A 144,179-nucleotide genomic window follows, 5' to 3' on the forward strand; every position below is an offset into this window, starting at 1 on the left:
GCCTATGGCGCCAGGACTGATGTCCAACATGAGCCTGGCGCCAAAGGCGCCAGGACAGAGTCCAAAGAGCCCCTATAAGGGGCCGCTGGGCTTTTACCCGGGGGCATGATGCCTGCTCCCGGGGGTGCTGGGCCTGGCCTGGTGCTCCGGGGGTAGGCATCATGACACTCATAATGAGGGCCAATATGTTGAAGGGAATGTGTACCATCGATATTTCTCACAGAATCATATAATACCAGGAAAGGATAAATGTATAGTGTCTTTATTATTGGAGGTGGAATTTCCCATTTATATATCCACCTATGTTATTCCTGACCAAGGACCCAGTTTTAAAATGTATCCTCTCCTCACTAGTGGTAAAGAATAGAGGTTCATGATTCTCAATTTTTCAACCACTGCCCGTGGAATACATTGAGGAGTGGGCAGGTTGATGTATGATGTAGCTTGGAGTCATGAAATCTGGAACATATTGTACCTACCAATCCTTTGAATAAACCTAGGAACATTATTTCAACCTGTGAACTCCATACTACTTTCTCTAATAAGACAAAATAAGAAGTTCATAAGAATATCATGGTATATTGTATTTATGAGGAAATTACTTGTCCCAACCTTCAATACCTATATAAAGATCAGTCAAATGAGACTTGGAGTCTAGAAGAAGAACAAAACCCTGATCCTTCTAAGGAGATTGGCAGATCTGGGAATAGGATATCAAATGCATTTTATTTATCTTCCTCCGAGTCCAAAAAAAGTTGCCACTTGATACATCCCAAAAATCTATCTCCAGATTTTCCCAGGAAAACACCTCATCATTTAAAGTCTTGGGTTTTGCAGAAAAAGATATATCTCCTGAGTCAAGGTGTTTAAGATGTTGACATTTTGAACAGCATGAATATGGATGTGGGGCACAATGTCCATATGGCATAAAAGATTAACGGGAAGAAGAAAAGCCAACAGTCACTGAGAAAAGTATATCATCTGTAAACCTTTCTAAATACAGCAGAAAAGTCCCACCGGTTAATATGTTTTGTACGGGAGAGAAAACCAGTCATTGAATTCCTGTAATATTCTAGGGGAAAACTATTTGGGCCCAGTTGGGTATGGGATGTAAAAGTTCTGCGGCACAGACTAGCCTACTTCCATCCAATTGGAAACCGAGAGGCTATAGAGAAATACATTGTGTACATGGACTACTAGAAAAATTTGCCTTAATCATTATTGATGTTAGCATTTTAGGAAATAATGTTTCAGTATTATTGGCAGTAATACCTGACCTTCCTACATCTTTGGTTTTGGGTACCGAAATTCTCTGATTTGATGAATGGATTTTTCTTGTGGCACAAATGACACTAATAATTAAGGAAAATCTTACTACTCAAGTAAGGGCAAAATAATGTTCATATTCTCCCTGTGATTCATGATCTCATGAAGAATTCTTTCTCAGTGATCCAGTCTGGGACTGGAAGACTGGTGGACCTGCTAGGAAAGCGGGGTAGGCAGATAAAGAAGAGGAACAGGAACCTGGACTGGGAGGTCAGGTATTTAGGGGAAGGGTGTGTGACGAATCCCACGGATTGCTCACTAAAACCCTGCCAAAAGTCTCCTCCCAGGCAGCCAGGGAAAGAAAGGTGCGTCCTGATCCTGACCTTGGGGGTGGTGTACTGCAGGAGGATCACCTGGGAGGAGACAAGGCCCAGGGTGGTGAGGAGCTCCCGTGCGATGAGACATGGTATTTGTCTTTTGACAAGGAAAATCTTTCTAGTTTACAAAAACAGGTAATGGTGTATTGTCATTGTAAAGTCCCTAACCTGTGGTTTTGGGTACAAGTATTATAAAATCTGAACAGGCCTTACCCATGGAAAGATTCTTCAAGGGATTTCAGAATAAACACCCGCCTTACTCCCAAAGGTATAATGTAAAGGAAACTAGAAACAGTGCCTTAAATAAAGTGTCCTCCCCTGTAACAACAAATTCTAAAGGTTCAATGTTGAAGACCTAAGAGAAGTAAATCCTCCCTTAAAGTCATACAAATACCTAAAATAACTTTGTTGTTGAAGGTTACATGTCCCATATTCCTCCGAGTACTGGGACAAGAAAGAGGGCTGAAGAGGTGTTCAGAAGTAGTAGTCAAGCAATTGAGCCTAACAGCTCATGCCTGAAGGAACCTTTGAGGCCTGAAAGGCCCCCTCCGGTCAGGCAATTAGAGGTAGCTGGAACTGTGGCTGGAGTGAGCGCTGCACTAGCAGAAGCAGAAGGAGGAAGACACAGTGCAAGCAAATCAAGCATGAGTGGGAGAACCAGAGGGACACCGGAATGTGGATGCAGCAGATTTCACCTGCTTATTCTGAGAGGGTCCTGGGTTCCCAAACTCAGAAGTGCAGAGGCTGTGCAGCGGAAGACATGCAGGGAGGCTGTCTTCCCCATGTGAGCCTGATTGCTGTGATTGCTGTGCTGGAGCCCTGTTGGAGACTGAAGTAAGTAGCTGTGGGTGAGTCGCAGGTCTCAGGAGAGAGAAGGGCTCCAAGAGAGAGTGGCTGGACCGAAGACACCTGAGTAGGTCCCTGAGATGTCAGAAGCAGTAGAAGTTGTGCCCGAAGTGTTAGAAGTTGGGCAATCTGCAGAACAAGGATCACAGAAGCCAGTGAGTCAAACCTAGCATTCTGATTCCTACGCGAACATTGCCGGCAACAATGTCCAGTTCCAATATTTACTCACGTGTAAGTTAAAAGGAGCTGAAGTGTTTGTTGAAGTCTTTAAACAGAGGAAAAATGGGAAAGTAACATGTGTGTGTGATCAAGTAATTCACATGTTACTCGCGGGAAGAGCAAACATTACAAAAATCATAGTTAATCCCCTGAAGCTCATAAACTTTTTGAAGAAGTGGTCGCGTGTCCTCTATTACACAAAGTAACGTTGTGAAAGACATTGTTGGACCTCTAACCTTTGAAAAACCTATTAAGAAGTGGTTGTTGTGTGCATAATTTCGATTTCAAAAGCAATACTGAACTCTAATCCTTTATTCACACGAACAATCACAACTCGTATAAGAAGTTAAGTGGTTAAACATTGTATCATTGCATATGCAGCTGAAGAGAAAGTAAAAGCATTGTACAAGCCAAGAGTCTTTCCTTATTTATGTCACACTCTGCCTCTTGTCTCACCTGTTTGTCCTTTGAAGTCTTCTTTCTCTGTGGTGTTTCTTTCTTTCTGGACGTTCGGGACTTGTACAGGTACGGACGGGTATCCTCTGTCTCCAGTGTGTAGACCGGAACCCAGCCTCGGAGAGATGGTAAGTGTTCAATATTCCAGGAAGATCAGGTGAGTAATGGTCTTAAGTCCGGGATGGGTCTAGGAACCAGGGAGGAGTTGAGGTACTTGCACAGTGCAGAAGGTAGAATGCGAGCACGGAAGGAGCAGGACCGAAGGCCCGAGAAGGAAGAAGGACGAGCGGATCCTCAGGCGGAAGCGCTAGGAGCAGCACAATTTGATACCAGGACGGATATTAGGAACCGCTAACTAGAAAGGGAGTAGCACAGGAAAAGAGAGAAAGTTAGGTAGGCACTTGCCGGATACTCGGAAAGCTAGCGTTGAGACGCGCAGAGCCGCAGGGGCATGTCTGTTTTCTAGGAAGTGGCAGATCTTGCGGAAACACTAGACAGCATCTTCTCAATGGTGTCGGCCATGTTGGTAGAACAGCGGGTATGACATTGCGGTGTTTGAAGGACCATGAAGTCCAGAAAGGGCGGAAACAGCGAATCATGACAGCATGCCCCCTCTTAAACCTTGATCCACCGGGTTTAATCTGGATGAGCTAGATGGAATCTCCGTACCAAACGGGGGGCATTCATGTTGGACACTGGTTCCCATGTTCGTTCGCTGGGGGGATAACCTTTCCATTCCACCAAGTATTGTGGTCGACCTCTCCGATATCTGGAATCACATATCCTGGAGACGTCAAATTCGATCTGATCATTGACGAGCACAGGGGTAGGTGGATGAGCTGTCCTGGTGGATTGAGAATAGGGTTTGAGCAAGGAAGTGTGAAAAACGAGATGTATCTTCTTCCAGGATTCTGGTAATTGAAGTTGATATGCCATTGGGTTAATGATTTCCTTTATGGAAAAAGGCCCGTAAAAACGAGCGGCCAATTTATTGGGTCGCAGGTGTCGAGGCAAGAGTCTAGAGGAAAGCCAGACCTTGTCGCCAATGGCATACATGGGACCGGGTCTCCTCCTGGTATCAGCGTGTCTTTTAATATCCATCCTGGCTCTTTCCAAATGACTCGTAATGTCCTTATGTACAGTTACTAGATGTTCAATCCAGGAATCAACCGAAGGAACCAGGGTGGAGTGAGGCAGGAGAGTTGGCAGGACAGATGAATGGAAACCTTGACTGCAAAAGAAAGGGCTTGTCTTGATAGCAGAGTGGTCAGAATTATTGTATGCAAATTTGGCAACTGGGATTAGAACTGACCAATCATCCTGGACCTTGGAAGCAAAGCATCGTAAATATTGTTCTAGTGATATCCCGAAGATAAGGCACGTTGAATACCTAACATTTGGCACAGGTACTTCCAGAATCGGGAAATGTATTGAGGCCCACGGTCTGAAATGATCTTGGAGACCATGCAGCCTAAAGATGTGGTTAAAAAATAACCCTGCAATTTCTTGTGACGAAGGTAGCTTGTACAAGAATGTGAAGTGGGCAATATGGGAGAATAGATCGATCGTAACCATAATGGCAGGGAAACCCTTGGAAGGAGGTAAATCCACGGCCTGGGCCACGAACACAGTGTCGGGAACCATCTTGGGAAAAGCATGTGCCTCAACCGGTTTGTAAGCAGGACGTCTCGATAAGGCATCAGCGATTATGTTGGTTGTTCCGGGTACGTGATGGATGTGAAACTGATATTGGGCAAAGAAAAAGGCCCAATGTGCTTGACGACTGTTTCTGCACTCCAGGGATTGCAGGACCTGTAAATTCCTGTGATCAGTTCGTACTTGTACAGGGAATTTGGCACCCAGAAGCAGATGACGCCACTCTGTAAAAGGCTGCCGGATGGCGAGCTATTCCTTCTCCAGTACTGAGTAATGGGTCTCACTGGGATTCAGAGTTTGAGATAGGTAAGCAATGGGATGTTCTTCTTTGCCCTCGGATTCTTGTTTTAACACTGCCCCAATTGCGTAATCTGAAGCATCAGTTTCTACCAGGAAGGGTTTATTGATGTCAGGTCGAGCCAGGACGGGACCTTGAGTAAACCTTTGTTTTAGTTCTTGGAAGGCAGTCTCTTGATCAACAGACCAGTTGAAAGTAATGTCTTTCTTTAACAATGCCACCATAGTTTGTACTATGGCAGAGAATGTAGGAATGAATTTCCTATAAAAATGTGCAAGTCCCAGGAAGGATTGGATCTGTTTTACTTTTGTAGGAGCAGGCCACGAAAGGATAGAGTCAACCTTGGCGGGATCCATTTCTATCCTTTGGAACTCAAAACAAATCCCAGGTAATGGACTGTAGGGACATGAAAGATACACTTTTCTGGTTTAGCCAGCAGCTTGTTCTCTCGTAGGCGTTGTAAAACCAAGGTTACGTGTTCTTGATGTAATATGGGATAGTTGGAATATATCAATATGTCATCCAGGTAAACAATGACAAAGAGGAATAGCATATCTGAAAAGACTCTATCCATGAAGCGCTGGAAAACCGCGGGAGCGTTGGCAAGACCAAATGGCATAACAAAATATTCAAAGTGACGAAGGGCGTCCTGAAGGCAGTTTTCCACTCATCGCCTTCCTTTATGCGGATCAGATGGTAAGCGCCCCATAAATCGAGTTTGGTAACGATTACAGCACCACGTACTGCTTCCAATTTGTCTGAAATGAGTGGTAAAGGATAGCGGTCCTTGAGGGTGCATTGGTTAAGGCCCCGGTAGTCCAGGCATGGTCGGAGTTCCTTGGTGTCCTTTTTGGGCACAAAGAACAAAGAGGTCCAAGCAGGAGACTTAGAAGGACGAATGGTTCCAAAGGCAAGATTGGTGTCCAGGTATTCACGTAGAACTCTTTTCTCAGGCTCTGAAAGTATAAACATCCTTCCAAAGGGTATCACTGCGGGGACTTTAGTATCGACAGCACAGTCTTCTGGTCAATGGGGAGGTAGTGACTGAACAATGGCTGTCGAGTATGCATCTGAAAATTGTTGATATATCTCAGGTACTTGGGTAATGTTGGAAACACAAATAGGGGGTTGTTCTGAGATCCGGGATTCCATGGATATAATTTGCATCAAATTCCGGGATAGACAATGAGACAGACAAAATTCTGAACCTAGAAACAAGGATCCGACCACCCAGTTGATGTATGGGTCGTGTTGTTTTTGAAGCCAGTGCATGCCCAGAACAATTGGGTAATGAGCTGCCTTTTTATTATATCAAAACGTAGCATCCCCTGGTGGCTGTTAATTGAGAGCAGTAGTTCCGTGGTTTGCTGGGTTATGGGTCCAGAAGACAGTGGTTTCCCATGTATCCCTTCGACTGCCTGGATTGTTTCTTTGGATTCTCGAGTAATATTGTGCTTTAAGGCCCATTCGTGGTCCAAGAATATTTCCATAGCACCCCAATCCACTTGGGCCAGGACTGGAATGAGTCTTCTTATTGGCGGAAGACAAGAATGCCTGTAGTACCACCAAGGGCTTTTGATGAAGACATTTCAAAGAAGGAGAAGAAGCAGAGCAAGTACCTTTCTCCCGAAGCTGGGCTCCGTTCAAGATCGGGAGCTGGCGTTTTCCGAATGCCGAGCCAGGGCTATTGGACAGTTTCTTACGAGATGTTTATCAGAAGCACAATACATACAGAGTCCAGTGTTGATTCTGCAAATCCCTTCTTGTGGAGAGATTGGACCCCACAAGCAGCCAAGTTGCATAGGTTCAGGATCAGGGGAGTGAGGAGTGGTTGTTTCTTTAGGGCTAGGATAATCCACTGGAACCTTTGGTGGTACTGTTCGTGTCTTTCTTTTCTCTGCCTTTCTCTCTTGAATACGGAAGTCAATTTCTAGAGACAAATCTATCAAAGCCTGGAAGGAACCTGGACGAGCCACTCTAGCCAATTCATCCTTGATTTCTTCATTTAACCCTCAACGAAACAAGGTAAAGCATGCCTCCTAGGTCCAATCTGCCTCCTTAGCCAATTGCTCAAAGCGGGTTACATAAGACAACATATCTTGGTTTCCTTGTTGGAACTCCAGCAGCTTCTCCTGAGCACTGTACACTTGTTCAGGACGGTCAAACATGGTTTTGAAGGCATCCACAAATCCATCATAGTTGTCCAGGAGCGGGTCACCCGCATTCACCAAGGCAGTTGCCCAGGCTAAAGCATTTCCAGAGAGGTGTGAGATTATAAATCCCACAATGGCCCTGGGTGTGGAAAAATAGTAGGGTTTAAATGTGAAATGCACCAGACAAGAACCGAGGAAGGAACGCAGTGCCTTAGAGTAACTGTCGTATTTGTCCACTATGCCCCCTACCAAGGCACTTTCCTGGAATGCCGAGTCCCTGGATAGCACAAGTTGTTTTAGTGCTGCATTTTCGGCTTTGAGGTTCTGAACTTCTGTTGTTAATTCTTGCATTCCTCTCATGAGGTCCTGGACAGCAGCCTCCATATTGAATTCTATATCAAGTCTTTGGCATCTCAAACTGTCAGACTCTGCCTCTTGTCTCACCCATTTGTCTTTTGAAGTCTTCTTTCTCTGAGGTCTTTCTTTCTTTCTGGACGTTCGAGACTTGTACAGGTACGGACGGGTATCCTCTGTCTCCAGTGTGTAGACCGGAACCCAGCCTCGGAGAGATGGTAAGTGTTCAATATTTCAGGAAGATCATGTGAGTAATGGTCTTAAGTCCGCGATGGGTCTAGGAACCAGGGAGGAGTCGAGGTACTCGCACAGTGCAGAAGGCAGAATGTGAGCACGGAAGAAGCAGGAACGAAGGCCCGAGAAGGAAGAGGGACGAGCGGATCCTCAGGCGGAAGCGCGAGGAGCAGCACAATTTGATACCCGGACGGATATTAGGAACCGCTAACTAGAAAAGGAGTAGCACGGGAGAAGAGGGAAAGTTAGGTAGGCACTTGCCGGATACTCGGAAAGGTAGCGTTGAGACGCGCAGAGCCGCAGGGGCATGTCTGTTTTCTAGGAAGTGGCAGATCTTGCGGAAACACTAGACAGCATCTTCTCAATGGTGTCGGCCATGTTGGTAGAATAGCGGGTATGACATTGCTGTGCTTGATGGACCATGAAGTCCAAAAAGGGCGCAAACGGCTAATCATGACAATTTAACACTGAAAGCAGCTTTTCTCAGAGCCAGAACGCAATTGTGATCATACTGTGAGGTCATTAGAAGTTCAAACTTGCTTAATACATCTATCTCCTGAAACCAAGAGAGTGGCACCGAGGGTTATGGGTAATTGTGTGGCTGACAGTTGGCAGAGAAAGTGAAGGCAAGGGTGAAAAGGGGCACTTGCTGCTCATAAAGATTGTTGAAGTTGAAACAATCTATATTGCCAAAGACTGTGAGAGAGAAGTGGGTCATAAAGGCAAACTTGGGTTGTTATTGTGGCAGACAGACAAGAGAGGCAAAGAGGCTGCCCCTTTTTAAGAAAGGCATTTAGAGGAAGAGTGTCTTGTTTAGGTGAAGGCGTTGAAGTACCGTGAAGTGAGTCTTGTCAACGTCTGCCTTGAGTTTTTATACTACTGAAGTAGTGGTGGTGTATCTGATTGTCTGTGGATGCAAACCTTCAGTGATCCAAGTGAAGTCCCAAACAGAACTCTGAGATCATCCCTACTCGGCAAAATTGCTATAGCCCCACATAAACTTAAAAGTGGCCTAGGCAGAGCCTTTCCAACCCTTGCTGCCAACCTTTGGAACAATCTCCCGGACCACCTAAGATTAGAGCCTAACTACATCCGTTTCCGCAAATCTCTAAAAACCCACATCTTCAAATAATACTCCACATGTTCAAACCTCAGCCGGAGTAATCCTTGTATTTCCCTCCCGTCTTCACATGTCCGTCTCACTGTCAATCTGTCTATCGTGTTCCTATCTCTGCGCCCCGAGGCTCGCGAGCTACCGGCGCACTACAAATATTAAATCAATCAAATCAAGTGAAATGCTATGTGACAAAAGACGAACGTCCTCATGGTTAACTATTGAAAAGCAAAATAAACACAACTGCACACCAAAACTTGTATATATGTAACCTTTTTGGGAAATTGAGTAAAGTAATGAGGTGCAGAGGAAAAAGACACAACCCTGACACTAGGTTGTGATGTTCAAAAGAGCAGAAATAACACAACAAGATAATGCTGCAAAGCAAGAAAGAAAGCACTCAGCACCTTGCCTAGTGTGCTGAATTGATGGAGTGCCTTTCAGTAATTGGGTATTTTTCTTGTGTCAAATCCCACCCCTAATTACAACCATATTCATGCATGGTGAAATATATAGAAAAAAAAGATGACCACATGTACCACAACATTTCCAGTGTATAATTTATACTGTTTTAATGCTGTAAAAAGTTGCAAACAAAGATTACCATGTGTTGAATAACAGAATTAAAAAAACACAACAATTATACATCGAATCGTAAAAATGGAGAGGGGAGATGAAACAATTATTTACACCATTCATCAAACATAGGTTAAAGAATAAAGGAAACGGATGCTGATAAGTGCAAGTGTGAACAAACGAAAAACCCAGTGCTCGGAATAAGGGGAAAGAGCAAGAGAGGAAAAGCTCCTCTTATTTAAAAAAAGGGAAAGGAAAGGATAAATGAAACAGTTTCATAGTGACAGTTTCATGTATTCTAATTTGAACAACAATCTAAACAAATCAAATAGAGGTTGGAAATCCCTCAAATATCTAGTATTAGTATACAATTTATTTCAAAATGAGTTTAAAGGTTTTTTTAGAAGTTTTTTTGGAGATCTTCTCATAAGACTCATATAAGGGAAACCCCCACAAGAGCAGAAACACAAAGGGTGTCCACGGGCTGTGGAACACTCGCGCCCCCTGCACACTCAAGTTTTTGTCCAAGGACAAACAATAAATAAAACAGTTTCAATGTACTAGTTCAGAGTTAACTTTATTAGCCAATTAAGCATTACTTTTTGTATGTAAAGATATAAATATTGTTCAATGAATAGAATTAACACATTTCTTACACTTCTTCAGGTAGTATACGATCCACAACTTTCAAAATTGTTCACAATTTTATTCATACATGCTACAATCTGTGTAGTTCAATTACTTTTTTCAATTAAAAAGTCATATGTAATATTTTTACAATATTCCCTTCATATTGTAATATGCAGATAACTTTCTCTGTATATGGTTATGTTGACTATTGACATGACAACTCAACGCGTTTCTGGAAATACTTTCCCTTCTTCAGGAGTAGATACGTGACTTTTTGCAATTTAAGCCAGTTGAAAATATTCTTAAATTCTTCCTGGGCATCTATGAAAAATAACATAAATAAATCAATGTCTTTCAAAAGTCTTATTGATTGATATTAGTTTATCCACCAATTATCCAATGCCCTACCTCTCATCAGTGCCCCAAGGTCCTCTCTTTTTAATACAATTTCTACGGTGATGGGAATGATATGATATGATATTTTATTTATATCGCGCTCATACACAGGTGTTGCCGAGCGCGACCAGGTGAAGGGAGGGGAACAAGGGAGAAGCAAAAACAACGATCTTACTAGGCCCAGTGACATTGAGAACACGCAAGTGCATGGGAAGGGAAAAGGGGGAAGTGCATGGGGAGGGGAAAAAGGGGGAAAGTGCAGAGCATAGGAGAGAACAAAATAAATAGAAGTAAATAAATAATTAAATAGGGTGTTAGTGCAGCCTGTGAGAGGCAAAGGTTTTAGGTTAGTCAGATAGAGTGTATCAGATAAGTTCAGAAGAAGAGTGGGTGGGCAACTGTATGGGTACAGATACAGGCCCCAGTGCAAGGGGTGGCCCGGAGGCAGTGCAGGAGAATGGCAAGGTGAGCAGGTACCTGGGCCCGAAGGACAGAGGATGGCCAGGTGCACAGTGCCAAGGGAGAGGGCAGATCAGCAGGGGAGAAGCAGGGCAAAGACAGAAGCGAAGAGGAAGGTCTTGAGGAGCTTCCGGAACCGTAGATGGTTCTCCTCAAGTTTCAAGGTGGCAGGGAGGCAGTTCCAAAGGGAGGCCCCAGCCGAAGACAGAGATCTACCTCCAGCTCATTTCTTTGAAACGCGACTGACCATGAGGGAGTTATAGGTAGAGGAGTGAAGGGCTCGAGAGGAGAGGTATTTACGGAGGGATAGTTGAAAGTATTTTAGACCCAGGCCCCAGAAAGCCATGTGGACAATGACAAGAGGGTTTTAAATGTAATCCTTGCATCCACTGGGAGCCAATGAAGGGATTTCAGAGCTGGAGAGATACGATCCCAGGGCTTGAGGCCAAGAACAATTCTTGCAGTACTGTTCTGGATTAGTTGTAAAGGGCAGAGAGTGGAGGCAGGTAGATTTAGAAAGAGGGTGTTACAGTAGTCCAACCTAGAGAGAATCAGAGCTTGGGAGACAGTGAGCTTCTGAGGGAAGGTGAGGAAAGGAAGAGTACCTCTAAGGAGGTGCAGTAAGAAGTTTGACTTTTTAGAGATATCAGAGATGTGTGGGGAGAAGGAAAGTGTGGAGTCAAAGATGACCCAGAGGTTCTTAGCTTTGCAGGTAGGGGCAGGAGGAGGGCCAAGGGAGTCTTGAGTCTCGGGTTCTTTTTATCTCACCAGGAATCACCTACAATGATGATTTCGATATGTTCAAGTAATGACTGTATGTGTAAATAAATTGGTCACTGCCATGTCGTTGCAGTGTTTTGTATTCTTCCGAATTCTCAAATATTCAAGACAGCCTACCTCCTGATTGAGACTGGTCCAAGATTACAGTCAGCTTCTGGTAATATTACTGTGTTCTGATCAGGCAGATACTCTTACCAAGGTCCACTGGATTTTACAGTTACCATATGCCTTCTCTGCAAGAAATATATTTCTGCTAAACATACTGGTCATGTTTTCCACACCTTGTGAATGCAATTCATCATACATTAGTCTAGTAAGCGTGGATAATCACTGTGTTATTTTATCTGCATAAAACGAAGTACATCTTTCCTGTGGTACATGTATTATTCTTGGTGTTACAGCTCTCTCTCTTAAGTGCGGTATAAACCTAATTAACACAAGGTATAAGGAACAGTCTTACTATCTGCTTAAAGAATTTCGAAGAAAGGAATAAGCGCAGGTTTGTCTGAGGCTTACCTGCACTTTTCACTGAGGTAGTAGTCAATCAGTGATGTCATATAAATCGTACTATGCTTTGGGAGTAACCTAAAGAAAGGATACAGGGACATGACAGGACTAAGTCTATGGTTATGTTCGTTACTTCGATTATTCTGGATGATAACACAAACTGTACATCTCTTACCTGGTATTAGGAGATAAAATCCTTGTTGCTGCGTGTCTCATGCATACCACAGGTGTGGATTCGCAGGATGCAGGAGGCGCTTAAAGATTAAAGTGACTTGTTCGTGCGTGAGCGTAATGACGTCAGATGTAAACATCAGATGTCATCACGTTTCGCGCTGGTCCAACAGTTCAGTTAAGAATGTCAGAAATAGAATGCTAATACTGAGAGGATAATAAACATTATTTCAATGATACAAGCATCTAAAAAGGAAATCATGGTAGATGATGATTAGTCTTTGATGATTAATGATGTGTGTAGGTGCGTGAGCGCGATGGCGTCAGATGAACGCATAGGACGTCATCACGTCACCCGTGGGTCTATTAATACTCTCACGAATGTCAATAACGGTAGACATTTCTTGAACTGCTATAGAGTATGCTTACAGGATTACAAGCACCAAAGATGGTAATGATCATCAATGGTGGTTAAGTTGATTATTATAGATAACGTTTTTGAAACAAAGAGGTACACTAATCTTATGAATGAGTGATAGTCCTCTGGTTTTGGCATGCTGTATTGATTAATGCGACCTGGGGGCACCTCTGCTCACAATCTCTCTTAAGTTGAGGATACAGTTTTTCAACATTGAAGATTCATATTATGGTTGTTATAATAATCATAGTCATCCTTGTCTCAATACATATGTCATTTGTTATTTGTCCTATACCACTGTAATTTTTAGAGATTTCTGTGGCATTCAATGATTGGTATAATTTACTTAATTCATGTAACTGTAGCGCATTATTTAACACGTTATGTTAAGTTGCATATTGATTGGATCCATTACACATCTTGGTGATCTCTAATATTCTCTATAAGGGATGATGCTACCCTCTAATGCCAGCCAAGGTTAAGACACATTCAATCCTTAACATTTACATATACAATAATTATACCAGGTGTTTCGATTCATTGATATCAAAAATGCTAGTAATTTAAAGGTTAACCAAGTGTTAATTGAATGCTATTGAGTAAATTCATGATGTGTATTGAGGAGGTTGAGTAAACAGTTATTAGTGCGTACGCTGGGGGGTTAAAGCATCATGATTCCTTTGTTATGTTCTAGGGTTAGCATTCCGTCTTAGAGGAAAGCTCCCAAATGGAAGTCTTCATTCATCCCATAAGGACTCATACTGTCAAGTTTGTCTATCCAAAATAGTTCACGTTGGTCCAACCTTTTTTCGACTTCTGAGATTTGGTAAAGTAGCTGGGCTACGAAGGTTGTTTGTCAATGAAGTGTCTTGCAACTCGTGACTGATCAGTCGTCGTCCTGATGTTACTATTATGTTCATTGCATCTTTCTTTCATTTTCCGTGTTGTTTGTCGCACATAATATATGCCACATGGCAAACTCAATGCATATATTACAGATTTGGTATCACAGGTGGCATAGTGTTTCAGTTTGATCTTGGCCCCTTTCCGTGGGTGTCTTGCGTAGTCTCCTTTGGTGATGTTATTGCAGTTTCCACAGTGTAGGCACACGAAGGTTCCAAGTTTCTTTGTTTGCAGCGTCAACTGTTGTTGATCTGGGGTACTTTCTGCCTTCACAAGTTGATCCCTAAAGTTTTTCCCTCTCTTATATGTAATCAAAGGTGGTTCTGGGAATAATTTCTGGAGTTGAGGGTTCATTTGGATGATCCTACAATTTTTTCTTATCAGATTGGTGATCTGATGACTCTGGCTTTAATATTTGAGAGTGTATAGAAAGGGTGTCTCTTTATGCTCTGGTTTCTTCCTCGGTAGTTCTTCTCTTGACTTTTGAGTGGATCTCTCTTTTGCTGCCGTTCACCATTGATGTAATCCTGTAAACATACTCTATAGCAGTTCAAGAAAAGACTACTGTTATTGACATTCCTGAGAGTATTAATAGACCCACGGGTGACTTGATGACGTCCTATGCGTTCATATGATGCCATCGCGCTCACGCACCTACACGCATCATTAATCATCAAAGACTTATCATCATCTACCATGATTTCCTTTTTAGACGCTTGTATCATTGAAATTATTTTCATTATCCGCTCAGTATTAGCATTCTATTGCTGATATTCTCAACTGAACTATTAGACCTGCGCCAGACGTGATGACATCCTGGGCCTGATTCATGGAAGTATTTTATAATGGCGCAACCCCATAGGAAAACGTTCCATGAATCCGGCCCCCTATGTTTACATGTAACGTCATCACGCTCACGCATGAACACATCACTTTAATCTTTTTTTTATTTGATTTTATTAGGTTTTACATAGAAGAAAAAGAACAATTTTCTCGCATTCGAGAGTAAGCAAACAATGAGTGTTCATACATACATAAAAGTATGTCAAAATATTGTCAGAAAAGCAAACAAATAGGAAGTGAACAACAAAGGAACGTAAGAATATTGTACCTGTTGGTACCCTGGCATAGTATCCTACATTCACAGGTCGATCTGGCGACTAATTTTGACAGAGCACAACAAGTTACTTCTCTCGTTCTCATTTCATCAATCTCCCCCTCTCCTCCCCCCACCCCCCGGGCTAGGTCTATAACTCCTAAATTAATGTATGTCTGTGCGTCTATTCTAATTTTAATGTGTCTTCAGGTTCTGTATTTGATATTTTACTCCCTTTTATTTGGGATCTCCTTTGTTGGGGGGCGGTCTTGCTTTTTCAGTTCAGTTTCTTTGGTCCTTCTCTGTGACATCTAATCGTGTATTTCTGGGATTGAAGAGTGTGTCATTACTCTACCGTGGGGGCGCGTAATACAAACTAAGCTTTTACCATGCAAGGATGCCATTATTTGCCACATTAACCCATTATTTTTCGGAAGGGGTCGTGGGGATTTCCATTTTATTGTTAGGAGCGCTCGAGCGGCAAGCAACAGATGCGGAGACAGGCCCTGTACTTTTCTCCATTCATCCTCATCTTTTTCAAACCCAAAGAGAACTAGGTAAGGGTCTGGAAGTCTCTGGATACCATCTACGGCCCTGATCCACCCAAGGACTTCGTCCCAGTAAACCCTAATTCGTGGACATTCCCACCACATGTGCCAATAATTGGCAATCATTCCACATTCACGCCAGCACAAGGGGCTAGTTGTTTGATACATTTTGGATAGCCTGCTTGGATCATATTGCCACGTGTGTAAGAGCTTAACAGCATGCATTTTATATTGAGAGGATCTTGAGGTTTTGAATGTTGCGCGGCACATCTTATCCCACGTATCGCCATCTATGTCTATCCTCAGGTCCCTCTCCCATCTCACCCTGAGATGTTCTGTGTTTCCTTTTCCCACCTCTATTAATGTCTTGTACATGATGGAAATTAGGCCCTTCATGGTTTTTCTGGAATCGAGTATTTTCTCAAAGGGGTTGAGTTCTCTACTCAATTTCTCCTTCCATTCCTATTTGTTCAATACTCCTTTTATCTGTAAATAGTGGAATGTGGACAATACTCCTATTCCTAGCGCCTCTGTTAGCTCCGGGAGTGTTATGAAGGATTCGCTCTGCACCAGCTGACCCACCCTCTCCAATCCCGCCTCGTACCAAGTCTGGAATCTCTCGACGTTAGGGAAATGATTATTTATGCCCAGGGACCATAAGTGGCTTAGGGGTGACGGCCATGTGGTGATCTTTTTTGTCTCTGCGCCCTCTTCCCATATATCCCAGATAGTTGCCAATATAGGATGTGCCTTTGATCTAGCCCGTATTCTCTTTCTTGGGGCCCACAACCACTCTGAGACCGTTGCCGGCTGGAAGTAATGATTATCCATTGCAATCCATTGTGGTTCGCTCTGGTTTCGTAAATGGGGGATTAGCACTCGTAACTGGGCTGCCTTGTAATATTGTTTGAGGTCTGGGAGGCCTACCCCGCCCTTTTCCTTGGGTAGTGTCAAAGTGTTATATGCTATCCTTGCTTTCTTCCCTTGCCACAGGAATTGTAGGATTGCCCTCCTAACCTCTAGAAAGTAGCTCTCTGGAATGTGGATGGGTAGCATTTGAAAGGGGTATAGGAATCTGGGGAGACAGACCATTTTTATTGCGTTAAGGCGCCCCAACCAGGATATTGTCAATTTGTTCCATCTAACGAGGTCCGCATGGAAGTTTTCAAGGAGTTTAGGGAAGTTGGCTTCGTATAGGGTTTCTATGCTCTTTATAATTTGTATCCCTAGATATTTCAACTCATTGTGCTCGATGCATAAGCCAAGAGGGGAATATTTGATTTCATTTTCCTCGACGGACCCTTTCAGAGGGAACAGAATTGATTTGGCGCAATTGATCTTAAAACCGGAAATGCGCCCATATTCTTCGAGGAGGAGCATGGCTCTGGGGACGGACGTCTCCGGGCTGGTCAGATGCAGGAGTATGTCGTCAGCATAAAGTGCCACTTTATACTCTGCCTGTCCTAAATGGATTCACTCTATCTGTGTGTCGCCTCTCATCATTTGTGCGAGTGGTTCAAGCGAGAGGGCAAACAGAATAGCTGACAGTGGGCATCCTTGCCTGGTACCTCGCTTTAGTTCAAACCACCTGGAATATTCTCCGTTGATGGATACAGAGGCTCTAGGTGCTGTATATACTGCCTGCATTCCCCTTCTAAACCTGGGTCCTATACCATTCTTGCGCAGGAGGAACATTAGAAAGTCCCAGTTGACCTTGTCAAAAGCTTTTTCTGCATCAATGGATAGCAAGGTTGGGTCTCCCACCATGTTTGCAGAGGCATGTATTAGGTCTAATGTCTTGCGCATAGTGTTGGCTCCTTGCCGGCCTAGTATTAAGCCCACTTGATCGGGGTGAACAAGATGGGGCATATGTGATTCAATTCTGGCAGCAAGGACTCTCGTATAGATTTTTGCGTCTACATTTAACAAAGATATGGGGCGATACGATCCACATTTTTCCGGGTCCTTTCCCTCCTTCGGGATATCCGAGATAAGGGGCCTAGCAAAGGAGTCAGGTGGTTTACCTGTTTCCAGGATTTCGTTAAATAGCTCGACCAAGAAAGGGGTAAGTTGGGCGCTAAATGACTTGTAAAAGCCGGCCGTATAGCCATCCTCTCCTGGGGATTTACCTAGGGACAATCTTTTTATTGCATTTTGTATTTCTTCCCCCATTATGGGGGTTTCCAGGCAGGCTGACTCTGCGGGGTTATTTTGGGCATTTCTATGTTGTCTAAATATGACTCAATGTCGTGCGAGTTCGGGACTGTCTCCGGGGTGTACAGCGCTTCATAGAAGTCTGCGAATGCATCGGGGATAGTAGTTTTGCTAACATCCGTGTCGGGCCCCCCATCCACAATCTCTCGGACCCTGCATTCTGCCATTTGTTCCCTCAGTCTGGCCGCTAATAATGGGTCCGCTTTATTCCCTTTCTCATAGAACCTTTGCTTTAATATCAGGAGTTTGCGGGTTATTTGATCATGTTCTAGAAGGCGGAGTTCCTCTCTTTTCTTCCTTGCCTCATCTATCCTGCTCTGGTCTGGGGGGTCCCCCTCTTTATCAAGCTGGTGGATTTCCTCTCTAATTCTGTATTCAATCAATGATCTCTCTCTTTTTTTCCGAGCACCCTCTCTTATAAGGATACCTCTCCAAGTTGCTTTCGCCGCATCCCAAACACCTTGCTTGGAGACCTCACCTATGTTATTAATTCTAAAGTATTAGGTAATTTCGGTTTCCAACTCCTTCTGGAAGACAGGGTCTTCCCACAGGGTTTTGTTACACCTCCATTTTCCATTTTTACGCGGGAGATGCTCCCAATGGACATTGATGGTGACCATATCATGGTCAGACCATGTGATTGGGGTAATCTCTGAGTGTGTAGAGTGATTGTGGACTTCTTTGGTGATGTAAATGTAATCAATGCGAGTAAAGGTATTGTGTGGGGGTGAAAAGAACATATAGGCTTGGGCGGTGGCGCTGTGGAGCAGCCCAAGATGGCTGCTTAGCTTTTGAGCTCCGTGCGGCTCCGGCCCTCATCTGCCCACATCTGCGAACATCGGAGCTTGCTACACTCCTATTGCGGCCAACCATCTGCCCCTGTCTGCTGGGCAGCTTCTGGCGGAGTCCCGGCCTTCTCTGACTGCTGGGAGACTTGCTACGGCCACATCTCTCTGGAGGCCTACCCGGGCTGCGGCGGTTACTCGAGGCCTCGCCACTCTTTCGCGGCCCGCCCGCCCCTGTCTCCCACCCTGGGGGACCCCGCGGGGCGGATCGCTGCCGGACGGGGGGCTGGGACCGAACCGACGGCTGCGGCGGCCTGTGGGGTGCCCCGCCACATCGACACTCGCCTGGCGGAGGACTGCACTGTCGAGGTGAGGAGCGGAGGGGTGACGCATCCGGACGGGGCACGGTGGGCCCGGCCTTCACCTCGCGCTGCCCCTGGACCTGCCCTGTGGGCGCCCCTGCCCCTGCCCCCCTGGTGCGCCCCGCTCTGTATTGCCAGCGTGATCCACGTCCACATCGGTGAAGATCCCCCCGGGCTTGACTCGACTCCTGGACCCTGTGCCCACCACCTCCACGTGGCTGACGCTTGATAACCACGGCGGCCGTCGCTACTCTTCGTCATGCCAAGTAAATCGAAAGGAAACTGCAGGGGAGGATCGATGGATAGATTTGCTAGAGCGGTTCCGAGATCCGACGCTTGCTCATCCCCACCCCCGCCGGAGGAGTCCGGGGTGGAGTCGCAGGCCGGGCCGCCGGGACCTGACCTCACGGTTATCATGGAGTCGATGGCCAAAAATTTCGCTTCCTTCCACGAGAAGTTGGACGATATACATGCCAATGTTGCCTCGCTCAAGACACGTGTAGACCAAGCCGGGACCCGAATAGCGGAGGCTGAAGGCAGGATCTCTACTAACGAGGACGAACTACACGTGCTGCAGTCCACGGTCGCGGCCCTGTCCCGGGACATGAAGGCGGTTAAATCCAAATGCGATGACTTGGAGTCCCGCTCTCGCAGGAATAATCTACGCATCATCGGTGTCCCCGAGAACGCACTCAAGGGGCGCATGGAGGATGCGATCGAGAGCTTGCTTAGGGAACTGCTCGACAACCCGACCCTGTCTCCGCACTTTACGGTCGAGCGCGCACATCGGGCCCTGTCCCCTCGCCCTAGACCGGGTGATCTTCCGAGACCCATCATTGCCAGGATCCTGAACTATCGGGACAGGGACCTCATCCTACGCTTGGCACGGGAGAAGGGAGAGCTGCGCCTGGAGGCCAACACCGTCAGGATCTTCCCCGACTTTTCCGTAGCGGTCCAGCAGGAAAGGCGCCAATTTCTTGGTGTCAAAAAGCTGCTCAGGGAACGCAATGTCCCATACGCCATCCTCTTCCCGGCGCGATTGAAATTGACCCACAACGGCAAACTCTACTTCTTCACGGTCCCCGAGGAGGCAGTGAAGTTCATTGAGCTGGAGATACCATTACCTAATCCGATAAATGCTCCCGTGGCCGCTGAGTGAGCACTCCCTGTAGTGCCCCACTCTCCTCGCCAGCTCTCTCCGCTCATTTTGGATGTGTTGCTGGTAATGCTGTTCTTTGCCCCAGCGACTCGAACCCCGTGGATGGCCATCCGGCCTGGGGTTTCGCCCTGGGCCCTTGGACACTACTCAATACTCCTCGTACACTGTATGCTCATGCGTTAGATCGCCTATTGTTTTCCTGTTATCATCCGACCTCAACTCCTGGGTTCGAACTTGGATCCTTCACCGCAGAACTTGACTTGATGGCCCATGTTGGCCTACATGATGCTTAAGATGCCGTCCGCACGGCTACAGCGCCCCCACTGCGTTTGCAATGTTTGTGTTTGTGCTTGGTTTGCTGTTAGGGCTGGGTGGCCACTGTTGGGCCGAATCGTGGGCGCATCCCCGTTGGGTGGTGCCCTCTGTTCCTCCCCGGTTGGGGAGACCCTGTCATTCCCCTGGCTTAGCTGGGGACCTTGGGTTTGGGTGGGGGACGATACCTACTGCAAGTTGCGGGTGGGCAGTGTGGGTGGTGGGTGGTGATGTTGGGGGTGTGTGGGACTGTATTACAAAAGACGGAGGTAGTGTGGCAGAATGCATGACATCGGGGCACCATTGTGGGGCCCATTTTAAACTACTGGCTGGCTCTAGGCAGAGAGTATGGGATGTACCCTAATTCGATGCAATGACAACTGTTGTGCTGTCTTGGAATGTACGGGGCCTTAGTAACTACACCAAGGCTCGTAAAATTATGGCTTACGCCAACAGACATTGTTGTAAAATTTTGTTCCTGCAGGAGACCCACTCTGGGGGCCACCTGGCCAGATGCATGGCCCCTTCCTGGGGCCCCAATAGATATTTTACCTCCTACTCCTCCCGGGCTAGGGGGGTCCTGACGATGGTTCATAGATCGCTCAAGTTTTCTCTACATAAGAATTATGTTGACCCTGAAGGGAGGTATGTTATCCTGCATTGTTCTTTGGCGAATAGGGAATACCTGCTGGTCAATACGTATGGCCCTAATGTGGACTCTCCTGATTTCGTTGACCGGGTGGCGGCGATACTGCTGGGTTATGTGGGGGTACAGATTATCTGGGGGGGGACATGAATTTCATTATGGATACCACGTTGGACAGAACGGGCACTGCCCCCAGATTGCTCTCGGGCGCAGCGCGTAGACTATTAGCACACGGGGTGACACTAGATGTTCGAGACGCATGGCGGGCGATGCACCCGTTGACGCGCGAATATACCCATTATTCCTCGGTACACGACAGCTCCTCGAGGATTGACATGTTTTTCGTGTCCAGTACGCTTCTGGGCAGGGTGGCTGAAACTCAGATCTTGGCGCGTACCCTGTCGGACCATTCTCCTGTCCGGATGTCCGTGGACCTGGGAGTCCCGGTTCCCACTATTAATACTTGGCGCTTCAAGTCTGCCGCCCTGCAGGACATAGTATTCAAGGCGGATATTCTTGCTGATATACAGTCCTACTTTGAGTTTAACTTGTCCCGGTCCACCTCCCTGGGGGTCCGGTGGGAGGCCTTCAAAGTCTTCATCAGGGGAATGTCCATATCGAGGGAGGCGGGAGTACTCAAGGCTATACGTGCTGCTCTTGCCCGTTCCGAAACCAAATTACGCGACCTGGAAAGAGCGCATCCCACTTCGGTTGACCCAGCCACCCTCTCCCAGATTAGTGAGGAGCTCCAAGCTTTTAATGACCAGGCCATCAGGGAAGTTCGATATTTCAGTCGCCCCCAGGCGGCTCGCAAGTATGGTGAGGGGGACAGGCCGGGCAGGACGCTGGCTGCTGTGGCCAGGGGCGAGTGGGGTCATTCACAGATCTCCTGTATCAAGGACAGGTCAGGGCTGAGCCAAACATCTGACCAACGAATCTTGGAAGTCTTCGCGGACTTCTACGCTGACCTATACTCCCAGCCCCCTGAACATAGCGAGTTCCAAATGCGCGATCTCCTCAGCCAGATCCCCACGACACTCATTTCCCCCACAACCAAAGACTCACTGGACTCCCCCATTCTGCTGGACGAAATTGTCGGGGCAATCTCCAATCTACCCAAAGGAAAAGCTCCCGGTCCGGATGGGCTAACGGCAGAATTTTATCAGGAGCATGTGGCCATCTTGGCCCCCAGGCTGCTGGAGGTCTGGAATGAGTCGCTCCGGTTGGGCACCCTCCCTCCATCATTGCGGGAGGCCGCCATTACGGTCCTTCTTAAACCTGGGAAACCTGCTGATGAGTGTGGATCATATAGGCCCCTCTCGCTAATGAATCTAGATACCAAAATATTCGCTAAGGTGATTGCCAACCTCTTCCTCCCGGTCATGTCCTATATGGTGCATGATGACCAATCAGGGTTCGTCCCTGGGAGGTCGACGTCCCACAATATTAGACGGCTATTCAATGTCATGGCCCGCATGGATCAGGGAGTTGGCGCCGTGGCGGTTACGCTGGATGCCCAGAAGGCTTTTGACATGGTCTCCTGGAAATATACCTGGTTGGTGCTGGAGACCATGGGTGTAGGGCCTAACATGATAGCGTACATTAAGTTGCTATACACTTCCCCGGTGGCTAGGGTGCGGGTTAATTCCCAGACGTCAGCTCTGTTCCCTCTCTCTAGGGGCACCCGTCAGGGTTGCCCGTTTTCTCCGATCTTATTCGCCCTGGCAATAGAGCCGATGGCCGACTATATCAGGGCCCGGCACGCCCACCAGGGGATCCGCCTGAAGGACGCTCCCGAAATCGTCTCGCTCTATGCAGATGATGTTTTACTTTTCGTAAGAGACCCGGATGTGCACCTGGACCCGATCATACGCGGTATCACCCGGATTGGCACTCACTCCGGGTTCACCATTAACTATACCAAATCCGAAATGTTCCCTCTTACTAGCTCCACCGCCCAACCGCTCACGGAGTACCCGCTACGCTGGTCCCCAATGGGGATTAAATATTTGGGGGTCCGGGTGTCTCGGTCTAGGGAAACACTGCTAGCGGATAACTACCGAGCGGTGGCGGAACAAGCTGAGGCCAAAATCACGCGCTGGCGCGCTCTCCCGCTGTCGCTGGCCGGTAGACTCTCGCTGGTGAAAATGATCCTGCTCCCTAAGTTCTTGTATATCTTCTCTAACGTCCCTGTCTGGCCGGGTGGGAGATACTTTACAGACCTTCATAAAGCACTTGCACAATTTCTCTGGCACTCTGGTGCGGTGCGTAAGAAATGGTCGGACATGTGCCTCCCATATGACAAAGGGGGCTTCACGGCCCCGGACCTGCTTAGATACTGGACGGCTGCACAGGCGCAATTCGCCTCGTACTGGTACCCCGGACCCCCACCTCGCCCCCACGTCAAATTGGAGACTCTGGCGGGGGCACCCTGTAACATAATGTCCCTGATTCTAAATAGGAAGTATGTTCCGGACTCGCCTATCGATCCAGTCCGCGCCACTGTACAGGCCTGGGGCCGGCTGTTTAACACGTGTGCCGAACAACACCCATACTACAGGTGGCTTCCCGCCTGGAACCTTCCCGGGCTTGAACCCACGTGTGACATTGCACTGGCGCGGCACTGGGAGGCGCTGGGTTACCGTGCCCTCACTGACTTTTACCCAGATGGGCGGTTTATAACACTGCAGACGTTGAAGCCGGGGCACTCCGGTTCAGTCATGGAGCTGCTGCAATTCTACAGGCTGCGCGCAGCCTTCCGCAGCGCGTGGCCTGACTTCCCGGCTGAGCCTCCAGACTCCCCCGGGATTGCATACATCGCCAATTCGGGAGGGGCGCGGGGTGTGGTCTCCTCATTATATGGATTGTTACTGACCGGCCCCTCTCACCGCCCGTCCAGGGCACGGGAGGACTGGGCTGCTGAACTGGGGACGGACCTTACAGACCAATTGTGGGGGAAAATGTGCTCTCATACCAGTGGGGTGTCCTTGAACTTTCGCTACCGCACCATACAGTATAAATTGCTCAATAGGCTGTATTTTACACCGGGTAGAATTTCGAGATTTGCACGCTCTGCTCCCCGGCCCTGCCCTCGCTGCGGAACCGATGGGGCTGACCATCTACACATGTTCTGGGCCTGCCCGGAGCTGGCCACATTCTGGTCCAAGATCATGCAGACGTTGTCGACAATTATTGATGTTGATGTTGACCTCGACCCGCTGGGGGCACTGTTTGGGGTGTGGGGCCTCGGGGAGCCTAGAGATGTGGTCAAGTTCCTAAATGTAAGTTGTGTGGTGGCCAAGAAATGCATCTTGCTGGATTGGAAAAGCTCGACCCCCCCTACATACCAGAAATGGTTGAACCTGCTCACATGGTCTAGGAATTGCGAGGAGGGGTTTTTGGATATGCTCCCGGCCCGGTCCCGCCCCCGTAATATCTGGTCTGCCTTTAATAGTTATTTGAACGGTTTGGATGACATCTCCACGGTGGGCGGATCTCCCCGGCCTTCTACTAGTGTTGTCTAAAGTGTTGGTGTCTCATGTTATGTTGCTGATGGTCCCTGACAGCTTACGTTCTGCAGAAAAGCCCTTGCATTAATGTACCTGTATACTGTATTTGCTCTTGCTGTCCTGATGTAAATGTGTATGCTACCTGCCTCTGTCAACAAAAATAAAAGTTTAAAAAAAAAAAAAAGAACATATAGGCTTTCTCATTGGGGTGCATTTGTCTCCATACATCAACCATACCATACAGATTCATCATTTCGGCAAAACTAGTGTTTGGCTGGCTGGTAGTGTCTTGTGGTGTGGGGTTTGTAGTTTTGCGGTCTAGTGTGGGGTCGGCCTATATGTTGAAATGCCCTCCCAAGATGACATGTCCAGAGGATTCTAACATGATTTTGGGGATTGTTTTATCGAGAAATCTCATCTGGTTCACATTAGGGCCGTAAATTGTGGCAATTGTGATGGTCACGTTTCCAATTATTCCTGCCACTAGTAAAGCGTGACCCTCCATGTCTGACCAGGTCTTGGCAATATTGAAATCGATTCCATCACTTTAATCTTTAAGCGCCTCCTGCATCCCGCGAATCCACACCCGAGGTATGCATGAGACACGCAGCGACAAGGATTTCATCTCCTAACACCAGGTAAGAGACGTACAGTTTTTGTTATCATCCAGAATTATAGAGGTGACAAACAGAACCATAGACATAGATGTTTACGGAATACCCCAGCTGGAGTCTTACCACAATTTCTAATCAGGGCTTGCTTAGACAACCCACAATCAGATACATCCCTGTGGTTACAACTTATTATACATCATTTACAAGCATTCTATGCTGTCAGTCATTTTAAAACACCTATAAATATTGCCAAGTCTGGTATCCATACCTTAAAAAAGTGTCTCCTTTTTGCTTCGGACAGTGAAAGAGAAGACTGAGACTTTACAAAACCTTCCAATCATCAAAACCTTTTGCTACTCTCGTATGGGCTACAGCACTATCTTACATGGGCCAGTGGATCTACTGAAAGAAACGTAATAACTATGGGTTTGCTATATTAACACAATTCCTTTGAGGGCGTTGACTGAGTCATGGACCAATTCGAATGATTCAGATAGTTTCAAACTTTGTGGGGCCCCAAAGGAGGATACGTTGCTTTTCTTCTTGTTATGCCCTGCATATTCTCTATCAAGATGCAGTTTATTGCTTTGAATTTTGAATGAGCATGGCTTTCGTCAATGTCGGGTTGTTTTGTTATATCTCCTAAAAGTTGTTTTGCCACAAATAGATTGGGCGCTATTGGAATGCAGGAGACAAGCATTTTACGTGAGAGGCAAAGGTTTCAACATGATTTAATTGTGGTTATGTATTTGCTCTCTGGTTTTATTAGAAAGCTGGGTATGGGCTGTGTGGGAATTTGCATGCTTGCATGTGCTATTGGGAAATTTGAACATATATGTGGTCGGATGATCTAGCGTAACTAATTATTATTATGCTAATGGAACTATCTTATCTACATTTGTACATCATATGTTCTACCCTCTTTTTAACCAAATGCATAATTTGCCTATGAAATTGTATGGTGCATGTTTCATGGAATATAGCATTCCAAAATAAACTTTAAGTGATAGGTAATATTAACTTAGAGGGCAAGTGCTTCAAACTGAAGAAGAGTACTGTACAAATACACTAAATTACGTTAAACAACAGTGGCTGGATGGGAGGAGTATTGGAAGGCTCCCTCTTTGGCAAGTAAATGAATTTTTAAGATGAGCATGAACTGTCATGAATATTATAGTTTTCAGAGGAAAGGTAGAGAGCAAAATAATTAGCAGAAAGGGAGGAGGAATTGGATATTGGCTTGGGCATTGTGAGCAATGCTTGGAGGGTAGATGAGAGTTTGGAGGTGATAGTGAAGGAAAGAGATTAGGTTTGTGAAGCATGAGGTTTGGTAGAGTCCGGTGCAGAGGTGGGGCGATTTCTGCCAAGTTCAAGGTCATGACACCTGTTTGTTTTGAAAGCCTAGATCTCAAAGGCAAGAGAGTTCCTACCAGCATAGGTAGACTGTTTACAGAGGGAATAGACAGGGTGATCAGCTAGGATGGAGGTAAGTTCAAAGTGGGTGGCTGCGGAGTGCTTGGAAGATCAAAATCCCCATCATGACAATGGGATGTCAGTGGGAAGTGACTCAATGAGAAGGTTCAGGTAAGTGAAGGAGTTGAGAGGTCCAGAGGTTCGACAGAGAGCTCAAACAGTAAGAGGAGTAAGAGAGAGGAGTTGACTAATGGCATATTTCTTCTACGTAGACCTGCATTGTTAATGGCCTTCACTGTTCATATACCAACCAGCGTTGATATCATTCCCTGCACCTTTCTGCTGTGCTATCTACAAAGCTCATGTACCGCACAATGATTAAATGTATATTTCAATTTTATGACATTGGTGTCTCTTCATAGGATGCCTTTTACTCTGCAATGGGGTGCCTCAGTGGTCTTCTCTTGCGCTCATGGATTCTGCTGTGTTACAGAAACCCTGGGATGGCCGCAGTTGCCTTGGTTCTTCAGCCTACTCATCATCAGAGTAATCCACTCTTACAAGCTGTATGCACAATGGGATGGTGCAAGGGACAGTACGGGACACCCTAACTCTCCAAAAAGACAGCCATTTCATGTGCATGTTTGCTTTGAGGGTCTGGATCTCAGAGGGGACCCAGGTCTTGGGAACGAGTGAATGTGCATGCAGGATAGTATTAGTCAAAGGGCGCCATAAGTGCATGATGAAAGTCAGAAAATCATGGTTCATGAAAGAGAAAAAAGACAGGAGAGAGACCCTCAATTCATCATGGGCAGGGGCAAAAGCCGTGTTTTAATTTTTGCTTGGTCAATGGAGAGGAGTAGTAGGGAGTGATCGGAGGGACAGGTGTTGGAGGAGGAGAGTGAATTAGTGAGAAAGACAAGGCCAAGAGAGTTCCCATCAGAGTGGGTAGGCTGGCTGTGGAGAGAATGGTCATGTAGGAGTGATTTAAGCTCAAGGCAGTCCAGCCCCACTCCCGCAGTCTCTAGTACCACCAAGGAGGATAGAAGGGCCAGCTATGCTGGCACCTAGCAGGTAAGAGGTACACCGCACCGCGGATGTGTTGCATTCCCAGTGGGTGGTGAGAAGTGCCCAGCCCGGAGCGTGACAGTACTGAGATCTATGATGTATGCACTCATGACTTAGGCCATGCCTACTCAAGACCCCATTTTCCTTTTGTGTTTTTGCTTAGACTTTAACATTTAGCAAGTTTGGTCCTAGCTTTCTTCGGGGTTATGTGGAAGACAAGGGTTACACACCTTGCGTTTGTCTATCCAAAGATATTTGTGGTAACAGAGTTTTGTTCATGTCACCCTGACAGCAAAAGCATAGCAAAGTAGAAATGTACAAAAACATTAATATTCTATATGATCTGTCCCCTGACACAGAGAATAATAAAACATCTTGAAGACTGTATGAAAGACCTAAAGGTAATCTGTCTGTTTTCTCGACTTAATTACATGACCAAAAACGATTGTCGAAGAGGGAATGATTAGAAAATAAATTGCAAGGTGCAGGTACAGATCGGATAAGGATCGAATTACTGATATGCCGCGGTTGCCGCCTAACTCAGAAGTTTAGTAAGCAAAGTGTAATGCTTCAGGCCAACAGCCAAATAGCAGAATATTCACAGCATCCAAACCTAAAACCGATTCCCATGCTGCAAAAATGGAGCATCTGCAAGCATCACACCTTGTTCCATACGTTTTCCTTTACACCAGTACATTAGGCACTTAGACAATAAGAAAATACAGTTTTAAAGTGCCCACAGGGCACGGGCGGAGCGAGGGTGGGAAATACATTACAACAAAATATTTAACAGCAAAGAGGGAAGCGTGAGAGGGACAACCCTACTATGCCTTGTGAGTATTCAGAACGTGCAAGTGCAGAAAGGAGAGGGAAGAGGGGGCAAGTGCTGGGGAGTCCGAGCTTGTGGGTGAGCGATAGACAAAGTGCTAGGAATGTTGAGACTACACGGCCTGGGCCGCGGGAGGTGTAAGTGCGAGGCTCCCGCTTGCACTGACTTGTTGTGTATGGCATGTGCTCTGGGGATAGAAGGAGGGGTTTTGTTAATGAGGGCAGTGCAAGGAACTACAATCAGAAAGCCACTTTTTAGTTTGGGCTATTAGGTGTTGCTTCCGACACCTATAAGCCAAAACTATTGCATTGGAGTACTGATACTTAATTGAAGTTGTGAACACGCTACTGTTGTAATAAAAATATCTTACTAGGTCTGCCTTCAACCATTCGATTTATAAGCACTCTGCGTGTCCTCTGAATTCCTGTTAAAAACAAGCATTAGCAACGTCACTGAAGTCCGGTTTATAACAAGCATTGGCATAGTCCCCATTTTTGGCTTGTGCATACGTTTTAAGCTTTTGCCAGGCACTGCAATTGGGTGCCTAGGTACTCGCGCCATTTTGCACCTGCAACCAACAATGAATAGTTAATACCACTACGGTTGTGCTTGGAAAGTGCCTTTCCAATGCCTACACAAGACTGTAGGCGTTGCCAATGCTTGTTTTCTTCTGTATTCGTCACCCTCATTCCAAACTGGTTGGGAACTAGATTATACAGCGTAATACTGAGGGAGAGGTTGACAGCATATACTGACCATGTTCAATGGTTTGCACATAACGTCCTTGCCAAAGGATGCCTCTATTGTCTGCATGTTTCAGAGATAAGGATATGTCTCTTCTTAAAGCTCTTGAGGTACTGGAATGTTTCACAGTGCGTTGTAACAGGATATGCAAGAAACAGTTTACCTTCTTTTTTATCAAGGGCAACCCCAAGAAGAACAGAGATGATTTGTAGTTTCAAAAACATTCGTTTTATTTATTTATTTATTTAGCTATTTGTTTAGCGCCAACAGCCCATAGGCAACCAGGCTCTACATAAAACAAACAGGGACAACAAAACAGACAAATCTGACCTAAGGGATAGGGAACCATCCACCCCAAATAGTTGCTTACTATTCAAAGAGAAGGGTCTTCAAGCTTTTCCCAAAGACAAGGTGGTTCTTTTCTGTCCACATGCTCACAGGAAGCTTATTCCATGCCTGGGCCAATATTACTCCTATGCCAATGACACGCAGATTATGTTCCGCCTTGATCTCTCTGGGTTCGGATACTGCTGCACAGCTTAGGGGTTGCCTCGAGGACCTGATATCTCGGATGGCGGCAAACTGGTTTAGACTTAATGTTGACAAAACTGAGGTTCTTGTTGTTGGTACCTCCAACCCTCTGTCTTTCTGGACGCGGACATTTGGCCTACTTCTTTGGGCTATTTTCCTGTGCCTGCTCTTTCTGTAAAAACCCTGGGTGTTAAAATCGCTTCATCTCTATCGATGGGTGACCAGGTTGTGTATGTCTGCAAATCTGGTAATTTTTAACTGAAAATTGTGCGCAAAGTTCTTCCTTTCATCCCGGCCCAATTTCAGGCTCCGTTTGTTGCGGCTCTCGTACTTAGTATGATTGACTACTGTAATTCACTCTACCTTGGTCAGCCCTGCTATTTTATGCACCGCCTCCAGCTTCTCCAGATTGCTGCAGCCAGGTCTGTATTTCATCCTCCGCTAGGTGTGCATATGTCGCCTTTACTTCGGCAGCTCCCCTGGCTCCCCGTTGAGAAGCGCATACTTTTAAAATATCTTCAGACCAAGTTTCTCCCCTATGTTCCGTCTTGCCCTCTTCGTTCTCAGTCTGCTCTCATGGTTCAGGTTCCCCAGTTTAGACTTCCCCGTCTCACCTTCTCGGTTTCTGCTGCCAAGGCTTGGAATACTCTTCCTCATTCTCTGTGGCCCATCTCTGAGCATCTCTTCTTAAAAACGTTCCTGTTTTAAATCTCTCTCACTCCGCTTTTTTTGCCAGTTTAACACCATGATGCCTGTGGGCGAACATGCGCTTTATAAATATCTATAACATAACATAATAATACGTACATAAACAGGATGTTTTTGGATGATCTTAAGTTGCGAGCAGGTTGGTAAATTGCCAACCTCTCGTTTAAGTAAGAGGGTGCATTGCCATACAAACATTTGTATCCCAAGGTCAGAACTTTAAACTGAATTCTCTCAGCCACCGGGAGCCAATGCAGATACTTCCTAGCTTCGGACACATGTTCTCGCCAGGCAATGCTACACACCAATCGAACTGCATCATTTTGAATTTTCTGTAACCTACACAGGCAGTCCTTACTTGCACCAGCAGACAATGAATTACAATAATCCAGCCTGGGAAGGACAATCACTCGTACAAGCTTTTCATGTTTTTTTTGGTGAATAGAGAACAAATCTGTCTCAAAACCTTCAGATAATAATTCAAATTTGTAGCCACATAGTTTACATGAGCATTAGCATTCAATGAATCTTACATATAGATACCATATTGAATCGTTCCACAACGGTGATATCAACTGCAAAACTGCTATAAACCAGGCCAAGCACATCCCAAGCATGCAATGACCCATAGATCATACTTTCCGTTTTAGAGGCATTTAAGCAAAGCCAATTTGTAGACATCCAGTCTTTAATAGTCATATAGATATTATTTAACTTAACTTGGTCTGACTCATAGTCACCACAAAGCTGCATTCTTAACTGGAAATCATCAGCATAATTGCCAAAATTGTATACCTAAACTCTCCAGTTTAACACATAAATGTTTGATATATATATATATATTAAATAGCGATGGCGAGGACACGCACCTTGCGGTACTCCACATGAGATCTGGACAGGTTCAGATGAAGCATCTCCCCAACACACCCTGGAGAGACGACCAGAGAAGAACAAGTCCATCCACTCAACAGCCTTTTCTGCACAATGCCCAATGAAGGACAGAGCCCTTAACAGCCGTGTATGACCAAGGAGGTTGAAGGCTGCTGAAAAATCCAATAGAGTCACAAGCCCCAACCCACTCTTTTCCAGTGCCCCCAACATATGGATGCGCAAATCCATGAGAGCACTCTCTGTTGCATAATTCCTACGTAAACCAGACTGCTTTTCATGGAGAACACCCATATTATCCATAAAGTGCTGCAGCTGAGAAGTAGCCATTTTGTCAATCATTTTCAAGAAAAACGTAGTGTTGGTGATTGGTCTAAGATTAGAAGGGTCTTAAGGATCCAGACCTTTTATTTTCAAAATAGGAGTCACTATAACCTGCTTAAGGCTAGAGGGAACAACCCCCTGCGCGAGGGAAGCATTTATAAACCTACTAAGGAAAGGTGCAAAGATCTCCTTATTTGCCAAGATAATCTTGGAGGGAAAGATTTATTAAAGCTAATTCACACTTTCATACTCCTTTCTGTCTATATCCCCCAACTCCATTACCACATCAGTTGCAACAGGGGGTAGCCTAGATAAAAGCCAATGAATCAGCTGATTCCCTGTAATGTCTTGAATCCCATGGTTATATTCAAAAACAGTCAACCAATCCAAAATATGAAGCTTAACCTCATACATACTTACTGCATCTTTGGGCATGCAACGCCTCTTAGGACTGGAAGACCTAGAAGACCCGGGGAGGGAACCAGTTTCAAGAGACAACTTTTTCATTTCAAGTGCATGATACAACTCCATTTCTCTGAGCTTCAGTTCTTGATGTTTGCTTTCTGTTTGGGCTTGGATTCTTTTAAATTCCAATTCTAGTCTCATCCTTTCCAGAGAGACAAATTCGGGATTTACTGTTGGACCTGATTGGGTCCCTGTGGTCAAAGATTGAGGCCTATGAGTGGGTAGAGGTGAAACAGGGCCTACATTTTGAGACTCCTTTGCCTCATCTAACTCATCAATAACATTTGAATTACCCTCTGAAGCATTATCATCCTCATCAACATTTTCCACATTTGCTGCAGGGGCAGATGTTTCGGACCCACTCCTCAGACTTTGGTATTCCACATTTTTTTCTATCAATTCAACCTTTTTGCCTTTTACAGTGAGATTCCTAGCTTTACACATTTATCTCAATTGATCAACTGTTAAAGTGACTAGGGTCTCCTGTCTGTAACTATCCATATCAGACATGATAAAACAATTGCTTCTCTAGTGGTGCTTAGCCTTTTGAAGGTTATTTGAATAAATGTAAGAGTAGCACTCTAAATTTAACAACTATACTTTATTCTCACCACTGTACACCAGTGTTAGGCAGAATCATATGCAGTACACTTTGGGAACACTGCACACAATTAAAACTACAAGTGTAAGTACAATTTCACCTTTGGTACAAGCCTTTACTACACAGTAATGCGTTAGCAGTGGCTGAGCAGCCAGACTTATCTCAAGAGTAAAGTGAGCAGTACAACAGGTTACACAAAGGACCACCAAATACAGTGATTCAAACAAACACTTACTCAAGGTTTCTTGGTAAAAGAATATACATTTATTTACACAGTCATTTGGAAAACATTCCACTAGTAAGAGCAGCTCAATATCACAATCTGATATGCTACAATTCACAACCAATCAGTTTCTGAACAAGTTCAGCTCCCCTGAAGTGAAAGCAAAATGGCACTTCAGTTACTTTAAAAAGGGGTAAAAAGACAAGGTTATAAGAATCAACAGCACAAATACTTTCATATGCAGGGCAGCAATTCAATTCAACTGTGAGGAGGAATACATTAGTACTCTCCCGGCCCGATCCCGGCCTAAAAACATTTGGACCGCCTTTAACAGCTATCTTAATGGCCTTGACTCCCACTCCTCGGTGGACAACTCACCGTAATCCTCGTTATCATGTGCCTCGACACCAGATGCTCTGTAATGCTACATTCCCCACTTGACTATTTCTCACTGTTCATATCTCTGTGTATTCTGTTGATTATTCACATTGTCATTGCATTACTGCTCTGTTGTGTTTGTATGTCATTTGGCTTCTGCCAACAAAAATAAAAGTCCATCCTGAGCTGCAGTCTCTACTTGCAGAAGGTGGACCCTGTAGGGCAGACTTCAGCAGAGGTCAAAGAGAGTATCCTACTCTTGAAGGACTTTGCCAGCAGGCAGCTTCCCAGCTGGATGGGCGAGAGTGAGGGAAGCATAGGTTGTACTGGGAAGGTGGCCTCTTCTACAGTGAACTGGCCGAGTCTATCTCAGGGGACTACAGGAGACTTGTAGTGCCCCTAGAAAACAGACTCCAGTTCCTAAAGTTAGCCCATAAGATACCTTTAGCTGGTCACTTGAGTTTCAAGAAGACCAAGGAAAGGCTCTCCTTATATTTCTACGGGCCTAAATTGGGGTCTGATGTAGGTAAGTTCTGTAGGAGCTGTCAAACTTACCAAACCTCTGGCAAGAGTGGAGCCAAGAATATGGCACCCTTGATGCCTCTCCCAGAGGTGGGAGTCCCTTTTGAGAGGTTAGGAATCAACATTGTTGGTCCGTTAGGCCCTCCAACCTCTTCAGGAAACAGGTTTATCCTGGTTGTAGTAGACCATGCTACTAGGTATCCTGAAGCCATACCTATGAGACTGTTACAGCTCAGGCTGTGGCTAAGGGCCTACTTGGTATTTTTATCAGGGTAGGTTTTCCTAAAGGAAGTTATCTCTGACAGGGGATCTAATTTTATGTCCCACTACATGCAGGCCATGTGGAAAAACTGTGGAGTAGCTTACAAGTTCTCAACTGCCTATGATCCTCAGACAAATGGATTGGTAAAGAGGTTCAACCGTACAATGAAGAGCATGATAGGTGCTTTAGAGGAACCCCTGAGGAGAAAGTGGGACCTTCTACTAACATGCCTTCTATTTGCTTATAGAGATGTCCCTCAGGAGGGAGTTGGATTTAGTCCCTTTGAGCTTCTCTATGGCCATCTAGTTAGAGGTCCCTTGGCCCTAATTAAGGAGGGGTTGGAGAGTGCTCCTTCCCCCAAGCCAGTGAGCGTCACTGACTATGTGATAGGTCACCGGAGGAAAATGTCACACATGATGACAGAAGCATCAGATAACTTAAAAGCAGGTCAGGCTCTGGTCAAACATTGGCATGACCAGAAGGCCAACATGGTTGAGTTTACTCAAGACCAGCAAGTGTTAGTTATGGTTCCTAGAAGGCAGAGGGCCTTACAGGATAAGTGGATAGGACCCTTCAAGGTTGTGGGAAAACTTGGAGAGGTCAACTATCTGGTGGACTTAGGCAATCTTAAGGAGGCTCCCAGAGTCTTTCACACCAACCATCTAAAAGCTTATGTCTCAAGACCAGAAGTAGGAGCTTTGCTTCTAGCTTCAGCTCAAGAGGAGGAGGAGAGTGAACCTCTACCTGACCTACTCAGAGGCCAGCCTTTGGATGAGAAAATAGAAGGAGTCCATCTCTCTTCTAATCTGACACCTGAACAACAGAAGGAGTGCAAGTTTCTGTTAAATCAGTTTGCCTCCCTGTTTTCACTATCACCAGGCTTGACCCCCCGGGGCCCAGCATGATATTCTCACTGGTGACTGTTTACCTGATAAAAGCAGAGGTTACAGGATTCCAGACCATGTAATTACCCACATAAAGGAGGAGGTCAACAAGATGCTTGATCTCGGGGTAATAGAGCCATCTACAAGTCCATGGTCTTGTCCAGTTGTACTAGTGCCAAAGGCAGGATCCAAGGAGTTGAGATTATGTGTGGACTATAGAGCTCTTAATGCAGTCACCAAGACTGATGGCCACCCTTTACCAAGGACAGATGAACTGATGGACAAACTTGGTTCAGCCAAGTACCTCAGTAAATTTGATCTCACTTCAGGCTATTGGCAAATAGCACTGACAGACCATGCCAAGTAGAAAACTGCATTCTCAACCCCAGCAGGCCTCTATCAGTTTACGGTAATGCCTTTTGGACTAAAGAATGCACCTGCTACATTCCAAAGGATAGTTAATCAAATTCTGAATGGGATGGAGAACTTCTGCATGGCATACTTGGATGACCTTGCAGTGTTCCGCCCTTCTTGATAAGAACATGTTGACCACTTAGGATATGTTTTGCAGGCTCTTGAGCAGGCCCATCTGACCATAAAGGCAAGTAAGTATCAAATTGGTCAGAGCAATGTGCTCTACCTTGGACATGACTAGGAGGAGGTGAAATCGGGCCATGGCCTAGCAAAGAACAAGCTGTACAAAACTGGGCCACCCCTACTACTCAAACCCAGGAGAGAGCCTTCCTAGGCCTCACTGGTTACTACAGGAACTTCATAGAGAACTATGGGACCATAGCTTCTGCCTTGAACGTCGTCTCCTCACCCAAATTTCCTAAGAAGGTCAGTTGGAATGTGGAGTGCACTCAAGCATTTGAAGGCCTGAAGAAAGCCCTTTGTCAAGCTCCAGTCCTAAGAGCTCCTGACTATAACCACACCTTCATTATGCAGACAGATGCTTCAAATACAGGTATAGGTGCAGTTCTGAGTCAGCTGGATGAGAAAGGTAGGGAACACCCCATTTGCTTCATCAGCAGGAAACTGAAGGAACCTGAGACAAGGTGGGCAACCATTGAAAGAGAATGTTTTGCTATTGTGTGGTCACTGAAGACGTTTAGGCCATACTTGTATGGATCTACTTTTGTGATTCAGACTGACCACCAACCTTTGAGATGGTTGATGCAAATGAAAGGGGAAAACTCTAAACTACTGAGATGGTCAATCAGCCTGCAAGGGTTTGATTTTTCCATTGAACATAGGTCTGGGTGTCACCACCAACATGCTGATGGTCTCTCCAGGATGTTTGACCGACTGGAGTAAGGAGATTCATCCAGGGGTGGATTAAATCCTCCTGTCCCTTAGTCTGGGGGGATGAGTGTTAGGGGGAATTCTCAAGAATGTGCTAATTTCCCTTACCTTTTGAGACCCGCCGCAAAATTTGTTGGATTTCTAGGATTTGATTTTTTACCTGGGAAGAGTGCGAGCTTTTTTTTCCCCACTCTTCCATGTATTTTGACGTGTGTTTTACTTTTGTGATCTTTGGATATGGAGTTTTAAAACAACTCCATAGGCATCATCTTTTTCTGTGTGTCACACAGCACCATCAGTGCAGTGACACATAGGTGTCTTTCAGACTCCCCAAGGTTTAAATACCTTCTCTGGGACTGACTACTGTCTCCCAGAGCATGTAAAGTTAATTTGACTTTACTAGTCTTTTTAAATTTACAGACTCAATCTTCCTATAGAGTGCTGGAGGGGTTGCCTAGCTTCCCCTGAGTCTAAACACTCATGTAACAGTCAAATGTTACCCTTTCCCACTTGAAATGGCTGGTGGCAGTGGTTTTAAACAAGCTACCATGATTTTTTCCGACCACGAACACCGGTAGCTAAAAATCGGGTCAGACATGTTTTCCAATATGGCGCCCAAGACCTATCTGTAAAAACAGACTCCGGTCAACTTTTTTCGCCATTTCTTTTTGGAAAGGTCCTTCTTGTGTTTGTCTCTGCGCGCCAAACCAGGTTTGATCCCTTTGTCCATTGGCCTTTGGCGGGCTTCAGTGCTAAAGCCCTCCTCTGGCGCCTGAGTGTCTGGGGTGGACAGGATGTGAGGGAGATGCCCGAAACTCCCTGTGCTTAGTCTCCTAGGAGACCTGAATGCACTCTGGTGTGATTGGCCGATTGGCTGTCCGGCAGGGACAGCCACCCTGCTGTGTGAGTGACAGCCAGGCTGGAATGAATGGGGGAAACCTGTTTAAAAGCAGGTCTCTGGGACTTGGAAAGCAGAGTCGACCACTGGAACGAAAGAACCGAAGACAAGCTGAAGGAAGACTGCTGCAACTCCTGGTCCACCGGTGAAGCCCTGCTACAGGTCTCAATTGCCTGAAACTCCATCGACAGAGAAGCCCTTCTAGGTTAACTTCTTCTCTTGAGTTTGCTGGGAACAATCAACTTGTAAGCCACCTGGACATCGTCCCCAACCTGTTCGAATTTTCTTCAGAGTGGTGTTGAAAACCGGATTGCCAGGGGAAAGGAAACCAGCTCGTGGACTTTAAGGCACTCACACCTTAAACCAACATTTTGCCAAGCTTGTGGCCTCTTCCCTGAGCAGTGCAGGAACCTCCCAATGTCTTCCTTCTTGTCCCCACGACTGAAGCTCAGAACAGTGAGATCTGCAGGAACTGCCAGGAACAACTGCCTCAGCTACAGATTTTCTTCACTTACAAGGTAATGTTCGACCGCGGTGAAAGTTTGTGAAACTTTCCTGACTTTGAAGGCTTGTCCTTCCCTAATCCAACATCTAACTTTTCGTCTGACCAAATTCTTCTAAGATCTGTGGCAAATACTTAACCGTTTACTACCAGAACTGTGCTCTCCTATACAAGACTCTGAACCATTGACTTTGGCCCAGGCCTATTGAATTGAATTGCTGGTTGTAGTGAACTGAGACCTTTGCCCTACCTATGAAAATATTTGTGCTGTTGATTCTTATAACCTTGTCTTTTTACCCCTTTTTAAAGTAACTGAAGTGCCATTTTGCTCCCACTTCAGGGAGCTGAACTTGTTCAGAAACTGATTGGTTGTGTATTGTAGGATATTAGATTGTGATATTGAGCTGCTCTTACTAGTGGAACGTTTCCCAAATGAGTGTGTAAATAAATGTATATTCTTTTTACCAAGAAACCTTGAGTGTTTGTTTGAATCACTGTATTTGCTGGTCCTTTGAGTAACCTGTTGTACTGCTCACTTTACTCTTGAGGTAAATCTGGCTGCTCAGCCACTGCTACCACATTACTGTGTAGTATAGGCTTGTACCAAAGGTGAAATTGTACTTACACTTGTAGTCTTAATTGTGTGTAGTGTTCCCAAAGGGTACTGCATATGATTCTGCCTAACACTCTGAAGCTTGTGTTTGTCTGAAATAAAACAGAGAATACTCCTGGCAAGCATTTAGTTGTCTAGGTATGGGGTAATGCGATGTGGTACTACTCATAAAAAAACAGGCACTGGGGGATGGGCAGGAATTTGCCCCGCCCCCATACCCCCACCTCTCAACTGCCACTGTCCTTGTCTAGGGTAGGACTGGCACTGGTTCTCAGCCCAGTAGTCCTCCCATCCCAGGCTGAGAAGGGTTCCTATCGCCTGGAGACAGGCTCAGATTACGGACCTTGACACATAACTTAAACCTTTGTCTAGTCCCCAGAATCTGAAAAATTAGTGGAAAGGTAGAGAATCATACTAAACCTATTTAAGAGAAGAGCAATAGCTACAGAATTGTGATCAAGACAAGGCGTGTATTGGTGACACTGTTTTGCAGTGTGGGGAAATGTATGTTAATGGTTGACACCACTGGACGAAAATAATTTGTGCTACTGTTGGATTGAGGATTCCTCATATGTTGCAGCAGAACATTGTAGTATTGTGGTCTGTAATGCCTTGGACAACCTGGACTCTGAGCAAAGAGCTCAAAGAAGTTAATGTGCTGGAGTACCACATTCATAACAATCTATCTTGATAGAAATCTGATTAATGGAAGGGTGAACTGGAGCCTTTTAGAAAACGACTCTTTTGATATGACCATTGGGCACACAAAGCCAGTCTGGGTGGTGGTTCTGAATTAGTGGAAGAACAGAATTCAGGTGATTGATAGTAAGATGTTGAAAGAGCTTTGAAATATCCCGAAATAGCTGTGGAGAGAATCGCAATAAATGATGACTTGGACAGCCTGATCAACATCCACACCACCACCCCCCCTCTGCTGAAGGTGGTGTGTGTGCTCCACTTCTTGGCCACAAGCACCTACCAGCACACAGAGGGGCAGCTGTATGGCATTTCATAACTATGTTTTACCGATGTGCTAAACCAAGTGCTGGATGCACTCCTAAAGCATGCAAGGGCCTAAATATCCCCACCACGGACAGCACAGGAGGTGAATGGCACCAAAATTGCATTTCATGCACTGGCAGGCATGCCCAATTTCATTGGTGCCCTGGACTGCTCCCACGTGGAGTTGGTAGTCCTGCATGCCGTGGAGGTGGTGTACCGCAATCAGAAGCTATACCACTCCATTAATGTGCAGATGGTGTGCGATGCAAGCAAGATGATAACACATTGCTGTGCCAGATACCCAGGATCCACACATGATGCAATGGTGCGGCGGAACTCCTCGCTTCCCCGCTACATGGAACGACTTGCTACACAATGTGCCTGGCTGCTGGGTAAGTCCGATCTCAGGGTCATGGGTGTGTTTATGGGGGAGGGGGGGTGACATGCATATGCAGCCTGTCTGCTTTCCTGGCAAATGGGGGTATATTGGGGGGGGGGTGACATGCATATGCAGCCTGTCTGCTTTCCTGGCAAATGGGGGTATTGTGGCGGGCGGAGGGGGGGTGCAATGACATGCATATGCAGCCTGTCTGCTTTCCTGGCAATGTTTTTTTTTTTTGGGTGTCTGGACCCTGTCCTTGGTGGCAAACATGGTGCCCTTGTGCATGCCAACAAGATGCATGACACTGACAATGGATGCAGACATACCATGGTTGTACCTCATTATGCAAATGCCAGATACAAATCTGCGCCCACCCCTGCTCATGTCCACTGGACATCATCAAAACGCATGATTGCCAATAACACCCGTAACATGATGGATGCCAGCCTAATGCATTGGTAAAATCACAACATGCATATGGTAACATCCTCTCCCACACATCCCTCACATGTGAGCACATCATGGACCCTTGCACCCCATCTAGGTGAGTGGTGAATCTGATGTCAATGCAAATAAGTTGTGCACGTCAGCCAGGCCCCCCATCATGTATTGCCAAGTAGTACACATACCTGATATTGGCGCAGATGCATTGTCAATATCTGCAGTTGGAAACCCACTGCACATGAAATGAACAATGTACATGTTGTGCACAAAAGCAATGGAATAAATGCTCACACACATACATCATTGTCCTCCCATGCAGGTGATGCTGGATATCCCCTGAAGCTGTGGCTCCTCACCCCTGTCCAGAATCCGCAGAACAGGCACGAGGAGGACTAGAATCATGCTCATACACACACTTGTGTGTTGATAGAGCAGACCTTTGGCCTGTTGAAGGCACAGTTTTGCTGCCTCAGCAGGTCGAGTGGCGCACTAATCTATGGGCCTGAGAAGGTGGGCAAGATCATAATGGTATGTGCCATGCTGCAGAACATGTGCATCTGGCGCAACGTGCCGCTGCCACCTGACATGGACCAGCCACCACCGGGCAAAGATGAGGATGATGATGAAGATAATGCTGCACATCGGCCAGGGCGCGATGCACATGAGGGACGTGGTGTCCGCCAATCATTGATTGGCCAATATTTCTGATGCACTGGGATGCAGAGGGTGCTTGAAATATGGGACTCTGGGCACTGGGATTGGGGGACTCTGGGCACCGGACACTGATGTACAATAAATTAACACACACTCAAGAAGCAATGTCCAGTCATGTGTTTTTTTGACACAACAGGTGTATTGATCTGGTGAAACTATTTACATATATGTCCTCCCCCGACCCGCAGTACATCAAAATCTATCCACCACCACCCCCCAACAGCCCCACACACCCATGCCCCCACACCCCAACACCCTTACACACCCATGCCCCTCACCCCCATCAACCCCACACACCCATTCCCCCCATACCCTAACAGCCCCACAGACCCTCAGCTCAATGTGACTTTGAATGGACTGCAAACCAACACATCCAAGTGTCCCTTGCTATGGCTGCCCCCTTTTCGATGGAGGTGTTTGCATTCCTGGACGGCGCATGCTGCGCAGCGACCGGCGCACAGGACTAGTTTGTGTCGAGCTTGCAGGCGTGGTGCTCGTTGATGCAGTTTGTTGTTGCTCAGGTGCGGCAGGACAGCCTTGTTTCATGTAGCTGGCCATGCGGTCAAGGGTCTGTGCAACAGACGTGAAGCCCTCATAAACCCGCTTTGCAACACGGTTGACAGCGCAGAGGATGGCCACAGCGTTGTCTCTGTTGGCCTTGAGCGTTGCCTCCCAAGCCGCTATAGGGGGTTTAGGGACATTACCGGGATGACGTTACATCCATTACCGGCATGCCAGTACCCGTGTGCACGCTGACTCGTAATCAGACGCTGAATACAGTGCCAGTGCTACACGGACACGTTCGTAACGGCATGCTGGTAATTGACATTTCATACCGCCTACCTCATAACGAGGCCCAGTGTGTCTTAACGTCAGTCTTGGACACCTTTAACAATTCTCATTTTCATCTATAGGGTTTAAACAGAATACTCTTAACGATGGATTTTGCAAGTTTGAGGATATTAGTGGTCTGTTAACTCAGATTTAGACCCCTATACATATTCTGACCACATATGCAGATTTGATCACTACACAGTCAATTTACCCTACTGGTTCAACTATTTAGACAGCCATTGGTTGGAATATAATGTAACCACATAGAGGGAAGGCCAGTCTCCAAATACATGAGTAAACAGGTGACAACCGCGGTAAAACTAACAAGCTTCATAATAAAGAACATTCAGCCCTTAAATACTTTGCAGTTGATACTTCCAAATGCCAGCCCGCAAGTTGCTACTGTATCTGTCATGTACATATCAAGCACTGGTACCACCAGATGCCCCCAAAGTGTGATGCAAATTAAACATTCCCCCATTGGTCCACTGAGCGAACCCTTCCTGTTTCATAATATGAGGTCTCCAAAAGTAACCGGGGACATCACGGGTCTGAAAACATTCCTTAAAAATTCATATTTTTTTCCTTTCTTCACAAAAGGGATATTTGTTTGGGGGGGCGCTGTTGAGCAGCCGAGGAAAATGGCTGCTTAGCCGATGAGCTCCGTCTCTACCCACGACAATCTGTTGGACATCGGCGGTATACGGAATACTTCCACTACGAAACCACAACGATTTTGGTCCCCCTGTCATCCTGTCTACCTGAGTGAAATTTTGGCGAGAAACGGTGCAGGGAGAGGGAGGCGCGGGCTCTGGGCCCTGTGGTGCGACGTCCCCTCCTCGCCAACCCCGGAGGAGGCGACCTGCGGCCTTCTGACACGCTGCCCTCGCGGGCCTGCTGGGCTCCCCGCTCCGAGGCGCCTCTGGCCTGCATACTGGGGGACTCTCACCCCGCTGCTGTCTCCGTGACGCCCCCGCGGGCCTTGTGAGGCTCCTTCGCTGCGCCCCCACTCCGCGCGGCGGAGGCCTGGGCGGGCCCGCACCCAATATACATCCTACGCGGTGGCTGCGACAAAGGCCGGATTGCCTCCATTTGATGCGGACTGGACGGCCCGCGGGTGCTCTCGGCCGCCACACCCGAACCTGGATCTTCACCCCTGGAGGGCTTCGGCGGGGGTCCTAGCGGCGAGGTGGGCGTACAAACCTGGACTGGGCCTCGCTCCCTCTAGCCTGACGGGGCCCCCAAACACCCCCCTACATCGCGCTGGGGCGCACTCACGAACGCGCGGCCTGGGGATAATACTTTGCCACTACCTCCTATCAAGCCGGATCTGCTCCCTCCACAACGATGCCCAGTAAGCCGAGGCCTAACGGTAAACCAGGCGCCATGGACAGATTCGCAAAAGTGGCGCCTAGGGCGGAGCGCGCAGCGTCCTCTCCGCACCTGAAGAGGAAGAGGAATACGCCCAGGACCCCCCTCAGGCAGACCTCTCCACGATGATGGAATCCATGGCTAAAAACTTTGCTGCCTTCCATGAAAAGCTGGATGACATCAATGCAAACGTCGCCTCAATGAGAGCGAAGATCGAACAGCACGGGACCAGAATTGCCGAGACGGAGCAGAGGATCGGGGCAAACGAGGATAACGTCCACACCCTACAGAACACGGTTTCACAACTTGTCCACAACATGAAACAGATAAAGGCCAAATGCGATGACCTGGAATCGCGGTCCCGGAGGAACAATGTCCGCATTGTGGGGGTGCCCGAAACTGCGCTGAAGGGCCGCATGGAAACGGCGGTCGAACAACTACTTAAGGACCTCCTCGACAACCCGCCACTCTTGCCGTTTTTTACCGTGGCGAGGGCGCACCGATCCCTAGCACCTCGACCCAAACCCGGAGATTTCCCAAGACCAATCATTGCAAAGCTACTGAGCTATAAGGACAGGGATCATATCCTCCGGTTGGCCAGGGAAAAAGGGGAACTCAGGATGGACTCACAAGTCATCAGGATCTTTCCCGATTTCTCGGTGGCAGTTCAGGCGCAAAGGCGTCAATTCAACGGAGTGAAGAAGCTACTGCGAGAACGGAAAATTGAATATGCAATGCTCTTCACTGCCCGCCTCAAGTTCACCCACCGCAACAAACACTACTTTTTCACTGTCCCGGATGAGGCCGTCAAGTTTATCGAGGCGCAGATCCCGCCGGCTGACCCTCCCGAGGAGCGGATGGAAGACGCTTAAGGTCTAAACCTGCAATATCCTGTAATGGGTGCTGGGGATGGTGGTACAGATACTATGAGCCGCCCTGGTGGGCTCCAAGCCCCCCCCTCTCTGTCGGATCATTTAGGTGAAGGGAATGCACAGGGTGATTCTATGCCTGCGGCGCCACACAATGAGCCTGGATCCGCATAGTGATACAACATTGTGTATAAACGTACTCTAGAGACGTAAAACATACTTTTGCGGCTATGCGTCAACTAGGTTTGTTCCGTGGATTCTAAGTGCTCCAATATCCTTTCCTTGAAATTATTTACTTGTCAGCTGAAGTCCAGTTAGATATGCTGTTATTGTAACTGATACTAGTAAAAGTGGGTAGAACGGCAGCGGCAGCCCCCACTGCGGCTGCAATTTCTTCTGAATCTAAATGTTTGTGTTTTGGCCCCGGTTGGGGTAGTTTCCCGGTGCCGCCAAGTTGGGGAAGGTGTGCAATGAGTCAAGGTTTGGGTGGGTTTTCATACACTGCTGGTTGGGGTAGGGCGGTGAGGGAGGGGGTGGCAGAAGTTGGGGTTGATTATATACAAAACGGCAGAGGAGTTGAGACCTGCTCCGGGGGGTGGCAGCTGTCTTCTGGGGCGGCACACATCAAGAGAAACAATACTTGACCTGGGATGTTCCGTAAACCGGGGACATGGCAGTCAGGATGATGTCCTGGAATGTCCGGGGGCTGACTAATTTCACGAAGACGCGAAGGATCGCGGCATATGCACAGAGACATGGGGTTAAGGTATTCCTACTGCAGGAGACGCACGCTCGGAAACATTTATCGTCCACTATAGCACACACCTGGGGTCTCAATAGGTATTACACCCAATATTCCACTCAAGCTTGAGGGGACCTGACACTTATTCACAAATCTCTAAACTTCACACTCCACTCGTCCCACATCGACACAGAAGGCAGATATGTTATTTTACATTGCACCTTGGCTCATGCAGACTGCATACTGGTCAACGTAGTTGCGCCCAACACTGATTCGCCCGAGTTCTTTGATAACGTGGCCTCCATCCTAATGAGATACCCAGATATCCCTATCATATGGGCGGGAGACATGAATCTGTTAATCGATAACACCTTAGATAGAACAACAACCACCCGAAGAACCACGACGCGAGCTGCGGCTAGACTCCGTTCACATATGGAGGCCCTTAATCTGCACAATATTTGGAGGACTCTCCACCCTCACGAACGGGAGTATACATTCTACTCCACTGTACACGATACCTCCTCGCGAATCGATGTATTTTTGCTCTCGGGAGGGATGGTGGGCAGAGTCTCGGAAGCTAAGATCCTGGCACGCACACTGTCTGACCATTCCCCTGTGCTGCTACAGATCCTGGTCGGCAATGAGGGCACAACGCGTCCCGCGTGGCGCTTTAAAGCTGCCGCCCTGGCGGACATTGTATTCAAAGCTGAAATACTAGCAGACGTTACCACATTCTTTGAAAATAACAGCACGTCGGAGACATCGGAGGGGGTCAGGTGGGAGGCATTCAAAGTGTATATCAGGGGGATGTGCATCTCTAAAGAAGCAGGTATCCTGAAGACTATTAGGCAATCCCTAAACAATTCGGAAACTAAGCTCCAGGCCCTCGAGCAGAAACACCTTGCTACACCGTCCCCAGAGATACTAGCAGAGATCAGAGCTGAGCTGGAACAGTTCGAGTCGCATGCTATAAGGGAGGTCCAATACTATGCCCGCCCGGTCGCTGCCCGCAGATATGGGGAGGGGGACAGGCCGGGTAGAACACTGGCCAGAGCGGTGCGAGCGGAGGGCGGCTGGACCAGGGTCGATTGTATCCTAGACGAAAAGGGACTTAAGCACTGGTCTGACCGCTCCATCCTCGACATATTTGCTACCTTTTATGCCGAACTGTATGGCCCCCGACCCGGACACTCAGATCGAGATCTAGATGACCTCCTGGAAAGCATCCCTATGACAGTTATCTCCCGGGATACCAGAGAGTGTCTTGAAGCCCCGTTCACCCTAGAAGAAATAGTTCAGGTAATATCAGACCTTCCCAAAAACAAGGCTCCCGGCCCGGACGGACTCACCTCTGAGTTTTACCAGGAACATGTGGCAGTCTTAGCACCGGCATTACACGGGGTCTGGGCCGAAGCACTCAGATTACACATCCTCCCCCCCCCTCCTTACGGGAAGCCTTAATAACAGTCATCCCCAAATCGGGCCAACCCCCGGAAGAGTGCGGGTCCTATAGGCCACTATCCCTCATTAACACGGACATGAAAATCTTCGCCAAAATAATTGCAAATAGGTTTCTCCCTTTTATGACCCACATGGTTCACCCGGACCAAAGTGGGTTCATCCCGGGTAGGTCCACGGCGCTCAACATCTGCCGTCTATTTAACGTAATGTCCAGGATTGACCCGAGCGCTGATGCGGTGGCTGTAACTCTCGATGCCCAGAAGGCCTTTGACATGGTCGCATGGCAATACCTGTGGGCGGTGCTACAGAAGATGGGTGTGGGACCAAACATGCTCTCCTACATAAAGCTCCTATATACTGATCCAGTGGCCAGGGTCCTTGTGAACTCGGCTCCTTCTCCCCTCTTTAAACTACACCGCGGGACCCGCCAGGGCTGCCCATTCTCCCCCTTCCTTTTTAGGCTTGCCATCGTGCCCATGGCAGACCATGTTAGGGGGCGCCACTCCAATAAAGGCATTCGGTTAATTGATGACCCGGAAGTAATCTCGCTATATGCAGACGACGTCCTCCTCTACATAAGAAATCCCTCCACACACTTGAACCAGATTATTAGAGACGTCACCAAAATAGGCACTTTCTCCGGGTTTGAGATAAACTACTCGAAGTCTGAAATCTTCCCCCTCACTGCAGCGACACAACAGCCGACATGTGATTACCCCCTCCACTTGTCTCCGAACGGGGTCAAGTACCTGGGAGTGCAGGTGTCGCTATCCAAAAAGGCCCTATTAAAGGACAACTATGAAGCTGCGGCTCAGCTCGTCGTTTCCAAGTTCACCAAGAGGCGACACCTACCATTATCCTTGGCAGCCAAACTGTCACTGATAAAGATGATAGTGGTCCCCAAGCTCCTTTACGTCTTTACTAATGTCCCGATCTGGCCCGGAAGGCAGTACTTCAAAGAGCTCCACGCGGAGTGTGCCCAATTCCTCTGGCACTCTGGGTCGGTCCGCATGAAGTGGCAACACATGACAGCTCCATATGATAAAGAGGGATTTACGGCACCAGACCTACAATTGTACTGGTACGCGGCCCAGGCCCAGCATGCCACCCACTGGTACGTACTTCAGAAACCCCCTACGCATGTAAAACTCGAAAAAATGGCCGGAGAGGGAACTAACATTATGACCCTATTGCAGCAACACGTGTTCCAAACGGAAGCCCAAGTGGACCCGGTGACTGCCACGATAAAGCCTTGGACTGCTATCTTGCACACCGAGCAGAATCTGCCCCCGTACTATAAGTGGCTCCCTCTGTGGCGGTTTCCGGGACTTGCCCCCACACACGACCAGCACCTCTCCCAATACTGGGAATAACTTGGTTACCGGGGCTTGACGGACCTCTTCCCAGAGGGAAAGTTTATCACCCCCCAAACATGGCGTCCTGAACATACTAACTCCCTCCTTGAGATGCTTCAGCACTACAGGCTCCGAGCTGCGGTCCGGGCCATGTGGCCCTCGTATCCAAACGAACCCCCTGACTCACCCGAACTCCAGTACATTGCGAACTCTGCGGGATCCAAGGGGGTACTATCCACTCTGTACAAAATGCAGCTTGAGAAGAAGGTGTTCGGGTCTCTCAGGCCCCGAGAGGCGTGGGCTGGGGAACTTGCAATAGAAATACCTGAGGGTCTGTGGAGGAAGATGTGTGCACACACACGCACGGTCTCTCTGAGCGCCAGATTCCGCTGCATTCAATTTAAATTCCTCAACAGGCTTTACTACACGCCGTCTAGAGTGGTGAAATTCACTGGTGCCCTGTCCTGCACATGCCCAAGGTGTAAATCTCCTGACGCTGACCACATTCACATGTTCTGGGCATGCCCTGCGATTCACACTTTCTGGGTGGCTGTGGCGGAGGCACTCTCCGAAATAATAGAGGCCCCAGTTGGGATGAACCCACTTGCACTACTGTTTGGAATTTGGGAGGGGGAAGGTGCAAAGAAAATGTCTAAGTTCTTGAATGTGGGAGCCATTGTCGCAAAAAGGTGTATTTTGCAAAACTGGAAGAGGCACAGCGCCCCTACATTCTCGATGTGGCTTAAAGCCCTTACTTGGATTCAAGTGTGCGAAGAGGAATACATTGGGTCATTGCCTCCTACATCCCGACCCAGAAACGCGTGGACAGAATTCCGCAGCTATCTGAATAATAGAGACGATGCGGAGAGGATGGCCTCCCCTCCCTAAACACGCTCTGCCACACCATGTCACTAACCCATGTCTCCTCGTGCCCAAGCTGGGCTGCTCCGAAAGTTAAATGGTCTTCCTAAAGAGGAGGTACCCTACCTCTGTAGGTTGCTCGATGTTGTGCGATCGTACCTGGTGGCTGTAATGTACCCTGTTGTATGCCTGTCTTAACTTTCTGCCAATAAACAAAGTTTAAAAAAAAAAAAAGGGATATTTGTGCATCTTAGTGCTGAGCCACTGTAACCTGTGATCGATCTGTGTTGACAGAGAGCCCCAAAGAAGTCATATACATATGAAATTTGTTTAACAAGAGCTTTAGGACCATAACTGCAACATCCACATATGTTAAACTGGATGTAAGCCAATTTTTGGAGTGTCAGCCTCCAACAGCCACAGGTTGTCCTCCAATGCACAACACTACAGATTAACAGGTAGAGAGAGAACTGTAAAGACTACAGGGGGCACAGAGGACCCCAGCCAAGATTCTCTATTGTTGGTAGCAATGGACGAGCACTCAAGGCCTAGCTTCTCAGGAGGTGATGCAGGCTGGTTCTTAAGTACAGTGTAGTCCCCAAGCACTCACAAAGGAATGTCCACACACTGTATTAGTTAAAACACAGTCTTTATATAATTAAGGTACAAGGTTATATACACAATCACAATAACTCACTTTGTGCACAGTAAATCTATAATGGCAAATATATACAGTTCTAAGTGGTACCACAATTATTATCAGATTCCATTAAAGTGCATCAACTATATTCTGGTTAAATGTCACACAAATCAATTAATAAAGGTAACCAACAATAGATATAGGAGGGAAAGCAGCTGGTTAGAACAATTGGCAGAATACTGGCCCCTACCGTTAGAGACAGTTTTGTGTGAAAATCCCCCCACCTGGGCAACCTGTAAAATAAAGATATGCTACAAGCCCAGTCCATATATTGTTCTATAAGTCTTATTTCCTTCTATAATGTTTCTACCACCCCAATGTACCTGGAATAGCACAGAGTTCGATGACGAGTCGTCGACGGATCCTTCTTGAGCGGCTCCCTTTAAAGCAGGAGCCGCGGATCGTTGAGGTCCCTCAAAGAAAGTGAACTCGGCATCGAGGCGGCAGCTTCAGTCCCAGTGGTGCTCATCGATGACGGTTTGAAGACTTCCTGCAAGGAAGAGGTATGAGGGGCACCTCAATGTCTATAGTTCAAGACTGGAAAGAGTTTGTGAAGAACTGTGGCCCAGCAAGGGCGTTGAGTCGTCCAGCGTCCCTACGGTCTTTGGGTGGCGGGAAACCCACCGGCGGATGCTCCTCAGCGCGTCGACAGCCTGGCGTCCTCCAGCGGGATAAGGTGGGCGGCGGTGCGGATGAGCGCATCCCTGAATCAAAAGTCTTAGGCGGCTCTGGTCGTCAATGGCATGGTGTCAGCGATCCCCGCTTCTGGGCAACACGGCTTCGACAGGCCTCCAGCAGTTATTGCAAACCTGCGAACCCTGGTCGACGACAGTGGACGGAATATCCGGTGCTTATCTTCGTTCTCCTCTGCAGTCCCTGTCTCCGGTCGGCAGCCTGTCGAGGATCTGACCTCCAGGGAGCTTCGGCGAAGGTTAGCGGTGCTTGATGGTCCCTCGGAACACGGGAAGAGGGCCCCTAACTAGGTCCTCTCTTGGATCAGTCTCAACGGCTCGGCGGCTTTCAGATTTCGCCGAAAGGAGACAACAGTCAACCTTCTTCTTCAGGCTCGGTTGTCGAGATCAAGCGTCAGTTTCAACTTCAGCTTCTGAACGAATTCTAGCATTGAGAGGTCACCAGATATACTAGTTGATCTCCTATTCATTCTGCTGGGTCACACTCAGGCAACCAATCACTCAGAAGTGCATTCAGCAGTCAGTCAGCCAATCAGGCATACAGTGCTTTCAGGTCATTCTCCTCCCTCTCAGACACTCACAACAAGGAATGTGTATTGGTACAAGTACCCAGCCATGCAACACTACACACTGCATGCATACCAGTTTCAGGCAGGGGTGTCTCAGTCATTGGGCCTCATTACACGGAAGGCGGTAATCCAGGGTGCTATTAGCACCCTGGACCATGCCGGTAAATTACCGGCACCGCCTTGGCGGAAAGGGGATTTACCGCCCCATTCCAAGGTTGGAGGGGCGGTAAATCCCCCTTCCGCCATTGCCCTTCCCCATTCCCATTTCTGCCCCATAGGGCTCTATGGGAATGGGGAAGGCGCTAATTACGGAACCGCAATATTGCGGTGCCGTAATTAGCTCCGAGGTCCCTTAGCGGGTTGGTACTTAACGCCTGCAAGAAGCAGGCGTTGATTCCTCCAACCCGCAAAGGGACCTCGTAGTACGGCGGTAAGGGTTAACGGCCACCGTTGCCTTTAACGGTGACCGTTAACCCTTACCGCTGTCCGTGTAATGAGGCCCATTGTATTTAATACTAGAAACCAGACATCCACAACTAGAAGTGCATATTGGTCACACACTCTATTCACCCAGGTCCAACCGACACGGTGTACCCACAACATACAGTCACTGGGAAGGCTCCAGCCAGTCTGGCCTGGACTTCACAACAACAACATATATGGAGCTTCCACCCAGCAACCAGTCAGGGGGAAGGGACAGAGTCAGGGCTTCCCAAGACTTTGGGAAAACAAGGTAACAGGTAATAGAAAGCAAGAGCCCACAGGTGCCATCTTGTTTCCTATCAGGAATCAACTGATTCCAATGGCAGGGCCTGGGTATCCCAAAATAGAGGATACTCAGAGCACCTGTCAAAATCAGCATGGAGCTGCCACCAGCCCATACCCTGCACTGTGGGCCACACACAGGTGCCCAAAAACATACACTAGGGGCACAGGGTTGTACCCTCACCCATGGGTGTCATAAGGCTAAACCATGGATCTATACACCAAACCAAAAATGGGAAGTGCTGTACTGCCAGGAGTCCCACATTGACTCCTGGGCAGAAATCAATACAGAACACAAATGAAAAAGGACTACAGGACAAGGACAGGGAGGCCCTGTCCCTCCAATGCATTTCCAGCATCACAGTCGTCGCCCCCCCCCCCCCGACTGAGGTTAGGGTGCCTAATCTCCCACAAGATAGACACCCTCATCCAGATGGTCATCATACCTTCTGGAAAGGTCATCTGCATTATTGTGACTCTTCCCTGGTCTATGCTTTATGGTGAAGTCTAGCCCTTGCAGGCTAATGGACCACCTGAGCAGTTTTGGGTTCTCGCCCTTCATCTGCATAAGCCACTTTAGGGGATTATGATCTGTTTGGACCTTGAAGGTAGACCCTGTCAGGTAGGGTCTAAAATGCCTAAGCCTCCACTATGCTAAAACATTCCTTTTCAACAGTAGCCCACCTAAGTTCTCTACCCTTGAGTTGTCTACTGATGAATATGATCGGATGTTCCCTCCCTTTGTCATCTAAGTGGGACAAGACAGCTGCAATTGCAGTGTCACAGGCATCCGTCTGACGATAAAGGGTTTGCTGCAGTCAGGTGCACACAAAACAGGTGCCCTACACACACTTTCTTTCAAGCCATCAAAGGCCCTCTGACAGTCTTCAGTCCAATTAACCTTCCTAGGTTGTTTGGGTGAAGTCAGAGCTGTCAGCGGTGCAGCGGTGCAGCTATGGTCCCATAGTCCGCCATGAAATTGCGTTAATACCCAGTGAGGCCCAAAAAGGCGCTCACCTGGGTTTGAGTAGTGGGAGTCTCCCAGTCATGTACATCTTATACTTTACTGGGAAGAGGTTGGATTTGACCCCCTCCTACCTCATGACCAAGATATGTGACTTTCCCCTGAGCTATCTGAAACTTGGTGGCCTTGATAGTGAGGTTAGCCTTTTCAAGGCTGCAACACCTTATCCAGATGTGTCAAATGCTCTTCCCAGGTGGAACTGTAGACGGCAATGTCTTCTAAATAGGCCACAGAAAAGGCCTCCAGCCCACTGAGCGCATGATTGACCAATATCTGGAAGGTGGCAGGGGCATTCTTCAACCCAAAAGGCATGACCCTAAACTGGTAGAGTCCCTCAGGTGTTGAGAATGCTGTCTTTTCCTTGGCATGGTCCGTAAGAGCTATTTGCCAATAGCCTGAGGTAAGGTCAGAGTTGCTCACAAATTTGGCAGCACCTATTGTGTCCACAAGCTCATCAGCCTGGGGCAATGGGTGTGCGTCAGTTCTGGTTATGGCATTGACTCCTCGGTAGTCCACACTGAACCTCCAATCCTTGGTATCTGCCTGGGAACTTGCCTTGGGGACAAGGACCGGGTCTGGACCAGGGACTGGTGGAGGGTTCAATAACACCCAGATCCAACATCTTGGCAACCTCAGCCTGGATGTGGTTCTTAACTGTATCTGTCATATGGTAGCACCTGCTCTTGACAGGCACACTGTCACCAGTGTCAATATCGTGCCTACACCACAGTGTAAGGCCTGGTGTCAGTGAAAACAGAGAGGCATACTGCCGGAGCAAAGCCCTGCAGGCCTTCTGCTGCTCTGTCGTCAGATCTAGAGAGAGATGTACTCCCTCCACTGAGCCAACCTGAGGGTTGCTATGCAGCAAATCAGGAAGGGGCTCACTCTTATCCTCTTCCCATATCAACCAGATAATTGACTTCGCCATCTTGGAGATGATCCTGAAGGGTCCAGTCCACTTGTCTGCCAAAGCTCTAGGCTTGGTAGGCTCCATCACAAGGATTTTCTGTCCCGGAGTCAGTCCACTTGCGAGGCTTTAAGGTCATGCCAGTACTTGTTCAATTCCTGGCTGGCCTTGAGATTTGCTGTTGCCGACCCATCATCTGTGTCATCCTCCGTCTAAGGCCTAACACATAGTCCCCCACTTGCTTGGCGGGACCTGGAAGGGTGGCTTCCAAACCTTCTCTGATCAAGGCAAGGGGCCCCTTGGATGTCCAAAGAGTAACTCAAAGGGGCTGAAACCAACACCCCCATGAGGTACCTCTCGATAAGCGAACAGCAGGCATGGCAGGAGGAGATCACATTTCCTAGGGGGTCTTCCAAAGCACCTAGCATGCCCTTGAGAGTTTTATTAAATCTCTCAACCAGACCATTGGTCTGGGGATGGTAAGAGGTGGAGAACTTGTAGGTTACCCTGCACTCTTTCCACATGGTTTTCCTGTAACTAGACATGAAGTTGGATCCTCTGTCAGAGACAACCTCCTTAGGGAATCCAACACATGTGAAAATGCCCAGGAGTGCCCTGGCAACCACCTTGGCAGTAACAGTCCGAAGGGGTATAGCCTCAGGGTACCTGGTGGCATGATCAACCAAGACCAGGATGAACCGATGTCCACCTGAAGTGGCAGGGTCAAGGGGACCGACAATGTCGATGCCCACCCTCTCAAGTGGTGTGCCAACCACTGGCAACGGCTGCAGCGGGGCAATGACACTGCCTCCAGTCTTGCCAGATAACTGACAAGTTGGGCAGGTCTTGCAGTGGGACTCCAATTCTACTCCCATCCGGGGCCAGTCGAAATGGGCAGAGAGCCTCTGCTTAGTCTTCTTGGCACCAAGATGACCAGCTAAGGGCACCTCATGCACCAACTGCAGCAGGAAGGACCTGTAAACCTGGGGTACCACCAACCTCTTGAGGGCACCAGGTTCAGGCTTAGTGGGTTCACTAACAAGGAGCTCACCCTCCCAATAGATCCGGAATGTTCTAGGCACCGCTCCTTGTGCCTGGGACAGGGCCTGTTTCCTCAGATCAGAGAGAGAGAGAGAGAGTGGCACTCTCTCTGACCCTTACAGAAGTCTGCCCGGGAGGGTCCCCCTTCCGCCAACAGGCATTGAAGGTCAGGGTGGCCCTCTGGGTTGAGAACCTCTGCCGCAGGAGGGTCTTCTGCCTCTTCTCCCTCAGGAGTTGAGTTTGGGTTTTCCACTGGACCCAGCCCGTCTGGAGCATGGATCCCAATGGGTGCTGTAGGGACAGCAGGAAGAGAAGGCCCCCCCTTCACAGAGGTGGCCTTCTTGTTCTTCCATCTTCTTGCCTTAGGCCTCACCTTGGACTCGGGCACCTGACTCACAGCCAGACCCTGTGTCACTTGTGACCTAGTGAATGCAGCATCAGCAGTCATGGGTAGACCATCCGAGATCAACCCCAACTCTACTAGATCATTTCCTAAAAGATTGTTAGCAGGGACATTGTCCTGAACCAGGACAGGAAGCTTTGCTGTCTTGTCTCCAATCATGAGTGTGACTAAGGCTACAGGCAATCATTTGGGAGGCCCACCACCTAACCTGGGGGTTCTCAGAGGAGCACCTACATAGTCCTCTGGCTTAAGCAGGGTCCTGTCCACCACTGTCATGCTTGCCCCAATGTCTCTCAAGCCAGTAGAAGGCTGGCCATTCTAGAGGACACTTCTCAAAAACCTATGGGTGTTCTGTGGGATAGTTGCCAGTACTCTGCGTACTGGTCTCTGGCCCCAAGGGACACTAGGGAAATCTCTACAGGAGCACCGAATGTGATCCCTGTAGAGGAGGGGAGGACAGTGGCCTCCACCTCAGACATGGGGTAAGGGTAGGTCAGGCTGACAGCCTGCACTCCAAGTGCCTTACCTTTACACTTGGGGTCACCCTTCTTGTGATCCAGAGCCCCACAGTCCCAACAAGTGCCAGGAATGCAGGGTACGGTACTGGAACCACTGGGAGCCTGTTTAGCAGCAGGTGGACCACTACTCTTATTCCCACCCACAGATTACTTATCACCACTAGATTTTTGGGTTTTAGGAGAGGAAGGTTTTGGTTTACCAGACTGTGATTGCTTCTGGGACTCCTCAGCTTTCTGAGAGGTCCCCTTTTCTTTGTCCTTGTCCTTCCCACTGGAGTCCTTAGGGGACACCCGGTGGGAGACCAACTTGTCAGCTAGCCTGGCCAGCTTAAAGGGATCCAAAATGTTCTGGTCAGCAACAGACTGACGCAGCTCTGGTGAACAGGCTTCAGAAAAATGCTCAAAAAACAACAGGTGGGTCAATTCAACAAAAGTTTTCACCTTGTATCCATCAATCCACCCCATCATGTTCATATGTGCAGCACTCACCCAGTCAACCCAAGACACAGGGTCTCATTACGAGTATGGAGGTAGCCATGGTGCTATTAGCGCCATGGCTGCCCCCATACCGCATACCGGGTCCGGGTTCCTTCAATGAGGAATTACCGGGCCATTCCAACCTTGGAGGACCCTGTAATTCCTCATTGAAGGAACCCATCCCCATTCCCATTCGAGCCCCCTTAGGGCTCAATGGGAATGGGGAGGGAGCTAATAACGGGCCCGTTAATAACGGGCCCGTTATTAGCTCCCTGGTCCCCTAGCGGGGCCCACAAAGGACGTCTGGTCTGATGAGACGTTCTGAGCGGGTCCCGCTAGGGAACCTCGTAATAGGGCGGTAAGGGGTTAACGGCACCGGCATCCTTACCGGCGCCGTTAACCCCTTACTGCCGACCTCGTAATGAGGCCCACAGTCTCTCTTTTCTTAAAATCCCTGAACCTTTTAAGGTATTGGGTAGGTGTCTTGCCAAACTTGGCAATCAAAGCAGACTTTGGGCACTCATACTGACCCCTTTCTTCCACACTCAGTTTCAGAATACAGTCATATCCAGTCTGAGGCACTCTGCTTAACCAACACTTAGCCCAATCTCTCTTATCAACATTATGAATTGCACAAGCCATTTCAAACGCTTCAATCCATTGGAGGATATCTGAACCCTCCACAAACACACCAACCAAATATTTCATAAAGTTGGTGGCTGGGGACTTGCCACTCTCAACTGGTTTAGCTGAAGTCTCCACTCTAGCTTTCTCTAGCTGGATCCTCTGGTGCTCAGTGTCCCTATCTTTGAGTATTACTTGTTGTGCCAACTCCTCTTTCTTTAACTCAGCTTCTGTTTCCAACTTTTTGTATTGAAAGGCTAACTGTTCCCGTTGTAGTTCCAATTTTAAAAGTTCAATATTCAGAGCTTCCCCCTGAAGAGCAGTGCTGGGGTTTGGAACAGAGGCAGCAAGAATGGTGGCATTCCCAGAATCAGATTCAGCAACAACCCCAGGGGCAGAGTCCTCATTGGTTGCATCCCCCCTTCAAGAGTTTCACCATCAGTCTGGTAGTCCACCAGGGCAGCTATCAGCTCAGCCCTAGACTTATCTTCAAAGTCTAATTCCCTGGTTCCACAAGCACTCTGGAGAGCCTCTAAGCTCATCCTAGTTAATTTACCATTTGCAATAGACTCAATTGCTTGTAATGCAGTTATCTTGTACACAACTAAACCTCAATTTAACAAAGTGCAGATATTTTGTAAGTGGCATAGTTACACATTGATTCTTAAAACCATAAGCATCCCACTGCTGCCACCAGTGTAAAGACTGGAGGGGGGTGTCTGTACTCCTGCTCTCTATATGGTAGAGGAGAGACACAGAGGACACCAGCCAAGATTCTCTATTGTTGGTAGCAATGGACGAGCAATCAAGGCCTAGCTTCTCAGGAGGTGATGCAGGCTGGTTCTTAAGTACAATGTAGTCCCCAAGCATTCACAAAGGAATGTCGACACACTGTATTAGTTAAAACACAGTGTTTATATAATTAAGGTTCAAGGTTATATACACAATCACAATAACTCACTTTGTGCACAGTAAATCTACAATGGCAAATATATACAGTTCTAAGTGGTACCACAATTATTATCAGATCCCATTACAGTGCATCAACTATACTCTGGTTAAATGTCACACAAATCAATTAATAAAGGTAACCAACAATAGATATAGGAGGGAAAGCAGCGGGTTAGAACAATTGGCAGAATACTGGCCCCTACCATTAGACCCAGTTCTGTGTGTAGATCCCCCCACCTGGGCAACCTGTAAAATAAAGATATGCTACAAGCCCAGTCCATATATTGTTCTATAAGTCTTATTTCCTTCTATAATGTTTCTACCACCCCAATGTACCTGGAATAGCAGAGTTCGATGACGAGTCGTCGACGTATCCTTCTTGAGCGGCTCTCTTTAAAGCGGGAGCCACGGATCGTCGAGATCCCTCGAAGAAAGCGAACTTGGCGTCGAGGCAGCAACTTCAGTCCCGGCGGTGCTCGTCGACGACGGTTCGAAGATGTCTTGCAAGGAAAAGGCGTGCGGGGCACCTCAATGTCGATAGTTCAGGACTGCAAAGAGTTTGTAAAGAGCTGTGGCCCAGCAAGGGCGTCGAGTCATCCGGCGTTTCTACGGTCTTTGGGTGGCGGGAAACCCACCAGCGGATGCTCCTCGGCGCGTCGACGGCCTGCCCTTCTCTGGCAGGATAAGGCAGGCGGCGGTGCCGACGAGCGCGTCCGTGAATCAAAAGTCTTCGGCAATGGAGCATTGCGGCTCCGGTCGCCGATGGCACGGCATCAAGCGGTCCCCGCTTCTGGGCAACACGGCTTCGACGGGCCTCCAGCGGTTATTGCAAACCTGCGAACCCTGGTCGAAGATGGTGAATGGAATGTCTGGTGCTTATCTTCGTTCTCCTCCGCGGCCCCTGTCTCCGGTCAGCAGCCTGTCGAGGGTCTGTCTTCCAGGGACCTTCATGGAAGGTTAGCAGTGCTCCATGGTCCTTCGGAGCACGGGAAGAGGGCGCCTAACCAGGTCCTCTCTTGGATCAGTCTCGACGGCTCGGCGGTGTGATGTCCACATGACAGAGGTCACGTGGACAAGACAATAAAGGGAGGAGGAGCCCGCCAATTTGGCAGTTCCCGCTCCTGTCACCCTCACCGCTGAGTCCCGTGCATTATTCCTGCGCTGTGAGTCAGGGCCGCGCAGCACCATTCCTCCAGCCCGCCCCCCGGCCTGGAGGACACTTCAGAGTGTCAAGGCGGGATTCCAGGACCGCCTAACGCGACCCAACGACTGCACCTACCGGGCAACCCCATCTCCTGCTGAGCTACGCGCGCCATACGTAGGGGAAGCCCGGGAGTAGCGAAGAAAAAAAATGAAGAAACGGATTGCACAGAAGTGCGCTGCGGCAGGGAAAGGGGGGAGGAACAAAACAACACCCCCCCTCAATCTGCCACACACATGCAAGCCCCACACAAAAGTGCCCTCAGCACAGACGCTGGCTCACTTAAAAAAATAATAATAATAAACAAACAAGAGTTTTTCGTTCGGCGTGCCAGGAGCACAGAAGCTCCAAACCACGTGGCCACAAACGCTCCAAGGAAGTGAGCCAGCCATGTGCACACGTTGCTACACAGCATTAAGGGCCCACCACGTGGCCCAATCCAGGGACTGGCACACAAGGCCCTATGGTCACGCGCGCAAGCAACACAAGCCCCAGGTCACAGCCCTACACCAAAGGGGACTACCACAGTAAAAGCACACGCAAGCCTTACTGCATACACCAGAGGCCCTTGAACAAAAAAGGGCCTGGGCACGACTTTTTCACACGGGCGCTCATCCTGAGAAAGCTGAATAAGGCACCACTGACACCCACACTGGGGAAAGGGAAAGAAATGGCTCTACACACACACCAAGCACCCAGAGCAGTAGACGCAGAAAGGCATAAGATCACTGCACTGACAAGCCTGAGAGTGCCACAACAGGACAGACGACATCATGACCCCACAGAGGCTGCGAGCCCGCAATCCAGACACCTGCACGTGACTAACCACCACACAAGGGACATTAATGCAGCCTTTCCAACCCTTTGGACCACGCACTGGCCTCTGATGGGAACTGTGGATGCAACAGTTTGAGCTCAGTCTCCTCACACAGAAAGTCGACAGCGAAAAATTGAAAAGAGCACTCCTCATGCTCAACCTAGGCACAATGGCACTCCGCATATTCATCGCCCTATCAAACCGAGGCACAGAGGATGACTATGAGACAGCGAAAGCCGTACTCACAAAAAATTCAAGCCCAAAGTCAGTGTGGATTTTGCAAGATTTAAGATGAGCCAAGCCAGACAACGTCCGCAAGAGAGCATAGATGACTTTCACAGCCGCCTGAGAGAAATGGCACTGGCCTGTGACTTCCCAAGCGAAGAATTCTCAGTAAGACAGCAAGTCATACACTGCCTATCTTCGGACAAGCTGAGACGCACCATTCTGGCAGAATCAGATCTTCCACTGGACACAATCCTTTCCATGGGGCGACTTCGGGAAAAGACTGACGAACATGCCACGGAGATGGAGAAGATCATAAGTCGCCTACCCCTAGATACAGAGCTGTCCAAGTGTGACACCGCGGCAGTCAACGCCCTGAGACAACAGAGACCCCGACAAAACCAGCCCGCCGCAAGGCCGAAAGACTGCATATGGTGCAGAGGTCAGCACAGCAGGAGGGATCCTTGCCCAGCATACGGCACCATGTGTCACATATGCGGGAAACTCAATCACTATGCATCAGTGGGCCTGAGCTCCAGAGAACCAAAGGACTACACGCCGCGAGAAGCCACCCCGCACCACAGAGGCGAAGCAGGATCCTGCAGACCCCCTGCCCGCCCCGAGAGAAGAGAGCACAGACAACCATCAGACAGACAGTGCAGTAACAGAAGTGGCAGGGCCCGTGCCATTGACAGTGAAGACACCGACAGCCGTAGCAGCAACGAGTAGCAGTCTAGCAGAGACATGTCCCCAAACCACGCTGACAAACACTGCAACTACAGGAGGGAGAAGGTGCACATGATCTCGTTGCTACCGACGTCTCAACTTGGGCATCCCCTCAGCGGCAGAAGTGTTTCAACATGAGATAAGGAAAATCCTAGAAGACCTACCAGAAGTGACTAACGTCAGCAACGATATCTTAGTCCATGGCAAAATGGAAGCCGAATACACCAAGTGGCTTGCAGCCACCCTCCAAAGACTAGAGGACTCAGGGATCACGCTCCACGAGTAGAAATGCGAATTCGGAAAACGATCGCTAAGCTTCTTCGGCTATGTCTTCAATGAGCAGAGAGTATCACCCAACCCCAGCAAAGTTGATGACATCAAGAACGTGCAAGCACAGACGACAGCGACCGAGGTCCGCAGCTTTCTAGGCATGGTCACGTACTGTGGCCGTTTCATTCCAGACCTGGCCATGTCGGCTGCCCCCTTGCAAAAACTCACCAAAGCCAAGGCCCCCTGGGAGCGGGGAATTGAACAAGAACAAGCGTTCAGAAAGATCAAAAACTCCCTCCCCAGCGATGCCACCATGGCATTTTTTGACATCTCCCGCACGACTGAACTGTTGGTCGATGCTAGTCCGGTAGGGCTCGGAGCGGTGCTAACACAGAAAGACAAAGAAGGCACTGTCTTCACCATCGCCTTTGCAAGCAGGGCGCTCACGCCAACAGAAAGGAACTACGCCCACATTGAAAAAGAGGCGCTGGCGATCATCTGGGGGTGCAAACACTTCCATGTGTACATCCTATGGCACCCAGTGAAAATATTGTCGGACCACAAGCCACTCATCCCCATTTTCAGAGGATCTGCACCACACCCCCATCCAGAATCGAATGCTGGCTGTTACAACTTCAACAATTTGACCTGAATGTCCAATACCGTGTGAATGCCGATAACCCAGCAGATTTTTTGTCACGAGAACTGCGCCCAGCCACCAACAATGAACGGGAAGCCGCAAGAGTGACAGATGAACATGTATGCCATATTGTCCCCTGCGCCAGACCCAAGATCATGACAATTGAGGAAATCCAAGCAGAAACAGACAAGGACCCGTGCCTACAACACGCAAAGGTGGCAATCCTGTCGGGAGAATGGAAAACTTTCCTGACAGCGGTAACACGGAAGACACCCCCAGCACAAGAGCTACTGCAAGCCCTGTTCGGGATACGCCACAAACTGTCTGTCTCACTAGATGGTCTGATCCTAAAAGGGCACAGGATCGTGCTACCTGCATCCCTCCACGAGAGAGCCCTCAGACTGGCACATGAAGGGCACCATGGGATAGTGAAGACGCAAGCCTTCCTTAAGTTCTGGGCATGGCTACCACACATGAAGCACAAAGTCTTGTCGCTAGTTGAAGCCTGCACATCCTGTTTGTCCACACGCCGACCCGGACCGCCAGAACCCATGATGTGCCCCCCCCCCGGTGTCAGTCTAGAAAAATGGATACCTCTCATGATTGACGGCAAATGTATTTTGGTGGCCGAAGGCCAGCCGTCTCATGTACGAAACGATAGAAATACAGGTTTCTGAGTTTTACCAATGTACGGCCATTTTGATGTAACAAGGATCGCCATTTTGTTTTCTAACAATTGCTCATTGCTTTCTGTTCAAATTGCTTCACAGCATATTTTCTGCTTACACTGCTCGACTGTTAACATTGTTGTCTGAACGTGAAAGGACAAGGCCGCAGGGCCGCGAGGCTAATAAGAGTTCATTGAAACACAACGTAGGCAGCTCTGGGGATGAATGCCCAGCTCCCTCCAGAATGTAGCCTTGAAGCAGAGCCGCAGGGCATTTAATCATTTCACAGCTGCCAGCCAGTCTCGTTATATGGTAGAATATGTTAGAATAAAGCAGCTAAAGGCTTGCATTATGCTCTTCTTACGGCCCCCCTTTTCCGAGCCCTGTAGAGCGTGTCGGCTCCCAGGACACAAATAGCACCTCATAGATAGCAAGGTCTGGAATGTGACTCTTCCCCCGTATGTAGCTTGCTTACAAGAACAGAAGCACTGTGTTCTGTTCAACAAAGAAAAGAGGTCTCTGCACTTGCAAGGTTGCATATTGTTACTAGAATAGATATTTGAAGGTGTCATATTCGTCGAAAGTGTCCATCATCAAACCGAGTTCAAAGAAACCCAATAAAGGGGGGGTGTTAAACATGTCACAGCTGATTGTATGATATGCATTTTGTATATATGTAACTGATGTACGTAATTCGCTCTCTTGCGTCCCTCGAGGTCTAGAGATACATGTCGCGGGGCGTGAGACCGAGTTGGCCAACTGAGAATATTTGCTTTGCAATAAACCCTAGCTTTGGCAATACAACTTCGTGTCTGGCATATCTATCGTGTGTGGTGACTTGCCTTGTTTCCATAACGCGAGGGACCCCTAGGGGCCCCTTTCACCGGAGCGACCGCCGATGGAACGCCATAAGCGTCGACTTCTGCACAATTGCAAACAAAACATACATATTGGTCGCAATCGACAAACACACCAGATACCCAGAAGTTGAACCAGTCACCTCCACAGACACCACATCCGTGACCACGGCTCTAAAGAAGATGTTTGCGACACATGGCATCCCATCTTCAATCTGGAGTGACAATGGACCCCCCTTCACAAGCAAAGGGTTCCGAACCTTCATGGACGATCTAGGAATACGCCACCATCATATCACCCCATATTGGCCACAAGCCAACGGGGTCGCTGAACGATTCATGGCTTCAATCAACAAGACAGTAAGAATCGCCAAGGACAGAGGTCAGCCGTGGCTCCCAGAGCTCTACAGTTTCCTCCTTGCCTATCGACTAACCCCCCACTCGGCTACCCAAGCCACCCCAGCAGCCATGATGCTTGGGGTTCCCATCCAAGGAAGCCTACCTATGTATCACTCCTGGACACCGCCACAAGTTGACCTAGAAGTGATTGAGGCCAAAAGGCGCACTTCACAGGCGGCTTTCCGATTTCGGCGAAAGGAGACAGCAGTCAACCTTCTTCTTCAGGCTTGGTTGTCGAGATCAAGCGTCAGTTTCAACTTCAGCCTCTGAACGAATTCTAGCAGTGAGAGGTCCCCAGATATACTAGTTGATCTCCCATTCATTCTGCTGGGTCACACTCAGGCAACCAATCACTCACAAGGGCATTCAGCAGTCAGTCAGCCAATCAGGCATACAGTGCATTCAGGCCATTCTCCTCCCTCTCAGACACTAACAACAAGGCATGTGTATTACTACACATAACACTACACACTGCATTCATACCAGTTTCGGGCAGGGATGTCTCAGTCATTGAATTTCATACTAGACCCAGACATCCACAACAAGAAGTGCATATTGATCACACACTCCATTCACCCAGGTCCCACCCACAGGGTGTACTAACAACATACAGTCACTGGGAAGGCTCCAGTCAGTCTGGCCTGGACTTCACAACAACACCATATATGGAACTTTCACCCAATAGCCAGTCAGGGGGAAGGTACAGAGTCAGGGCTTCCCAGGACTTTTGGAAAACAAGGTAACAGGCAATAGAAAGCAAGAGGCCACAGGGGCCATCTTGTTTCCTATCAGGAATCAACTGATTCCAATGGCAGGGCCTGGGTATGCCAAAATAGAGGCTACTCAGAGCACCTGTCAAATTCAGCATGGAGCTGCCACCAGCCCATACCCTGCTCTGTGGGCCACACATAGGTGCCCAAAACATACACTAGGGGCACAGGGTTGTACCTCCACCCATGGGTGCCATAGGGGTATCCCATGGCTCTGTACACCAAACCAAAAACAGGAATAGCTGTAATGCCAGGAGTCCCACATGGACTCCTGGGCAGAAAACAATACAGAACACAAATGAAAAAGGACTACAGGACAAGGACAGGGAGGCCATGTCCCTCCAATGCATTTCCAGCATCACAAGAACGACACTGCCTTGTTTGCAGTTTTGCCCTATACTTCTATCAGGGATATTTTGCTGCAAGTACTGGAACATTTTATTGATGTCACAAATGTAGAGGTACTAGTCCGGTCATTTAGAAACACTATAACAAATTGGTATTTACATGTATATTCCTCCTTCCCCTCACCACCGTTCCAATGCCATTTTGAAAATATCATCCAATTAGTTTGCCTACATAAAAATGTGTTAGGGGGCTTATTAAACGGTCATTGATAACATTGCATCAACGTAAGGCCCCAAAGTCCATGTCTCTAGACTGAACATCCTCTACAAGATCTGAGAGATCCTCTTATGTTGCAAGGAATCCAAAGCCAAGGACACGATAAATCCTTTTTCTTTCTGCTTGTATATTGTAGCCCTGTGTAAAATGTCCTTATTTCCATCAGTAATAGAAACAGTGACCCCTTCACATGCAAGTATGTTCCATACTACTTGCAGCCATACAAGCGAGTGAGGGAACTTTGATCCTTTCCTGACAACCACTATCACTTTGTTTTTCAGTTTACAAAACGGAGAGATCAAAGACCCCCAATGTCCAAGAAGAGGATACACACCTTACAAGAAAAGCGCTAAAAGAATGAGTTCTGGCTTGAGGGGTAATAGTGAACCTATGATGGAGAAAAACTATATCAGATACATTCACCCAAAACACTCAGTACTACCTCAACAAGTAAAATGAACGACTGCAGTCTCTCCACCCTCTGTCCAGATGAAGTAATGAACTTTCTTTGGTAGAAGTTGCCATTTACTAATTATTGTGTAACGTAATTTACTAGTTTCAGCTGAAATTGAAGAAGAATGAGCTTGCTTCCAAAGTTGGGACCAGTTCAATCTGTTTTGATTTTCAAGGTACAACAAAACAGATAGAGCCAATTCGTCATCCACAAATGAGCCCAGGCTGGACAGCAATTATTCTCGTATCATGCATCAATACCAATCTCTACCCATTCCTATAGTAATGCAGGTCTTTTGAGGCTTTCATCTACACCACCTCACCCCCAAGTTATGGTCAACATGACCCCCACCCCGCCCCCCATATATATGCTCATGTCCTTGAATTTCCAATATAGGATGTTATATCTCAGTGCAACCAGTCAGGAATCGTGGAAACTAAGAGATCACAGGACAGTGGGCTATTGGGCTCTGGCCCGTTCGTGTTTACCGCGACACGCCCCTGTGCAGCTGTTCCATAATATAGTACCACACTTATTGCCCACCAGTTTGGAGTCTACAGAGAAACGAACAATAGAAGATAAGCTTCCCCCCACCCTCTCCCTCCCACCACCACACACCCCGCATCTACGTTCTTGGTGACCCAGTTTGTCCCCACAGATTCCCATGTCCCCATCCCTACCCGCTCATGATAGGATAGTGGCTAAGGCGTTTCCTCTGTGCTAGACATAAGGGTCTAGCAATTTCCAAAGCCTTTCTACTTGCGTTATATTGGTGTTAGACTGGCGCTTAAGAGCATTGCGTTCTAGGGTGCAGGTCTTAGAGAGCATTTTTTTTCCAGATTGTCTTATTGGTTGGGGATTCTGTTTTCCAGTGGATGACTAAGAGTTTACGCGCAGTAAATAGCATAATTCCCATTAACCTGGTGTGAGAGCGTCATTGTGCCATTCTTCATCTCCCACCCTGAATACGATAGTTTCTGGGGACATTGTGAGGCTTGCACCATCTATATGTGTGACTTGTCAGTGTATCATGGGCCATTATGGGGCCAATCTCGGGCACGACCAGATGATGTGTCCTATGATACATGATATTAATTTATAATGCTCCTGTACACATGTGTTTCTGGGTGCGACTATGTGACGGTGCCCTCCCCATCACATCCTCTGCAACACACCGATGTAGGAGTTAGGCCCATCCTGTACATCTTGTCTGGGGTAAAGTCGAGCGTTGAATGATCGTAAACTGAATTTCTCTGTTGTTTAGGTTCAGAGAGACCACGGGAATGGCGACAAAGTAATCAGAGATCTCTGGTGTCAATTTGTACCCTCAGGTCACTAGCCTGTGAGATTGCAAGAGTGTGATTTCTACATTGTTGGGAACACACATTGGGCCTCATTACGACCCTGGCGGAAAGTGACTGACCGGACCGCAACAGCGTAAATAGCGTTTCCGCCATTGCACGAAGGAGCAAAGTGCGGCCAATCACGACCCATCGGGCACGAGCATTACGCCATGGCGGAATCCGAAAGGCTGCGATGGCGGAAATGACCCCAAAACGGCCCTTACCGCCGCCGTACGCTGCACCAGGTGCAATACCGCCACCCATCTTAGCGGTCACCGTAATGAGCGGTCACCGTAACGAGCGGGCACCGCAAATTACGGCCACCGTAAATATACGGAAACGGAAGTAAAAGCATGTGGCCGGAACGGGAAACAGCACGCCGCACAACTATAAAATCCGAATCCCAACACAACCATAAAAAATCCGACCCTGACACACATCCCAACCCGTTAGCAACCCCAGTTAAAAAAATAAATATGGGAAAGGTAGCCAAGAAAGCGTGTGACCGCAAGCGGCAGGTACACTTCTCCCGAGAGGAACTGACCGTGCTCACCGAGACCCTCCAGGAAAATTCCGCCGTCGTCTTCTCCAGTCAAATGACCAGGACGGCCCTTGCCAACAAGAAGGCCATATGGGCCCTGGTGGCACAGCGCGTAAGTGCGGTGGGGACAACACCCCGCACGCCACAGCAATGTCGCAAGCGGTGGGACGACCTGCGGATCCGCGTACGCAGCATACTTTCTGCGAACAGGAACATCGCCACAGCTACCGGGGGGGGTTCAGAGTCGCCCATCAAGTTGACCCCCTGGGAGGAAATCTGCGCCTCCACCATAGGAATGGAGAGCATAGAGGGAGTCGGAGGGATGGAGAAAGGAGTGCCGACATCCGGAGAATCAGGTAGGTTGGCCAAGAGAAACAATGCGAAATCCACAAACCACGAACATGTGCAGTACCATGTGACCCCATAGTGCAATACATACTTTGCCCTGACAGCGCCCTCTAAAAGTCAGAATGAACAAACAAATCAATCAAGAAGCCATAAACAACCCCTACATGTGCAGCATGCACCCCCTAACTGCAGGCAGCCAAATGAATGCATCCTCAATCCACACGAAAATGAGACCACCTCCAAGGCCCAGTCCCAAATCAGCCTCATGTACCACCCCAATGCATTTGATACGTTGCCATTCCAAATCCGACAGACCCATAACTAACGCTCGCCCCTCTTTACTCCACCACAGGGTCCGATACCAACGACGAGCTGCAGGACACCCCTACCAGCACGCCTGCAAAGAGGGCCAGGACCAACGTCCCAAGAGCCTCCACCTCAGGTGCAAGGATCAAGACACGGCAGCAGCAGGAATCAAGTGGCAGCACACTGGAGGGGACTGCAACAGGCACCCCAGCAGCCAGCAAGTCCACAACCCCAGCACCACAGGTCCCCCCAAAGAACGTATCTGATGGCACTGCCTCTGGTGGTAGCAGCACCATAGGTGACACAGCTGTCATGCCAGCATGCTCCGACACGGAAAACAGTGCTGGCGACGTAGGTACCATCCATGACCTTTCCCAATCCCCCTGCATGTTCCTTCCCCTACACCATGACGAAACCACGCAGGGGCACCCTGAAGACGACGACTGGCCAACCCCCACAAGTCCTGTGCCAAGGCAACATGTGTTGAGCAGCCCCCCTGTCACACCACCGCAAATGTCCATGGCCCAGCAGAGGCAACAGTCCCTCGACCTGCTGATCGAGCAACAGCAGGAAGCGTCCTCGCTACTCAAGGACCATGCAAATGAATGCGGGGGTTCCAGGGCAGCCATGGAAACATCCACCGAGACACTCAGGGCACAAATAGAGAAAAGTAGTGAGAGCCTCAGGGGAGAAATGGAGAGAAGCACCGAGAGCCTGAGAGCACAAATGGAGAAAAGCACCGAGAGCCTGAGGGGGGAACTGCATGCGACGTCCAAAGACGTTTGTGCTGAACTTGCTGCTGTGCGCCGTGTGCTCTCGGAGCTCTCACAAACCCTCAGAGACATGCATGGACGCGAGCAGGCAGAGACATCATCCGTGGCAAGTTCCGTCCAGGGCAGCCCCCAACGCAGATCTGGCAGGAACCTGCGCTCCACGGGCAGGGGTGCCCCTGATACCCGTAGAGGGGGCTTGCAATAGCGTCTACCCACGGACAGCATGCATATTTGGACACTGGTGTTGGGGGGGGAGGTAGTAGGGTGGAGGGGGTGTGTTGGGCTTCACTGGGTGGCGGGTCCATAGGGTGTATAAATCAAATCACATTAACAATACAGCACCTCATTATCATCCAATGACATGTGTGGACATTGATATTTGCGTACGAGGCCTTCATAGGCGTACAGTCCACAATGTGCCTGTACTACACACACACAGTGCCACAGGTCCCCTTTCCGTGTAATAGGCACCATGCGTGGTTGCTAGAAGCATGCATCTATGATGCTCTGTCGGATTGCACGTGCATCCTGTGCCTCATGGACTCCTTGAGGTGCCTCCACATCCCCACCCTCATCATCATCATCATCTTCAGGTGCATGCAGTACAGCGTCAGGGGGCATGGGCACATTCCTACGTATGCACATGTTGTGCAGCATGACACATGCCATGACCATCTTAGAAACCTTCTCATGGCTGTACATGAGTGCCCCGCCAGACCTGCTGAGGCTGCGGAAACGAGCCTTCAGTAGGCCGAATGCCTGTTCAATGACCACACGGGTACGTGAGTGGGCATGGTTGTAGTCCTCCTCATGCTCGTTCTGTGGGTTCCGGATTGGTGTAAGGAGCCATCTCTTCAGTGGATACCCGGCATCACCTGTATGAGACGAATAAAGGGTGTCAGTGGAATGATAGTGCTAAGTAGCCCCCCCCCCCCCTGCAAGGTCATTGACGCATCAAATGGGCCACGATGTCATGCATGGAATGAGACTCACCGAGTAGGCAGGATCTGTGCCCTGCGTGTCGCTCCATGTAGCGTGGTATTCTTGTGTTCCTCAGGACCATAGAATCATGGGTAGATCCTGGAAATCTGGCACAACAATGCGTAAAGATCTTGTTGGAGTCACACACCATTTGCACATTGATTGAATGAAATTGCTTCCGGTTGCGGTACTGGACCTCCATGGCATGTGGGACAACCAATTCAACATGGGTGCAGTCGATGGCACCAATGCAACCCGGGATGCCGCCAAGTGCATGGAATCCCACTTTAGCGTTGGTAATCTCCTGGTACGTGCGTGGTAGTGTGATGTGGTCGTCGGCGTGCTTCAGGAGGGCATCGTGCACTTGGAAGAGTGTCCGTGAGAACAGTGGCTGTGAAATGCCATGCAACTGTCCCACTGTGTGCTGGTAGGTGCCTGTGGCCAGGAAGTGGAGTGCAGACACCACCTTCAGTAGGGGTGGGATGGCGGTTGGGCTATCTATCATGCTCACGAGGTCAGCATGTGTCATGTCCACAATGGCGATTATGGTGTCCCGGTCCAAACGGTAGAGGGTGTGGATCTGCTCAGCAGTGAGGTTGAACGGATCGGCTCGGAGGCGTGGGATTGCGGGCCGCCTGCGTGGTGGTAGTGGCAGTGCTTGTGGGCCTTGCTGACCCTGCCTTGCCCTCCTCCTCCTCCTTCTCCTCCGTCTCCCCTGTGCGCCCGGTTGTTGTACCTGTTGTTGTTCGTCGTCTTCTTGTAGTTGTAGCACTTGCAGTGCTATCTGGTACCCCAGGCCCAACATCGCTAGTCCTGCCGGTAGCATTTTGGAGTGGGAGTGGTTGTGGGAGGGGTTTGGGTCTGCAATATATGTGCTGTCGGCCTGTATGGCCTCCACCTGTGCTGATTGAATGAATCTGTGGCAGATGCAATCCCTTCTGGCCGAGCACGTCCCGCACGTAAGGCTGCATTTGGCCGCATGGCATCTTGGGATTTGAATCATGTATCAAATCCCGATGGCAGTGTGATGTACTTTGACTGATTTTCATGCTATGCTCCCATTGTTACACATGCTATGATTGCAGCCGCTTACATACCTGTGAAGAGTCAGTGGTATGTAGGGCTCGATCGATGGCCGACCCTCATGCAGCACAGTAACGTACTTCACCGACGGGCGTGGCGTGCCATTTGTGATTGCAGCCAGTTAGCATCATGACACACAGCCGCACTACATTGATGTAATTGTGAATGCAAGCGTTCACAGAAGCCTTTTCGACGTAATGTTGCAAGTGAGGAATTCGAAGGCCAGCATTTTGGGTTTTGAAGTAGCGGCGAGGATACGCCCACAGGTCTGGCTGGAAATGTAACGTTCTATTGTAGAATGTCCTTGGGACATGGCCCATAACGAGCAGGCAATGAATGATATGAATTGAATGGGATGCGCAACAGCGTAGTGGACGATAAGGCAGGACGTTCCCAAATCCATCTTGCTTCACAACACTACAGATCCGGCCAGGGGCACAGTGGTTTTTGCGGACTGCATTACGCACAGACGCGATGGAAGTTTCACATATTATGTGAGTGAATATTCATGCGTTTTCATTGCGGGATGAGGGAATGATGTGTGGATGCATGGACTGATGAATCCGTTTAGGGTCTGCCATGTACATGGGTTTTTTGATTCACTCCCCTTCCCCTGCGTTATGTGATGCAAGGCTGCCATAGTGGGACATACGTCTATCTGCCCTTGTCGGATCCTCCCTGTCTCGACGCGCCTTCATACACTTGTGTCTAGGCACGTTACTAATCCCATGTCATGGGTTCTATCTTGACGGACGCATGCACAGTAACCGACGTTGCCAATGGTGTATTTAGCTCGATTGGTTTCGTTATGATTCGATACTGATTTAGGGGTGTGTATATTCCTTTGGAGTGGGCTAGCATGCATATGGGTGTGGATTTGGTGTGTTGAATGAAGATTGTAATGCATCATGAGTCCCGTAATGCAATCGGTTAATTTGTGTTTCTTTTGGGTGACAGGTATCTCCTGCCCTATTGCAGATGCCATCTCTACGCCACTCCTCCAGATGGTTTTTACTCTCGACTCCTGCAGCTTCGGGTGAATCAGTGGAGCACCATTTCGATCTTATGGGACGATCGCCAATGGGCCACATGCCCTTACGCTGTACTGGTGGCTAGGTGCAACATTTCGGCCTTTCAGCTCGACTAGTGCCTGCCTCATGGGACGGACCTACGGTTCTTGCCGCTTCCATGTTGCCTTTTGGAACGTTGATGTAGGCCCTGTGTGCCATGATGGTACAGGGCGTCACACAAGTGGAAGCCGGTCAATTATTGCAGATGCAGCCCTCGGTGATGATGGTTGTTTTGGTGGTATTTTGCAAATTGCTGTGGGGCCTTTGTCATTTGGATGTGCATTTAAATTGTATTCCGATATTTGTCGTGTTGCGTTGTTCTTTGCAGGTGATGTGGCGATTTTCGCTTTGTGGCGGTATGTATTGCGTGATGATCTGCATTGTGTTCCGCCTTCTGAGTTGAGTTGTGTGGTACAGTACTGGCCGCGTTTGCCTACGTAGCACAGTATGGTCACGGATAGGGGCTGCCATTGTGACTGTTTACATGATGTGCTGTTCAGGGGCGGGGGATTGGCTTTTGGCCGACTGGTGCCTGTCAGCCAGGTCGATTGGTGGAATGATGGGTTGTTCAGAATGTGGCTGGTCACAGGTGACTGTGTTTGCGTGCGTTTGTTGGAGGGGGACTGGGGTCATGTCCATTGGAATAGCTTCTGTATTGATGCCATCTGTGCCCTGCAGCTCCCATCGGCCCCTCTTGGGATGAGCCTGGCTGCTCAGTCACTCTGCCGACTTGTGTGGTACATGCTTCTGCTGATGGTTGGTTTGTTTACTGGCATGAGTACAGGGCTGGTGCAATCCCCCTCAGGATGCTGTTTTGGATGTTGCCTTGCGCTGGTGGCAAGCGATGGGGGACTACTGTTGTTTTGTGTCATGTGTTCTTGATTTTCAGTTTGATGTATTGTACCTTCACATGCCTGTGCTGCGTCAGTACGGCTATGGTGACATGCCGTACATGGATGCCCACTCACGGGGCGCTTTGAGCCCCTGCATGCTTTTCTACGTTGGCATGCATGGGTGGATTGTGGATTTCACTGGTTGCATAGTGTGAGTACATTGCGCCTGCCAGGAGTTGTGCAATGAGGCCAGGGAGTGGAGTACAGGCACTCAGTGGGCCATTTACGGTTGGTTCGCGTTGCCGTATTTCTCGCCATGGCGGAATGGTACTTTACGACGTGCTTGATGGCGTTCAGTACATGTCCGCTAGGGTCAGAATTCGCGTACCGTTGCGCCATGGCGGTGATTCCGGTTTTGCAAGGCGCGCGTGCGCGTACTTGGTGCAGTTAGCGTTGCCGTTCACTGCGGTGTCGCTAATGGCATCGTACTTTACGGTGACGGGTCATGATCGCAACGAGCGGTGTTCGATGGCGGTATTGCATTTCCGCCATCATTTTTCCATTTCCGCAAGGGTCGTAATGAGGCCCATTGTGTAAAATGCGCAAAGATGCAGGAAGGTGGACAGGCGTTGTCCCATCTCTAATTCTCAGGCTGAGGGGTTGGCCCAACATGGGATCTCTGAGGTACATGTGGTGATCACGGTTTACAGCGTTTCATCGCAGAGCCAGTCCCCTACTCCAGGCCCAGAACAAGGCGTGCCACCTGAAACATCCTAAAGCTCTCTCCTTTGCATATATCCATTACCCTTACCTGTGACGACGCTGTATCCTGTAGGGGATGCAGCTTATAGGCCGCCCATATGTGAATATTGCCCATATGCTTATCCATGTGGGGGCTGCTTGTACGGCATTACCCTGAAGGGACCGTGTTTGGTGGAAATGCTGTGATCGTTGGACCTAGAATTGGATGGTTTTTAATCTGGGTGGTAGTTTGACCGATGGAATAGCCATGACCTCCACCGTCGGCCATGACAGCCAACTCCATTTCCCTTCCAGCTGGACCCCTCATCGGGGTCCAGCCAACGCTTTACCCAACAGACCTGCGCCACCTGGAAATAGCGTCTTCAGGACGGTAGGGCTAGACCACCGTCCTTCTTTGTCGCTTGTAGTACTCTCAGTTGCAGGCGTGCTTTCTTTCCCTGCCATATGAATTTACTAATCGACGTATCAAGATCCCTATACATTCTGGGCATGGGGCTGATAGGCAACATCATGGCCAGGTAGACCAGCTTCAGTAAGGAATTTATTTTGAAAGCGTTTATTCTGCCCGTTAGGTAGAAGGCCTCCCATCTCGCTAAATCTCGTATCTGGGCAAGAACCTGTGGGTAGTTTAGATCACAGAGTTCGCCAAATGAGGCACTGATATTGACCCCCATATCTTTAATATAATGCGACTGAAGCCTAAAAGGGGCGACCCCACGTGGGATCCAGGGGATATCAGTCTGCAAAGGTAAGATCTCAGATTTACCACCAATGGATCTTGTATCCCGCCATGGGGCCAAAGTCCTGTAGGAGGGACTGGATGTGTGGGAGAGTGTTCTTGCAGTTTCTGACACAAAGAAGCAGGTCGTGTGCGTACAGGGAAATCCAATGTTCTTCCTGCCCCTGCCATATACCTGTCCATCCAGGGTCGGTGCGCAGTTTGATCGCTAGTGATTCTATGGAAAGGGTATATAGGAGGGGCTAAAGCGGACACCGCTGACATGTGCTGGAGTGCAGAGCAAACGGGAGAGAGACGATGCTGTTAGTAGTCCCAGACGCCACCGGATCGGTATATAGCAGATTGATAAGTTTTAAGAGCAGCGGTGGAAAGCCAAATTCAGCCAGGACCAGGAAAATGTAATCCCACTGGACTTTATCATAAACCTTTTCGAGTCCAGAGTCAATACCGCATCTTCCTGGTCCAGCTCGCCAGCAAGAATATGAAGTAACCTACGTTCATTATCACACAAGTGTCTGTTGTGAATAAAGCCGGTCTGGTCTTTACGGACCAGAGATGAAAGGACTGCCTCCATTTGTTGTGCTAAACATTTTGATAATGGGCCTCATTACGACCCTGGCGGTAAGTACCGAACATTACCGCCATGGCGTAATTAACGTTTACACCATGGCCGGATGCCGTAAAATGCGGCTCATTCCGACCCATCGCGCACGAGCATTACGCCATGGCGGTAATGTCAAGAACGCGATGGCGTAAAAGACCCCAAAACGGCCCCTACCGGCATCGTACGCTGCGCAAGGTGCACTACCGCCACCCATCTTAGCGGTCACCGCAATTAGCGGTCCCTGGAAATAAGCGGAAGCGGAAGTAGCGTCATCGCGGCAGAACGGGAAAGAGCACAGCGGCCATCTTTAAAAACACAATCCATTGCCATCCTCCCCAACCATACCACATCTGACCCTGAGACCCATCCAAACCCATCACACACCCAAATACCAACCTAAAAATGCCCAAAGTCGCGAAGAAGGCATGCGATCGGCAGCGCCAGGAACGCTTCTCCCGTGAGGAACTAAGCATGCTGGCGGAGACACTCCAGGACAATGCGGCGGTGGTGTTCTCCACCGAAATGACCAGGGCGGCGATTGCAAAAAAAAAGCCATATGGGCCATGGTGGCACAGTGCGTCAGCGCAGTGGGGACCGTACCCCGCAACCCACAGCAGTGCAGGAAGCGGTGGGATGACTTGAGGCTCCGCGTCCGAAGCATCATCTCTGCCAATTGCAACCTGGCCCAGGCTACCGGGGGAGGAGCTGACTCCCCAATAAAACTCCAACCGTGGGAGGAAATATGTGCCAGCACAATAGGCATGGAAAGCATCGAAGGTGTAGGAGGGATGGAAAGAGGAGCGCCGACATCAGGCGATGAAGGTAGGTGCCCCAAATCAAGACATGCTATAGTCACTGACGTCCATTAATGTGTAGCACAATGTTGCCCTACAGTGTAAATGCAACACATCAGCTGGACACTGCCCACAGCCACATGCGACCTCCACCCTGTACACATGTAGCATGCACACCCTAACTGCAGACACCCACATACCTCCATCCATCATCCACACAGAAAGGAGACAACCTGCATGCCCCTGCCTCAAATGTGCTTCATCTAGTAACCAAAATCTGGTGAATCATTGCCATTCCAATGTCCGCAGACCCATCAATAACGCTATCCCTCCTTTGCCCCACCACAGGCTCTGAATCCAACCACGAGGATGAGGACACCCCTGCCTCAAAAGGAGCCAAGAGGGCCAGGACCACCATGCATAGACCCTCCACCTCAGCTGCAGTGAGGAAGACATCGCAGCAGGCAGAATCATCTGCCAGCACACAGGACGGCCCCCCGACAGGCACCCCAGCAGGCAGCATGCCAGCACCTGCAGCACCACACGTCCCCACAATCTTGGCCACTGAAGGCACTGTTTCTGCAGGGAGCAGCAGCATAGGGGAAACTGCTGCCATAGCAGCATGCTCAGACACTGACACCGATGAGCCCGATGTAGGACGCCCCACTGAGCAGCTTCATTCCCCCTGTCTGTACCGGGGCAGCCCCCAGGAGGAGCCCACACAGGGGCATCCAGGAGAAGGGGACTGGCCTCCCACGCCATGCCCTGCAGAAAGTCTGCAGGAGGTGAGCAGCCCATTCGCCACACCATCTGGAATGGGCATGGCCCAGCAGAGTGAACTTTCCCTTGAGGAGATTGTTGTACGTCAGCAACAACTGTCCACGCTCCTCAATGACCATGCTGCGGAATGTGGGGGGGCTAGGGCAGCCATAGAACAATCTACGGAGAACCTAAGGGCCGAAATAGAGCGCAGTACGGAGACCCTGAGGGCTGAAATGGAGTCCACCTCAAGGGACATTTGCGGGGAACTTGCCGCCATGCGCCGTGTGCTCACAGAGCTGTCCCACACCCTTCAGGACATGTGTGCCCGTGAGCAGCCAGGGACATCCTCCACTGCAAGTTCTGCCCAGAGCAGCCCTGTCCAACGATCAGGACGGAACCTGCGCTCCACAGGCAGGGGTGCCCCGGGGGCCGGGAGAGGGGGCAAGTAATAGCGTGTGCCCACTGTCACAGGCATCTTTAGCCACTCACAGGGTGTGTGTTGGGGTGTTCAGGGGGGAGGGGGTGTGTTGGGGTGTTCAGGGGGGAGGGGGTGTGTTGGGGTGTTCAGGGGGAGGGGGTGTGTTGGTGTGTTCAGGGGGGAGGGTGGAGGGGGGAGGGGGTGTTGCACGACAATTTACAATTGAAATACACATTTTCCTTTTTCCCAAATCACATATGTGGACATTTTCATTGCGTAGGTGTGCTTTATTGGTGTACAGTCCACAGTGTGCATGTCCCAGAGACACACAGTGCCCCAAGTGCCGTCTCCATGTGATACACACCAGCCGTGTGTGCTAGAAGCATTGGTTGATGATATCTTGACCCATTTCACGCCCCTCCTGTGCATCGCCTCCTCCATGAGGTGCGGCCCCATCTGCACCCTCCTCATCCTCATCGTCAGGTGGTTGCATTTCTGCGTCAGGGGGCAGGGGCACATTTCGTATGACGCACATATTGTGTAGCATGACACATGCCATGACCATCTTTGCCACCTTCTTATGGCGATACAGGAGTGCACCACCAGACCTGCTGAGGCAGCGAAACCGTGCCTTCAATAGGCCGAATGCCTGCTCAATGACCACACGGGTACGTGTATGTGCACGGTTGAAGTCCTCCTCGTGCTGGTTCTGTGGGTTCCGGACTGGTGTAAGGAGCCACCTCTTCAGGGGATAGCCTGCATCACCTGTATGTGGGCGAGAATGCATGTGTCAGTCATGACGTCTAATTCAGAACATGACGTGCCACCATGGCTTGCATCCAAATATTACTTTGAACCACTTCTAAATGCACTAATTGATTCACACTATGCGACCCGTATATGCTCATGGCTCTCATGGCCTGTTTTGCATGCCATCAACCAATGTATGCAGAGGGCTCGAGTGCCTTGTGAGTGCCTATCCGCTGTGTTCGTTCATGGCGTTTGTTTTGGGGGCTTGGCACGTGTCCTGTGATGTCAATGCTCACATCATTGCAACATTGCTGTCGGCCTCATCATGACCCCAGTGAGCAATACTGATGTTGATAGGGACATTTTGGGCGCCCTGCTGTCTGTGTAATGGTGTGTTGATGTTTCTGTCCGTCATGTGCCTCCTTCGTGCGCAGTTATGGGGGACAGGCCTTTCGGTTGATGGTGTTTGTTGATGTGCATGTAGGTGCATTTCGTAGAAGTCAATGTGGTCTGAATTGGTACAATGCACTTGCAGATGGTTGTGCCATGGTTGGGACACAACCTCATTCACATGGAAGGGCTGCATACATCAGGTATTGGGTTTACTGGTGTTGGGTGTAGTTTGTGTTGCTTTAGGGTATGATCTGGCTCTATTGTCTCTGCTACTCACAGGCAGGTGGAGTATGGAGTATGCATCATTCCCCCCCTTTCAGCCAGGTGGAGTATGCATCATCCCCCCCCCTTTGCAGCCAGGTGGAATATGCATCACCCCCCCCCCCTTTCAGCCAGGTGGAGTATGCATCATCCCCCCCCTTTCAGCCAGGTGGAGTATGCATCATTCCCCCCCCCCCTTTCAGCCAGATGGAGTATGCATCACCCCCCCCCTTTCAGCCAGGTGGAGTATGCATCATTCCCCCCCCCCTTTCAGCCAGGTGGAGTATGCATTGGTACGTCGTTCACCTACCCACTTCACATTCCCATGGTCATGACATTAGACTCACCGAGTAGCCAGGATCGTGGGCCTGCATGTTGCTCCATGTAGCGTGGTATTGTGGAGTTCCTCAGGACCATTGAATCATGGGTTGATCCGGGGAATCGGGCACAACAATTTGTGATGATCTTGTTGGAGTCACAGACCATTTGCACGTTGATTGAGTGGAATTGTTTACGGTTGCGGTACGGTACCTCCATGGCACGTGGAACCACCAATTCAACATGGGTGCAGTCGATGGCACCAATGCAACCAGGTATGCCGGCTAGTGCATGGAAACCCACTTTGGTGTTTGCAATCTCCTGGGCAGTCCGTGGTAATGAGATGTGGTCGTCTGTGTGCTTGAGGAGGGCATCGAGCACTTGGATAAGCGTATGTGAGAATAATGGTTGTGAAATGCCATGCAAGTGCCCCACTGTGTGCTGGTAGGTGCCTGTGGCCAGGAAGTGGAGTACAGACACTACCTTCAGTAGGGGTGGGATGGCGGTTGGTGTTTCTATCATGCTGACGATGTCGTTGTGTGTCATGTCTACTATGGCGGTGATGGTGTCCCGGTCCAAACGGTACAGGGTGTGGATCTGCTCAGCAGTGAGGTTGAATGGACTGGCTCTGATGCGTGGGATTGGGGGCTGCCTGCGTGGTGGCACTGGCTGTGCTTGTGGGGCTTGCTGGCCCTACCTTGCCCTCCTTCTCCTCCTGCGTCTCCTCTGTGCTGCCTGTTGTGGTTGTTGTTGCTGTTGTTGTTGTTGTTGTTGTTGTAGTAGTAGCACTTGCATTGCTATCAGGTCCTCCAGCCCCAACATTGCTAGTCCTATTGGTATCATTGTGGAGTGTGACTGGGTGTGGGAAGGGGTGGGGTGTGCTCTTTTTGTACTTCCTGAGTCTGTATTGCCTCCACCTGTGCTGTTCCTGTGCACCTGTGGCAGCTGGATTCACTTTCCATGGCCATTTACGGTTGGTTCGTGATGGCGGAATTAGCACCATGGCGGTAAGGAACTTAACGGGCTGGGTGATGGCGTTAGGTACATGTCCGCTTGGGTCGGCATTCGCGTGCCTTTCCGCCATGCCGGTAATTACGGTGTGGGAGGTCACGTGCGCGCGTCCTTGGAGCAGTTAGCGGCAGCGTTAACTACGATGCCGCTAATGGCATCATAGTTAACGGTCACGGGTCAGGATCGGACCTGGAGGAAAACGATGGCGGTAATCATTTACCGCCATTGTTTTTCACTTACCGCCAGGTCGTAATGAATATCTTTGGGTCACAATTGATTAGCAAAATAGGGCGGCAGGAACTGCATTCCTCCGGGTCCCGTCCCTGCTTACGGAACACCACTATATTAGCGGCTAACATTGTGCAAGGTACTCGACCTCGTTCGACCGCCTCCCCAAATACTGCCTCTAACCTGGGTGCCAGCCTATCCACCATAGCCTTGTAAAGGTCAATGGGGAGGCTGTCCAGGCCAGATGCCTTTCCAGTGGTGAGTGATCAGATCGCGCAGGATATTTCAGACGCTGCGATAGGAGTGTTGAGGTCATCCGATTGGGAGGCGGGGATCTTTGGCAAAGTGATAGAGGTAGGGAAATTACGTATCCGCCCAACCCCACTGGGCTCGGGAGCAAAATATGGTTCCTGATAGTATTCCGCAAAGCGGGTATTAATGCGGTCATCTCCTGTCAGAAGAGACCTGTGAATGTCTGCGTGGATTGGCGTTATTACAAGGCAAGCGGCATCCTACGCAGAGGTGTATCGCTGTCTAGAAAGTATGCCAGGATCCAGCTCGAGAATGACTTTTGGACCCTTGTGGATGATACTTGCTTGAATTCTGCCAGTAGCTTACATAAGCAAGAGTGTGTTTGCAGGTCTTGTGTGTGTTTCTGTTGCCTGTCGATGACAAGGATAGCCTTGTTCAGTCTTTCTTCCCATTCACCCCAAACCTTGAGTTTATATGACCAACGTGCGATGCACTGGTCACGTGTGAACGATTTAAAAGTGTCCCTGCAAGCATATGGGGTGTATTCCGAGGTTAGGTTGTTTTGCCAAAATACATCTACATCCTCCCCCAGGTGCGTGAGAAAATTGGGATACCCCAGCGCCCTCAGGTTGAGACGCCATATCGGGGTCTTTCATATTGTGTTCGGGATTGTAATGCGTAAGCGTACCAGGGCATGACCCGACAACAACCAATATTCTATTCAAGAGTAACTGTGGTGCTGGTGGGAGAAGAATGTGTAGTCTTGCTGATCCCTATGTATGCATCTCCAAACATCCCGCAAATGCAATTCTACCAAATGGGCATTGAGGCTGGCGCACATTCTTGGGCTTATGGGAGCACTGCTAGGTTTGTGCTGTTTATCCAGTACAGGATTGAGGGCAACATTGAGGTCCCCCCCCCCACTATTGACATGCACCCCATGTGCTGTACGCAGGTCGTGAATGTTTGAGTGAAAAATGACTGTGTATCTGCAGTAGGTACGTATATAATCAGCAATGTAATGGCGTGATGGTAAATCTGTCCTTGTATGAGGATGAATCTGCCCTCCCTATTGGCGATTTTTTATCTGAATGAGTATAGGAACCCGTTTATGAACTAATATGGAGACTTCCCTCTTCCCATGGCAGGGGAGAATATGCTGCTGCACCCACCCATCCGCATTCTAGTTTTGCTGACTCAGCCTCATTTAAATGGGTTTCTTGCTGGAATATGATATCCCCTTGCAGATCCCTTATAAGATTAAGCATCCGTCTTCTTTTAATAGGATGCAAAAATCTTGGACAAAGCAGCTTACCTGCAAGTTCAGAAATTCCTTGAAGAGAACCATCTTCTTGGGCTACGGCAATCAGGGTTCAGGCCTCGTCATGGCACCTTGACCTCTCTGCTGCGTTTGACTTGGTGGATCATAAGACCCTTTGCCATCATCTCTCCACTGCAGCAAACTTTTCAACCAATGCATGCAACTGGATAACTTCATACTTGCAGGACAGAGCAATGAGGGTCTTCTCCGAATCCTCCTGTGCCAACCCCAGCACCATCAAATGCGGGGTTCCACAGGGCTCTTGCATTGCTCCTACTCTCTACAGCCTCTTCATAAGGCCATTATTTAAAATCATGGACGCCCTGGGGATCTCATACGAACTATGCTCTAATACCCTCAACTTCATCTATGCCACAATCCAATCTTGGATGGCAAAAAACTGGCTCTGTCTCAACCGCGAGAAAACCAAGCTTCTTCTGGTAGGCAGGCTCCCCATCCACTCTGAGCAAACTAGACCAACAATACACCTCCTTCACAATTGATGACATCCCCATCACTGTCTCACAATCAATTAAAACGTTGGGTGTGTACTTGGAACCTAACCTATCCATAAACAGACAGATTAACGCCATTGCGTCCACCTCAGCATACCATTCCAAACTCATCAATACAGTAAGACCCTTTATGTCCCAACAAAATTGCCTCACCATTGTCAGGGCCATCATTGGATCCAGAATGGACTATTGTAACGCCCTCCTAGTAGGCACCTCAGGCAAAAATCTGGCCAAACTACAAATTGTGCAAAACAATGCGCTCAGGGCCGCCACTGGACTCTCGCGCAGGGATCACATCTCTGAGCTTAGAAGACAGGTCTACTGGCTACCAGTCAAAGAAAGGATCATCTTTAAAACCCTTGCCCTTACGCACAAGTGTCTTCACGGCCAGGCCCCCTCCTACCTGGTCCAAAGGATATCCAAACCCCCTGCCTGCAGGCCTACCAGAACTCCCTACTCCAACATGATTACTGTGCCCAGGACACGCAAAGCCCGAGCCGACGGCGCCAGTTTCCCAACACTGGCAGCCACCCACTGGAACGCCCTCCCCCCTCATATAAGGACAATTGACTCCCATGCCGCCTTCCGCAAAGCCATTGAAACTAGTCTCTTTGTATGAACTAGCCTAGTCCTAAATACCCATGCTGTACCTGTTACCCATCAACTGGTTGTTCCCCCTTCTCTGTATTCTGCAACCGCATGCCATGCAATGTACCATGCCCTAAGTCTGTGTGTAACCTTGTACCTTGCATTGTACCTTTCTCTAAGTTTATCTACCTGGGCGACTTCTCTGTAACCCTTAATCAAGCCTTCTTAAGCACTGTTATAGCGCCTCGATGTCTGTGGGCTGTAGTGCGCTTTATAAATACAAATAAATAAATGTCCCAATCCCTGGATGTTGAGTTATTAATGTAAGTGTAGCCATCTCATCTCATCCACAGGGTCCTCCCCTCACGTTCCTGGCAGTATCCCCAATGGCATATTTGTTATCTGGTCCTCAATCTGTGAGCATATACTTAGAATAAGCCCCAACTAGAACATCAACTAAAACATCAACTTCAACCAGACACCAAACACAATAACATTGGGATAGACCAATCTTCTCCTAATACATGGCTAATAAAGCCCATACGTGGGGTTGGCAGGGGCAGGCCATTGGGCTGCCGCCCTTTCCCGTGTATGCCATGGGGGGTAGAGATGATTTCGGCAACACAGAACATCGCAGAAAAACTGAGTGGGCAGAGGTAGGCTGCTGACGACAAGCTATGCGATCTTGTCTCTCCCTTTAAGTGTTGAAAGAAAAAGGTCTGAATTTATGCCCAGACACAGGGCCGGGGCGGGGCAGAGACCCATCTGTGTGTTTTCCACACTTGGCTCTGCTGGGCTGCACACCATGTTCCTGGAAAAGCAAGTGGAGGGCCTTCATCTCTACTAGGGTGGCCCAAGCGGCGTGGCCAGTTGCAGATTGCTCCTCCCACCCTAGGTTGGTCACTTAACTGCCCCTCCGCAGCCTTGATCAGGGCCTCGGAGCCCTTTGCCTGATTTTTACCATCTGCCCCTCATCCCGGTTCGGCACCTGGGTGGGAGACGACGAGTGCCCCGCCGGTGTGCCCTCCACCCCTGCATGGCCAAAATCAGTGGCCACTTGTCCATGCTACCGTAGGGAATTTGAGGTAGTGTTTATGCTCCGTGCCTTTGATCGCTTCAAGTATGGGGTTAAGGCTCTTAGGGTGTCTGGACACCTCCAAAGAATAGTAATTGAAGATCCTGATGTCTATGTTGTCGACCTTCACCGTTGCCACCGCTCTGTACACCCTCAGTATGGCTACTTTATGTTGAAAATTTAGCAGTCTCTTGGTAATGATGCAGGGGCGTTCCCAAGCTGCCAGCTTGGGTATGGGAGCACCATGCACTCTCTCAATCACATAATTGTGGGGATTCTCTAGGTGAAGCTTATTGTGCAAGAAGTTGTATATGTAGGCCTCTAGGTCAGCGCCCTGTGCATTTTTGAGAAGGCCCACCAGGCAGAGGTTATTCCCCCGGGACCTATTTTCTTGATCTTCGAGTTTGGCACGAGGCATTGCACCTCCTTGATGACCCCATCCCTGTCGGTCGCCACTGTGCCGTGATTGTCTTTTAGAGTGCTGATGTGATGCTCATTATCTGTGGTCCTCTCTGCCTGCACATTAAGGCGAGTTTGGATATCTTAAATGTCGCATTTGATGTCTTGGATGGTGGTGCTTGTTTCCTGGGTCCATTGTCTGATAACTTTCATCCCGGTCAAGATGGCCTGAAGTTGTTTTTGTATCTCCATCTGGGGTCGTTGTCTGGTAGATCGGCGCCATGGGTGCCAATAGATAATGCGTCTGTGGCGTAGTCTGAATCCGGGTCCGGTTCCGACTGTGGCATGCCACTAGTGCCCAGTCCTCAGGATGATGGAGATCAAGTATCTTAGTGTGTAACAGACGTAGTCCCATGCTTCAGCGTCCCCCTCTCAGTGTGCCAATCCAATCCAAAGTCTTAGGGTGTCGTAGCCGCTCTGGCGGCATACAATAATTGGTAGGGGCGAGTTAGCAGGCCCCACAGCACGCCCAGCATAAAAGGGAAGCATGTCCACTGTGGCACTCAGAATGCACTCCTATGCGCTTCTGAGTAGGGTCTCCAGTGGCGCCGACATATGTTCAGTCCGTTGAGGGCATAAAGCGATGCCTCTATCTCTGTACAGCAGCCATATGCCACGCCACCCTAAAACATGGCGTCCATGGCATGCAGAATCGGGTTCGGTAAAGGGCCTTGTTGCGTGGCCAGCGTCTTGCCAGCAGATCGTATTAGCCATTTATATCACCATCTACGGGCCTCCCACGTCATGCAACAGGGTTTCAGAACCACCTTCAGGCCCTATTTATTTGTCTGCATGTTTAATATTGAAAGCTTTATCTTCATGGGGCTGTGTGTGTCCCTCTTAAAAGTTCTAGTGCCAGATGTTTTTCAATGGCAGGCCCTACGCCATGGAATCAGCTGCCCTTGGGAATTTGCTCGGCCGATTCCTTACGTGTGCAGGAAAAAATGGTAAACTTCATTTTTTTAATAAACGGGACCTACTCCAGTTTATGTAATTTCACCAATTTTGTTCCACCTGGTTCTGTGGAGATGTGCGCATTAAAAGTACTATAAATCAAATCAATCTGCAAGAATATTACAGGAATCCCCGAGCGAACAAGCTGTTTGGTGCCCAAGCTTGAGGTGTAAGGCTACCGTTCCTGCCTCAAGGGTTATAGAGAAACTCCTCCTATTACCACTGATATTAAGAACATCAAGGACCTGCCCCCGAGAGCAGACCCGAGGAACCAAATACCAGTTCGTAGTAACAGGAAGAATGGGGTGAGTGCTGCTTATCCTGCAATATTACAGTTCCGATTCCAGATGGCGAGCGATTAGGCAGAGGATGTGGGGAGACGGAGTCAAGCATGCCCTACCCTGCCTCTTGCTAAATTCAACAATATAAACAAATGGGAGGTGCACCAAGGTGATAGTAAGTCACTTTCTACAAGATTTTGTATGTTTAAAACATCAAACTTTTTTAAATGTATAAGTTTATAAAGTTTCAGGTGCAATCAGAGGGTGTCCCCTGACCTATTGGGTCTCCAACATAGACTAAACAAAACACAATTCAGTCGTGGCCACTTCGTGAACTGGTATGCACTCCTTTGGGTCAAACAACCCCAATCAAACTTAATTAATAATACTGATCTATATATTTATTTTTATTTCCGCATTTGTTGTACGCCCAAACTCTGGGGTATCACAGCATAGTTACAGACATCTTAGTTATAATTCAACAGCGTTCAAAGTACATACATTTAATAATGCAAAATACAGTACAATACAAATTGGTGGCATGGTGACACATTAGTTGTAATTTCATAGGTCATATTTACATATTAGCATATTCTGGTAATGGTCTAAATGGCATCTGTCTAGAGCAGAGGGTAGTTGACTATTATTGACTATGTAATAGTTGGCTAATATTGGTTAAATAGCCAAGTTTTTAGTCGTTTTTTTAAACAGTGGAAGGATTCTTCATTTTTAATGTTTAAAGGTAGGGAGTTCCAATGTTTAGGGGCCATGACTAGGAAGCTGCTTCCTCCTGCTCTGGAGCATTTGTAACGTTGGACTACAAGGAGTGAGTTTTTGTTGGATCTGAGCATTCTGTTGGATTCTTTTTTACTTAAGGAGTTGTTGATGTAAGTGGTTGCTTTCTTGGCGAGACATTTGTGTGTCATGCACAATGATTTGAAGATAATTCTGGCCCTGATGGGTAACGCATGGATCTCCCTTCTGATGTTAGAGATGTGGTCTGACTTTTTTAGTCCTAGAGCTACTTGTAGGGCTTTATTTTCCATTAGTTGTCGTTTGGCTAGGTTAGCATTAGTCCAACTTGGATAGTATCAGTGCCCTGCCTAGAGTAATGCAGTTTGTGGGCATGAGGAACTGGTGACTTAGTGCAGTAAGTTTGGATGTGTAGGACTTCCTTCAAATATTTGAGAATCACCACCCACCACAACCCCCGAAACAGAACACACCCTGAACACTGCGAAAGCTAGAGAGAGTTTAGAAAGATCAATGGACTTCTGGAGCAAGCTGCCATTGTCCATGGCGTGAAGAGCTGGCCTCCTCAAAATGGTGGCACTGCCCCGACTGCTACATTGCTTCAGCAACATCCCATTGAACGTTCCCCCACGGTTCTTTAGAGATCTGGAGAAGCTCTGCAGACGATTCCTGTGGCAAGGGGGAAGGCACAGAGTGGCACTGCAAGTATTACAGAGACCCTACGAAAAGGGAGGCCTAAAAATCAGCAATTTTGAACTATACTATCTGGCAGGGCAACTGCGGCACGTAGTGAAATGGATGGCGGACGAGATCACAACGGACATCCGACTTCTACAACCAGCCATCCCAAAAATGCTCCTCAGAGACCTACTATGGGTTCCGGCAAGCGCAACACAAAACTACCCATACGTAGCTAAACTAGGGATCCAGATTTGGAAACGGGTCTGCAGGACCATAAAGATAGTAGACCAAATCTCCCCCAGATTCCTATTGCAGCGGCCATGGCGGACAGACCTTGGAGACAAGTGGAAATAAGAAATAGATGGGAGCCCTGTGGAGTAGCTACACTGGGAGATTTGTTTAGCAGCCAAGAGATCCTGACATTTGCAGAACTGCATGAAACTACGGGACTACCCCTGGGACAGTTCCTGCTACACAGAGCAGTCATGGCAAGACTCACACAAAGATGGCCGACATCAAGAACCAGGAAACAGAGCACGAAACCATAGAAAGCATTCTAAATGTTGCTGAAGGGGGCCATGAAATCTCGAGACTCTATGAAACACTATTAGACAGAGCAACCAACAAGGAACTCAGATGCAAGGCAAGATGGGAAATTGAACTTGACATGGAATCTGAAGACTCGGCATGGGAAACCATAACTTACTACCACAAAAAGGAACGCCAGACTACAGTTAATACAATTCTACATCACCAACAGAGCATACCTCACACCGGAAGTGCTTTCCAAGTTTAAGGGGGCAGAAATTAACGAATGCCCTAAATGCAAAGAACTAAGCGCAGGAATGACTCACATGTTTTGGTGGTGCAGGGCAGTACAATCCTTCTGGTCACAGATATCCACAAAAGTGGCAGAAGAAGACATTGAATTGGATATACAAACCCCAGGGGCATGTATCTTGGGTATGTACAAGAAAAACTGCAAGAACAAACCGCTAAATAGGTTAAAAGACCTGATGTACATATCAGCAAAAAGACGCATCGCCATGGGGTGGAAAAACCCCAGGAGCCCCAGTGCCGCACTGTGGTGCGGAGACCTTCGTAGGTGGGTGGCGGCAGAAACTGGAGCATGGGAAACTGCACTACGGGAGCAAATGCTAGACAATAGTGAAGACCTACAGCAATGGGTGGCGCTCACAGTACCATTATTCAACCCAGGTAACGAAGATGCTACCACGGAAGAAGCAAGAAGCCAGCATTCGGAGCATGGTGACGGTAGACTCGAGGGTCAGACTGTGGTCTTGGGTGGGGAGGGAGGGGGGAAGGGAGGGATACATGAGGCAGATCAATGAGTGACGCATTCACGCGTATAATGTTTTGTGTTGGTTATGTTTAAGAAAATTAAAAATTAAAAAAATGTAAAAAAAAAGTAAAAAAAAATAAAGTTTGGATGTGTAGGAGGCAGATGAGGATAATGCGTTTACATGTTTCGTCATAGTTAAATTGGTGTCTAGGTACACCCCTAGGGTTTTTACCCGTTTTAATGCTGGAATAGGGGTACCATCAATGTTGATTGATGAGTATTCAGGGTGGAGGGCGTTCATTTTCGTTGGGGAGCCCACAATCAGAATCTCAGTTTTCTCATCGTTGAGGCATAAGCTGTTCAGAGCCATCCAGTTTTGTATAATTGCGTAGATTTTGTTAATGATCAAGGTATCCTGTTCATAATTCCCTGTGATCGGTATGAGGATCTGGGTGTCATCTGCGAAGTTTGTGTGGATGACACCCATGGCATCCAGTGCTGCAAAAAGAAGCTTAGTGTACGCATTGTAAAGGGTAGGCAAGAGGTAAGACCCTTGGGGTACCCCTATATGATATGATATGATATTTTATTTCTAATGCGCTCGTACACAAGTGTTTCAGAGCGTGACAAGGCAAGAGAGGGGAAACGGGAGAACAAAAACAACAAACTTACTAGGCCCAGTGACATTGAAAAATCGCAAGTACATGGGAGAGGGGGAGTGGGAAAGTGCATGAGAGGGGGGAGAAATGTAAGGTGCGGAGCAAAGGAGAAAACAGATAAATAGTAATAAATAAATAAATAATGAAGGCAACAAACAGTGGTAGTGCAGCCCGAAAATGGCAAGTGCTGGGTTTAAGGCAACAGATAGGGTAGGTCTGATAAGTACAGCAAGAAAAGGGGGGTCTGTATGGGTACAGGTACAGATCCCTGTGCAAGGGGTGGCCTGGGGGCAGTGCTGGAGGGTGGCAGGGTGAGCAGGTACCTGGGCCCGGAGGATAGAGGGTGGCCAGGTGCACAGTGCTAAGAGAGCAACAGATCAGCAGGGAAGAGGGAGGGCGAAGGCAGAAGCAAAGAGGAAGGTCTTGAGGTGCTTCCAGAACCAGAGATGGTTCTCCCCAAGTTTTAGAGTGGCGGGGAGGCTGTTCCAGAGGGAGGCCCCATCCGAAGACAGAGATCTACCCCCGGCTCGCTTATTTGAAAAACGACTGACCATGAGGGAGTTAGAGGTAGAGGAGCAAAGAGCTTGAGAGGGGAGGTATTGGCGAAGGGATATCTGAAGGTATTTTGGACCCAGGCACCAGAAAGTCTTGTGGACAATGCAGAGGGTTTTGAATTTAATCCGTGCATCCACTGAGAGCCAATGGAGAGATTACAGAGCTGGAGAGATACGATCCCAGGGCTTGAGGCCAAGGACAAGTCTTGCAGTCCTGTTCTGGATTAGTTGCATAGGGCGGAGAGTAGAGGCAGGTACATTTAGAAAGAGGCTGTTACAATAGTCCAACATAGAAAGAGCCAGAGCTTGGGAGACAGTGAGCTTCTGGGGGAAGGAGAGGAAGGGCAGAGTGCCTCTGAGGAGATGCAGTAGGAAGTTTGACTTTTTAGAGACATCAGAGATGTGGGCAGAGAAGGAAAGAGTGGAGTCAAAGATGACCCTGAGGTTCTTAGCCTCACAGGTGGGGGTAGGAAGAGAGCCAAGGGAGGCTGGTCAGAGGGTGAGAGGAAAGGATGGAGAAGGGGACTGGAATGGGATCTGCAGCCTCTTTACCAATGGATAATCTAAACATGCACTCTGCTAGAAAGGATTTAACCCAGAGGGTGGCGTCGGTGGAAAATCTAAAGTAATTTGCTAATGTGGCACAGAGTTTGTCATGGTCCACTAGATCGAATGCTGCAGAGAGATCTAACAACAGTAGTATACAGAGTTTGCCTGCATCCCTAATGGAATCCATCTGTATTTTCACATCAAGGCGGTTGGGCCTAAATCCCGATTGTCTAGATCCCAGGAGGTGGTTTTGTTCAAGATGTGCCTGAATTTGAGTGTAGGCTAGTTTGTCTATAATTGTAAGCAGAAAAGGGACAGTGGTTATTGGTCGGTAGTTTGTAGGGACTGTTGCATCTAGTGTTGTTTTTATTTTAGAAGTGGGGTCACCCGAGCTTCTTTTATGCTGGCTGGGACAGTATTTGTATTAAAAGAGGCATTGGCGAAGTTTGTGATGATAGGAGCGAGTGTGCAAACACATAGTTTAACTAGGTGGGCTGGGAAATTATCACCTTTGCAATTGGAGGCTTTTAACTTAGTTATGATATTTGTCTCTAGTTTTTGGGTCACTGGAGTAAAGTGGAACAGCGCGTTGGCATTGTCCTTGGTTATGTTGAGAGTGGAGTCAGGCTTATTTTTGTCTGCTAGGATTTTTCTTTTTGTGATGATTTTTTTTTTTAATAATACAATTTTGGAGGCTAGCACATTTTGGATGTTGGTTCACCATTCTTTGCTAGAGTTAGCCAGCGTAGTAACTGGGGTCGGATTCTCCAGTTCTCTGAGGATGGTGAAGAGCTCCTTAGAGTTGGAGGTGGAGTTGTTAATACGAGTATTATATGCATTGGCATTATGAGTTATGATTGCTGCTTTGTATATTTTGTTGGCCACTATGAAGGCATTGGCTGAGTCTATAGTAAGAGGTTGTTTGTAGATATGTTCAAGGGGTCTTTTTGTGCGCTTGAGCGTGATTAATTCATCATTGAACCAGAAGCTTGATTTTTGTCAAGCTGTTGTGTTTTAGTTGTAATGGGTGCAGCTGCATCAATGATTAATGAGAGACACTTGTGATAAATGTCTGCAAGGTGGCATTGGTTGTCACTTATGACAGTGTTGGACGACAACGCTTCACTAAGGATGGGTGATAGGTTGTCTGCTGTAAGCTTCCGGATGTTTTCTTGTTTCGTAAGTGTCCTTTGTTTTAGTCTTGGGAGGGCATTTCTCGTTACTGACCAGCGTGAAGTTGACACTGTGGTGATCAGTCCAATCAAGATGAGTAATCGAATCGACAGATACTTGGGCATTAAGCGTGAGTATCCAATTGAGTGTTCTGCCCTTATTGTGGGTGGGATCATTCACTAGTTATGTGAAATTCATGTCTTTAAGAGCAACATGGAAAGCATCTGCTTTATGATCTGCTTGTCATTGAAGCCTAAATTGATGTCACCAAGGATGATGCATCTAGTGTTAGGTTTGATGTGGGGAGCTAGTAGGAGGGGGATATATAGGTTCGGGTGGGTGCTGATGTTGGGTGATCTGTATATGACCAAGATATTGGTTGTTGTTTTAGGGTTAGATGTGAATTTGGCTGGGAGAAGTTCATAACCTTCTATTTCTTCAAGGGGGCAGGACCTGATTTGCTCGTTGGTTTTAGCTATTATGGCCATGCCACCTCCCTGTGCATTAGTTCTATTAGTCCTGAGAATTTGAAACCTGGTGGGATGGCAAGAGCTAATAGGGGGCCAGATGTTTGGTGCAACCAAGTTTCTGTTACAACTAAGAGGTCCAGTTGTTGATCAATGATAAGGTCATAGATCTCAATAGCATGGGCTCAGAGAGAGCGGGCATTGATGAGAGTGCCTTTGAAGTTAAGTGGAGGTTCTGCGGGTGGCACTGGGGCAGTAATCGGTGCCTGCGGATCTAAGGTGCTAAGGGGTTGTTTGACTGTGGCTTTGGCTGGTGTTTTGTGTTGTTGGATGATTGGGAGAAGGGGGACGGGGGGTTTATACCGCTTGTGCATGGTCGGGGACGGGTTATGATTGCGCTGGAGCTGTTTGGTCCGTGATCTTAGGTGACTTAATCTCGTATTCCCCTGAATAAGAATGGTGGCAATGGAGTCCAAATTAGTAGGTCTCTGTTCTGAGGCTATCACAGGGGTGATAGTGATGGGCTCTAGAATATTACTGATCCTAGTAGTACTTGGAGTATTAAAGTGGTCCTGGATGGGCTCGTAGGGTCGGGTAGATGGTAGGAACGGGGTGGGACAAGGGATAAGATGGTGGCGGTAACAACCAATTCTGGATAGGCCGTTTCCCTGGGTGATAAAGGCGCTTCCTGAACAGGGTAGGCAGTCTTTTATGATGCAGAATGGATACATAGTGGCGAATAGAAAGCTTAGCATGGTTATAGTAGGTGGCAGTGAGCAGAAGCTCACAAATTACAGGGGCACCTAGTTGGTGGATACAGTATACCTGAATAAAGAGATCAGCCTGGCAGTATACATTCCATATTGAAGGGTATAATGGTGTATGATATGGCACAAAACACCTTAATAATAGGGTTGCTCTAACACAATGTGATCCGTATTAGCAGATAGGATAGTGCGTTCACAGCTCATTTCACATTCATTCCAGGATACATTGCACATACTTAAGGAGAACGGACTAACAATGTGCGGCAGGAAGTGAGGGTTGGCACTGCACAAATCACCTTAACATTACGGTTAGTCTGACACAGTTCATTCCATAATACAGATGCAGACGCAGACAGACGGTAGGCCTTAGGCGTGAGGCCTTTGTGGCTCGGGGCCGGCTAACGCCTTCAGGTGATTCTGGAACTGGCAAGAGGCCTACAGTGGCCTATCAGCATGCTAATGAAGATGGGCAGGACAATGGATCCATTGCTAGGCAACGGATAAGCAACACTTTGTTTTATATAAATATAAAACAAAGTCATGTTTGTTTATGGGTTTGTATGTGGGGTTGATCTTGGGGACATAACTCCTCATGAACGGTGAGGTCTGGCATCATGAATTTTGAATGGAATATTCTTTATTTCATTGCTGAATTAATGCAACTATTTCAAGCTCGAGCGGCCATCCCATTTCTGAGATAATGTTTGTTTTGTTTTTCTGCACTACGTTTTGTGTTGTTCCGCCACAATCTACAGGTCATTTGTAGAAAGTGCTAATTATCGTGCTGTCTGTTTTTTTTTTGTTTTCTTATTTTATTAGAAGAGAGTGAGTGTGTCTTTCTTTTCATTGATTTGTTTTGCAATAAACTTAATACAAGTTTATTTCACTAATTAATTGAACACCAAATGTTTATTTACCTCTGATTTAAATTCTCACATGAATATCATATTGGTATGCTTACTCTGTTTATTTGCAGTGCGTTTAGCAGTGACAATTGGCCACCACCGCTAACAACACTGCAAATAATCAGAGTAAGCATACCAATATGATATTCATGTGAGAATTTAAATCGGAGACGAATAAAAATGTGATGTTCAATTAATTAGTGAAATGAACATGCATCGCATTTTTCTTTTATGGCAAACACCAATATTTCGTCATTTTTTTCAGTGGTATATGAAAAGAAATCTGAGAATGCACATCCTGGGCGAAGCCGGGGACTTAAGCTAGTTTGTTTATAAAAAAAAATATATGAATGTGATGCGCAAACAGATATTTTATACATTCAACAGAAAAAAAGGACTCACAAGTTGCAGTCAATACAATCCTGATTTTACTCATAAACAAAATGAAATTAAATGCACGAAGTGTAAATCACAATTCATTTATAAGATTATACACAAAGTCAAATGAAAACATCAGAAACTTAATCATGAAACTTCATCGAACAGTATTAACATGTAATGTCCATTTTGATGAATCTCAATGATAAACAATTCCAACATGATGACGCGTTTTGGAAACAAATATTCCTTTCTCAAGGCTGTTAATCTGTTACTTCCTTAAAATCATTAGCATCTGCAAGTTAAAGATATAGTTGTATAAGTATCCAAACTAACAAAGTAAACTGGACTCACATATTCATAACACTTCTACTTTATAAAACTGACACCCACATTTCAAATGGTAGATCCTATCACTACGGTGAAAAACCTACAGAAATGTAAAGCACACTAATCAAACTCCCTGGGTTCCATAAATAAATCACATCAGTAATTGCCAACCGCCAAGCAGTTCAACTCACCCACACATGAGTGTCCAAGCGGGTACAGCCTGTTGTCACAACAAAAACTCCTCTTCCTCAGACTCCTGAGACTCCCAGTGATCTGCAAAAAGAGCAGTCAGTGAGAACTCCCGCTGCCTAAAACCCACATATTTTACTGTAACAGCCCGTATGTTCCTACCTGGCATACACATTACACTCGGACGGCAGAGCATCAGACCAGTGAACCGGTCTGGTGCCCTGCGTACACCTTAATGGCAGAGGTGGATGCTAGAAAGCATTTCCTGGTCGGGGGAGACTAGGACGCTGAAAGCCGCCACCTTGGAGTGGCTACACTCTGTTCTCTTGAAGAGCATACAGCTCATATTATAAATTCAACTGTAAGCATTAGGGACCAATAAGTCTAGTTAATAGGATCCAAAAAAAAGACTGGGAACTGCAGTAAAAAGTAATGAAAAGGCATTCACTGACATGATGATCAGCTAATGAAACCACATGTTACACATTTGCTGCACCCTGTTCTCTTAGAGCGCTACTGTGAGTATTGCAAATTCAACTATATACATTAGAGACAAATAAGCATTTAAATTTGTTTTCTTTTAAAACAATTTCATTATTTTTAACCACAAAATAACATACCGACTTCCAAATACAATTGCATACCGACATGTTGCTGAATCATTTCTGTGTATCCCTCCCCCTCTTACTTCCCCCGCCCGCACCCCAGCCTAATACACCCATCTTATCCTTCCATTGCATCGACTTCCTCATATATACATTATCTCACTCTGTCTATCATGCCAGGACTTCATTGACTCTTTGAGCTTCAGCATACCTAGAGGCCATCAGTTCCTGCACTATCTGCTTCCATGAACTCAAGTCCACATTCTGCTCCCCTTGGCGCCTACGGGTTGCCTCCTGCCACACTGTGGTTTCCGCCAATGTCAATTTCTGGAGATCGCTCCACCACTGATGTATGTGTGGACCCTGCATGATTTCCAGCCCATTGCTATCCAGCACTTTGCTCGGATGTATCCTTCAACTTGCCCAAGTGCCTGGCCCGTTGCAGGCATGCAAAGATGCCTAGCATGCAGGCATTGGGGGACCCTATGTCCAATGTTATGCCCGCCTTGGCTAACGCTCAGGCTATCTCATCCCAATACTGCCGGATTTTTCCACATGCCCAGAACATGTCTATCAGGACGGCATTAATAAATCCACATTTTGGGCAAGACTGTTCCGTGGCATTTCTTAACTTGGCTATTCTCACCGGGGTTAAATATGCCCTATGGTTTATGTACAATTGTATTAGCTGGAATCTCACGTTCCTGGACACTTTTTTTGTGATAAGCCATTATTCTGCTCCAGACTGCATCTGTCAATGACTCCTGCAGGTCCACCGCCCAACTGAGCATGTCATTTCCGTGCATGTCCCACTCTTGAGACATTAATAATCATATATTCTAGACACTGCATGCCCCCATTCTGAAATATCATAAAATGTTTCTATCCCCTCATCTACTTGCAATATCCGATCTGCTCCCGGCCATTTATGCTTCAGCATAGTTATGAGCGAGGCGTATATTACATGCTGTCCATCATGTATGCCTGTCTCGGACGTGAGCATTCCAAAGTCGAGCAGTTTGCGTTCTCGTAATAAATCTCCCACCGTTACCACTCCCATGAGCACCCAATAATTCCTGACGTTTAATCTGAGTTGTGATGCTTCCTCCCTTAATGTAAAATGTTAAATGTTAAAGGTATTTGTGCCGCGCACTGTCACCAACGGAATTGGTCCCCAGGCGCTCTGGCGGATCTGAAAACGATAAGGTGTGATGGGTTAGTAAGGTGAAAAGGGAGTAGGATAGTGAGAGGAGTGGTGTTCTGTTGGCAGCTTCAACTCAGTATACACCGGGTGCTGAGCTTTGGTGCGGGTATTGGATCGGTGTCGGTCCGCGTGTGCTGTTGCTCCGGCATATGTGTTGTTGCAGTGTTGTGAAATGCGTGCGGCTTGTTGTGCGAGAGATGGTTGTGTGAGTTTTTTGAGTGAGATAAGTATGCAGAGTTTGAGCTTATGTTGGTTAGTGGGTTACCTTTAGCATGCTAATTAACATTCACAGTTTTGTCTAAGTGGGGCACTAGTTGACCTTTACAATCCTATCTAGATGCGGTGAAGGTTAATGTTTAGAATTCTATCTGGGTGTGGGCCTGCTAACATTCACAATCTTATCCAGATGCGGCACAGGCTAGTGTTCACAGTTCTAAGTGTAGAACATGCTAACATTCAAGTTTCATCTAGGCGCGGGCATGCTATCCTTCAATCAAAATCCTGTCTGGATGCTGCGCATGCTAATGTTCACAATTCTATCTGAGTGTGGCCATGCTAATATTCTCAATTCTATCTGAGTGTGGACATGCTAATATTCACAAGTCTATCTAAGTGTGGACATGCTTAAATCCACAACTCTAAGTGCGGGCATGCTAACATTCAAAGTCCTATTTAGATGCGATGCAGGCTAATATTCACAATTCTATCTGAGCGTGGACATGCTAATATTCACAATTCTATCTGAGTGTACGCATGCTAATATTCACAATTCTATCAAATTCTTGCATGCTAATATTCACAATTCTATCAAAGTGTGGCATGCTAATATCCACAATTCTATCCAAGTGTGGACATGCTAATATTCACAACTCTACCTAAGTGTGGGCATGCTAACATTCAAAGTCCCATCTAGATGCGATGCAGGCTAATATTCACAATTCCATCTGAGTGTGGACATGCTAATATTCACAATTCTATCTGAGTGTGGACATGCTAATATTCACAATTCTATCCAGGTGTGGACATGCTAATATTCACAATTCTATCCAAGTGTGGACATGCTAATATTCACAACTCTATCTAAGTGCGGGCATGCTAACATTCAAAGTCACATCTAGATGCGACGCAGGCTAATATTCACAATTCTATCCAGGTGTGGACATGCTAATATTCACAATTCCACCCAAGTGTGGACATGCTAATATTCACAACTCTATCTAAGTACGGGCATGCTAACATTCAAAGTCACATCTAGATGCGACGCAGGCTAATATTCACAATTCTATCTGCATGTGGACACGCTAATATTCACAATTCTATCCAGGTGTGGACATGCTAATATTCACAATTCCACCCAAGTGTGGACATGCTAATATTCACAACTCTATCTAAGTGCGGGCTTGCTAACATTCAAATTCTCATCTAGATGTGACGTAGGCTAATATTCACAATTCTATTTGCATGTGGACATGCTAATATTGTGGCAGTCTATGTTGTTGGGAGGCAGGGGCATCGCTACGGGGGGGCTAGAGGGGCTATAGCCCCGGATCCTTTGCTTGTAGCCCCGGATGAAGATCAGTGGGCTACAAACAAAGGCTAGCCCCAGGTCGAACATCCGCCCATTTTTCCTGCCGCCTGGCAGTGCTGGAAAGGTGGCACTGTGCACAGTAGACGGCGATGCAGCATGCAGGCAGCAGGCCCAGGAGGCAGCGCAGCAACGTTCGTTCGTGATTTGAATTTAAAAAAGATACGATTCGAACATAACTCTGGCTGCCTGCCTGCCTCCTGGCCCTGGCTTGCTGCCTCAGTGCCTCATGATGACCGCCTGCGCAGGCAGCAGGGTGCCGAGCCACCGCCCAGGCACGTGCCCTGTGCCTTTCCCTGCATGCGCAGATCAAGCCAGCAGGTCACGGACATGCCCAACCCCATGCCGGCAGACTCTAAACGCGAGCTGCCAGGAGCAAGGAGTCCGGTGACGCCAATCGCTCGCCACCTGCACCATCTACTGTGTGGTGACGTGACCCCTGGCCCCGGCCCCAGCTTAGCTGTGTCACCGTGCTCCCCCAACCCTGTGAAGCTGCGGACAGTGCCGGCCCGCCGACTCCAGGACCAAGCCCATTTGGTGGCAGCATATGACCGGCGTGGCGTCGTCACGTCAGCTAACTGCTATAACTTAGGTAGGTGTTTGTGTGTTTGTCGTGTGTGTCGGTATTCACACAGTGTGAAATTTGAATACCAACACTATCAGCATAGCACAATATGAATGAGGGACCGCCGGTCCGGTCCACTGCATGTTGCTGATGCCTCATGTCCCCCACCCCCAGCACGCTGACCGGACACATGGCCCGGGCCCTGGGCTGGGGGACGGGACGGGAGGGAGACAGACAGGAACGTTTCAGCCTCCATCTCGGGAACTGGGAATGAATGCGCAAGGCGGAATTGGGCGGGAGCAAGACTGAGTGCAGAACTCCGTTCTGCTTCTGTTCTCAAGGCCCAAGTTGAGGAAGTTCTGCCCCAGGCTGCATGAGTTTCCCCAATTCAGCTTTGCACATGTTCCCAGACTCATCTGAGCCATACTTTACTCAAAAGCCCAAAGTAATGCAACAAACTGTCCCCGCCGCTCAGAGAGGGTGTGGGGGGGTGCCGGGGCGGATGAGTCAATTGTGTCGATTTCCAGCCCTGAATGTGATTCCGTCCCCATTTGCCTCCCATTGCACCATCCAGACCAGTCCCCATCACTGCCGGATCGAGTACACGGCTCCCCCACCCCCCATCACTGCCGGATCGAGTACACGGTGCCCTCCCCCCACCTCTCCCACATCACTGCCAGATCGAGGACACAGCGCCACACCAGGCCCCCCTCCTACCCACCCAGGGCCTCCACCATGCGTGGGGACCCCGAGAGGCACTGCTGCTACAGTAGGGGGTCTGTGCTGTAAAGCGCTGCACGCCTGCCTCGAGCTCGGGTAGCGCTACACCACGGGTGAGAGGAGGAACCAAAGAGAAGAGGAGATGGCATTCGGCGCTGCAGGTGGCATCCGCGCCTCCCTGGTGCCTCTTGAGGGCTGGCTGAGCTCACTCAGGTACTCTCGGCAACCTGCAAACGGAGTCCTACTGGGGCAGTGGGGCTTAAAAGTGCATCAGACAGTGACACCAATGAAAATGTGTCCTAGTCCCACAATTGCAAATGGCAATTCATTCCTTTTGTGACAGACTGTGAGTTAAGAATAATGTATAATTGCACGGTTTGCACCCATGGTCAGTAGCACGCGGTGCACACTGTGATGCTTTTAAGCACTAATGCCCACAATTAGGGGTCACTCAGAGAAGAGGAGATGGCATTTGGCGCTGCAGGCTGCATCCGCGCCTCCCCGGTGCCTCCTGAGGGGTGGCTGAGCTCACTCAGGTACTCTCGGCAACCTGCAAACGGAGTCCTACTGGGGCAGTGGGGCTTAAAAGTGCATCGGACAGTGACACCAATGAAAATGTGTCCCAGTCCCACAATTGCAAATGGCAATTCATTCCTTTTGTGACAGACTGTGAGTTAATAATGTATAATTGCACCCATGGTCAGCAGCGCGCAGTGCGCACTGTGATGCTTTTAAGGATTAATGCCCACAATTAGGGGTCACTCAGAGAAGAGGAGATGGCATCCGCGCCGCCCTGGTCCTCTTGAGGGCTCACTCAGGTACACTCGGCAACCTGCAAATGGATTCCTACTGGGGCAGTGGGGCTTAAAAGTGCATCGGACATCAATGAAAATGTGTCCCACAATTGCAAATGGCAATTCATTCCTTTTGTGACAGACTGTGGGTTAAGAATAATTTATAATTGCACCCATGGTCAGCAGCGTGCGGTGCGCACTGTGATGCTTTTAAGGACTAATGCCCACAATTAGGGGTCAGCTTGGAGCGCAGAGCTGTGCACGCTGCCAGCCCCGCCAGGAATCAATGTGTGTTCATTTTGCAGCTGTTCAGATTTGCTTCCCCAGAACTTGGAGGATTCATCCGGGTTCTCAGATCTCAACATAAGGCTGTAGATCATTATGTTGTGTCATGTGTGGGGACATCACGTGATCGCGGGAGCGGGATCTCGCGAGCCCACGCTCCGCGGGAAAACGTTCCCGCTTCACAGTTGGCGCCCTGCCAGCCGAAGCGGTCGTGCAGGAGCGCTGCTCCTGACTACATGAGAAGGAGAGTGAGTTACAGAACTCTCACCACAGCTCCTAGGGCATAACACCACAGCCACTGGAGGCTTCATGGGGGCCCTAGGAGTTTACAGCGTGCCACCGGTGAGCACAACCCATCCACAGTGAAGCAAATGGGGAAGCACAGGACTTGGTCGCATTGAACAGTGAGTAAGCGCCCCGCGCCACCAGGCCGCCTTAGAACCTCTCCACTTGTTGCCAGTCAATAAAGACTGTTAGAAACCCTACAGCGTCCTGTCATCTATTTAGGCCACAACATAACTGGCGACGAGGATACCTGAAGTCCCACGGACCCACCATGCAAGGCGCCACACCACCCCCTGCGTTTCTCCCCTTGCCAGGGACACCGGCGATTCCGTGGATGCAATGGGAACCCCTTTTTTCCACCTACTTGGAAGCGGTGGGCGGCACGCGATATGCCCCATCAGGAAGAGGGCGATGCTGTTGAATGCGCTAGGGGTTGAAGGTCAGCGTATCTTTGCCGGCCTTAAAGAAATACCTGCGGCCGACGATGACGCCGAAGACAACGACGTTTACAAAGAAGCCACTCTTCGTATCATGAAGAGGTTCACCAACAAGGAGAACATTGTACTGCACAGGTTGAGATTCTACACTCGCAAACAGGAAGGGAGCGAACCCGTGGATGACTACATCACCAGGATGAGGGAACTCGCTTCTCTTTGCGCCTTCGGAGAAAATGCAGAACAGGTCATCTGCGACATGCTCGTTGTCCACACCAACTCTAGGAAAGTACAGGACAAGCTCATCCAAGAAAAGGAGGTCACCCTCGATAAAGCCATCCAGATTGCCAGGGCGGAGGAAGAAACCTCCAGCAGACGCAAGGAGGCGGGAAGTCACCTGCCCGTGCCCGAAATGGCGGCGCTACAATGGAGAGGTCACAGAGACAAGCAATCCCGCGACGGCCCCAAAGACAAAAGTTCCAGGAAAAAGGAGGCACCGAAATGCTACAGATGCGCCAGCCTCAAGCACATGGCGAACGACCGCGACTGTCCCGCCAGGAATAAGGAGTGCTCCAAGTGCAGACGCATTGGCCACGTGGCTCCAGCATGCATGTGGCGGGAGAAAACTGTGTCCCGTGTCGACGGTGACTGCACCTCAACCGATGAGAATGAACTGCAGGACAGACCCATGGTTGTCATGGTCAATGCCCCCCATGCCAGAAGAGAAAAGCCCCACTGCACCATTAAAGTGAACGGAATGGAAACGCGCGTCATGGCTGATTCGGGATCCGACCTCACCATTCTGCCCATCAACACGTACAAGGAGATGATGGGACATGAAAAAGTGGAGATTAGATCAACCAGGCAAAAACCCACCGTGTTTGGAGGGGCAACGGTCGAACTGTTGGGCTACATCAAGGCCCGTATCGATTTCAAGGAGAGGTCTACCACCACCAAAGTGTATTTTTCTCCCAAAGGTCCAGCCGTGCTGGGGTGGGATGACCAACACAAACTCAGCATGAAACTAGATCCCAGCACTCCGGAACAGGTGCTCATGATCTCGTCAGGAGCAGCGCAAAACTACAAGGAGATCTTTCCAAGCCTGTTTTCCGAGAAACCGGGAAAAGTGAAAAACTTCGTCCACAAAATTCGGCTGAAACCCAACGCCACTCCAGTCAAGCACAAAGTAAGGGCAGTACCTGCCACCGCAAGACCAGCTTTGGACGCCCACCTGAGGAAGATGGTCGAAGAAGGAACCATTGAAACCGTGGAATCCTCGGAGTGGCTGAGTCCGGTAGTACTAGTAAAGAAAAAGTCCAGCAACGACCTCAGGATCTGTATCGACCTGAGAAGCCTGAACTTGGAGGTGATCACGGATAGCTTCCCACTCCCCAGCATCAATGAGATCGTCCTCATGATGAAAGAGGCGGCCATTTTCTCGAAGCTGGACATGCGTGATGCCTATCACCAGATTCCCCTACACAAGTCCTCCCGCCCCCTGACGGCGTTCATCACTCCTTTTGGCACCTTCCAATACACCCGCATGCCTTTCGGGTTATCGTCCGCAGCATCCGCATTCCAGAGGATGATGAACTCCCTACTGAAAGGCCTCACCAATGTCTCATTCTTCCAAGACGACATTCTGGTATACGCCAAGGACAACGAGACCCATGACAAGGCACTCAAGTCAGTCCTAAGCAGACTTCAGGAGGAAGGCATTCACCTACGCCATGAAAAGTGTGTCTTCGGGGTGAACAAAGTAGAGTATCTTGGGTACTGCATCTCGAGTGATGGGGTAAGCCCCAAGAGGAACCTCATGGAGGCCATTACTGAGGCACCGGCGCCGATGTCCAAAGAGGAACTACACTCATTCTTAGGCCTAGCTGAGTACTATGCCAAATTCGTCCCCAGGTTCTCTGAGACCACGTCTCCCATGAGGGAGCTTCTGAAGAAAGGGGCAGCGTACTCTTGGGGCCCAGAACAAGATGAGGCTTTCGGCGAAATCAAGAATAGGATTCTACACGCGCCGTGCCTTAAACCATACAACCCTGAATGGGACACCTACATCACCACTGACGCCAGCGCATACGGCCTAGGGGCCACCTTGACCCAGAAAAAGGGCGACACAGAGAACATTGTGGAGTTTGCATCCAAGGCATTATCCTCATCCGAGAAGAATTACTCTACGGTAGAGAAAGAGATGTTGGCATGCGCTTGGGCCGTCGACTACTTTAGATCATACGTATGGGGGACAAGATTCAAGCTGATCACCGATCACAAGCCCCTAATTCACATGCTGAGCCCGGGTGGCACCAAGACGGCCACCCCCAGACTGACCAGGATCGCCGCGAAGCTCCAAGAATATACCTACGAGATACAACACATTGCGGGCTGGAAAAACGCACAAGCGGACTGCATGTCCAGGCTCCTCAACCAAAGCGCCCCCGGCACCACATTCCTGGAAGACGAATGTGTCGTTGCGTCCATCGGCGACCTGAGGAACGTCGAGTACATGGAAATGAGCGAGCGCCACTGGCAGGAAGAGTTCGAGCAGGACTACGCTCTAAGGCACGTAAGCACCTGGGTTCGAAATGGATGGCCCAACGAGAGAGCGATCCCCGAAGGCCTTCGTCCCTACTGGAAGGTGAACGAGGAAATCACCGCCATGAACGGTCTCATTCTCAGAGGTGATCAAATCATCCCACCCAGCGGAATCCGCAAAGTCATACTGTGCAGAGCACACTCGGGCCATTTAGGGTGCAACATGACCAGAAGAAGGATACGCGACGCATACTGGTGGCCAGGTATGGACCAGGACGTTCGGCAGATGGTCGATAGGTGCCACGAATGCTCCAACAGCGACAAGCGCCTAGCCGTGAGGCAAGCCCCCATGCTGCCCACCGAAGTCCCCAAAGGGGTGTGGCGAAAACTGGGGCTGGATTTCATAGGGCCGCTGGACAACATGCCCCCAGAGCACAGATACGGGATAGTCTTGGTCGACTATTTTTCCAAATGGGTGGAAGCTGACTTCACCCCGGACATCACCACGGGAACAGTCATTGAAACACTCACCGCCATATTCCAGCGGGAGGGCCTGCCCGAAGAACTCGTCACGGACAACGGAGTCCAACTAGTCTCCAGAGAAATGGAAAAATTTCTCAAGCTCAACAACATCAAACAGCGAAAAGCAAGCCTATATCACCCACAGGCAAATGGCCTAGTCGAGCGGGCCAACCGCTTCATCAAAGGGGCGCTGCAACTGGCTCACGCCTCGGGCCTAGACCCATACAAGACGGTCAAAGAAGCCGTAGCAGCCCACCGTCTCACCCCCAATGCCGTCACAGGTGTTTCACCGTTCCATCTGCTGAGGGGGAGAAGGGCGGCATCCTCACTGGTACCACCATGGCTTCAGCAAGTGAAGGCCGACGAAGACGTTGACATGGTTGATGTAACGTGCCGCTTGCAGCGCAACAAAGAAGCAAAGAAAGCACAGAGGGATTTGCGCCGAGCCGCTCGACACACACAAGTCAACAAAGGGGATCTGGTGAAGATACGACTTCCCCACAAGGACACCTCCACAGGTTCCAGATACAGCAGTCCCATAGAAGTCATGGAGAGAGGGACAAACCACATCTGCACCAGCGATGGCAGGAGATGGAATCTAGAGAGGGTAGCCATGTACCGCAGGAAAGAAGACACTGTACACTCGTCAGGAGACACTGGAGGAGATCAAGTCTGCCAAGAGCCATACGAGAACGATCACCTCCCAAGTGGAGACATCATAGAGCCGCACCATCACAACGACTTCGCAAGCTCCCTTCCCCCAACTACACCTAGGGGATCACAGCAAGGAGCTGGACAAAGAGAACCCGATTCACCAGCACCCTCCCAAGGACACTTCATCGATCCCGCTCCATACCCGGATCCTGGCAGGCCCCAGAGAGAGAGAAGGAAACCCAGGAAATATGCGGACTTCATCATGGAGTGACCTCCCATTCTTTTTCCAGCAGAGGAGGTGTGTGGGGACATCACGTGATCGCGCGAGCGTGTACTCGCGAGATCTCGCGAGCCCACGCTCCGCGGGAAAATGTTCCCGCTTCACAGTTGGCGCCCTGCCAGCCAAAGCGGTCGTGCAGGAGCGCTGCTCCTGACTACATGAGAAGGAGAGTGAGTTACAGAACTCTCACCACAGCTCCCAGGGCATAACACCACAGCCACTGGAGGCTTCATGGGGGCCCTAGGAGTTTACAGCGTGCCACCGGTGAGCACAACCCATCCACAGTGAAGCAACTGGGGAAGCACAGGACTTGGTCGCATTGAACAGTGAGTAAGCGTCCCGCGCCACCAGGCCGCCTTAGAACCTCTCCACTTGTTGCCAGTCAATAAAGACTGTTAGAAACCCTACAGCGTCCTGTCATCTATTTAGGCCACAACATCATGTCATTATCTGGCACCTCCTACTTCTCTGTTTGAACTGTAAAGAGGTGTTTGAGGTTTCTGGCATGTGTGATGCACACATCTCTCTGGATGTTTGCGAGACATCTTGTTTTGGTTTGGTTTCATTGGTCTTTGGAACTTGCTTCTGAGTGTGCGTGATTTCACGCCATTTGCCCGAAGCTTTAGTTTTGAGGGTAAGCGTGTTCTACTTTGTGCACAGTTTGAAATGTTGATGTATTCGGTCCTTGTTTGCTGTCCTGGCCTTTGGGTTCAGTCTGGCATCTTGAAGGCTTATGAATCTGCTGGTCAAAGTGACACTGCCATGCCCCAGGGACTTGCTCAGCAGGTACATATACTTAGCAGCCTTTCCAAGATGTTTGCCATAATTATCCTTTTCTTTCTATTTAAGTATTAGAGGCCGAACCCTCCCAAGATGTCAGGTGTGACTTCCTGAGTGTAATATGGTCCTGGTCCATTCCTTTGTATCATAGCGACTTCAACTATGAATGACAACAAGTTATTTTGAATCACTAAAACTGAATGTGTTTCATGGATCATTAGACAGTTTGGCGTCACTTGGGAATGTGACAGTCTTTGTGGTTTATATTTGCATTTCTCTTAAGAACTCCCCCGAGCCAGCCTGTGGTGAAAGCTTCTGGGATGTTGGGAAATAAGGTGTGTCTCCTGAGCCACATGACATTAGTGTGTTTAAATACGTGAGGTGGTGAGCAGAGGGGCAGCCCAACCTTGCCGGCACGGTTGGTTTTTTTTTGTAGGTGATCGGTGTGTCAGTGCTGGGAGAGGTGGGTAACCCTCTGTTGGGTGTACGGGGGTAGCCTTGCAGCCTGCCACTGCTTGGCTCTCTGCATCAGTGTCTCAGTGACGCACCAGGAGGGGCAGTCCTAGTGTCACTCTGAGCTGAGTTGTAGACCCGCTTCCATGGCAATATGATGTGCCTGCAGCACTGTGTGGAGTGCAACTACATGCAAATACAAATGGAATGAAACCACAAATGTACTTGTTTAAAAAGGTATGTTGGAAAAGAAAATGCTTTCCATTTGTTAGTTATGTTCTGTTTTACTGGGTATTTGTATCCGCCTGCTTGCTGCAGCTTATTAGTGGTACAGTATTCAGCAGCCATTTAGATCACTAAGAAACATATGTACTTTGCTGGTTATTTTGGAAAAATCATGCCGAAATGTGTGTGATTTTGACAGCATTTTTAAAAAAATGCTCTTGTGGGGGGTGGGGGGATGGGCCCGGCCCGCCCCTGCACCACCCTGGTCAAGTTGAGGCTTGCTCGCTGCGCTCGCTCACTACATAATTACATTTGTTATGTCCCACCACTTCGTAAGCCCACTAGCTAGCCCCTGTCAGTCCAACAACAGCAGTAAGTGCATGTATGGTTAATGAAGCAAACGTGTATCTCTCCAGTTGCTGCTTAAATACAATTTCTCAATCCCTGCCAAGTCTTTGGCTGTCCTGTCCAAAGGCTTTTCTTTGTCTTATATAACCTCAAAAGTATTACATGGCACTACTGGATGAATGTTCAGGTTTTGGAGTGGCAAATCTTCAATGAGCATGAGCACTTTGAGCAGTATAGTTTGCAATATTAACGCTTGAAATCGCAACGAGACGCGTACGTTCAGATCATGTAGTTATGTGAAGTCCAAACTTGCAATGGGCTCTAGCCCCGGATCTTTTACAAACCTAGCAACGCCCCTGTTGGGAGGTAAGATAGAGTGTCAGGGGTTTTCTAGAGTAAAGTAATTGCTCTACTCCCCACCCATGCTACACTTACAGTTTGTGTTGGTGTCTGTTGACTACTGGCTTCACTGACTTCCCCTGCAGACACCTGCAGACACATCTTGGAGCCGCCAATGTCAGAGCCGCCCTTAGCATTGGGGCCCTTAGCCACAGGGGCTGCCTGGCAGAAGGCTGCCCTGGGAGGGTTCATGATATGTGGCCAAGAGACCAATCAAGGTGCAGGGGTAGGGAGGCGGGATTGGGCTGGGGAACGAGGGGGGAAGGAGGAAAGGGGACTGGAGTGCCGAGCGTGCAAACCTAACATTTTCAAACACTTTTACAGTGTTTGGAAGAGTTGTAGGGGCATCTGGGGGCAAACTCACCTTGGCCAGCTCTTCCTGTGCAGTGATGGTGCTGGTGAGGGCGCAACGCACCGCGAGTTTGGTTTTTTGTTTTTTTTGTTTTGGCCCGGGGCACCAATCAGGGTGCAGGGGGAGGGTTGGGAGGCAGGATTGGGCTGGGGAACGAGGGGGGAAGGAGGAAAGGGGACTGGAGCGCCGAGCGCGCAAACCTACCATTTTCAAACACTTTTACAGTGTTTGGAAGAGTTGTAGGGGCATCTGGGGGCAAACTCACCTTGGCCAGCTCTTCCTGTGCAGTCCACAACTAATGCCACTATTGGAATCTGTGGGGAGTAGGGTGTATCCTTTTTTAGAAACTGCATGGCCCTGAGCCACATCGTCTTACCTAGCGTCAACAACAGAGGAGCTTTTGAGGCTTGCTGTCCATATCATCTCCTTCAGGTAAAATGGGGTTCATGCTAGCTGCAGCAGCTGTACTTCTTGGGCCTGCTCATCCAACAGCCAACTCGTGACATACTGGAGCTGGCATGCAAGGAAATATGCCTCAAAATTAGGTACTTTTATACCTCCCTGCTCATACAGCCTCTGTAATTTCGACAGTGCCATCCTACATCTAGAGTTATGCCATAGAAACCGTTGGCATATTGTATCGAGATTCCTGAAAAAACCTTTAGGTATATTGTACAGGATTTTGGTAAAGAAGTGTAGCAACCTCGGGAGCACCACCATCTTCAACAGTGCTGCTCTCCCCATCACAGTGAGTGGCAACCTAGGCCAGAAATTCATAGATTTCTCAATATCGCTTACGTCGCGTTCTATGTATATTCTACCTTGGGGTCATGGAAAATGTCCACTCCTAGGTATCTGAATGAATTCACTGCTCAATGGATCAGCAGCACTGGTAGCGTGTAAAGGGGTTTTCCTGTATACCCAGCCAGGGGGAACAAGCAAGATTTCTGTGCATTTATTGTGATACCGGATAGTTCTGTGTATTGCTCAAACACGTCCAAAATATACTGCAAGTTAGTTTCAGGATGTTGTAAGTATAATAACATGTCATTGGCGTATAAAGAAATCAGGTTAACTGTGCCCCTTACTACTATGCCTGCCTCACGGTATTTTTTCCTAAGATATGCTGCTAGCGGCTCTAGTGCCGGAATAAATAACATTGGAGACCATGGGCAACCCTGCCTCGTACCTTTCTCAAGTTGCCATTGGTTTCAAATTTGATCCCCCATCCTAACCCTCACTATTGGGCTGCTATACAGCAGCCGCACCCATTTTATGTATATGGGTCCCATGCCAAACTTCTGCAGGACCGCTAACAGCCATGGTCATCTGACCGAGTCAAGTGCCTTGACCGCATCCAGCGAGGCCACTGCATACAGGCCTGAACTATTTTGGATTTGATCAATAACATGGTGTAACCTTCTCAAATTACATGTAATAATCCTGTCTGGGTCATATCCTGACTAGTCTGGGTGTATTAGCTTAGATATTGCCGGCTTAAGCCTGTTGGTCAATAAGGCGTTAATATTTTCCCATCATGGTTCAACGACGACAGGGGTTTATATGACCGCAGTCTCTGGCAGGTTTATTGGGCTACAATAATGGCACTGTGACTGACTCCCGCAACGAGGTTGGTAACATACCGGATTCCAGTGCCTCATTCAACATTGCTCGCAGTGGGGGAACTACCTCTGTTATGTATTCTTTGTAAAACTTCACTGAGTAATCCGTCTATCCCTGGGGCCTTACCAGTCGGCAACCCTCCGATTGTTGATTTTAGTTCCTCTTTGGTGATAGGGGCGTCTAACTGGTTCGCTGTCTCTGCATCTAGCCTCGGGAGATCTAACTGTTGCAGAGCCTCATCTATATCTCAGGCTTGTGTTGCCGATGACTCACTATATATCTCCTGATAATACTCCTGAAAACACTTGTTTATGCTATCTTGCTTCCTATGGGCTTCTCCGTTTCCTCCTATAATCTTGCTTATTGTTTCCCGTTTGTGTTCGCTTTTACATAGCCAGGCCAACAGTCGTCCCGGCTTTTCCCCTTCAGCGTGTTGCCTTTCCACATATTTTCTATAATTCAGCATGCCTATCCCAATGCTCTAAAAATTCCTGATGCAGACGGGTGACCTCTCTGGCCCGTCCTTTGGTCATATCTCCTGCGTTCTCTAAGTCTTCTAGTTTAGTTTCAGCCTTGTGCAAATCCTTTTCAATTCCAGTTTGCAATCCTTTCGCCTTAGCTAGCGCCATCCCCCTAATCACTACTTTAAAGGCCTTCCACAGCGTGCCTGCCGATGCAACACTCCCTGTATTGTGTATAAAATACTCTTTCACACCCTCTCTCAGGTGTTCCTGGAACGTTAGGTCTCTTAGGGATTCACACCTTAACCTCCAAGTCGGTATGCGTGCTCTAGGGGGAGCGCCCTAACATGTGACCAACAGGGGTGCATGATCCTCTAATACCTGTGCCTTGTATTCAGCTGTTTTAAATTCATCCAGCGTTTCATCCCCCGCAGAAACATAGTCCAATCTGGTGTATAAATTGTTAGGGGCAGTATAATGGGAGTAGCCTCCGACTTGCGGATGTAAGGTCTTCCATACATTAGCTAAATTGAATTCCCGTAATAAAGTATTTAGGGCTTTGGCCGCAGGGCTAGGGTGCAGCGGCTGGTTGTCGGATCTATCAAGTTCTGGGTGCAGTGTACAGTTAAAATCCCCTACCCATATTACTGTATCGTCCCTATATGAGCCAAAATGGGGGTAAAACTGGCAAAAGTAAGCTGCTGTATCATGATTTGGTGCATAGGTGTTAATAATGCTTATACCTCTCCCTTCCATAAGCCCTTGTACTATAATCAACCTCCCCCCCTCATCTGCAAAGGTTCTGAGTACTTTAAATGGTACCGTCGGTGCGATCCATATTTGGACCCCTCTCACGTTTGAAGAATACGACAAGCCTATCGTTATCCTCCTTGTCCCGGGAGGATAGCTCAGTGGCAATGTGCTTGCCTTGGAAACAAGACAACAGGAAGCAACACAGGTTTGATTCCCAGGTCCACGCTTAAAAACCTCCGGCTATTAGGCGCGTTATAAATACGCAACTAAGAGACATTTACCTATAACAGCACCTCGATGCCCATGTGCTGTGTGAGCGCTTTAAAAATGCAAATAAATGAATAAACAGATCCCCCTCCACTTCCGGTCTTGGACAGTTAGTCTATGTGCTGTGAGATGCGTCTCTTGCAAGAACGCTACATCAATTTTTTGGCGCCGTAAATAAGTCAATACCCTTTGCTGTTTCATATAGCTGTTTAGCCCTCTGGCATTCCATTAACAATTCTTAGTTACCCCTACATGAATTGGCCTCTGCGTTCGTCTCCACAGTTCGATGTCTTGGTCAAAGCTTCCTGGTGCGTATCTACAGGCTAACTCCCCACTAGCTACCCCAACTCCCAATCCTACCCCCCCAACAATTGCCCAGCTCAATATTTTGTGTTCAGGCATCTCTGCTTCTCACCCCTCCCTAGTTGCATCCTTGTGTCAGGACTGCAGAAGGCAGATACTCCAACCTTGGTGTCCGTGAACCATTCCACTGCAGGGTGAAGAACAATTCCCTCCTGAGGCTCTCCTCGGTGGGAACTCCTTGCTGGCTCCTTCGCCTTCCAAATATGTTGCCTGAATGTTGCCATTAAAGTTTTCCCTATTGTATCCCATCAATTGGGTCCAGTAATGATCTGTCCTTGAACCTACCTGGTGTAGTCAGGGTATGCGGTAATGTTGCTGATGCTCTGTGTATTGTGCCCCCTTTACGGAAGTGATCCAAAATCTTCTCCCTGTCTTTATAGTTTAAGATCCGTGCTATTATGGGCCGCGGCGGGGCACCTGGTGACGGTTTTCTAGTCAGCGGCGTGTGTGCTCTCTCCACAGTAAAGCCTTGGGTGAGGTTACCTGGACCAATGTCTTGCAATAGCATAGTCTCTATGTAATTGGTGGGGTTAATCCCTTCTTCCCCCTCTGGAAGACCAATTTTTCTGACGTTGTTACGTCTGGCCCTTCCCTCCACATCTTCCACTATGCCCTCCAGGTTTCTCATCTGTTGCTGTAATATCAACACAGCTCTTGTGGTGTCTTTCAGGCTGCTGGTGTTGATCACTACTTCCTTCACCAGTGTCCCTGTGCGCTCTGCAAGGGCCTGGACATCTTGTCTCAGGAGGTTCACATCAATGCTGATCGCATCCATTTTGGATTCTAATGCTACTTTCAAGGCTGCTATTGCCTCCAATACTTGCTGGTCTCCATTCCCGTGGATCTGCTCCCCTAGCACGGCCGGGTTCGTTGATCAGGCCGAGTCAGCTGTCAGCGTAGTTTTAGCAAAAATGTCCACGTGTGGGCTGCTTGGATCTGTTTTTCTGCGACTTCGACACCATGGCCAATCTCTTAGTGTTAGCTCTTACACCGCCCTATACTTCTGTACCAGCTACTGTGCGGACCTTGTTTACCTGTTATGGTTGGACGGGGAGTGCCTGTGTTGTAACACATCTGAATTGCCTCCTCATTATACCTTCATTGTTCATCTCTTGGGCTTGACTGGCATACCCGTATGCACTCCTCTGGGGCAAACAACCCCAATCAAACTTAATAATACTGATTTGTTTATAAAAAAAGATGTGTTACTCGAAAAAAACGATCTTATTTTCAAGCCTGCGGCTAAAGGGGGTGCACTAGAGCTCATGCATAAGGATGATTACAATGAAGAAGCATTGAGACAGCTTATGGACAGGGAAATCTATCAAGAGCTTTTGTTTGATTAAATAGAGAAGGTGAAATCTCTGATCAAAGATGCGTTAGATGAGGCGGAACATCGACAGGCCACATCTGAAAAAACAAGGTTCCTTGAAGTATCAAATCCAGTAATACCAGTATTTTACCTATTCTTAAAAATCCATAAGAGGTTGGTGAAGCCTTCTGACCATCCTATCATAGTGGCCATGGGGCGTTTACTTGAACTACTGGCACAGTATCTGCGCACAGCTAGTCAACCTTTGATTCAAGAGAGTCCTACATATATTAGAGATACTACAGACTTTTTGAACTAACTGAATGAGGTCCAGTTCATGGAGGGTCGTGACATCATGTTTACCATGGATGTCACGTCACTTTATACTAACAGTGCACGAATCAGGTTTAGAAGCAATGGAATGGGTTTTGTTAACTACTGAGTCGTGTAAAGCAGACAGGGTATTCTTATTCACCTAGTTGAAATTGGTACTTCAAAACTACTTTTTCAAATTCAGTGATACATACTTGCAAATGTCAGCCACCTCAATGGTTGCAGTGATGGCACCTAGTTATGCCAATACTGTCATGCTATATCTTGAGAGGGAGCATGTATTGAATTCACCTAGATGGATGCAACACCTGACGATGTATGTTTGATTCATCAATGATATCTTTGGCATAGAGACAGAAACGGAGGATGACTTGTTAAAATTCTTTGAGATGATGGATAATATGAACACCAGAATCAGATTTACGACAGTATTTAGCAGATCTAACATCCACTTCCTTGATGTGGAAATCTACCAGCAAGGTGGCCAATAACGCGCCAATACACAAGTGTTTCTTGGCGCAACAAGACAAGGAGGGGAAAACAAAGGGAGGCCAAAACAGCGATCTTACTAGTCCTTGTGTCATTCAGATCTCGTAAGTGCAGGGTAGGAATAGCTCACTCCTAGCCACAAGCTTACATCCAAAACGGACATTGTGTAGCATACCATTAAGCCAATTCTTGAGATATAGAAGAAAAGTCTCAAGCCCAGAAGAGTATCAGTAACAAGCATCAAATCTACAACCAACATTTGTGAAACAAAAATACGACGAGCACTAATCAAGGGAGTAGCAGAAAAAGTAGCACATATATCAAGGGAATCAATGTTGACCCTGAGGCAACTGAGAACAGACCCAGGAATGATATACGTGACCACCTATTCTACATAGAGTTCACAAATCAAGAAAATAGTTAAAAAAACATTGGCCTTTGTTGCACATAGACCCCATATTTGAGAGGCTATTTCCTAATCCTCCAACATTTGCTTATAGGAATAGTATGGCACTGAGAAACTCACTGATGAGAGCAGAATTGGTTACCCCAAAACACTGAACACTAAATGTATGGGAACACAACCGTGTCTTAACTGCCAGCATTGTGATAACCTCATCAGGGGTAATACCATAACTCACCCATACTCCATGAAAAAATCCATCTAAAACACTACTGTATATGTGACGCCTCTAATGGCATATATGCACTTAAATACCCTTGTGGGCTTTTCTATGTGGGCTTGACCACGAGAAAAGCCAAAATACATTGGACCAAACAGAAATCCAACATACGCATTAAAAAACTCAAATCACCAGTCGCAAAACATTTCATAGAGGCCAGGCATACACTAGCAAGGCTGATGTGTGCCATTTTGGAACATTTAACTATCAACAAGAGGGGGGTGATAGCACAAGGAAGCTGTTGCAGAAGGACATTTTATGGGTGGAGCTTATCTACTCAATGACACCCAGGGGCATGAACTATGATGTAGATTTCACATGCTACTTATGGGGGAGAGGGAGAGATAACCTTTGACTCTGTCATTTGATGACTTTACTAAGGGTTTGTGGTACATCTACTATTAGTCGGTTAGATTGTTAGCAGGTATGCCTGCAAGGTGCTAAGTTCTTGTACTAACCAAGATGCACCATGTTGCTTAATTAGCTTATCATCATGTCATGGAATACCCTTTGTAATTTCTCACCACAGTTCCCAGTCTTCTTTTTGGACACTATTAACTGTGCTTATTTGTCTCAAACGTATATAGTTGTATTTGGAATACTCGCTGTATGTAAGAGAACAGGGTGCAGTCAATGTGTAACATGTGGCTTAATTAGCTGATCATCAAGTCAATGAATGCCTTTTTCTTACTTTTTACTGCAGTTCCCAGTCTTCTTTTTGGATACTATTAACTGGACTTATTGGTCCTTAATGCTTACCACTGAATTTATAATACACGCTGTATGCGCTTCAAGAGAACGGAGTGTAGCCACTCAAGATGGCCACTTTCAGTGTCCTAGCCTCACCTGACCCAGAAATGCTTTCTAACATCCGTCTCTGTCATTAAAACGCAGACACGGGCACCAGTCCGGTTCGCTGGTCTGATGCTCTGCCGTCCGAGTGAAACGTGTATTGCAGGTAGGAACATACGGGTTGTTACAGTAAAATATGTGGGTTTTAGGCAGCGGGAAGTTCTCAAAGACTGCTTTATTTGCATATCACCGGGAGTCCTAGGAGTCTGAGGAAGAGGAGTTTTTTTTGCGACAAGGGGCTATACCCGCTTGGATACTCATGTGTGGGTGAGTTGAAGCACTTGGTTGGTTGCAATTACTGATGTAATTTAGTTATGCAACCCAGGGAGTCTGAGTAGTGTGTTTCGCATTTTTAGGAGCTTTCACCGTACGATCTAGCAGTTGAAAGGTGGGTGTCAGTTTTATAAAGTAGAAGTGATCTGAATATGTTAGTTCAGTTTACTTTATTAGTTTGGATACGTATATAGCCATTTCTTTAATTTGCAGATGCTAATGAATTTAAGGAAGTAATAGATTAACAGCCTTGAGAAAGGAATATTTGGTTCTGAAACACGTCAGCATGTTGGAATTGTTTATCATTGAGATTCATCAAAATAGACATTCCATGTTAATACAGTTCGATGAAGATTCATGATTAAGTTTCTGGTGTTTTAATTTGACTTTGTGTATAATCTTATAAATTAATTGTGATTTGCACTTCATGCATTTAATTTAATTTCATGAGTAAAATCAGGAGTGTATGGACTGCAACTTGTGTAAATCTTTGCTGTTGAATGTATCAAATATCCTTCTGCAAATCACATTCACATCTTTTTTGTAAACAAATCAGTATTGCTAATTACATTTGATTGGGGTTGTTTGACCCAGAGGAGTGGATATGGGTTCACCAGTCGGCCATGACTGGATTGTGTCTTGCTAAATTGAAGCCTTGCTTGGTTTTCAGTTGCTGTGATTGCAGCTCTAGCACTTGTTGGACAGTAAGCCACCTGTGGTCACAGTGAACCTTCACAGATAATGCAGACTTTACTTTCTGTTTTGTAAATTACTTTATAGCTATGTTCTGTTGGTTCTGCTTACCTCATATCGTCCAGCAAGATGCTTACAGCATTACTATCTTGTTACAGCTTAATACTCTTCTTGAGTGCAATTGTCAGAATCAAATTTCAATTGTGGGAGAAGTATTTAAATCTTGTATGGTTACATTGTTATATTTGTTGTCCATAGCTACATGTTGTTGTTGCCAACTGGTTTTTAAAAATTGTATTTTTTTACCGTTGAATAATTTGATAGTGCACTCCAGTTTTTAATAGTGCTTTTAATAATTGTAACCTTGTTGTAAACAGCAACCTGGAGGATTCTTTTTTTAAGACACCAGACTGTATTTGTACTAGTTCATTTTATAGCCAATTTGTACACCGTGGCATTCATACACTTTATCGTTGCATCGCAGCACTTTCTTTACATCAGCGGGCCACACAATTAGCCCAATATGTCCAAGAGGAAAGCTGTTGTCAACGCTAACATCTCACAAAAGGAGTGGCCCAAATACTCTCTAACTCACGCACTATAACAATGCACCTCATCTATAGACCCCCAGGGCATATAGGATCATTTGAGGAAGAAATCATCTCCCTCCTCACTGCCAACACCAAGCCAACGTCACAAATTCTCATCCTTGGCGATTTTAACCTTGGCTTTAACGACCCTCTTGACCAACCGGCAATGGCACTGGCCAACACCATGGCTGATTTAGGCCTTACTCAAAGCGCCCTCCTTCCTACCCATGAAAAAGGAAGAATCCTTGACTGGGTTGCCAACCTTAACTGTGCAACCAACATAACGACAATTGAACCACTACATTGGACTGACCACTCTTTACTATTATTTAATCTTCAAGACTGCTCACCCCCTAGCAGAGAGAATCCTATTGCTCCACCCTCTCTGACCAGGAATAAAAAGAATAGCACAGTGGAGAATCTCAAACCTTTTCTCTAGTCACTATGTAGCCCCTCACTTGCCACATCTTACCCAGCTGAATTAGTGGACCTTTACAACAAAACTCTTACCACTGCCCTAGACAATATCGCACCTCTAAAAATGCGTAAAAGTAAACCCAAAGTGCACTTGAAACCTGGTTCACCCCAACCTCAAAGCCCTAAGAAATGAAAAAAGAAAATGCGAAATGACCTGGAAAAATAACCCCTCCATGTCCAACAAAGTTATCCTCCAAAAAATCTCAACCACTTACAAAGAAGGAATTCTGTAAGCAAAATGTGACACCTACAGTGCAAGGATCAATAAAGCGAGCTCAAGCACGAGAGAACTATTCACTATTCTTAGAGAACTCGAATCACCAACCCCATCTACTGACAATTGCATTAAAGATGAAAAATTGGTAACTGAAATTCAAGAAGCCTTATCCAACAAAATTAACATGCTCCAGAAGAAAATAGCCACAAAAAAACATAATCTTCCACTTCTTGCCAACACCTCGAAATCCAGCCTGACTGTACCCAAACCACTGCTTTGCTTTAAATTCACTCCAGTATCCATCCGAGAAGTGCAAAAAATCATAACCTCTCTCAAACCTTCCAACTGTCAAGGTGAGACCTGTGTAGCCTCAGTTGTAAAAGAAGCTTCAAACGCACTTGCTCCCTTTATCACCAAACTAATTAACGCTTCCTTCCATACCTGTACCGTCCCCACTAATTAAAACAACTCATGGGTCCTCCTACTTCTAAAAAAACATCCCTGGACCCTCACATCCCTACTAACTTCAGGCCCTTTACCACAGTCCCATTTTTACTCAAGATTATTGATAAGGCTGCATATAACCAAATACAGTCTTACCTTGCGACCAACAAGCTTCTTGGACTCCGTCAATCTGGCTTCAGATCCCAACATGGCACAGAAACCGCCTTGATTGACCTGAAGATCCAGATTGACTATCTGAAGAACAAAGGAAAATCAGCCATGTTGCTTCTGCTGGACCTGTCAGCAGCTTTTGACCTGTTGATCATAAGGTGTTACATAACCACCTATCCACATCAGCCCATTTTTCAGCAGAAGCAACAGCCTGGATTGAATCCTTCCTCAACAATAGGTCCATGAGAGTCTTCTCAGACTCGGCAGCAGCTGACCCCACCCTCATATCCTGCGGAGTCCCTCAGGGATCATGCGTATCACCCACGATGTATAACGCATTTACCAAGCCCCTGTTTGTTGATCTGGATGATCTGGGTGTCACCTACACCAACTATGCAGATGACACCCAGATCCTCATTCCTTTGACAGGTGTCTACAAGGAAGACCTAGCCTTGATCAACAAAATCTACCTCATCATTCAGGCCTGGATGGCCACACATGGCCTATGCCTGAATGACGAGAAGACTGAGATACTCCTCCTAGCCACTCCTACCAACCTGAAAAGAATGTGTAACCAATATCTATCATTTAACATAGATGGAAATTATATTAAAGTGGCCAAAGAGGTCCAAACCCTAGGCTTTTATATCGACTCTTCTCTGAATATGCGCAAACAGGTTAGGGCGACAGCCTCTGCGACAGCGTATACATGCACGCTCATGTATACCTGCAAACCCTTCCTGTCAACACAGAGCTGCACCACATTAGCCAGAGCTTTAGTTTTATCAAAACTTGACTATTGGAAGGCACTTTACTTAGGTGCCAGCAAAAACGCCACAAACAAACTCCAGATACTGCAGAACAATGCTCTTAGAACTGCCTTGGGTATCTCTAGAAGGCAACACATCTCTGGGATCAGACGTGACAACAAGTTGGTCTCCATCAATGAGAGAATACAATTAAAAAACGGCATCCTTAACTTACAAATGCCTCAACAATTCAGCCCCTCCTTACCTTGCTGATAAATTCTCCAAGAATAACACCTCCCATCACACCAGATCTTCTAACTCTGGCCTCCTAAAAGTACCTAGGTATAAACTAAAAAAAAGCTGGGGGGAGTAGATTCCCTGTATTGGCAGCTCAACTGTGGAACTCTCTGCCCACCTCCCTAAGAGCAGACCAGTACTTCCATAAATTCAGGAAAAACTCTAAATAATGGCTTATCTCTAAAAACACCCCACAGTAGACACCCCCCACAAGGTGCACACCTCCTCCTATCTTTACTTTAGCACCCATGAAACTATCGTTTAGATAATACTACTCCTAAAATTCCATTATTGTACATACTGTATATTCTTATATGTAAATCTGATGTCATTGTATATTGTACTGTATAGGTCGTTGAGTTATTATTATTGTATTACCACTGTATAACTAAGTAAATGCATCTCCTTGTAAAGTGTGAACAGTTACCCATATATATATATATATATATATATATATATATATATATATATATATATATATATATATAAACAAACACTATAAAGTGTTTGAGACAATCAGAGAAGTTAACGCCCTGATCACTGAGAATCACAGATAGCAAGGGCACTCATGCCATCGTTTGTTGTTACCTGAATATCATTGTGGGCGTTATAAAGTTCAATAATGATTGTTGTGGAACTATGTCTGGGGCCAGGTAGAAATGCAGGAATACTATAATTCTTTCCTCCCACTTGTCCAATGTTCTTGGCAATCTCAAAGCCCTCTAAAAGTTCTTTTGGTTTGGTTTTCTCTAACACCTTTCTGGGGCATGCATGATTATGCCCTGGACTGCCTTCCTCTACCGTGATTAAATACCCCAGACTTGTTTCCTCATCGTTAAACCACAATTCGATTTAATGACCTTCCTTTCGGGTCCCTTACAATTAGCCCCTCCATCAATATCTATGGAGCCCCTCTACCTCCAGCTAAAGGTACTTCTGATCAGAGTTCAAAAGGGTTTGCACCTGTTGAAGAAGCCATTAAAAAAGGTACACCAGTATGAATCCCCCACCCAATCTCGGTCCTAACTCAGAGGAGAACTGCCCCTCTCTACTGCAATAAAGATGGATAGGCCCAGATCCCATAGGTGGGGCCTATAATAGAGATACAAACATTGTCGTACTGTGTAATGTCCCTAGATTAAACCACAACTCCTACAAGAACCAAGATGCATTAATTAACAAATGCATCCATTGGATCTGTTCAGATAAAGGAAGTACCTTGATTATCCAGGAGACATAGTATGATATGGAATGCAGGCTGTGGAAAAAGAACTTGGTAAATTATTTTAACAACTGCCTGACAATAGATAAAGATCCCTTCCGATTGCTTCAGGGTAACTTCAAGGGGGTTTGGGGGGTTGGGTGAAAAGATTCCTCCGGAGACATGGTGGGTGCCTTTTGAGGGACTATATTGTGCAATCGAACGAAGAAGGAAACATACCATCAAATTCGTCGGTAATGGAAATAACTACCAGAGTCACTATCTTTTGCTTCACCTTACTAGAAGTCGTATTGGCCATCAGACCCCAGAAAAAAGGCCCCGGGGCCAGATACAATTCCTGTTGATCTGTACAAGAGTGCACCAACAATTTGGGCCCCAGTTCTTTGGTGTAATAGTGGAGGTTGGCATGGTACCCTGGTCATGGCAGAACGCTGAAATTGTGGCAATATATACAAAATCAGGAGAGGAGATAGTCCCAGGATTGACTGTGCAATTTCTCTCCTTTTTTGCTAAAGTTGTCCTAAAGCATTTGCAGGACTGTGTGGATTTGAGCATGATTCTAAACAATCTCCAAGCAGTTTTTAGAGACGGAATAAGTATGTTAGATCATAGCTTCCAATTCCACCTTATCTTCCAAAAATATACAGTTTTATGCAAAATAAGGATCTATGCAGTTTTTGTAGATCTGCGCACAGCGTTCGATGGGTCTCTAGAAACCTGATGTGGCAGACTCTTGTTAATAGGAATGTCCCACCCAATCTTTAAAAGACTCATCCTGATATTGTACTCAGGGAATTGGGCTGTGGTACTGTGGGGCATAGCAGGCAAGGTGACAGATCCATATCATGTTAGAAGGGGGTACACAGGGGGTGCGTTCTTGCATCCCTGTTTAATATTTATATTAATGAGTTGATTGACGATATGGTGTTAACTTGTCTGGACTCCCAGAGAATAGAAAATGATAGATTTTCAGCCCTCTTTCTTTTGCAGATGATGCTGTGCTGTTGGCTACTTGCCTGATGGGCTTGAAGAGAACAACTGATAGTAAAATATCAAATGTAATCAAATACATTTTAAAATTAATTTGAGGAAAACAAAAGCCATAATCTTCAAGCTCAAACACTCAAGACATTGTGTCTTGAATGCTTGTGTAGAGGGTTGCAAACTCGAACAGGTCCGTTTTTATGATTATTTGGAAACAAGATTTACAGACAAATCTTGGTCAGCTTAACTTGACAGGTTTGCGCGACTCTTGAAAGGAATTGTGGAGCGATAGCCAAATTTTAACTCAGCCACGGAAGTTGGGCCCTCAGTCCGGCTCTCAAATTGTATCAGCTATATTGGGCATGTATGAAGTTGAAATTTGGGGGCCCAAATATGCCAGAAGCCTTGAATCAGTGGAAAATAAATTGCTCCTTTTACGATTAAGTATCCCAAATGCGCTGTTACATATTGAATGCAAATTGCAGAGTATTGAAGATGAGCTGGGACCAAGACCAGTAACACTAGATTAGATTATGGGGAACCCCAATCTTGAATAACTATAGAGAATGCATGAAACAGGTACTGGAACTAGCTGGGGGAAGAGCCCTCCCATGGTTTGTCCATGTTAAAAGATGGTTTACCTTGTAGGAATTGGATGCTTTTGGGGTAGATTCAAACGCTATTGCTAATTAAAGCAAATCTAAAGTTAAACTAGCAGCTTCAATCTTGCTCAGAGTGAGGCTGGAGAATGAATGTCATAGAAGGAGTTTAGGATTGTGAGCAAAAGTGATTCCAGTTACATGGATTATCTAGATTACATCCACCCGCAATACGCATGAGCCTTGTATATCAAATTCAGGGTGAATAGCCTACAAGTGGGAGAGTTCAACTGTAAGTGAACAAAAACGAACATCAATAATTGTGCGGTTTGGGGATCCAGTAATGAAACTCTGGCCCACTTCATGCTTTTATGCTACGGTACTAAATACCTGAGAAATAAACACTTTAACCCGCTCTTTTTACGAGCTGGTAAACGTACCACCAATGAAGCAATGTTGTAATGTAAAGTGACTGATAATTTGTATGTAGTTTATAGAGGTGTCTATAAATTCATACCCTTAACCTGGATAAAAAGGAGCCGGGTGTTACAGTCATGAGCTGTACACTAATTTTAATTTGTACTAATTGAAATTGTTTTATTGTTGGGACAACAACTGTTTTAAATTTTGAAATGTTAATAGGCAATTTTGGTTAAGTTTTAACTTTTTGTGTGTATGTACCTAAAGACACCATTATTGAATAAAGGTTGTTATTATTATTATTTCTTTATTTGTGGTTAAAAATAAACCTTTACAGAAAGAAGAAAGAACGTTTCTCAGTACAAATTTTTCAAATGATTTTGAATTAAAACTATTTTTGGAACAAAATCTAGTTTAAAATCTATAGAAATATAATTTAAATACAAGAACAAAGTACATCATAACACTCAGACTTCTATAATCATGTATGAGGATAACGATCCTAATATACATAATAAATTCAAAGTACAAAATATTATAAACACTTTCTAAAAGGTTAGAAGTCTAAAATGAATCATATAAGTTGCATACATTTTTTAAAAATCTTAGTTCTGCAAGCTTCAGAGATACTGATTTCCCATAAAGTATATTCAACCAGAAATACTCTAATTGTACCCAATTTTAGAGACAAATTATCCAAAGTGCAACGTTTGATCAACCAAGAGTGCTGGGCACATTATCAACAAATGGTGAAGGGTTTCCTTTTCACTGTTATTTTGACCGTGCCTACAAGTAGGTGGTTCCCTAGCATCACGGCTTCTAATTGGAATATTCCCTTTTGTAGGTAGCACATTCATGCAAAAGCACATACATTTATTTCAATTGTTTTTAGAAGGAAACATTCTTAAATGTTATTCAATACTACCTAAACCTTTGTGGTCAAGATTAAGATCCTTATACAATGAGCATTTAGCCACAGACTCTCTGGTTGCGATCCAATCAGAACGTTGTAATTTTTTCTTCAGCTTATTAGAGTTAACAATTCAAGTTTCCAAATTTAAATGTAAGGAAAGTAACAATTGTGCACAGTAGGGGAAAAGAAACATTCATGGCATCATCGTTTCGTTCCTCTCTGTATTTCCTCTATATGGCATACATTTGTTGGCAGGGAGCAGTGTGAATTTTTCTGTATAGCACCACTTCTCTCCACCATACAATGCCTTCTAAAGAAAGGATACCCAATTCATAGGGAATCGCTGAAATAGAGGTACTATGAGGCAGAAAATAAAAAACCTTCTGCCATAGCATGGCTTCATAGAGACTTAGCTAATGAACTAACCAAATTGGGAAGATTTCCATCCCATACGTTAGCTCCGGAACCACCTTTCATTGAGAAAACGTCAAGACTGGAAGTAGGGAACATTTCCAATAATTTCTGCAGGTAGCAAGGCTGCTTTCTAATGACGATAATTCCTATAAAACATATCAGATGAATACGAAAATATCGGGTAGCCTAAATAGAGCATGCTATCACAGATTGCACGCTTAGATTTATTTATAAACCAGGAGAAGTTGGTGTCCTTTTTCCCCTTACAAAATGTTAAACCTACTGTCATTTCTGGGTTAATCCTCAAGTTATTTTCAGTGATATAACAGGAGCAAGCATCAATGAGTCCCTGCAGACTGTAAGGAAGGCATGCTATCAACACTAAGACCGACATAGGTGACCACAGTTCAAGGATGTTTATCAAACTTCAAAAAGGGTTTGAAAAGCAACAAACTAGTCCTAAATCTACAGATGGGAGCAAGCTACAACCATCAAATAATAATACTGCAGTCCTAGTAGGGTCTTGTCAAAATTAAAGGGCCTGTACTAATAAACCTTTTGCCAATCTCTACCTCTAAATACAAATAGTGTGGCAAATAATGTTAAGAAAAAGAAAGAAGTGTTCACAAAATGATATGTCAGGATGTTGAGGCCATTTGTGTCCCTTCCCCACGTTTTCAGCATGGGACAAGGCAGTGCACTTGAACTTAGCACAGTCTCTGGCTTCTTTAGTACGAGGATACCGTTCAATCATTTTTTTTTATTTTTTATTTTACCAACACAAATAAACACAATAAACCATACAATAAACAACAGTCATAGGTGCAACAACAGTGTGATTTTTCTATCGCCACCCTGTTTCCCCCCCCCTCCCTCCCGAGCTTACTCTACTTCACCATTCTCTACTATCTCCTCTAAAGGTGTTCCCACTTCTGCACCTGACTAGGGGTCATCTTCTCCCGAGCCGGTCTGTGCCGACTCAAACAGTGTGGCCACTAATTGCCTCCAAGACACCAATGTCTCGCCTAAGTCATCCCCCCTCTGTTAACTGCTTCGCTCCACACCGCTGTCTCTGCATCCACCCATTTCTGAAGGTCGTGCCACTAGACTTCCACCCTTGGTCTCTTGTTAGCTTTCCAGCCCATGGTAATTCTGCGCTTGGCTAGTATGTAAGCCAAGTCCTTAAGTTTACGCACATGTTTCATCTTGCGTGGCCTGGGAAACCCTCCCACCATGCACGCCCACAAAGATTCCACTTCCAGTTTAATCCCTTTCTCATTCAAGCGGCAGGTCACCTCCCCCCAAAATCTCCCTATTTCAGGGCATGCCCAGAACATGTGTATCATTCCCGCGTTTACTTCTCCACATTTAGTACATGTTTGTATCCCAGCGTTCTTGAATCGTGCAATTCTCTGAGGGGTCATGTACGCCCGATGGGTAATATACAACTGGAGCTGCTGCTATTTCGCAGTACTAGGCACTTTTTTGTGATACCTCTGGGCTCTCATCCACAACTCATCCCCCATTGACTCCCCGGCTTCCCTTTCCCAGTCTCGTCTCAAATGAAGCACCTCTTTACCCACCCTGGACATGAGCAGTTCATAAATCCGGGAGACCTTGTGTCCTCCATCTGACACGTCATATATTGTTTCTATGACTGTGTCAGGCTGACCTTCCAGCACTATATCTGCCCATGTGTCGTTTACTGTCCACACCAACCTAGTATAAGTGACATATTGATCCCGGTATAGACCGGCGTCTTCTACTAGCGTATCGAAATCCACCGCCTTCCCATCCTGCCATATATCCCCTAACGTTGCAATGCCATTTGGTTCCTAATGTCTTCGGATTGTCTTCCGCAGTTGCTCATCCACCCCAGTCAACGCTACTAACGGTATCTGTGGTGAGCACAGGGTAGGGTTCTACATAGCCTGGCAGGCTCTTTGCCATAACTTCCCCCCCAATTCTAGCATTCTCGTGCTCCCTCTTAGACGTTGCCTTGGCAACCAAATCCATTCTTTCAGAAAGAACGGGGCACATTCCGCCTTCAGTAGTCTAGATTCCGGTGTTGAGTCATCTGATAATCACCTGGCCACATATCGTAATTGGCTAGCTAGGAAATATAGCTCAAAGTTTGGAAATTTAATGCCCCCTCTATCATATGTGTTTTGCAGTTTCCATAGTGCTATCCTATTTCTAGTGTTGTGCCATATAAATTCCCTGCACAAGCTTTGGAGCTTCACAAAGAATTGCTTGGGTATCATGTAAGGTATGTTCCTGAAGAAGTACAACAACCTAGGCAACACCACCATCTTTAACAATGCCACTCTCACTATCACAGTCAGGGGGAGCTTGACCCAGAACTTCATACTGCGTTCAATGTTAGCCACCGACTTCTCTGTGTTATGTTTATATTCAACCTCAGTCATATGATCTACATCGATCCCCAAGTATCTGAAGGTCTCAGTCTCCCATTGTAATTGGAGCATCGGCAGCTCCTCTCGTGGTATCCCTTTCTATCTATCCAGGAGGAATATACATGACTTCTTGGGATTCACTGTTATTCCTGAAAAAGCTGTGTATCTATCCATCACTTCCAATATGTATTGTAGATTTTCCTCGGGGTATCTTAGATACAGCAGCATATCATCGGCATACATTGATAACAAGTGTAGCCCTCCCTTCGTAGGAATTCCCACATCTATGTACTGTTGCCTCAAGTATATCGCCAGAGGCTCCAGTGCCAGAATAAACAACATTGGGGACCACGGACATCCCTGTCTGGTGCCCCTGCCTAGTTGCAATACTGTTCAATCATTAGCATCAGGGCCTTCCGTGCCAAAGTCTCTTTTCCCTTTTAAAGTCTCTTCATTCAAAGGGCCTGATGCGACAAACAAACAATAGGTTCTCTTCCTTTTTCAGATTATCACACGTACTCAAGTTCTTAGGTGACTCTCTTACACCTCGGATCCTCCTCGGACGGGCTCAGATCCTTTTACCACAATGTTGTTCGTACATTATTTATGCATCTAATCCCTCATCAGGTTTTCTTTCTCGGGTGACTCACAGTTCACCCCGGATCCCCATCAGTTGGGCTCGGATCTCGGATCCCCTCAGTCAGGCTCAGATCTCAGATCCCCCTTGGTCAGGCTCAGATTCCTTTTAACACAATGTTCATAACTTTGGACAAACTTGCGTTAACCAAAAGCTTTTAGCTGATCTCTCTCCGTCGTGCTCGGACCAAACTTCTATACGATTTCATCAACTACCGAAGACTTTCAAATGTACACAGGGTTTTGCTTGGCCCGTTACAGGAGCACTTCGATTTCACAATTCTTTATCACTCTTCACATTTGCCACCTTTCAGCTGGATACCTAACAGAGTCCACTCTGTTTACGGTATTGTATCTTGGCTTCAAATTTCAATCACTCATCCGCTGATTGTGTGTTCACGTCACTTGCAGTAGGGAAACATTTCCTTTATATGGAATTTTCCCTCCATTTATGGACCCTCCCCAAACATTTTACTTTTGTTTGACTTTCCTATCCTGATTTTTTCCAGTGGAGCCCAGCCTTCCGCTGAACTCCCCTGGGCTTGTGCTCACTTCTTATGGGGAAACTGACACATCCTTCAGACTGTCGGTACTGGGAAACTATATTTCCCTTAGTCTTTGACTATTTTGCCATTTCTTGGTAACTTTTTAACAGTGCACAATGTAGCATGCGATGGGGTCCCTTTTTGATTTATGGCCCCAGACACTGTGGAAGGTTTTTGGACGATTGTACACAAGTGTGCCTGGGATGAACTGGTGGCAGCAGTTACTTTTTATAATGTTTTACTTCTTTTTACTGAAACATACAGCGTTTACCACGTTTGGTTCAAGACTGTGGCTGTGTCCAAAAATGGCTGAGCCGCAAAGTCTTTTGTTCTGTCCCATGGCCATTTTGTCCCTTGCCTTCACCCAAGTCGAGTAACCCTGATTTACCTTATTTGGGTATGCAGCCTCCTGAGAAAACCGATCTCTTTTGCAGGCTTTTGCCTGTCGCGTGTGTGTGCGCAGGAAGCGGGTTGGGACTACTTGGTCCCAATCCACACTACTAGTGCCAGGATGTCTGGAGTGCCTGAATGACTGAGACCCCCGTGGACGGTGATTGTTCCACGACTGGGATGCATGCAAGAGAGCAGGTCTTCGATTGGAAGTCCTCGATTGTGGCGCGAAGCTAATCTTAGATAAGAGAAGAAACTCTGCATCCATTCCAGGTCGATCACCTAAGTTCTCACCAAACTACAGAAGGAGCCAAGTATCCTGCACAAACAAATGGACTCGTCAAACCGCCGGAGATGCTTTGGAAGGTTTTGACACCCTTCACCCTCTGCTGTCCCGTCGTACCCCTGCTTTCTTCTTCGATCAAGAAGGCCTGCCAAGGCCCTTTGCCCCTTTAGAGTAGTGGGAACCGCTAGTCTTGGTGCCCTCTGTTTACCCACCGAACGAGCCTCTTCGGAAGTGTTCCTGGGCCATCCAGTGAACTGTCCAGCTCTACCTCAGGGTATCCTGCGGAACCACTGCTATCTTGAGTGCAAACCCGAGGCTAGGGGCATTGCTTGCTTGTGATCCCGTGCATTCTCCTGCCAAATTTTGCTGCCCTAGCTCTTCTGGGTCCCGAATTAGGAGAGTGTGTAACACTGCCTGCATCTGTGATTCCTGTGTCACTACCTGTTGGTGACGGTCGCTGTAGACCCCTTGCTGTTTTGCTCTCCTGTGCCCTCAAGCGCACTGCACCAGAATTTTCTTCATACCACCTTCTGAAGCTGAGAAAAGGCAACTGTCCCGTCACGGACAATCGTTCTCCCCCGCAGCCGCTGAGAGCTGCAGTGCGGTAAAACTGCAGGTCTCTAACCTACTAGTGACCTTGACTAAACTGGCAAAGTTTGGTCCAGACTGGGCCGAGGGTCTGTGAGTACTTGCATCACTTACCGGCTGCCCCGTTGCACAGCCGATCACTTTTACGCACAAGTATCCCTTAAAAGGTATTTGAACTTGGCTGGGTTAGCCTGCGCTCCCTAGCTATTCCCGACATTTGAACACTGCTTTGCCGGCAAGAGCAGCGCCTACTTGAATAGTAGGAACCAATTCTGGGAACCTGCACGATCGTGCATTTTTATGCACAACTACTGTACTGTTGAGCACAAAGCTCCACTCTTCTTAGGGCTGAACGCGAAAGTTAGGGAACAAACTCCGAAGAATTGCCTATTGCTATAACTGTGTTAACTCAACCCTCTCCTTTACAGGTTGGGGCTAGATTTTACCACTGTAGTGCATTAGAAAATGTAGTGTATATATATTGTATAGTATAAGGAGTGTGTCCAATAACTGCTTTCTCATTGCTAAAGTTACTTGTGTCTATTGGTCCGGCCAACAATAAATGTATAGATATTTTTCATATACACTTGTCTAAGAGTAATTTGTGGTTCATTGCTCTGTGTGCTCATTGTGGGCTTCCGATCACTCTCACCCCTGCTGAGACTTAGTCTTGACCGCCTGCCAAGCTACCTAGATTGGTCTGGTTTATCCAGAAGGTTCCCCTGTGTCACTAACCAAGGATGGCCTCCTAAACTTCTACCTACCAGGTCAGAGTTTAGAAACCCATCTCAACACTTGCCACATACGCTTCATACACTGTTCTCTTCAGTTTTCATTATACAATGTTGCTGCTTGCAACCTTGGTTTCAACACAGACCGGTTTGGTATCAGTCTCCCCAACTCACAGGCTCTGCTGACTTTGTTGCGCTGCTTTGTTGTAGGAGCCAAGGACAGTACCACAGCGGCACACAATTCTCCCAGCTTTGATTATCGATGTGGGAGAGCCCCGGGTACCTTGGAGACACACTGCAGAGTTCTTCAGCCTCAATCCTGGTTTTACATTTCCTAGTTTTGAAGGTTTCTGAAAGTAACAGTGTTTCGTTGAAACGGTCAGGGGCACTTACCTCTTTTTAATCCTCTTCGGTTTTGTCGTCTTTTGCATTGTATTAAACTGCCATCTTGGAACCGCTGCTTCCTCGTGTGCTTTGCCTTGGTCAGAGTGTGCTTTCGTGCTCAGCTTTTTATCTGTGTGGGGAAATGTGATGGAAGTCAGGTGTGTGTAATGGTCAGGGATTGCCTGACCCTGCCTGACCATTGTATTGGAACATGTCAGGTATACGGCTCCGGTGTTAGTCCGTTTTCTCTCATAGTGGGTTGTACGTGGGAAAGTGTTAGTTTTGGGAAAGAGGGGGTGAGTACCTAAGTATCCTACCTGGTAGGATCCCGTAAAGGTGTTATAAGGAAGGGGATACTGTGTCTCGCCATCCAGTGTCCCACTTCCACTCCACGAGGATCCCTCACTCAGATGATCCTCCCGCACTGGTCCACCCCCAGGAAATGGATCCAAAAGCGATGGCCGTGCCCTGGCCACCTGGATGACAGATCCCCGGGGACTAGTGGGTGAGAAACTTTCAGGTTTTTCACATACCCTTCCCCTATGCAATGTAGTCGCATCTGTTTTGCAAGGGAAATGAGAAAGGAAATTCGCGTTCCACTTGGTCTTTGCCTTTTCGGTGCTCCACAGCGAAACAGTAGGGTTGCAGGTCTAAGAACCAACACATGACTTGAGGGTTGAAATCTTTCTGCTGGCTAATCCAAACTAGTGGAGAATGATCTGTGATGAGTGTGAACTTCCTTCCTAGGAGGTAGTATCTAAGGTGGATAATGGCCCACTTGATGGCAAGGTGTTAGGCAGAATCCTGAGCAGTTCCCTTGGGGAACACTGCAAGAAGATTAAGACTACAGGAGTAAGCAGTAAACCCAATTGGTAGCAGTCTGCACCACCCAGCTTTACATGGTAGATGTGGCTGAGCAGTCAGACTTCTCTCAAGATGAGTAGGGCAGTATACAGAGGATACACAATAGGGCTAAAAACACAGTAGAGCAAGCAAACACTGACCAGCGCTTGGTATCAAAAGTATATAATTATTCATTTAAAACACACTTTAGGAAATACACTAAGCACTCTAAATCAAAGCAAGTTCAAACACAGTCAGATAAAGCATACACACCTCCCTTAATAATTATTAGACAAGTCTAGGTCAAAACACCACTATTTGTAAAAACAGATGTGAGCATGTAACTTAGATGGCACTCCAATAATTAAGTTAAAGGGAGAGAAAAAGGCAGGTCATAAAAATAAAACAGTTCCCAACACTTTTCTAAGACCACAGCAAGTTAGTGAAGGCAGAGTCTCCTGTAAAGCCAAAGTTCATAGGCCAGGCCCACTTTAAATGGAGCAAGGCGAAATGTGCCCAAGATCACACAGTTTAAAAAGCACTCAAGTCTTTGCAGAAATGTTCAAAGGAGGTTGGTTTGATGCGAAAGGTAAAGTTAGAAGGTCTGGGGCCAACCCAGTTGGAAAGCCAAGGATTTAAGGGTCACCTTTAGCAATCCGTAGAAAGGGAGGCCAGGCGGAACACAGTACCTTAAAGAGTGAGGAAGCTCCAGCGGGGGCAGTTGCTCCTGGCGGCGGGTGCAGTTTGTGGTTTCGACCAGGGAAAGAGAAGATCTCACCGTGGAGGAAACTTGGAGTCGTTGCACTGCCCAGGGAAGATACAAGCCGCAGAGTTTGTCGGTTAAAAGGTGCGTTCCTTTTATTTGCGGTCACAGTGGTGAAGCTTGGCTATCCGGCCCGCCGGGGTGCTTGACACGGGTGATTCGACCAAGGGACGTCCTGGAAGACAAATGGCGAACTGGTTGTCCCCACCAGCTCAAAGGGAGAAGACTCTTACAGCAGAAGATCTTCTCTTGTCGTCGGGAAAATGGTGAGGTTGTTGCAGCAGGGCTCCACCGGTGGTGTCGTTGTTGCTGATGGCTCAGCTTCTCCCCTCTTCGGATTTCCTAGGTCCTGTGGTGACTTCTGAAGTTCCAGTCCCAAAAGCCCTGCTTTTATGCAGAAAAACCCCCATTCAACAGCCTAGCTGTCACTCATACATGCTAAGTGGTGAGCCGGGCGGCTCACCACTGGGCCAATCAGAACAGAGTGCAACTTGGGTTGCTAAGGCAATGCAGTCCAGGGTGCCAATTCCCCCACCCACACATCCTGTGGAACCCAGACAGAGTGGCACCAGTTGGAGGGCTTCTGTGGAGAAGCCCGCCAAAAAGTGGAACAAAGGGCCCGACCTTGTTTAGAGTTACAGAGACGGACACAAACACCATTTTAGAAAAGAGGTCTGGCGAAAAGACCCAACTAGTGATTTTATATTAAATAAATAAACCAGCGGTATCATTAACATTGCACCAAAAAGTGGTGCGTTTAAAACCAATGGGAAAATCCCATAGAAAATATTCCGGTGGAATATTTCGCGTGGTAACCACTGCCACCAGCCAAAAACTCGACAAGGGGGGACTGGACAGTGCCCCCTTGGAAACAGACCCAGGGGCAATCGAATTAACCCCTTACAGTACTTCCACAATATGATGGTTTGTACTGGTTCTGTTCACAATTTTGGACTAGTCAAGTCAATGGTGACTTTACATGCCCTCGGAGACAGTAGTCAGTCCCGGGGTATGGAGTCTATGTTTGGGGGTCACTATGACACCCCTGTGTTACTGCACTGAGGGTGCTGTGTAACACATACACTAAAACAGATGATACCCTATGGAGTAAAAGACCCCATAGCCCATAAGCACACAATAAGTCAAAGACATACCTCAAATCATGCCTAAGAGTGGGAGGAAAAAAGTCTCACTCTGAGCAGGAGAAAAAAACAAACCCCAAAAATCCAGCAAAGCTGCTGGGGGACTCACTCGGTTTGGGAAATTAGCCTTATAAGAGAATTCTCCCTAACACTTGCCCCCCCAGGCTAAGGGACAGGAGGATTGAATCCACTCCTGGATGAATCTCATACCTCTAGTCGGTTACAAACATTCTAGAGAGACCATCAGCATTTTGCTGGTGACACCTTGACCTGTGTTCAATGGAAAAATCAAAGGTTTTCCTTTGTAAGCTATATGACCTACAAACCCTGGTGGGAGGGGAACGATATTTGATCTCCTTATATGTGGATGACTTGCTGCTGTACTTGAGGCACCCGGAGGAAAATCTCCAGTACATCCTGGAAGTGATGGAGAGATATGCGGGGCTGTCTGGTATAGTGGTGAATCCTCAAAAATGTAGTATTTTCCCGCTAGCCAGTTATAAGGGAATCCCTGTGGGACGGTTGCCGGTGTTACAAATACCATGGGCGGTTAGTACTTTCCGGTATCTTGGGATAGACGTGTACCACACAGTGGAAGAGGAGCACAGGCACAACACTGAGGTAGCCATTAAGAAAATTGAGAATTGTATGAAATTCTGGGTGAAGCTGCCCCTTGCAATGATAGGACGTGGGGCAATGCTTAAGATGGTGGTCCTACCTAGGCTCCTGCATTATTTTGGGAATATTCCATACCTGATACCCAAGAAGTTTTTCACTAAACTGAACAGCATGTGTAGGGATTTCCTGTGGCATAGTACTCGGAATAGGGTGGCACTGTGGAAGCTGCAGAACCTTTATGAAAAAGGGTGGATAAAACTGGCTAATTATGGGGTCTATTATGTAGCGAAAAAATATAAGGGACGCCTGATTATTGTCTGTGGTCCTTCAGGCAATTTATAATGTAATATTAGAGATTAGACCAACCAGACCAGAGATAACATCTGATTACTGTTTCAATTGTAATCACTAACTGTTTATTTTACAAAGAACGCACACCAAATTGCATAATAACAATTCTATTCATATAAAATATGGCTCCATAAACCAAAACAACACATCCCTCCATACAAACTTCATTCACAACTTCTTCATGCATTCATCATATTCACAAACGATAGAAAATGATATCTTGTTCATATCACAATAGCAGTTTGAACACTTGTTAATTCAACGCTTGATTAATTTGCAATGTGCCCCTCTGTCAACATTCAGGGGGTAGGAAAACTGTTTGTCGACATGTTTCGGTTGGGTTCTCAGCATAGGTAACCCATTCACTCGTATATTATGTTCAACCTTCTTCATGACAAGGGAAACAATCGCCAATTCCGCGTTGTCTCAAAGGAAAGTGGGGGTGTGAGGCAAGGAAGCCTTGGGTCTATAAAATAGTGAGAAAAATAAATAAAGATATCATCTCTGTTTCATAAAAACCCTTTTACTGAGTAAACAGCTGACTAATGAGGCTGTGTGGCACCGGCTCACCTCCTCTGAATCTTTCAGTGGCTGGCAGACCAGTAAAATGGAATAAATCCTGTTGTGAAGGTTCTCAATTAATAAGCTTCACGTCGTATGTCCTGCAAAATGAGAGGACATGTATACTCATGAGATAGGAAAAATTAGAGTATGACAGACTATTGTGATTAACGTAAGTTGGGTCGGTACTCACTCAATTTGGACTGGTCAACAGCTCAGTAGAATGCCAAAGGAGCTGTAAGTTCGAGCAGAAGCGTAATTTGGGCGCCTGCAGAGGGGAAACAAATAACACGGGACCCATAAGTATATGTAATCCTGTTTATATCACTGTTCAACTCGCTATTATTAAGCTGGGTACTCAATAGAGAAAGAAGGTCGCTTACTTAATGGGTTCCCTGGTTTGGTCCGTTTAAGGTGGAATGCCAATGGTCATATTTGGCCGTAGGTAACGGTGCCGCGATGCTGTGGAAATAAGATTAATGCGCGGAATTACAATTAGGCTGGGTGAACGTGGGCTCACAGGAGCATCCCCATCCCTCATTTACTCACATTGTGCTTTCGTAAGCTCTCTCGTATGCGGGTGAGTCTTTACTGGCTCCTCCGTAGAATTCTCAGCATTACCCGCGGCGTCTAAACGTGTGCTAGGAGTAACACACGGCCGCTCAGCATTCTGGTAAAGCTGACACACGGCCGCTCGGCATTCTGGAATATGAAGTCCGGGTGTGGCAGCGAAAAAAGGCACATGGCCGCTTGGCATTGTGGGATATGAAGTCCACGAAATGTGGAATTTCATAAAGTCTATACTTACCTGATCTCAATCAGGCGATCTCTCTATGCATATAGCACCTGCTCTTCTTAGAAAACAGGTGGGTAAAATGAATTACTTACCTGTTGGTACAGATTAGTATAATATCTTCCAACCGAGCAGAGCCTAGTGGCTAGTGTGTCCTGGGGATACTAAAGTTTATGTGCTATTGAGGACATTCCATTCTACCGAAATGTTCAATCCATGCAGAACCGTGTCTAAAGAATAGATCAATTTCTGTTCGAGGCGGTACAGGGCACTAGCCATATCTCCACCTCTTGTCTTAGTACACAGGGTTTGAAGTACAAACCATTTTATATCTGTGTCTTTGTGATGGTATCTATCAAAATGATCAACCAGGGGTTTATCAGGCGTGTGATTCCTGATGCATGAGCGATGTTCTCCAATTCGTATCTTAACCTCTCTGGTGGTTTTCCCTACGTATAGTAGCTGACACGGACATGATATGACATAAATTGCATTTTTTGTACAGCAGTTGGTGTGGTTCTTCATCATCCATGTTTTGGGCCCATATTGGAAACTATGTTTAGTCTCAGTAAAGTGACACAGACTGCAATTCCCACATTTGTGGTGTCCAGTAATGGGTGGAAGTCCCCATTGATTCAAAATTGAACTTTCTTTAGGTTTCTCGTAATAAGTGTGTACCAGTTTTTGTCACAGGTTACAATTTCGTTTGAATGCGAACATTGGTTTTTTGGATAGTGTGCCTGGGTTTTTAATTAAATCCCAGTTCCGATTAATGATTTTTTTGATTGCATTGCTGATTGGGTTATAGGTTGTAACACAGACCAATCTCTCGTTTTTCTTGTCCTGTTTTTGTAGGGTAAGTGCCCTATTAGTATTGACTGCTCTCTTCATATTCCTTTTAACCAGTTGTTTTGGCTAACCACGAGTATCGAGCCTTTCTTTCAGTTGGGTGGCATGTGTTTGATAATCATCCCTATCGGTGCAATTGTGTCGAATCCTAAGGAATTGTTCATATGGCAGATTGAATTTCAAACTCTCCGGATGGAAACTGGAGTAATGGAGTAAGGTGTTTGCATCTGTTAGTTTCCTATAAAGTGAGGTAACCAAAGCATTCCCTTGTTTTTTGATCATCAGATCCAGGACACCTACCTGATCTCGGCTCCATTCAATGGTGAAATTGATATTAGAATCACAAGTATTGAGCCACTGGAAGGTAAGTAAAGATGTGTTATCACCCCGCCATATGACAAACACGTCATCTATATAGCGACACCACATTTTTAGCTGTCCGTGTGTTTGCATTTTTAGGATTTCAGCAATATGTCTCGATTCGAAATTGGCCATGTATAAATTGGCTACATGCGGGGCAAAAGTAGCCCCCATGTATGAAACAGAGATGATATCTTTATTTATTTTTCTCACTATTTTATAGACCCAAGGCTTCCTTGCCTCACACCCCCACTTTCCTTTGAGACAACGCGGAATTGGCGATTGTTTCCCCTGTCCTGAAGAAGGTTGAACATAATATACGAGTGAATCAGTTACCTACGCTGAGAACCCAACCGAAACATGTCGACAAACAGTTTTCCTACCCCCTGAATGTTGACAGAGGGGCACATTGCAAATTAATCAAGTGTTGAATTAACAAGTGCTCAAACTACTATTGTGATATGAACAAGATATCATTTTCTATCGTTTGTGAATATGATGAATGCATGAAGAAGTTGTGAATGAAGTTTGTATGGAGGAATGTGTTTTGGTTTATGGAGCCATATTTTATATGAATAGAATTGTTATTATGCAATTTGGTGTCCGTTTTTTGTAAAATAAACAGTTAGTCATTACAATTGAAACAGTAATCAGATGTTATCTCTGGTCTGGTTGGTCTAATCTCTTCTATTGTGTAGCGAGCCAACTGCAATATATCGCCAAATGGCTCTCAGATGAAGTGACCCCCGAATCCAGGTTGTTTGGACATGATTGTGCCCCATTTTATTTAAAAGAGATGATCTGGCTGCCCAAGACAGAAATGGAAGAGCGCCCTAAAATGATGATGCTTGGGTGGAAGATGTGGCGCCGGGCATGCTGAATGATGGAGAACCCATTCCCATGCTCCCTGCAGGTACCACTAGTTGCACTGGCAGGGGGAGATAAGCAGCTAAGGATGATAATCAGGAACCACTGGGAATCGGTGGGGTTAGTAACGATGGGAGATATCTGGCGAGAGGGGACTATCATAGATTTTGAAGTGCTGGGGGAGGAAACAGGGTTACATACGGGGCAGTATATTACATATCACAGAATGGTGCAGAGAATTAGGAGAACATGGCCCGAAACGGTACTGGAAGAAGAACCAAATGCTACCATAGATACAATATATGATATAACGGAGGGGGGGGGGCACGAGATCTCTAGACTGTACGAGATGATGATGTCTAAGGTCGGGAAGGAATGAACACAATTAAGACTAGACTGGGAAGCGGAAGTAGGAGCCCCGATAGAGGACGGGATGTGGGAACGTGCCCTTGGGTACCACAAGAAGGTGTCAGGGAATGCGAGACCAAAACAGATACTCAAGATATCGAGATACTCTCAATCCCACACCGAATCTCCTTGAAAACCCTGACTCTTACCCACAAATGCCTTCACAACCAAGCTCCCTGTTACCTGGCCACGCAGAATGGCTCATTCAAACAGCCTTGTCGTCCCACGTTTCAATCTCCAAAGATCAGGTGGAACCAGCTTCCCTATTATGGCAGCTAAATTATGGAACACGCTTCCTAACGAGCTCAGAGCAGAACCCTCCTTCCTGAGATTCAAACACCTTACCAAAGCCTGGTTGTCCGCCCAAGACATCTAGCACTGTGCTCTCGGCTCAACTTGTACATAGCCGCACCCTTGTATATACATTCTACTTGTCCTCTCACTGTTATTATCATACCTGTAAACTTTGTAATATACCTGTAAACTTTGTAATTATTGCTCTGTCTGTTTTCTTATGCTATAACTAAGTGATGCGCCCCTGGGCCTGGTGCACTATACAAATAAAATAAATACTAAATACAACTATATATTACGCACAGGGCATATATGACACCCCAGAGGATATCTAGGTTTTAAAATGCTGGACGACAAGCATGTCCCAAATGCGACGAAGAAAAGGCTGGCATGGTATACATGTTTTGGTCATGCCCGGTAATTGAGCATTTCTGGGGTGAAGTAGCACAGAAACTGGCGGAGAAGGGGGTCACGATTATTATAGATACAGCCTGGGCTTGCTTGCATGTTAGTAAATTGAAAGATCTAGCATATGTGCTCGCAAAAAGAAGGATTGCCATGGGATGGAAGATATGTCACAGGCCACGGGTGGAGGTGTGGTGGAAAGTGCTGCAGAAATGGGCAGAGGCAGAAACCATAGTATGGCAAGAGGCGAGCAATTTAGGGGCAGAGGAGGAGGCGGGAACCCTGATGGCATGGAAATCATTAATAGCGGAATTGTTTGGAACGATATAAGATCTGACAGAACTCACGGAAAAGGAGACCCCACCACACGGGGCAGAAACAGAGTGTGGGAATAAATAGGCTCGTAAGGCGGGGTGGGATAAGGGGAGCACTGATCGAAATTAAGCAATGAACAATTGAGCTGTTGATATATGCACTGCGTGTTTGGTTTGTATTGTTTTTTGTTAGAATAAATCAATAAAATTGTTTACAAAAAAAATACCTACAAACCCTTTGAGGAACATCTTCCTTTTTAAATCAATAGGGGATTGGGTTGACCAATCCCTCAGAAGTTGGTACGACTCCTGAACCTGTGATAGGCTTTTTCAAGGGGACCTTATAAAGGATTCCCTTAGATCTAGAGGGGCCTCCAGGGTGCCTCACCACCTCTCTGTTGGGAGCAGGTTGGGTCTCAGGCCTCTTGGGTGGAGGGGTTGGGTTAGGCAATGTACCTGCTTCCCATTCCTGTTAGATCTAACCTACTTTAGGAGTTTCCCTCCCAATACTAGAATTTGAGTTGGAGTCTTCAGTAGAAGGTCCAACAGTCTGAAGGTTTTTGGCCTTAGACTTCTCTTTTCTGGTTTTCCACCAGCACTGAGAATTACCAGTTCTCTTAGGCCTAGAGAGGGGTCCAGTTGGTCTATCCACCTCTTCCTCAGAAGCAGGGGCAGTCAGAGACTCTAAAACTGGGGGAACAATGATGGAACTTGGTTGGGGCTCCCATTTCCCTAACATTTTAGCCTGAAATTTGCCTGGGTTAGAGGTCAACTTACTAAACCAGGGCTTGGGTTGGGGTTCTCAGTAGAGGTTCCCACAGGCTTAGAGGGTCCCTTAAGGTGGCCTCACTAGCCAATTTGGTTAGGTCCTGCTTCTCCATACTGGGAGGCCTGGGGGTACTGGATACTACTCCTAGAGTTTTTAGATCATTCCCCAAAAGGACTCTCCCAGGCACCTCAGTCTGAACACTGACAGGAATCCTCACTGTCATGTTATTACACTGAATGAGGGCTGGTAGAATAGGAACCATCTGGACAGGGCCTCCAGAATTTCTAGTGGGACCTCTGGGTGCCTTAGCAACATCCTCAGGTTTGAAAACGCTTTCATCCACTACTGTTCTGCTGGCCCCAGTGTCTCTCCTGACAGGAGTATCCTGGCCATTGACAAGAACACCGTCCATGTAATATACTTTAGAGTTTGCTGGTAGGGAGTAATACACACCCCTATTCTGTTTGCTAACCAGACCCATGGACTCTAAGGATTCAGTTGCTTGAAGACTCAAGGGTTCTTCAGCAAGGACTTCAAAGTGAGCACTGGCCACTTGTACTTCCTCCTCAGGAGTGAAGGCTAAGGAGACTGTGCTGATTCCTGCAGGTTTACCCTTACATCTGGGATCTCCTTTGATAAGGTTAGTCGCCCCACAGACATAGCATGTTCCAAATGCTCTCTGGAAGGGGAGCTTCTGCTGACCTCTTTCTGGTTGAACACCACAGGACTCACTAGCCCTATTTGGTTTCCCTTGGGGCTTACCCTGGTTATTTTGTGGTCTTTGGTATGGGAGGTATTAGAAGTCCCTTGGTTCTCTTTGGAGTCCTTTTATGGCTGTTTCCCCTCCTCCTTTTTCTGAGTTACCCCAGAATCCTTGTGAGTAGCCCTGTTGGCAACCCACAAGTCAGCAGCCTTAGCTAGCTTCTTGGGATCTATTTCCTTTGAATCAGCCAAGTGCTGTCTGAGCTCAAGAGAGCAGGCATCATAAATTGTCTCCAACATAACAAGATTTCTCATTCCCTCATAAGTGTTCACTCTGTAACCCTTAATCCATCCCTCTAAATTCTTCAAACTGTCACTCACCCAGGTAGCCCAAGGGGTACCATCTTGCTTTTTGAGGGTCCTAAACCTCTTAAGGTACTGGGAAGGGGTCTTCTCAAATCTAGATATTAAAGCTAGCTTCACACATTCATAGTCCATCCTATCCACCTCCCCCAACTCCATTACCACATCAGATGCAACAGGGGGGAGCCTAGAGAACAACCAAGGAAGCAACTGATTCCCTGTGATGTCCTGGAGCCCATGATTATACTCAAACATAGCCAACCAATCCAACACATCCAACTTAGGTTCATACATACCCACAATCTCTTTAGGCATCCGGGATCTTTTGGGACTGGAACTCCTAGAGGATCCGGGGAGAGAAGCATTTTCCACAGACAATTTCCTCATCTCTAGCTCATATTTGAGCTCCATTTCTCTGAGCCTTAGTTCTTGGTGCTTTTGTTCAGATTGGGCACTAATTCTTTTGAACTCTAATTCAAGCCTCATTGTTTCTAGTTCAATGAATGCAGGACTTAATGTGGGACCTGACAAGGGTCCAGTAGATACAGCTTGAGGTGGCAGAGCAGGCAGAGGGCCAGTGGGGGCAGTTACATTGGCCTCACTTTCCTCATTTGACTCTACAACAATACTATCAAGACTTTGATTCATATTACCTTCATTAATGTTGTCTACATTTGCTGGGGAGGTAGGCTCATCTGAACCACTACCCAGACTTTGGTTTTCTAACAATCTTTCAATAAATTCTATTGTCTTGCCTTTTACAAGGAGATTCTTATGTCTACAAAGGGCTCTTAAACAATCAGCTGTATTTGCAGTAAGAGACTCCTGGCTGTAACTTTCCATAGTTGACTTCTTAGAAAATAAACTTTTCTAGTGCTAAGCTTTGTGGTTAGTTGCACCAAAGTATCAGAAGCACTCTACAATGTATACTCAATACAAATCCCACCGCTGTACACCAGTGTTAGGCAGAATCCTGTGCAGTTCCCTTGGGGAACACTGCAAGAAGATTAAGACTACAGGAGTAAGCTGTAAACCCAATTGGTAGCAGTCTGCACCACCCAGATTTACCTGATAGCAGTGGCTGAGCAGTCGGACTTCTCTCAAGATTAGTAGGGCAGTATACAGAGGATACACAATAGGGCTAAAAACACAGTAGAGCAAGCAAACACTGATCAGAGCTTGGTATCAAAAGTATATAATTATTTATTTAAAACACACTTTAGGAAATACACTAAGCACTCTAAATCAAAGCAAGTTCAAACACAGTCATATAAAATATACACACCTCCCTTAATAATTATTAGACAAGTCTAGGTCAAAACACCACTATTTGTAAAAACTAATGTGAGCGCGTAACTTAGATGGCACTTCAATAATTAGGTTAAATGGAGAGAAAAAGGCAGGTCATAAAAATAAAACAGTTTCCAACACGTTTGTAAGACCACAGCAAGTTAGTGAAGGCAGAGTCTACTGTAGAGCCAAAGTTCATAGGCCCGGCCCACTTTAAATGGAGCAAGACGAAATGTGCCCAAGATCACACAGTTTAAAAAGCACTCAAGTCTTTGCAGAAATGTTCAAAGGAGGTTGGTTTGATGCGAAAGGTAAAGTTAGGTCTGAGGCCAACCCAGTTGGAAAGCCAAGGATTTAAGGGTCACCTTTAGCAATCCGCAGAAAGGGAGGCCAGGCGGAACACAGTACCTTAAAGAGTAAGGAAGCTCCAGCGGTGGCAGTTGTTCTTGGCAGCGGGTGCAGTTCGTGTTTTCGACCAGGGGAAGAGAAGATCTCGTCGAGGAGGAAACTTGGAGTCGTTGCACTGCCCAGGGAAGAGACCAGCCGCGGAGTTTGTCGTTTAAAAGGTGCGTTCCTTTTATTCGCAGTCACAGTGGTGAAGCTTGGCTATCCGGCCGCCGGGGTGCTTGGCACGAGCGATTCGACCAAGGGACGTCCTGGAAGGCGAATGGCGAACTGGTTGTCCCCACCAGCTCAAAGGAAGAAGACTCTTGCAGCAGAAGATCTTCTCTTGTCGTCGGGAAAGTGGTGAGGTCGTTGCAGCAGGGCTCCACCGGTGGTGTCATTGTTGCAGATGGCTCAGCTTCTCCCCTCTTCGGATTTCTTAGGTCCTGTGGCGACTTCTGAAGTTCCAGTCCCAAAAGCCCTGCTTTTATGCAGAAAAACCCTCATTCAACAGCCTAGCTGTCACTCATACATGCTAAGTGATGAGACGGGCGGCTCACCACTGGGCCAATCAGAACAGAGTGCGACTTGGGTTGCTAAGGCAACACAGTCCAGGGTGCCAATTCCCCCACCTACACATCCTGTGGAACCCAGACAGAGTGGCACCAGTTGGAGGGCTTCTTTGGAGAAGCCTGCCAAAAAGTGGAACAAAGGGCCCGACCTTGGTTGGAGTTACAGAGACGGACACAAACGCCATTTTATAAAAAAGAGTTCTGGCGAAAAGACCCACCCGGTGATTTTATATTAAATAAATAAACCAACGGTATCTTTAACATTGCACCAAAAAGTGGTGCGTTTAAAACCAATGGGAAAATTCCATAGGAAATATTCCGGTGGAATATTTTGCGTGGTAACCACAGCCACCAGCCAGAAACTCGACAAGGAGGGACTAGACAGTACTTCCACAATATGATGGTTTGTTCTGGTTCTGTTCACAATTTTGGACTAGTAAAGTCAATGGTGACTTTACATGCCTTGGGAGATAGTAGTCAATCCCAGGGTATGGAGTCTATGTTTGGGGGTCTCTATGACACTCCTGTGTTACTGCACCGAGGGTGCTGTGTAACACATACACTAAAACAGATGATACCCTATGGAGTAAAAGACCCCATAGCCCATAAGCACACAATAAGTCAAAGACATACCTCAAATCATGCCTAAGAGTGGGAGGAAAAGAGTCTCACTCTTAGCAGGAGAAAAAAAACAAACCCCAAAAATCCAGCAAAGCTGCTGGGGGACTCACTAGGTTTGGGGAATTAGCCTTGTAAGAGAATTCTCCCTAACACAAGGGCCTCTAATTCCAGCACAGAGTAATTTCTTTCACATGGGAAGAGTTTACGACTCGTAAATAAGATAGGATGTTCCAACCCATTGCAAATTTGTGACAAGACTGCTCCTAACCCTCTAAGGGAGGCGTCTGTTTGTACCACAAAGTCCTTTGAGAAAGCTACTAGCTTTAGGATCGGGTTCTGGCACACGGTTTGCTTTAGGTTTTGTAACATACATCGTTCTCGTCAGTCCAATGAATTATCTGGGGTTCATCGTTCTTTAATTTGTCTGTCAGCCTAGCTGGCTTTTCTGAGAAGTTGGGTATAAACCTGCAATAATAACCGATTAATCATAAGAATGCTCAGAGGTCTCTTTTAGTTTTAGGCATAGGACAGCCTTCACTGACTTGCGCTGAGGTTGGATACTACCATTCCCTACAAAGAAGCCAAGGTATTTCATGGCGGATAGGACAAGCCTGCATTTGGAAGTATTGGCAGTTAGGCCGGATTCTCTGAGGGCTCCCATAATAGTAAAGAGATGGAAAAGGTGGTCTTCCCAGGTTTTACTACAAATGACTATATCGTCAATATATGCTCCACAGAAATCAGAGTAGGGTTGCAATATTTTGTCCATAAGATTGTGGAAAGTGGTGGGGGCCACATGTAAGCCAAAATGGAGGACTTTGAACTGGAACAGTCCCAGGGGCTTTGAAGCTGTCTTTTCCTTATCGGGCCCATGCACTGGGACCTGCCAGTACCCCTTGGTTAAGTCTAGGGTTGATAGAAAGATGGGGCTTATTTATTTATTTTTGTTGCTTACATAGCGTGCCTAGCCCACAGACATCTGGGCGCTTTCTTATAGACAGGATACAGTAGTTACTCTGGTTACAGGAATACAATGGTCAAAAGGCATGTAACATACAATGTTCATAGGTGTAGCAAATACAGTTCAAATGTATGGTTATAGATAAATAATTACATAGATGCATGTGATACTGTCAGGAGGTAGTTCTGTGTGATCGTCCAGAGTGGGAGAATGCTTTATTTGCCCTTGCCTACGGTGAAGAGGTGTGTTTTGATATGTCGCCTGAATATCCAGAAGGATTCTAGAGCTCTTAGGTGGACCAGGAGAGAATTCCATTGCTTGCTGGCAATTGTGGGGAAGCTACTACCGCCCGCTTTTTGGAGTTTGAATCTTGGGGTAGTGAAGAGGTGCAAGTGGATTGTTCTTAGTGGGTCTTGCACGTTGTCCAAGGGTGAATGTGTCTAACAGGTAGGTTGGAGTCACTCAATGGATACATTTGTGTGTCAACAACAGTATTTTGAAGGAGATGCTTCTTGTTTCGGAAGCCAATGGAGTTTTTGTCTGAAAGCAGAAATATATGCCGATCTGGGGATGTTGAGGGCCTCTCTGGTGGCATTGTTCTGCAGGACTTGTAGTTTGCTGATGTTTTGGGACTTGGTACCGGCATATAGTGTGTTGCAGTAATCGAGAAGGGACAGGATAAGGGCTCTTGCCAGTGTGATACAGCTGTCCTGCGATAGGAATTGTCTGCAAGCAAGCATTGATGAGTTTGCATGTGTAGGATGTGGCTGATGTGGTGACGTTTATTTGTTTGTTGAGTGTTAGTGAGGAATCCAGGTAAAAGCCAAGTGTTTTTACCTCATTGGAGACTCTGATGGTATTGTTGTTGATGTTAAAGGATTTGAATGTGTCATTTAATTTGGCGAGTCTGAATGGGGACCCATTGAGGAGCACGTCAGTCTTATCGTTGTTCAAGCAAAGCCTGTGGTGATCCATGCAGGCTTGGATGATTAGGTAGATGGCATTGATGGTGGCGGAGTCTGAGGTGTGATCTCCCATGATCGGAATGAGGATCTAGGTGTCATCTACATAGTTAGTGTAGTTGATACCCAGATCATCCAGGCGGTCAAAAAGGGGCTTTGTAAAGATATTATACGAAGTTGGGGAGACGCAAGATCCTTGGGGAACTCCACACGAGACAAAAGTGGGAGATGCTTGTGCTTAAGGGGAAAAAACTTTAATTGTTCTATCAGATAGGAATTATTTTATCCAAGATGTAGTGTTGGGGTAGAAGTGGGCTGCTGAGACCAAGTGTTTGCAAAGGATGTTGTGGTCCACAAGATCGAATGCAGCTGAGAGGTCTAGGAGGTCTAGGAGGAGAAGAAGGGCTAACTTCCCTTTGTGCAAGTCATCCATTTGGACTTTTAAGTCGAGGAGTGCGGTTTCCGTGCCATGTTTTGGGCGGAATCCTGACTGGCGCAGGCCTAGAATGTTGTTAGCTTCAAGGTATTTCTGTATTTAGAGTTAGGCAACTCTGTCTAGGATTTTAAGTAAAAATGGTATTGTCGTTATTGGGCGGTAGTTTTTGGGAGTGTTTGGGTCGAGGGTGTTTTTTTTAGTAATGGCAATACCCAAGTATTCTTCGGGTCATTTGGGATGCAGTTGTTCTTGAAAGAGGCGTTGATAAGATTGGTGATGAATGGGGTAAGTTGTGCTGCGCAGTCTTTAATGACAGTTGGGGAACAGGGGCCCCCTTGGCACCTCGACGGTTTTAGGCCTGATATAATTTGGAGTACTTCTTCATTGGTGACCTGTGTGAATTCAAATTGGGTTATTTCCTTGTTGTTAGGGGCAACTATCCGCTTAGTATGAGGATTGGAGAGTTGAGGTAGACTTTTCCTTTATCTCTTCGATTTACACTGAAGTTGGCTGATTTTGTTTTGAAGAGCATTCTGGATCTTCAGACACCAGTTTGCATCCTTGTAGCAATTTTCCACTGGCGGAATCAGGGTTTCTAGTTCCCTCAGAGTAGAGAACAATTCCTTAGTGCTAGAGTTGGCCTTGGAAATTCTGTCATTTTACAGTGCACTTTTGGTTAGGAGCACCTGTTTTTTGTATTCCCGTCCAACACTGTCAAAGTCTTTTCTGTTATGTATAGTTAGTTATTTCATCCAAATGGACTCAGCCTTCCTTTTACCCTTTCTTAGAGCTTTTAGGGTGGGGGTGAACCAACCATTTAGGTGGGCCGGTCGTTTAGCTTTGTGCATGGCTAGTGGAGCTAGTTTATTAATGGTGTTGTTGTATTGGGATGTCATTTTA

At 47.3% G+C, this 144,179-nt stretch overlaps 1 long non-coding RNA gene across 1 annotated transcript; it reads right to left on the reverse strand.

Moving 5' to 3' along the window:
• Positions 1 to 10,107: 10,107 nt before the first annotated feature.
• On the reverse strand, positions 10,108 to 93,130 carry LOC138491559 (uncharacterized). The gene is made up of 2 exons (XR_011276034.1): positions 93,047 to 93,130; positions 10,108 to 10,500 (listed from the first exon to the last, which is right to left on the reverse strand). It is a non-coding gene; the product is annotated as an uncharacterized lncRNA (long non-coding RNA).
• Between the last annotated feature and the right edge of the window lie 51,049 nt (positions 93,131 to 144,179).

The sequence above is a fragment of the Ambystoma mexicanum genome, chromosome 10 (assembly GCF_040938575.1).
Source record: "Ambystoma mexicanum isolate Mex_15411 chromosome 10, UKY_AmexF1_1, whole genome shotgun sequence".
Classification (NCBI taxonomy): Eukaryota; Metazoa; Chordata; class Amphibia; order Caudata; family Ambystomatidae; genus Ambystoma; species Ambystoma mexicanum.